Consider the following 120,627-nt stretch of genomic DNA (forward strand, 5'->3'; position numbering starts at 1 on the left):
GCCAGCAATAAAAAATTCCATTAATCAAGTCCTCATTCTAGTATAACTGGGGTGGTACAAACAGTGAATTAGATCAATCTCATATCAACTTCCTGCTCTTAGAATGCTTTTATCAGGCCCGCAAAAGCAAATTTCTGCTGGTATCATCAAATTATGGATCACATTCTATTATGGATAATAAGCTATTCAGCTTTGGGTCTCTTGCCTACAATTATCTCAACCATTGGAACATTTCTTTCTCCCACCAAACACTTGTAAGCAAGCAATATAAATTCCATTTATCATGCCCTCCTTTTGGTACAGCTGATGAGGACTATTTATAGCTTGGCCTAAGTTTCACAAATAGAAAGTCTTCAAAGTAGAATCTTACAAAAATTGAAATTTCTAATTAAAAGCTATGCAAACTGACAGTGAAAACTCTTCTAGGTTTGCGTAGCCTGAGAAAACTCTTCAAGGTTCTTGGGTGTTAAATTCTTCTAGGTTCAAGAGCACATCTTGGTTCAAGGGAGTGCTGTTCAATCACAAAATTCAGTTCCTTACTATCTCAACCCTTGATTTAAATGAAGTTTATAATTGTTGGGATTACATTTTAATTTAGGAAGAAAAAAACCCTACTTTTTAAGAGATTCTTCTCCACTTTCTTGTTTGGTGCTCCAAGCAATAGTACAATGTCTTGATTCTTCTTTTGAGGTGTCTTGGTTATTGTTTTGAGGAGTCTTGATGTTATCAAGTGAAGGCTAAAGAGGGGAACTACTTAGCCAAAAATATTTTGAAAGTAGATGCCACATCATCAAATCCACTAAGGTACCTCAAGAGGCATTTGTAGAGATTCCCCAATAGCAAGGCTCTTGTTATTCTTTTTTGGCTCTCTTTTGGTTTGGAGGTCTTGAAGTTTAGTTGGTTTCTGCTAGAACCGGCATTACTTGGGCTACTTCTGTGGTAGGATCTTCAAGATGTGAGATGAGCCTGCATCAAGGCTCCAAGAAAAGTTGAAATCTGATCTCTTAGTCAGCTGGTGTTAGTCCTTGCCAACTGAGTTACATATTTAAATTTTAGAGTAAAATGGTTATGCTTTCTTTGATTCTTTGGTTCCAGCAAGTGTAGGGATTACCATTTCAAGTTCATACATTCATCCTCTTTGCCAGTATCTAGACTTCGGACTAGGCTATCAGGCTCATCATGGGACGCTAGTAACCGGCAGTAGAGGAACAAGTTGTTGGGGAGATGCCATGTCAACGTTGCCACTCGTTGCCATGTCAGCCCCATTAGTTTGATGATAACAAACACAAAGTACTAATGCGAAAATTGAGTTGTGCATGTTTAGATCAAGCCAAGTGAATCAAATGAATGAACTTGGACTAGTGGCAAGATTGATCAAGACCCAATGAAGACCCAATTCAAATAAATGTTCAAGTCACAAGCAATGGCCAAATTAAAGATTTATCATGAAGACTTGGAGCTTGGAGACAAAATGAAGACTTGAAGACTCAAGAAGGATCACCAAGATGAAGATAGGACACATCATGTGCATATGTATATGTATTTGCACTCATTTGTTGTAAACATGTGCATCATGTCATTAGGATGACCTAGAACATGTTTGGAGAGTTTTGGATGTCAGGTTGGTTAGGAGGACCAAATCCCCATGAAAAACACAAGTCTAAGACTTGCTGTCCATAACGGCTTGCCATTTCCTGGAAACAGCGCACAGTTTTGAAATGGCACACCATTTCCATGGGTTCTCTCTTGAAGTTTCTTTTGTTTGTCTTCGCTTACCTAACTCGCCAGCTAGCTTTGTTGCTGAGCAACCCTTCTCAATGAAATCTGGGATGGGGAGGAAAATAGTTTTAAACTGTTGTTCATTTTTTCCCCCATGCTTTCTGTAATTACAAAGTTATGTATTGCATGTGCCACAGCTCCTTATTCTTTGAATTGGAGACTTAGAATTTGAAAACATTATCACATGAAAGCTAGAAAACCTTGCCTTGAAATACTTTTAGGAGTACCACCATTTTCTATGTACTCTGTGTAGTACTGCCATTCTCTTGCTTTTTTCTTTAGATCATAGGAAAGGAAGAGCTGTTCTGCTGACTAAAAAGTTAATCTGAACTTTTGTTGCCTACCCATCTAGGGTAATGGTACGTACTTGCATTCATGTTGTGATAGCCCAGGAGAACAATGCCTTCTCTCATACTAAACCCTATCACAGGGTCCTATACTAGGTGAGAGCTTTCTCAGATCCGGTTAGGAGACAACTTGATTAGGGTCAAGTTACTTGTTAGCCCTATGAACTTGGTTGCAGGTTGCTGCCTCACTGGCATGCTTGATTCTATCATAGAGTGGTTTCAGCTTATAATGATTGTATGGTTTCAGAGTTAGCTACATTGGCGTTGGTGGTTATCTCATCTCAATAGACATATTTGTTACCTCACTTCTTTGATGATGCCTCACTAAAATGGAAAGCTAGTTGGAAAGTGACACTGTGGATGATTTCACAAAGCAAGGAGTTCTTTTCCTAGATTATGTATGCAGGATATGATTGCCTTGGGAACTTACAACCAAAAGCTGAGTTGTTTTGGGCTTTGCTTTCTGTGATATTAGATGCATGTTTTTTGAATTCCATCTATATCAATTAACCCTTGTTCTGAATGTTCTCCATTTTATTATTACATGAAAAACTATAGCTGAGTTATGTTCTCTCTTATCTATTCATTTCATATTGCATATAACATGAAGGATGATGAATATAATACAAAACATGAGAAGAGGTTCTAGTTATCTATCTGTTTACCTATTCTTTTTGGTTCTGATTACAGAAGAAAGTGTGATGCATAAAAGCAGTTCTAGTGTCATAGCTTCTGGACAGTGAATAGCATATCCTCTTATTCAAGAGCTACACATAGTAGATCATGCCAACTTGAATGAGGCTTATATGAGGAACGTCATGTGCCCAAGTGGAGTCTCTACAGTTCTGCCGAAGAAATGAATACCCAACATCAATAGCTAGCTTCTTCAACAGTGAAGACGACTTGTGGGCCTTCACATATGAGTGTCCCATCATATATGTAATCCCTGCTTCTTTTGCTTGGATCAAATCCATGAGTTCTTCCCTCATTGAAGAACTCATGCTTGGACTGGATGGCAATTGGAATCGGACTTTGCGTCTCCCAGTTGATGGGTTCTCATCATTGTCTTCCAAACTGATACTTGAGGTGTTTAATGTTCTACAATCTTCGATGGTATCAACTTGCTGATCGGAAGAATCTACCCAGGTCAAGTTTAATGTGGAAGCTCTACTGCTTATGATGGACACTCTCTCATCAATAAATGAAATCTCTGAATTAACCTCAGAGCATGAAAACTGCTCTTCTACTCGTATAAACTCTGCAATACTCTGGATAATTTGGTTCTCAAAACTGCTATCACCATTATCCTGTTGGATATCCTTGTACCCATACCTTACAATGCATCGATACATTTTGTATGGTCTTGGACAGATCCTACCAACAAGGAAGCGTTCCTCTGGTGAGACATAAGGGACAAGAACTGATTTCACACAAACAAATACAAGGACCTCATGAAATGCTGGGAAATTGGTGATGAAGTGAGAGAAAATGGAAGGGACCCCAGTGGCCAAATCAGAATATATGAGACTGATTCCAGGAACTCGAGCAACCCCAAAGCAATGGGTGAGACTCAGTAGCCATTTCATAGAGACTTTGTTGTGTAGCTCAAATTCATATTTTTGGCGAGTTCCATAGTTCCAGACATACATGACAACCATGAAGAAGGATGAGAGTGCAAGAGGAACCCATCCTCCTTGAGACACTTTAATGAATGCTGCTGATAAGTAGACCCCTTCAATGAACCAGAAGAATATGAGAAAAGCTGCAGCCAACAAGATGCTTCTTTTCCACACGAAGATTATGACAAGTGCCGTTAGAAATGTGGTAATGAACATTACTGAGATGCAAGCAATTCCTGGCAAACCATAAAATTAGATTAGAATCTACTATTAGATTGCAATTTCACTTTGATGCATTTTTAGCATTGTATAATAACTCCTCCTCTAGGGCAAGAAGACACTACCTTTTGTGCTGATGCAGGCAATGTAAGCATGCATGCTTTTTTTAAGGCGGGATTTCTGCCTTTTCATGGGGATGGGATGGTCATTTCATGCCCCATCTTTCTAGGTGTGGCAAGAGAGTGTGGATTATCTCCCCTGTCTGTGCTCCCCGTCACCCCTAACAGCTTTACAACCACAAATTATGTGGGGCCACAAGTAAAAAATAATAAAACATTTAAAAAAAAAAAAAAACCCATCACCCTAATCTTGTGGGCCCCCCTGTAATTTGTGGTCAATAGCCGTCTGGGAGCACAGAGTGCTCCTTGTTGGGGGAGATGATCTGGACTCGTGGCAAGATAGTGTTCATTTCCCCCCTTTTTCTTTTCCATGAGAAATTCTTCTAGGCTCATAACTTGGAAAAGAATATTCTTCATATATTCCTTTTTATTTATTTATTTTGTGACACATGGATAAGTGATTTGACAAATCTGGCTATTGGACATTCAGAAAGTGCTTCCATGGGTAGCAAAGTTTGTTTCATAACCTAAGCCAATAACTTCCATGTATTGGCATGAATTCTTCTATTTTTCCTCACACTTATTGTTTCTTTTATAACTACCTTGCACACTCTCATGCTTGGGCAAGTTTGAAATTTGTATCAGGCCACAAGCTTTCGCTCTTCGGCTGAAATTATCATGTGAGCCAGGGATGTTGAGATCCAGTTGCTTAAGAATATAGGTCTCATATGGACTGCTGTTGAATTGATATTCAGGTAAAGACACCCATCCTTTTCATGCTCTTGTAAACTTGATTTACTGAGTATAACTGAGAGAATATGAACATACCATAAGCATTTCCAATCAAAGTTGTGTCCTTGAATCCGATGGTTATAGCAAGACAAAGTATCATGAGAATCCAGTTTATTTCAGGGATATAGATTCGGCCATGTATTTGTTTTGAAGTGTGAACAATCTTGATCCTTGGAAAGCATCCAAGAGCATGGCATTGTTTGATGATGGAAAAGGTAGCTGTGATCACTGCTTGACTCCCAACAATGGCTGCAAGGGTTGCAATCACGAACACTGGCCAGTATATTTTGTCTATACAACAACAACAACACCAACAACAAAATTAGTATATTGCATTTGGGCCGGAAATACATTCATAAGCATGCTGACGGAATGAAGAATACTGCATAAAGAAAGAAATTAGATAACATACAATACAAGATACATGTGGTTTGGCAAACTTGCTTACAGCCTATTGACGAGATGTGAGATTCTTTCAGTATACTTGAGAGGATTATGAAATAATTAGGATCTCTACATCCCTAAACGTAGAAAGCCAAAAAATCCGTTGCCTTCTCATAAATCCCACTGATGTGAACTAGAATCTAGGGTTGATTGATTGTAGTAATGTCCTAGATCTAGGTCAACCCACAGGATCCCCTTCAAGAGAATCAACAGTCAATTAGGGTTTTGGAGTACCCTACAGTTGAAGGAATTGGGCTGGTTTAGGATTTAGGAAAGGGGTAGGGTTAGGTTTGGCTGGGTTTAGAGGCTAGGGATTTGCAATAAAATCTTGAAACTTTTCTGTCCTGTTGAGTTGAGCTCTGAATCAAGTTTAGGGTTTTAGATTTTAGGTTTCTATGGGAATTAGGGTTTCTAAGGTTTAGCTTAGGGTTAGGGTTAGGGTTTGGTCGAGTATCAATTAGGGTGTAAGGAAGGTTTTCCTAAAAGGGGTTAGGATTTGGGTGAGTGGTTTGAGAGTTTGATTGAGATTAGGGTTAGGTTTCTAGGTTTTGGGTGAAGGGGCTGCAACTAGGATTTTCTAGGGTTTAGTATAAGGGGAAAGGCTGGAATGGTAAATCAAAGGTAGGGGACATAGAAGGGAACTCAATTCTTAAAGGAGGGGGGCGGGGGGAGGATTGGATAAGGGGTTAGGTAATTCTAGGGTTTGACAGTTTCAGTAAATTCTGGTTTTATGTTTTCTGGGTTTCCTATGCTGCTGCAGGTAAGAAAGATGAAGAAGAAAAGTAAGAAGGGAGGGGCTGGAAGCTTGTCCTAGGGTTGGGGAAGGAGGGCTGGGGGAGGTATCAGGTTGTTGCCACAGGGTTGCTGAAGGGGAGGAGAGGTCCTATGATGGGGAAGGTGAGGGTGCTGCAGGGCAGAATTAGGGATGGAGGGGTAGGGGAGGCCTGCAGATGGGAGAGGAGAAGAGGTAGGGGGCTGGGACTGGGGTGGGGGCCTGGTACTTACTTGGACATGAAATAAAAGGCTGGAAAATCTAAAATTTCTGCAAAACCTCTCTTCTAAAAACTGCCACTAGTCCCCTCAAGGAGACCCGCGACTCCGCCACTTGCTCCTTCAACTCTCATTCAATTTAATCATCTACTCCGCTGATTATAATATCATGTGGCATATTTATAGCCTTTTGAAGGAATTCACACTAGGACTCTAATTTAGAGAACAACTCAAACAGAAACTCTTATTTGACTTAGGACTCTTACACAAGGATCCTTCATATTTCACTTTAGAAGAGTCCAAATTGAAATCTCAGAGTAGATATTGAATCCTTGCAAGAAGTAGAACAAAACTGTAGGAGTCTTTTACAACTTAGGAAACCTAACTGAACAAGAACTCTTCAATAACTTAACAAACATGGATTCAAAATAAATGCAAAATGACCAAAATACCCCTGCTGGTAGGCCTGTTTTGGCCCTGGATCTGGTTCAGATCACCAACTCTTGCTTTTAAAGAGTTATTCCCATGGGGTAGAGAATTTATATTAAGGTAGAAAAGATTTCACTAGAGCGACATATATATGATTCTCATTTCATACTTTGTTATATCTAATAGTTATCAAACAGTTTCCATACAGAAATTTTGATTTCAAGTCTTCGAGAAAGAAGAAGAAGAACAAGAGGGGAAAAAATTGCCTGGTTTTCTCTTGTTTGGCTTGTTGGTCTCAGTCTGTATTTTTCTTGCCGTTTGCCTAGGCCCTTGTTGTTTTTTCCCGGTGTTTCCTGTATTCCCCCCCCCCCCCCCCACTTTTTTTTCTCTCCCTCTTTTTCTTGCTTCTTTCCTTTTGGTAATGAGTTCTTTATTCATCCAAAAAGAAGTAAAAAGAATAAATGGTACCAAAGAGAGGCTAAAATTAATATACCTGGTATGGCAGGATAGAAACTCCGTCCTATAGAAGAGGGATTTTTGGATAGATAGGCAGCTTGACCCATGTACTGTACAACTAAACATGGATATATGGCGAATACAAAGGCAAGCTGCAAAATCAAGAAAGCAATTCAGATGGAAACTGTTAGAAGTACATCAAGAAAACATAGAGGAAAGGCAAAAGGTACTAGACAATGGATGCCCTACAACTCATATTCTCTGCTTTGTGTGTAAATTTAAGTAGACAGTTTACCCTTATTGATGAGGCAGTGAAGTGCCCTAAATCTGCAAACATGGCCTCTGATCCTGTTGGAACATTCAAAAGCTAGACTTGGTTATTAGCTCAGAGGAATAGTGGAATCAGATAAAATGCCAGACCAACTTGGTGCAGGAGTTTAACAAGGTCACATTTACATAGTCTTATTCTTGGTTAGAGAGAAAGCAGTTTCTTGGACTTGGACTTGACCAATGACACAAGTGTTTAGCAAGTGAAACTCTGACCTCTAGCCTATTAGACCAACTTGGTTTTGAATCCATGTACCTGTTACTGAAAGAAGAATCCCTCCAAGAGAAATCCAACCTTCTTTGCCTGTTTTTCTGAAGAATGCAACAATATAATGTGGAGAAAGTGCAGAGAAGACCTTGGGGTTCCAATACAATGCATTGTATAACCCAATTAAGAATATAGACACCAACCAGATAGTAACAATGGGTGCAAAAAGGAAAGCAACCTTGTGTGTTCCATAATTTTGTAAAGCAAATAAGCCCACCAAAATTACACAAGCAATTAGCAACACTTCTCCTGCATCCAAGCCAAAACCAATATCAGCCATCATAGCCCAAGAGGGAAGGAAGCTATAGATTCGTTTAGTAGTCTCTCTTACCATTAGTTATTTTCTGGTCATTATATTGCACCCCTGCTGCAGCAGAAAGTACTGCAATTTGAGAGACATAACCAAGATTTAGTTTCTTCTTAATTTGATCCACAAGAACTATTATTGAACTAAACAAGTTAAATTTCCAAAAATGAAAATGAGAACAGTCTGCATGTTTGCACTGGCCATAGCATTAGTTGAACACCTGACATTGCTGGGGTGAGAACACCATCACCAATGACCATGGATGCACCAAATAACACCACAAGAAGGAGTGCTATGCGTAGCTTTTTATGCTTCTCAAGGAAACCCTTCAATGGTGAGGGAGATGTAGTGCTTGGTGGAGGTCCATAGTTGTATGTTGAGAGCTCTTGATCTTCTGCTTGTCTATTTGGAATTAAACTTAGGTTTGCATGCCTACAGAGCAAGGAATAAAGAGCAAATGTTCCACCTGATCATGGAAATTAGCCTTATTTTCAAAATAAAGAAACATAGATGTCTCTATTGAAATCAAAAGTTTCTGATTTAGAACATAGTTAGTTACCTTCGCCATTGTCATCAGCAGCCAATAGTATCAAGACATACTTGAACAACGCTATCAGTGTAAGGGTCCAGAATATCAAGGATAATACACCAAATACTGCTGTTTCACCATGAAAATTTTGTAACTTCCCTACAAACGTGCTTGAGTAAACGTATAGCGGTGAAACACTCAAATCTCCATAAACCACACCAAGGCTTTGGTATGCCAAAATCAAGTTGTGTTTCGTGAGGAAACATTTCCATGGGAACTGCAATACAACAATTTATGTTAAATTAATTATTCAAATGCGAAGGAATGAACCATTTGTGAAGTTAATAAAGGAGGCAAAAAAAAAAAAAATAAATAAAGGAGGCAAAAAGAAAAATTACCCTCGTCGCTTGGACTCTACTTGTGTGGAAGTCTACAACACTGAATTTTTCCATTCTTCACTCAACCGAGTGATGAGGAAGAAAATCCTTATGATAAGCCAATTTGGTCTATCCTCCTACTTTACTATAATCTCCCTTTTATTTTAAAAAAATAGGCTGTAGTTGAACGGACGTGTGAATCTCTTAGCTGAAGGTTTCTAAATATCTACCATCAGATTTGGTAAATTAAATCGTTTAAAAAAAAAAAAAAAAAAAAAAAAAAAAAAAAAAAAAGAAGTCTTTAATGTTAAATTACGTTAAATTTCTATCGCCGTCTCTTTGGAAACGATCAATGAATCTTGGGTTAATCATCAATGAAATTGTAGTTAGATGGCAACACAGAAGAATGGTACAAGAAGAACAGCAACACCAAAAATATAAAAATAACAACAGTGGTGGTGGTAGTAGTAATGGGGGAGGTCGTTCTATTCCAAGAAAAAAATCCCACAAAGAGGTCTCGGGGTTGCCCAACTAGAGAAGATCTGAGCAGGAGAAGGATGTGGTTCCTGACGTCTCTCCTTGTTTTGTTATTCCACTACCTCCTCTTCTTCCTCTTTCTCACCAGTCATCTTCTTTCTTGCTTTCTTTGCATCTTCAATTGATATAGCTTCTCTATTTGGAAGCCCTCTTACGGTTTTATTCCAACTCTTGATTTGTTGGTTCCACCACGCGTTTTCCTGCTCCATGAATTATTGTCGCTTAGTGTCGCTGGAGGAGCTGAAGAGGGAAGCTGTAAAATGAGATAGGAGGCATTGGAGCCCGTGGTGAATGGGTGTTGTTGAGATGAAAAGGAAAGAGGGATGAAGTGGTTAAAATCCAGCGAAGGTTACTCGACTTTCTTCAGTAAGTTAACCCAAAAAAAAAAATTCTGGCGTTAATCGGTTCCCGTAAGTAGTGGGAAAAATCTAAAATTTTAAAAAACGGTTCAAACTTAATTCTATAGATTTAACAGTAAGATCTCAACGAGTGTTTAGTAAAGTCAATCTATACATCCGTTCAGCTACGCTTTAGCCAATATATAATAATATTATTATTTTCTGAAAATATCTTAACTTTATGTTTTAAAGTATATTTGAACTAAATCCTTCCACTACCCAACAAATGGTCAAAGCAACTACTCCAAGTTATCAATTTTTTTTTATTATTATTTTCTTAGATTATTCTGTGATTATATATTTTTTTTTTGTACACACCTTCATTAATCCTTAGATTTAATTTTATCCCTAAGGCTGCGTTTGTTTGCTGGAATAAAGGTAGGGTGGGAAAATTCTTGAAAAAAGTGTAGATTTCCTACTTTTCCCTTAAATCCCAAAATAGTAGATTGTTTGGTTGCTTGGAGTGGGAAAGTGAGAGACAAATTATTTTAAAACCCCACATATTTGGTGGGACTTTGTGGGAAAGTTGGGAAAAGTAAAAAGTAAAACCCACCACTATCACTTTTCCACAAAACCCTTTCCTTTTCTTTCCTCGTTTTATAAATAACTTTTTATATATCCCTATCCCTCCACCTCTTTCTAAGAGGTATTGGATATTCTCTCTTGCATCATCATGAATGAGATAAATAGTGAGAAACTCTTTTCAAATACATGTTGTTTCTATTAAGAAAAATCTATTTTATATTATCTTTTAATTAAAAATGGATCAAACCATTATATACATTAATCGGGATAGTGTTACTTCTAGTTTTTTATGGAGAGATGTGAAAGGAGCACATCTCTACCCTAACGAGTAGAAGATCTAGATTTTATATACATCAGAGATCTACTGCTCACGGGACATGGGTCCCATCCCTCAAAGGTGGGGCCCACATACATGTTTCACCGGGATTGGTCCCTCACTCTTCCCCTGTTGGACCAGCTGGTCCCTACTGCCCATTAGCATGTTGCATGCCTAATGACGTATAATTACTTGTTTATTTGTTTTTTTTTTTTTTTTTTTTTTTTTTTTCAAATCGAATATGCGTGTCGATCTTCATCGGTTCTTCTTCTTCTTGAATGACAAATAAATTTTTGCTTTTCCATTTGCAGGAAAATATGTTCTCAACATTCTATGTAAAGAACATATAACTGTTCATAAGAAAAGAAGCCGACATTTTTCTTACTATGTGGATGATTAGAGAAAGAGGATAAAAAAAATCTCAGATTTCAGAAGAAATAGCTTTTAAAATAGATAAAGAAAAACATTACTTTTTTACACAAAGAATCAATTTATGAACAAATGGAACCCCCAAAAAAAATTTGAGAAAAGAAATCCAGAGTGACAGGAGACAGATGAATTCAGAAACGATACAGGTTTTCATATAAGAACCATTCTCATACTGTTAGTTGCAAATATGGATCTGAGAATTGTTAAAGAGAATGAATTCTTGTAGATTAACCTGAGTGAATCAGATTTGATGAATTCTGATGATTTCAGATTGAAACAAATCATCTACAGTAAGTGGTGATATTAAACCAGAAAGAATTCTCATAGTCTAATAAAGCAGAGAAGAAGCTTGATTTCTAACCTTAAAAGTTCGATGCTGAGTCCAAGTTGGAGTTTCAGTTTCCATGCTTCTCTGCTACTTAGATTGCTGCATTCCCAGAGCTCTTACTGTTTTATAGAAATATAAAGCTTCTTGATTTCTTTTAATGATAAATAAATCAACTTGAGGAGATCCACGCCAAAATCTCTCTCTCTCTTTCTCTTTCTCTCTCTCATGCATGCTTAGTAGAATGCAAATGAACAGGGAAGTGGCTTGTTCTTCATTGTTTTTACTCATTATATATATTATTAGGTAATCCAAATAAAAGGTGCCAAATGGGTACTTTTATTTAAAAAATAAAAAATCAATGACTCATGGAATTGATGAATGAGCAGGGAAGTGGCTTGTTCTTCATTGTTTTTACTCACTATATATTATTACATAGGTAATCCAAATAAGAGGTGCCAAATGGTACTTTTATTTAAAAAAATCAATGACTTATAATATGATCTTAAAAATTCAAATTTTCTTGATATCATAGGCAAATCATATATTTAAATTATGTATAAAAGTTACTTTAATGATGTAGACAAGGAACACGTAAGGTGATCGAATGAACTTCAAATATAATTAAAAAGAAGTTGCCAAAAGAATTCAAATCTTTAACTTCAATATGATTGTAACTCCCTTGTAATATCACATCAATAATTTTTAAAATATTTAGAATTAATGTACTCTACCTTTTTCGCAAATCTTTTTCTGTCCTTTTCTGTCCTTATCATTGTTCCAAATACCAATAATGTTGTACTATTTGCTATTTCTTTCCTTATTTTTACAATGATAATTTAGAAACTTTAGTCATAAATTATTATTAATTTATCATTAATTTAATCCCTCTCTTAATTTCTCTCTCGATCTCTTTCAATCTCCCTCAAAGTCTATCACTCTCTATATCCCTCTCCCTCTCGAACTCTCTTTCCCTGAATCTCTCTTTAAATCACCACTCTCTCTAAATCTCTCTGACGACCTCTCTCAGTCTCTCTCAAAGTCTATCGCTCTCTATATCCCTCTCCCTCTCGAACTCTCTCTGAATCTCTCTTTGAATCCCTCTCGATTTCTCTAAATCTCTCTCTGAATCTTTCTTTTCAAATAAAGATACATCTTATTCTTTCTCTTCTTGTTGTTTGTTGGGTGGGCTTAATTTGTTTATTAGTTTTAATTGATCGTGTGTTCCAATGATTTCTCTGATTAATTAGGTTTTTCTGCTAATATTTTCTTGCCCTGTTTCTTGCAGTTTGATTTAGAAGTATGAACTTCAAAAACAGGAATTTGCCTTTGGAAAACGATGTTCAGAAAGTTACGATCAAGCTCGATACTCTTTTGAAACCTGATGGTTCTGATAAGATGGTTATTGAAGAGTCTATAAGTTATAATAATGGAGCAATACTTCTTTATTTAAAATGGTGATATTTGAGATTTAAAGCTCAAACATTTATGAAGAAATTTATCTTTACAAGCTCAAACATTTATGAAGAAATTTATCTTTACAAAAGCGGCATCCATGCTCAAATTTTACATAATAGAAAAAGCTTTTACAAATCTACATTAGGTCAGTTACTTGTGAATATGATGAATTTGTATTTTTAGTTATTTTAAATTGCTTTTACCCTTCGGTGTTCTAATATAAATCTAGAATAAAAACTAAAGCATATCCAAAGTGCTATAAAAGAAGAATAAGCACGTCAAGATGCTATAAAAGGTTCTTCTCGTGTCTGTGCATATTATTAAATGAGTGAAGACCATGCTTTTGGTTATTCTAGAACATTCTATTAGGGAACAAATTTCTAGAATATTAATGCATTTTTAGCATTGCTTCATGTGTTTGAAGAATTAAAAATTAACTGGTAAAATTTCAAAGATCTCACTTTCTTAATCCTTCATATATGGTCACGTGCATTTGCACGTGTGTAAGTTTGCTAGTATATATATATATATATATATATATATAGACTAATCTGGATAGCTAATGATGCCATTGCCTCCAAGTTTCTTTGATTACAAAATACTTGATTTTGAATTTTCAAAAATCTTAAAATTAAGTTTATTTTTTATTATATTGACATTGTCTTGACCATTAAGATATGGTGAGCATCAAAGTCATTACTGTTGTTAACCTCAATAAAAGTTTGCCAAAAACTTGTGAATGAAGTCATGAATTGATTTAAGAATTTTAAAATGAGATCTTGGAAATTTTAGCATAGGAGAAATAATAGTTTTTTTTTAAGGATCTCTTTCTTTGCATGCGTTTTTGGTTTTCTAGATCTAATTAGCTCCTATTAGTGGTTACCAAAAAAAACTCCTGTTAGTAACTTCACAAATCTCAAATCTTACTTGACTTATTTTCTGCTGTTGGCCATGTTATGGAAATAGAGAACCCCAATGGTCCTGTAGCTTCAAACAACCTTCCTGCTGCTAGGATAGCCATTCCTCTGAAACTTGATCTTGTTACAACCATTATCTTTGAGATCATCCCTAAAAAGCACCAAGTGATTTACTTCAGTTTTGAATACATTCCTGCAAATATATGCCCCAACTGTATTAGAATAGAACACAAGAGCTGTGACTGCCCCTTCAAGACAACAAAAGAGCTGGCTCAATCTATTTCATTACCTAAGGCTGCTGATAATCTCAAGCTTCTGCTCCCCAAATTAGCTATTCCTGCTAGAAGAATGAGTCTACTAGGAGAGATTTACAGAATATATGAGTCTACTAGTAAAAAGAAATCATACCCTCTTATTTTTAAGTAATAAAGCTAAATGATGATAAGGCAAATAAGAGAGTATTTGTAATTGAATTTTTTTTAGGAATAGTAAATGTAATTGATTACCAATTCAGGGGTCTGTATGTAATTTGTGCTATATCAACGTTATCTCTTTTTTTTTTTAAAAGGAAATAACTTAGTTTTTTTTTAAATCTTTTTTGTGAAAAAAGAGAGTTATGCTGGAGATGCAAAGCGTTACGTACCGGACGATACGACTCAAGGAGATTAGATATGTCAATACAGATATTTTTATTGTCGGCTCGATACGCATCTATACGTAACGAACCGGGTTAAAAAAGCTGGAAAAAGCAAGGGTTTTTTGCAGAAGCGGAACTCACCTCTGTCGACCTCTTTCGACCTCTCTCGCCACGAGTTGCAGATTAGTAGCTTCTTCTTCCTCTTCCTTTCCTCTTCCTCTTCCTCTTCAGCTGCTGTTCCGGTGACTTCTCCTACTATAGTAAGTAGTAGCTTTCTCCTCTTTTCTTCGTCTTCTTTGGCCCCATCGCCCACTCTTCCTTCTTCGTTGCCACAGCTGTCTCCAGCGTTCAAGGACAGAAGCCCATCTCAAGGTTTACTCCCAGAGATCTTCAGGTGAAACTTGAAATCGCAGTCATATATCTATGCATTATTAGTAATAATAATGAATTTTGTCATTTTGGTTGTAACTTTTTGTTCTCCAATTGGTGGTTTTCAGTTTCAATGTGAGTAGGAATTAGGATACAATGGCTTTCATGGTGACTAATACGGTTTCGTGGTTAGATATTGGTCCAGTTTTCTTTCTTACTTTTTATATACAGGACGGAATTGTTGTCTGTAAGCACTTGTTCAGGCTGTAATATTATTTACAGGAATCTGTGGGCTCAACCCGAATTCCTGCTTTCAATGTTATTTATTTTTGAGTTTCATTGTGATTTCTTTTCCCTTTTTCAGTCCATCAATTGGTATAGTCAATTTACTGGTTTTTGAAAAGCAATAGCAAAGGGATAGATATTTGCTAGTAATCGTCCATAAGAAACCAACTATGGGCTAAAACCAATCGGACCAATAGTTGATTGGTTTATCCATGTATAGGGTGGTGGAGAATACAAAAGAGTATATTTGCAGGGAACTAGTTACTGTTGTTGATAACCTGGGAAGTGTTTCAACGATTTTTGAATTTAGGCTTTCAGAGAGTAATGTGTTTCCAAAGGCAGAGCTTCGGATTGATTGTTTAAAACAGTGCATGTTATCTATCTAACAAAAAGTTATCATGTAGTCACTACATGTTACAAAACGAGGAAAGAATCCTAATAGATGCTAATTACTTGAAAAGCTCCATTACTGTCATGATTAAAAATACCCAGCTATATGCCTAGTCAACAAACACTACCATATGCTAGGAACCTTATGGATGACTAATGTCTTTCTGTCTGTGTTTTTGTTTAATATTTCTTCTTAGGAAAAAAAAACAGAGCTGAAGTGTTCATTATTACAATCTTTGGTTGCTTTTACTTGTTACTGAACTTGAATAAATGTGTTTGTTTAAGAATAAGATCTTTCATGAGTATAATGAATAAAATCTGATCTAAAGAGTTGTCATGTCTTCTTGATGGTTATGAATTACACATGTTTAAGTAATTGGTGCATGAAAGGATGATTATTTATTAGCTACATCTATTGTTTTATTTTTAATTAGACCATTTCCTCACATACTTTGATCATTTCCATTCAATTCCACACCTATCGATACGTGTCTATGATACAAAGCTAAACGTCTCTTAAAATCACCTGACCGATACATTACCAATAGACAATACTATAAACCTTGTCTCTGGGTCTGTAATGCCTGGCCTCTGCCACACCACTGCACCGTCCGCATCCTCTGCTTCGACTCTGTCACAAGCTGATTGCAGAAGCAAATCTCCATTTCCAGACCTGAGTAACAGTTGATGGCAGCAGCGGACGATTAGTATCTATATTTTCGGTAGCTTCCTTCGTCTTCTCTGTAGTCCATTTATATCTGTGTTTTTCTTCTCCCATCAATGGTTGGGATGAAAAATGAACCTGAACCAACTTTCCCTATTAAAGGATAGTCCTTCGTCTTCTCTAGAGAGTGTAGTTTACTTCCCACTTCATTATTTTCCTAAGTTTGCATGATCATCACTACTGGCTCTTTCACCTCATGATGATTCAAGTTGTTCTTTTTCTTTTTGGGCTGGTGAGAATTGAAGGAAGTGTCTGCAGGTAAGAATTTTCTTAAATATTTGTACCAGGCCATGATTGTGGAACTTGTTGGCCTAGAACATCACATGCTAAAGTTTGGAACCAACTATATGCAAGCTTGATCTCTTACTTCTAAATTTAGCAAGTCCGTATTGGTTTGAACTCCATTGAGTGATCCATACCATCGGAAGTTCTGAACTAGCCAGACTCCAATGTTTAAAGCACAATATTTTAGTCCTTATGATTGGTGACAACGGTGCAGGCTATGGCATTGCTCAATTGATTAGCAGAAGTTTAATGAAAGGTGGATTGGGTAACTTTGTAGTTGTTAACCAGGATCTTCAAATCTGCAATTCAAATTTGAAATATTAAACCTCTTTTTATGATCTTGGCTGAACATCTCTTGAACTTCTTTCCAATCATAGCTTGGAAACCCCAAATCAGTCTGCTGTGTCAACTATCGCTTTAGATTCTGACATTTAACCCTCATTATGAAATTGTTCTTTAGAAGATCCATAAAATGACTGCTTGCTGTGGATGTTCTGTTCCATTGCAAAGTTGCATTGTGTTGGACAGTTTTGTTCGGTATTGCTCCATTTTTGGGGATTATGTTTTCTTTTCTGTTTTCTGGTTCCATCATTAACTTGTTATTGTGTATATTGTGTGGCGTAAATGTCTGTTGCGTAGTGAATAAATGCCCATAATTTTGGCCCTAGAGCATCCGTACTAAGCATGTATCACATCATTGCCATATTATTTCATGTATTTCTGAAATTATTGTTGTCTAGTTCATTTAGTACTCATACATGTCCACACCTTTTTCCATTTCAAAATTTAACTAATTAATGGTAAAACACCCTTATTTTATAAGATCTTGCTTCTTTCCATTATGTTGTTTCTCTGAAAGTTTGTGGGAATGCAGAGAGAAAGACAGAGAGAAAGATGAGGCTTTTGACGCATAACATGCTTTCTAGCAACATCAAGGGCGTGACAAATGGGTTTCCACTGCGTCTTGAAGTGGAGAAATCAGTAACAAAAGAGGTTGAGTTTAACTCAGATTTCCTAAGAAACATGTTCCCAAAGATTGAATGGAAGGCACTCATCGATGCTGCTCGGTCAATGGGGTATGCAGAACTACCTGAAGAGACACCTGAGTCATCAATGCTCGAATCAGATGAGTTCCTCAAGAAGTTTCACCATGCTCTCCTTGAGCTCCATCTTGAAGAAGGTGCGCTGATCTGTCCTGAGACTGGTCGGCGTTTTCCTGTCAACAAGGGTATCCCAAACATGCTCCTCCATGAAGATGAGGTCTGATTGGTTGATCTCATAGTTTCTTTCTTTGTCAGTTGATATTGGCTGGCGCAGGAGGTGCTGGAGTTGGTGTACTTAACCCAACAGGAGTTTCTGGATACTGATAATGTAGTTGTTTTGAGCTTTAGATACTTTCATTTGTATACATGAATGCTGTTTTGTTTCTTTGGTAATATTTAAATTAGGTTTTACTCTCTTATGGCTTACAATTTTCCTTCTTTGTCAGAATGTGTTTGCTGCTTTTTTTTTTTTTTTTTTTTTTTTTGGGGGGGGGGGGGGGTAGGCTGTATAGTTTCTTTTCTGGGCAGAAAAGGAGGTTTTAGACTGGAATTGTAAACGTTTTAGCTTTATATATGTGTGAATTGTGATTGAGTTGTTTTGGTGGAGAAATTGATGTTGGGGATTTATCCTCTTCCATCTTACAAATTTCTTTCTTTGGAAGATTTAATATTGGGTGGGGGTTGGGGAGAAGAAATTGAAGTGAGGCTTTATTCTTTTGCATCTTTAATAAATCTTCTTTGGTTGTTTCACAAGATAGAAGGTTCGGATACTGAAGTTTCTGCTTTACATTATTTTTCCTTTTTTTTTTGGGCGGCGCAGGGGGGGGTTGTTGGGATGGAAGAGCGTTAGATACTTCAATGTGTCCAATGCTGCATTTCTCTGGAGTGAAAATTGTGTTTTGTTGGTCAACTCATAATGCGTTCTAGACTACCAGGCTTGATCAAATGTGCAAAATGGTATAAAACTCTGAAGCAATTTGATAAGCAAGATTTAGGTAATGCTTTCTTTCCCTGATGTGTATGATTGGTGATTCTGTTAATCTGGAGAATTAATTGAGATTTGGGTTCTGTTGATCAGTTGATAACACGTTCAACTCTACTTGATTTTGTCAAATGTAGTGGTTTAAAAGAACTCCAGACATAATCAATCTGATTTCTGATAGTGTCAAATCTGTTTACTGTTAGTTATGGAATTTTGAAGGATAATCTTGCTGTGTTATTTAAGGTTTGGAATAACTTGCTTTCCAGTTTCTATTTCAGACTGAAATTTGTTTCAATTTTGTTAGATTTTGAGGTGCTTTATTTATTTCTTCGACCATAATGGGGAGATGAATGCAAGTGGCTGGTTCTAGGTTTTATATAATCAATTACACAGTGATAAAAGATGTTTCTGGGTTTTGCTTGGTGACATTGTTCATGCTGTCTGGTTTTGTGTCTTGATCTGCATTTCCCCTGGCTCTCCCTGATCTGATACATAGGTCAGTGATAATGACAACTCTTCTCATATCAGATGAGATTGCTTCTTTGAATATTGACTTCACAGACCTGGTTGTGGGCTGATAAAGGACATATATTTGAGGATTATGTGTGCCACATGAGTGAGTATAAGTTGGTTTTATGTGAATACTTATTGCATATACACTTCTAGTAAAGTGGTTTCCCCTGCTTTGGCTTTTCTCATGGGGATTTATGGTTGTTCATTAACTTGTGCTCTTCTTTTTCTCTTTTTTTTTGGGGTAGGGGTGGTTTGTGTGTGTGTGTGTCTCTGTTTTGGGTGGAGTGGGGAAGGGGGTTTTCTTTTTGCAAATATTAGATTGTAGTGGAGATAATCAATAAAATTACCAGTGAAGCATGGGGCAGTGAAAGAAAGAGGGAAGCTTTTATTAGAATATTTTTTTGAGCAGGTCTATTGATATTCCAAATGGAAACCAATTAATAAATGCTTTATAAACTGTTTAGGTAGATGTCCTGTGATGTACTGATTTTGTTCAATTTAACAGTGTTAGGGCTATTTAGGAAGAAAGCCATTTTGGATTCCTGATGGTAATGAAAACTGATTCTCTTGGGCATGAATCATGCATTTGGGTTTGAATTTGACTTCAGAAATAAAAAATAATTTACATGGTGTAATCCTGCTACAAAACAATAATAAGCAAATATAGAATGAAGAGAAACTGTTTTCTTTGTTTTTTTACTTTGAAAAAAAAAATGTATACAAAGGCAAAAGTCTAAATTAAAATGTGATTTAGTACCTCTAGCCCAACCACCGATCAAAGGGCACAACGATTAAAAAGAAACAAAAGACCAAAGGGAGACCGCCGTACCAAACAAAGGTGGGAAGAACGGAAAAAATTTCTTTTCCGCCACAAAATTTTTTTGCCAAATTTCCCATTATTTCACCCAACCATCTTGCCCAGATTGTACTTCTAGTTGGGTCCCCTAAGCAAAGAACATTTGTATTCCTTTCAAATTGGAGCAATTGGTAGGAATGCTATTTCATACAGGCAAGCATGTATTCCATAATCAATTCTTTTACATGGAGTGGACAAAGGTTACATAGTCTGGAAGTTCAACCAACAGGGTCATCTAAGATAACAAATCTACTATACAATTTACAGATGCTGGAACAAAATAGAACTGTGAAGAATCGAAGGAAGGATTGAGATCTTCTCGTTGAAGTGCACCAACTCAATAAAACAGACACCAGCCATTGGATGTTCATTAGAAGTTATCAGCTCTTAGGGAGAGAGAGAGAGAGAGCCATATCTTAGGTTCTTAGTTGACAAAGACAATCTTATATTAGCAAGAGGTTAAGAATTCAAATCTCTTTAGAGTCGACTTTTTTCCTTTATATATAAAGCTCCCTTTGGGCATTAGTCGAGATATGCATAAGCTAGTCGCAACACTTTAGTTGAAGGAAAAAAAAAGCCTTTATGGATGACAGAAGAAGACAACACTTATTGGAATACTAGAAATATAGATACATGGCTCCATCTCACTCAATGAGGTTTTCCAATGCCAAAGAGGTGGAGGAAGTGGTAGTGCTACCACTATGGTATTGATGGAGGTAGAGAAGACATGGTGCATGGTGTTTCTTAAGGGACACCTATTCAAGTTGTGGTTCCTTGGAAGGTATAGGAGTTTTGCCCATGTCAGTCTCTTTTTCAGCCAGAACAAAACTAAATTTCATTTTAGGTTGTCCCTATCTAGTTCTCATCTTTAGTGTTTCACTCTTTGTGCAATTTTGTTGCTTCTCTTCCTTCCTTCATTAGAAGTATCTAATTAGCTAACAAAATCACATTAGAAAAATGTTCACTAATATTTTAAATTGTAGAAGATTACAGAAATTTTGGTAAGATATGGAAAGAGAGGTCATGATCGAAAGTAACCCTAGAAGTGAAGAACTTCGCAAAACCGAAGAAAACTAATTAGAAACCGGACTAAAGGAGGGTTTAAAGAGAAACATTATAGAACATTATGAATTTATCATTTTAACCATATTTATACACACAAAATATATGCATTGTATACATTATCCAAAAGCAAAGGCCAAAAAAAAAAAGGGGGGGGGAAAAAAACACCCCCTGCAATAAGTAAATTGATTTTTTTCTTTTTTTATTTGAGTAACATTGATTTATCTACACACATAAAAGCATATGCATTTTATACACCACAACTAAAACGAGTAAAGTTAATTTATTTTATAAAAGCAAAAAGCATATGCATTTTATACACCACTACGAAAACGACTAAAATTGATTTATTTATACACACAAAAAGCATATGCATTTTATACCCCACCGCAAAGTTGACTAAAATTGATTTTCATAAAAAATAAAAAATAGCTGTCAATCTGTTTTCTGCTTTTGAATTTTTTTAAAGTCTTTTATAAATTTATATATTATATAAATAAAAATAGATAACATAAATGCTACCAAAACACTAAACATTCATTAAAAAATTTATATTTATGTATAAAATAAAAAGCAAAACTATACCAAAGACTACCCTTTTTGGTCTTACTCTTACCTCTGTTTCCAAACCTAAAAATTAATTAGAGTCCGCCCGCCCCATATGGATTCTCTCTTCCTCCCGTGGTGGAATAATTTTCGTCCAGAAACGAATCTTCGGAAATTGGAGGGAGAGAGGGAGGGGGAAGAGAGAGAAACAAAAGGGCAGGAAAGCGGAGAGAGAGAGAGAGAGAGACCACAACGGCTCCACAGCGATGGCAAGACAAGCCACCAGCAAGCTTCTAGGATCCTTGGCTTCCAAGTTCAACACCCCTAAATCTGTTTCTTCTTGTTCATCTCAATCTCGCCACTTCGCATCCGCTCCTCCACCTCCGCCGGGAGTTTTCGTCGATAAGAACACTCGGATCATCTGTCAAGGGATTACAGGGAAAAATGGAACTTTTCACACAGAACAGGCCATTGAATACGGCACCAAGATGGTACATTTTTGTCATCAACTTTTTTTCATGTCTCTTTTCTTCAGTTATTTTTGTCGTTTATAATTTATAAAAATATTCATCATCGAGTATGTTTCAATCTATCTGTGGATCATGAACTTGATCTTATTATCGATTTTTTGCTCCATCCTTTGTTTCTTCTAACTCGGATTTTCCATGTTTCAGTACTTCCGCTTTTAATTTGTTTTCATGACTTTCTGAATTGCTTATGTGCTAGTTTCTTTTTCCTTACGGCTTTACTCTATGAAAATGACGGCGTTGGTCTTCATCTGTCTGGATGTTGCTTTTCTTCTATGGAATTTCCTTGATTTGATGTTTGATGTTTGATGTGTTTTAATTCTCATGGCTGTAAACCTCAGTTTGTTTGCCCGAAGAAAAAATAAACCAGAAGGAAAATGTTGTTTTTATTGTGCTGGCTCATCTTTATATTTCCATTCGTTGACCTCAGTATCGGCCAGTTTTTCAATCCCATTGACTTATTGGCTTCTTTAGTTAAGCTATGATTTTTTTTCTTTTTTCTGGGGTGGTGGTTTTCCTTTTCCCAGGTGGGGAGGAGAAGTGGAATGTAGAGTGGTGGTGGGGGGTTTGGGGAAAAATTGACAATTGCAGAATTCTGAGAAGTTGTGGAACTTAACTTATCTTGTAGGTAGTTCATGGCTTTAAGATCTTTCAAAAATTTATCATCCTCCTCATTGTTTATCAAACATAATGGGTCACTTATTTCTATGTTATGTGGTCTAACTGGTTCAGCAACTTCTGGTAATTTGTTGTAATTGTTTCCCTTCCTTAAACTTGAGAGAGGTTAAATTTATTATTCCATAGAAGGTTTGACTACAAGATACCCAAATATGATAACTAACCACAAATTTATTAGATGGAATATAATCGAGTACAAAAACCATTTCCAATTAGAAAACTAACTGTAATGCTCATATCTTGTACAAAGGGTAATGATAACTGTAAACAGTAAAAGACCAAACCTAGATGGTATAGACTGTCTGGTAAACTAACTCAATGTTTCAATTGAGAAGCCTTGCTTGGCCAGTTCATTGGGGAAGCCAAGAACTGTATATGTTGAATAATATGAGCAAGTACCCCATAACTGTCATTACTAAAATCCTACAAAGTGATGATAATAATTGAATCTCCTGTCATTAAACCATTGGACTAATCCGATTGGGTTTTCCAATCCCATCTAAGTAGAAGAATATACTCAATATATTCTCCAAGATCATCTGCTGCTCAAGGAAAAACCACTTTTTTGCATTCAAAATCATATAATGTGGAAGATCCCCCATGTCCTTGTGTCCTGGTATCATTAAGTTGAACCAGAGAAGCATAGGGGACATCTGCAGAGGAAACATCAGTCTGTGTGAACCAAAGATCACCCGCAGAACCTAGCATAGTTGTCACAGAAGCTAGTAGGTCTAAGACATGAGAGAGGCTGAACACAAAGTGACACCAGCAGGATGACTGAAATGCCCATGTAGGCGACACTAATTGCCATGGTGCTCAGATGCCTAGGTGGTCACCTGAGCAATGCATTGGTGACAGCTAGACAACTGTGCTTGAAAGTGGTTTCTCAAGCATGGGCAGAATGCACTGGTACAGTACCTTTGAGTGGGGAATCAGACTGGAACTCTAAATTTCTAAGATTGTTAATTTGATGCATATAGACAACTATTATCTTGATATAGCTATCAGTATATTGGTTCTTATATGACTGAACTCAAGAGAAATGATGCTGTCAGTTTAAGTGTTATGATTGAATAGAAGGATGCAAGGGAAAAAAGGCTGGTGGCAAAGAGGGATTTCTACGGGCTTCTACAATCGCTTGGCACAATTCTAGGATTCATATTTTGTGGGTAGCACAGTGCATGCAATGAATGAGCTTATGATTATTCTTAAGAACTTGTAATAGAAAGTACTGGTCCAGCCTTAATGCACTTAGACTTGGCCCAACAGTCCAAGAATAATAACATACTGCATTTAGGAGAAGCAAAAAGAGAGAAATGAAGAAAAAAAAGGGGAAAAAAAAATTATGTAAACAACCATGCTTTCAATTATGATAACAGTCAAAGAATAATAACATGCTACTACCGAAGCCTGCATAATAGAACTGCTCTTAGAAATTCAATTTAGTATGGAACTTTATTAGTTTCTGTAATATAGTTTTTGACTTTCCTTTCTAAATTGAATTTCTAAGAATACTCTAATAGTCCAATTATGCAGGCTTCACCTGAATTGTTGGAGAACCTATAGATGCACATTAGAGATGACTAAAACAAGCTAATAGCAAATTATTCCAACTTCTGACAGAATGATTAATGACATCAAAATTTACTCCTACAATTTGTATCTGGAAAGTTTTCAGTGTTAATCAAATGAGATCCTAAAGTATCAATTATGTCAGATTCCCTACATCGTAATTTGATTTCAGTTGGTAAAATAAGAACCACAATGACTGGACTTTTGGACCTTGAAGCCACTGTGCTTTCCCCCATTAAAAGGTGAGGTCTTGAATGGTAAATATTGTTGAGTAATTAAAAGGATCTAGAATATGTGAGGTCTCAGTTGATTCTTGAATGGTACATGTTCTGTGAGTAATTAAGGTTCTCTTTCGCCCAATTTATATTTATGGTTATGACCTATTTATGGATAATGAATTATGATAATAGGTTATGAGTGATAAACAATTTTCGTTTGGTTACTACTAGACATATATTTTATTTAACAACAAATAGGTTTGGTACCATTGGATAATAATATATTATGTATCATGGGTTTGATTTTGGGTTGGTTTTGGTTTACCTTGTAAGATATACATCTGTTTTATTTTTGGTTTTGGCTTGCTTTTAATATCCATAAAATATTGTTAAAGTTGAGATGGATTGGAGAGCAAGAATTTTTTTTTTCTACTTAAATAGTAATTCTGCTTATGTTCATTAATGTAGCCACATACACAAAAATGAACAGCTTATGGTGATAAATCATAAACAACCCCTGATCTACTTATGAATTTATGTTTTAGTTGATTTATTTTAATGAGAAACAGGGGTCATAAATCATACCAAATGTACCTGTTTATGTTTATAGGCCAAATGACCATAAATTTAAACTATACCACGGAGAGCCTAAGGATTTGAAATATATCTTCCTCCATTTGCTACTTACAGAAATCCCTTTTTGTGATTTATGAATTAGTTCTCTTATTTGCACCTTCTGTTTCATTTACTTCATGCTGTGTCTGGATGTATCTATGTGCTTTTTCTTATCACGAAAAAAATGGTTTGTACAATTCAGCCTTTATGTTCTACATATTATTTGTTGAAATAGGTTGGTGGAGTGACACCAAAGAAAGGTGGAACAGAACATTTAGGGCTACCTGTTTTTAATTCAGTTGCTGAAGCAAAAGCTGAAACAAAAGCAAATGCAACTGTCATCTATGTCCCTCCACCATTTGCAGCTGCTGCTATTATGGAAGCTTTGGAAGCTGAGTTGGACTTAGTGGTGTGCATAACAGAGGGAATACCTCAACATGACATGGTATGATATGATTACTGCTTCTTTCATCTTAGTCACCAATGTCATCTTTTACAGGGTTGGGTTATTCGGTATTGTTGATTCAGCTGATTATTTAATGACTTTGGAAAGTTTTTCGGGGCATAATATGGTAGAGCTTCTCACATAATGGAGATCATTTTAGCATATTTTAAGCCCCATAAACAAGGTGTCTTTTTCTTCATCATCCTGTTCTGCTTCTTGAATTAGAGCCAAAATTGTAGTGCTGTTGTATACGTCACAGCTCAGCAAGATTTTGGCTACTTTGAAATTTTCAAATCCCCTAAGAACAAAAGTCAAACTAAACCTTGAAACCAAAAATACAATGTTCTGATTGAAATTTCCAAATCACATATAATGTAAGTAAATTAAATAAGCCATTTGGAATTGAAATTTCATAATTCGAGAATAAGAGCTTAAATTAGTAATATGAATGGAATTTCTATAATTTAAGTAAACCATAGTTGTTATTTATTTGTTTATTTTTAAATTGACTTGTTCAAAGCTTGATTATGTAAGATTTGGTTAAGAAATAAGCATAAGGGGGTTCTTTTGTGAGTTTAAAGTTGAAGTCAATGAAGGATAGTTTGAAGCTCAATCTCGATTGCCAACTCGCTGATCCAAATCACTGAGTTGGATAATTTTTTATTTTTTGAAGTAAAGGCTAGATTTTGGTGGGAATATCACAAATATAATAGACTTCCAAGTTATAACAAGGTACGAACAAGATATGACTTGTATGCAATTTCAGTTAAAAAAGGATAACCCCAGATTGAAGTTCTCGTACTATGCTATTGAGACAGACGGACGGTCGACATTTTGGCCAAGTGTCCTCTAGTCAAGGCTTTTATATCAGCTGCCTGTGATTTCAATGTGGCAACATAAAATACAAGATAAAAGCCTCAGCGTGTCCTCAGATGATGCTCCTTTTTCCTTGCTGCTTTTAGCATGTTTGAAGATTTGGGACAACTTTTCTGTCCTTGACATTATCACTTATAATTAGTTCCGTAATCTTCCCTCGCTCCTTAGTCAATATAAACTCGTTCTTAGTTTTCATTTAATTCCAAGTCTACTGGTTTTACTAACAAGTGCCACCCGGTCACTTGTCTCTTTCTCTTATAGTTTAACTGATATTCAATTGTATGACCTTGCCATTTTATATAATACTTAAGTTGGTTAAGAGATTGGGTGGGCACCTAAGCGACCCAATAATTTGGTAGTTCTGTCCACATCAAGGTAGTTTATATTTAGGGAGAAAACATACCCAAAATTGAACTTTATCTGATGGTAGATGAGAAAAAAAAAAAAAAAAAAAAAAAACTCTGCAAAGCTTGCTGTCCAGAAATCCAGGTTTGATGGTGTTGCATGAAGCTAACAAGCCTTCAGTCTAAACTGATGTTAATGGACTGTACGACCACCTTTTCATGCATCAGCGGTAGTTATAGGGTGGAATATGATACACACAAAGTCACCAGTATGTCTGGTTTGAGTTGCAGTAAAAAGGAAAGTAATAATGAAAGAACAGAAGAGAAGAAAGGAATCAGGAAGGGGGGATATGACCAAAGCCACACTATGGCCCTTGGCACTTGCACTAACCTAGGTTTCCCACCTATAAGTTTACTGCTTCTCACGGCTTTAATGGTTAACAAATCAATTCATTCATCATCTCAAGATTGTTGGTCTTGGCATAGTGGCCCTTACAATATACTGATGCCTGTAGCACTTGACAGAAAACTTAAGTCAAGTCAGGTCAAGTTTTCAGCTTGGTTCCTTCCACTCCCATGCTGGTAATGTTTGACCTCTGCTCAGGTAGTGAGCAATAAAGTGCTTTTCTTTATATTATGTATTTCTATGCATCTCTTAAGCATCCCTCGTAACACCGTAATTGTCTGTGACAGGAAGGTCTCCTTTTACCTACCATAAATGCCTCTCTTTTTTCTTCCCCCCCCCCCCTTTCTTGTGCACTAGTTCAATGATTGTTTCGTTATATGCTCTCCTTAATGATAACGGGTCCATGGCTCTTAAGTTCAGACTTTTAGACAGGTATTGGAGTATTTCTCCTTGAATGACGTTAATCGTATGATTTCAGGTTAGAGTGAAAGCTGCTCTGAACAAGCAATCAAAGACCCGCCTCATTGGCCCCAATTGCCCTGGCATTATCAAACCAGGTGAATGTAAAATTGGTATTATGCCTGGGTACATTCACAAACCTGGTCGTGTGGGGATTGTGTCTCGTTCTGGTACCTTGACATATGAAGCGGTAAGATCTTGTGGAATCTGATGGGGCCTACTGGGTTTACTTGAGGATGTCCTGCCAACGACATACTGGTTCTCATGGTGTTTGTTCATGCTCATAGGATCTTTGAGGCTGGAAAGTTATCCAATTGATGAATCTGAACCATTCTGAAATGGTTTGAGGATTTGTTTGCCTCTACACTGTCAGATAATTATTTAAATAGTTAAAAAGGTATGGATGCAGAAAATTTGATGGTTGGATTCATTGAATTGGAGCTTATTTGTAGCCTTGGAGATGCTGTTGTGAATTATGTTCAACGTATACCATGGGTTCCTTTATGCTGTTGGTTACAGAATCCTGTGGTCAATCAATCTGTAACTTTATTATGTTTTCTGATTGTACTATGTTGCGCTGTAGGTTTTCCAAACAACTGCAGTTGGTCTAGGACAATCTACCTGTGTGGGTATTGGTGGTGACCCATTCAATGGGACAAATTTTGTTGATTGCATGGAGAAGTTCCTTGTAGATCCTCAGACTGAAGGTAAACTGCTTATGTAGTTTAATTTATCCAACTGTTCTGGCTAATGGTCACCAATGTTGTGGGCTTATTATGGCTTTAATTGTATGATTCAATCCTTGAGTTATACTTTTGGAACCAAACTGTGGAATTTATTGAGCACTTCAAATTTTCTTGATGGCTTTGCTCATTCACTTTGTGTGGTTGTGATCATTATTCATCTAGTGCCGAACCCATCAGACCTATTGTTTCTTTGCATGTTTCCTGGATATTTATTGGTAAGAGAAATAGCTATTGTTCTTGCTTTTCAACTTCATGATGCTTTACGAGACATGTATCCTTTATGTGCACTCTTTTACATCCTTGTTTACTAATTGAAAGCAGATTGGCTGGATGGTTGTCAAGTGCCTAGACTCTTCCACCCAAACACTTCCAGTGTAATAGTAATATAACTGCAAGTATTTGGTTGTCATCTGTACCTTTGAATTCATCTCAATGTTGGCTGTATATGTTTTTAACAGGGAGTCTCACCTCTTTCAAATAATAGGATCTTGCTTCTTCTTCTTCTTCTTCTTTTCTTTTTTCTTCTTCTTCTTCTTTTTTTTATTCTTCTTTTGAGCAAATTGCACTGGCACCCCAAAATAGAGGCAAAACACGACACCCCACTATGTAAAAACACAGACACCCCACAAAACACACTAGCCACGAGGAAACCATAATTCACGTTACCTTTTAATTCCAAAAATACCCTTATCAAAATTGAAGAGAAAAAAAAGGCAATTAAATGATTGACACGTGTGCTATTCTTTCCTCTGCTTCACTCTCTCCACCGGCTCCCACCCCCCCCCCCCCCCCCCCCCCCCCCCCCCCCCCCCCCCCCCCCCCCCCCCCCCGAAATGGCACCTCCTTGGTCACAATCATATTACCTCAAGACTCTTTCACTCTTTTTCTGGATTTCCATATGAAAAACAGAACAAGAATGAAAAACCAACAAGCGCCCAGGAGTCGAAATTCAAACGAGTCCGCACAGCAGAACTACGAGAGAACGGACCTGCCCCACACAAGCGCGGAAAACCCAAATAACAAGACCAAAGATAGATAAGAAAAAGAAAGAAAAAAAAATACCCAACAAAGCCAGCAAAACACCAACCAAGTAGCAAAAAGTATCCCACAAAAGGATGAGGAAAACAAAACACCCCACGATCGGCGAACTATAGGAACAGCCGAACGTGCATCTTCTCCTTTCACCACTCATCGAATCCACACCCACCCGGAGATCGGAGGGCGGAAACACCCAGGCGACGCGGAGACGAACACAATTCCTTCGAAATAATCCGAAGAACGGAAGATATCAGCTGCCGCAACGCAACCGAACATCCAATAAATCAAAGGTAAACAACAAAAAACCAAGCGAATTCAATTATTCTATAGCAAGAAAATCAATCACTCTGGTCCGATTTCATTTGAAAACCTGCGCGATGAGGGTCTCATCGCAAATGTAGATCTTTGCTAGTATTAGTTGACAGCGACCCCCCGGTCGATATCATGATTTGCTTTGTCTTCCCTTCCCTCCTTCGCGATCCGATACTCATCTGAGAGAGACGGGAATACGAGGAAGAGGGAGACGCGGAAAATGGAGCCGCCGGGGAGAGAGAACGAGGAGAGAAAGAACACGGTATTTTTTAATTATTTTTCCCTTTAATTTGAAAGGGTATTGAATTAAAAAAAAAAACAGGAATTAAGGGTTTACAACGAATGGACTATTTAATGAATGGGGTGTCTATGTTTTTAAACAAAGTGGGGTGTCAGTGTTTTAAAGCCTTCATTTTGGGGTGCCAGAGCAATTTGCTCTTTTTTTTTTTTTTTTAATTAATTTAAAAAAATCCATGCATCTTTTCTCAATTTTTTGAGAACATAAATGTTACTTTTATGACGTTGTTTCAACTTTTCGTTCTCAACCTTATTTCTTTTCAGTTGTTATGGAGCAATTATTACATCTGGTACCGTGTACCACATGCCTTTTCCCCCCCCTTAATATAGTCATTGTTCATTTCCCCTCCCCTTCCATAGGTGTTACTTGTGGATGTTTGGGAATTGGATTACTGGATTGGGAGCAGGAAATTGTTGTGTCTATTTATAGACCTACATAACTTTTTTTACTAAAACAGAATGTACAAATAGAATCAATGAGTCATAAATTGCATGGGAGGTTCCTAAACTCACTATAAAACTGAAAATAGTAACAATTAAGAAGGATGCTGGAGTTTGACTAAACAATAGTGCAATTGTAGGAACCTAGCTGGGCCCAAGTATTACAATATAATAATGAGATAAGGAAATAAAAACACGTTATGGTGCACTTATTATTGTGTCTTTTGTTTCAGGCATTGTTCTGATTGGAGAAATCGGAGGAACTGCAGAAGAGGATGCCGCTGCCTTAATCAAGGTATCAAATTTCAAGAACTGTTTTTTGGTTTTTATGTAATCTGAGGGATGATTCTAGAGCAGAATCAGCGACTAGCCAGCCTGTTCATTATTGCATTTAGGCTTAAAATCCTTAAGTTTTCAAATTTCTTAGACCAGTTGGCTTATAAAACCTCACATTCTACCTCTGTTAAAACTGAATGTGGTTATTATACGATTCTGTGAAGTATAGAAGTAAAGTTTTTAAAAGTGGACCAGAGAACTGATGCTTGAACTACTAGGCACTGAGTGCTCCTTTTTATTCAATCTGGACAAAGTATGACTCAGGGTTAAAACCAGAACTTAGGCACTTTTAAAATGCTGTGAGTTCCATTAAATGGTTTCTCATTTTTGTTTTCTATTTTCCCATTTTTGGTTTTTTAATTCTACTTTTTACTTATTTTTCTCAAAATATGGTCTGATCCGTCTAAATTAGATTGTGAGAGGGGAACCTTTCCAGTTTGATAGCTGTTCCAATTTTAAACCTGTGGTGGAATCCCCTGAGTCGTTCAGATTATCTTTTTGTTTTTAAATCCACTGTTTTGGCCAAAGAATGTAGCTTTACTCTCCTCTGGTGATAGAAAGCTTGATCATGTTGTATGCTTTCTTTTTATTCATTTTGGCTTCTGGAGGCTTTGTTGAGTCAGGTAAAATTTTACATGTAAAACTGGTACATAAGGTTCCACACTGTCAGTTTTATGTTTCTTATTATCATATTTCAATATCTCATCCAAATGTGTACATTTCAGTGGGTGTTGGACATTGCAATATGGAACCCTTAAATTTTTAGAATTCACACCCAGTCATATGGCTAACTTGGGTTTTTTTTTGTGTGGGGCGGGGGGGGGGATATGACTCCTCTTGAGTGCCATATTTTAGGCATGCATCTGATGGTTGACTTCACTAAATTGTTGGCTTAACTAACCAAGCAAGTTTATGTATGATTTCTAGGGAAACTAATTGCAGACTTCATAGTTGGGTTTCTCTGGGTTCTACAATTATAGTTTGAAATATACTGACTGTTATCTTTTGGCTGCAATAAGTTTATGTTCATATATTATCCTTTTCAATTTCTCCCATGTGTCCCAAAATTTTCAGAAGATAGTTACTACAGTCAAAACTTATGATGGTTCACATAGTATCTATTTCTGTGAGCTATATCAATCTGAATTTTCAAATCGTTCGAACAGGGTACTAATTGCCTTTTGTGTTGACAAATCAAACAGGAAAGTGGAACTGAGAAGCCTATAGTGGCATTTATTGCTGGACTTACTGCTCCACCTGGCCGTCGTATGGGCCACGCTGGAGGTATAATATATGAGATAAGCTTGCTTTGTTTGGAATTTCAATTATGAACTTTTGCCTTCACTCACTTCGCAACTGTCTGTGTGGATTATATCACATGCTGTTGGGATTTCTCCTCAGCAAGGAGCAACTTTTGATAAATATATTGACATGTTATTACAACCTAAACACAAAGGAAAGGAGAAAAGTTATCTATAAAATAGCTAGAATGAAAGAAGGGGAAAGTTGAGATCTCTATTATATAAGACATAATAGAAGTGAAGATAGTAAGAGTACCAATATGAGACGAGGACATCAAGGAGAGACGGGAAGAATTTTTTTGTAGATTACTGAGTGAAGGCATTTGAGTAATAGTACTCCAAAAGAACTATTCATCTAGGCACCTCATGTCATAATTTTATATGTAAAATGCAGAATTAGGGTGTCTGAACTGAAAGAAGTTTATAGAAAGACCAAAGTATGCAAGGCATGTAGCTCTGATGGCTCACTAAATTATTTAATAAGATTATGCATATAGAAAATGCAAGATGAAGTGAGGACAAAAATTAAAATCCTAATTTACAAAAATGAAAGTGATATAGGAAGCTACAATAACAGTCTGAGGCTTCAAACTAAACGAGTCAGACGATGGAGTGGGAGAGTAATGAGAACTTTGAGAAAAGAAACTACTATCAGAAAATCAATTCGGTTACTTGCTAGGAAGAACCATGAGGGAGCTATTCACTTAAGAAACTCATGGAAAGATGTATAAGAGGGCAAGAAAGATCTTCATATGATATGCATTGACCTCAGAAAGTCCCTGAAAGTTTTATCTAGCATTGCCTTGAGAAGAGAAAGGTTTCAAGTAAATATGTGAACATAATAAAAACTATATGTTTAACCATACTATGAAAAAGGAAAGCAACAGATTTCTGTTTTATGTTTTATCTTGATTTGTCCAAAACAAAATTCTGTCTCCGCAGCATATTTATGGTTCCCTCCTTTGTTTGATTCATTTATATTCCGTTGGCTTTGGTTGCAGCTATTGTGTCAGGTGGGAAGGGTACAGCCCAAGACAAAATAAAGACCCTCAGGGAAGTTGGAGTTACAGTAGTGGAGTCTCCAGCACAGATTGGTGTTGCCATGTTTGATGCCTTCAAACAGCGGGGTCTATTGAGTTAGTATCGACATCATTCTTGCTCCATTTTTGGGAGTCTCTCTTTTATAAAATTCATAAAGATTTATATGCCCCTTCTGTTCTTGGGGCTGTATCATTTGACATAAATCATCCATGCTTTTGAGTATAAACACAGTTTTGCAGAGCCCTTTGTCCTTTTTCACCTGCGGGTGTCATGAAATGTTAATTATTGATCATTGATAAAGATTTCCTTTGCACTTTTTCTTGTCAGCTCTTGATTTCTGAAATCCTAGTTTCTTATTACAGTAAGGAATTATTATATAATCAGAAAGGAAATCAGTTTTCCTCTTAACACTGAAGATGATTTTATCCTACCAGGCTACCACACACAGATAGCTTGCAACAGCTGTATAAGAAGAACTACTCAGTTTGTGAGGCCAAAATGTCACAAAGACCTAATTTTACAAATTTCATATTATACATTCATTTGAACATGTTGATGTTCCAGATGATGAGGTTGAGAGTATCTATATGTACAGAGGATTGAAACCATAATACTATTAGTAGTATTGGACCCAGTAGCCCACCCAGAAATCAGAATCAGTGATGATTAGCTTCTGCACCAAGAGCCTTCAGAGTCTCCATTTTGCGAGGACTGCAAAGATCACACAAACCATTATATATCTCAGTTTATATATTGTGAATCAAATTTCCAAAACCATATGGGTTGAAATTCTATACTCACTAGGCATGGGTGTTGCCTCGAATCGGATCGGGCACCGGTTGAACCCGATCTGAGTGCTTGATGTGAGCCACCTTCCTGAATAAAGACTTGTCAAGGAATTCATCAACTTCTTTCAGTACATGATCTGGATCTTCGAGTTCCGATAAAGTTTCCCTCTTCTTCTTGCTCACGAACACGTTTGGTGAATGCTTTAACTGGTGAAACGCAGTGTACAATCCCAGAGAAGTCGACACCATTATCATACCCAACGCCACGAAAACCGGCACAAAGTCACCTTTTGAAGCCTTCAGTTTCAACTGATGGATTTCACCAGGATCCATTGCTGACCCGAAAGTTTTCATTTTTGGAGCAGTTGAAGTAGTGAACGATCGGTACAGAGATTTCCAGTTGCTCTGCCATGAAGAGAAGAATTCTCAGGAGCTAAAGAAGGAAAAGAAAGAAAACAAATTTGAATTGAAATTGAACAATTGTAAGAAGAGTTACCGGTGTTCTGAAAGCCATGACTGATCGTGAAGAGTTCACAGAAATGCAAGTTAGAGATGCTTTGATTTAACTGAACTGATACTAATCCCTTGCCTATTAGTAGTGAATTTAAACCCAGTAAGATTTAAGCAATGAAGAGGTTAGAATGCTCTGGAAACAAGAAAGTGTTTCTGGTTAAACAAAACGGAATCTTTTCACTGTATAGAGATAATGACAATGGCGGTGAGTTCTGGGTTTTTTTTTTTTTTTTTTTGGTCTGGAATCTTTTAGATTGTGGGGGAAGAAAATATATAATACAGAACAGGAGGTGGGTTAGCCTGGGTGGGCCCGAATTGGCACAAAAGGTGGCCCAGCCTGAAATGGGTCTTTGTCAGTCTGGACAAATTGCACTGGCACCCCAAAATAGAGGCTTTAAAGCACTAGCACCCCATTTTATGTTTAAAAAACATAAACACCCCATTCATTAACCACACTAGTCCATTCTTTTAGTAAAACCATTAATTCACAGTTTATTTTTTTTTAATTTTAAAAATGCCCTTACCAACCCTTAAAACCAACCAACGAAACTTCGTCGGATTTTGGGGTTTCGCTGGCTGGCGAAACCAACGAAACCCTAAAATCTGGGCGAAAGTTTTGAAGCTCCTCCACGTTCCCCACGGTATCAAGGGCATCTCGTTCTACATCCCTGTCATATTCAAACTCTCAATCAGGCTCTCCATGTTTCAAAACCCACGATCGCCTTTATTTTTCCTATTTCTCGCCTTTAACTTTTCCTCTCAGCCGAAATTAGACGATTTCGTACCATACAAGAAAAGCCGAAAGAATAAGGAACGCCAGAAAACCACCAAAGAAGAACGCAGGGCGTCAAAGAACAGAAAGACTGAAAGATGGATGATGGAAGAGAAAGAAGAAGAAGAAAAAAAAACTGGTTTAAGGGAGGTTGTTAGGTATAAAGATGCGTAGAGAGGACACTAAGGTGGTTTTCTGGGAGATGAAGGCGGTTTTTAGACCAGTGGTTTTCTGTTTTTGTTATATCGAAACACCTTTCCTTTGGTTTCTACATACATGAGACGATGGAGGGAGATGTTTAACGTGTTTCCAGTGGGATAAGATCAAAAGATAAATAAAAGTAGAGAATGAGAGAGGAAATTTTCTCTGATGATGGCGCTTCGCCTCTAACCTTCTATTCTCTTGTGGAACCAACGATGGGCAAAGATCAGAACTGGGCCCTGTTTCTGGTTCGGCGACAGTAAAGCAAATTCCACTGGAATTTCACTGGAAGAAGCCACAGCCAGCGCCGGCGCTGGAATTTGAAGAGTAACAAGAGTTCTACAGAGAGGGCAAGTAGAGTGAGAATGAAACCACATGTCGATACAGGCTGTGTGGAAGCTGTGATTGCATTTAGGCGAACTTTCCTTGAGATTTCAGGGTTTCATTGGTTTCGCCTGCCAGCGAAATCCAAAATCCGGCGTTCGTTGGTTTTAAGTGATGGTAAGGGCATTTTTGGAATTAAAAAAAATAAACTGTGGGTTAATGGTTTTACTAACAGAATGGACTAGTGTGTTTAATGAATAGGGTGTTTGTATTTTTTAAAAATAAAATGGGGTGTCAGTGCTTTAAAGCCTCCATTTTAGGGTGCCAGTGCAATTTGCTATTTATTTATTTATTTTCAATATTACTTTCACATCTTAAATTTTTTTTTTTTTTGTTGCCAACCCCGGTTCCAAGGCTTTGCCCTGATTAATCCGGTGTTCCAAGGCTTTGCCCTGATTAATCCGGTGTTCGACTCAGGTCGCACACCTGGCTGTGGTAGGTGAGTCTCCCAGCGGGGAATTTTTGCATCCACAAGGTTTCGAGTATCGGAACCTTATTTAAGCGGACCAAGTTACTTACCACTTGGACCAACCCCTGTTGGTTTCACATCTTAAATTTAATAGCAATATTTATAAACTACATCTCAAACTTTGCAACGGAAGAAATAAATCAAGCATAGGGTTTTTCTTTTAAGATTATTTTTGTCATTTTTAAATATTTAACTTGTTTATATCAACGTTCAACTGCGGGTGTCTTTGATATATTCTCATGATATAAAGGTCTGATTAATAAATTAGATAACTCAAGAAGTGACATTAGTTTAAGAAAGAACTTAGTTAATTGCAATTCTAGACATAATAAAATGTAAGATTCTGTCATGGTGTGACAATTTCATAGGTGTATTTAAAAATTAACAATTTCTAAAAGTCAGTTTTTTTTTGGTAAGGGGTATAAATGGGTTTTAAATTAATTTAAATATTATATCCTCGTGACATTAAAATTCGTCTCTTTGAAACATCAGTCTTCTTTTATGAGATTTTATCAATAACAAAATTGTTCATGTACATTTAACCCCCCAAAAAAAATGATACATATACATATTGGTAGGGAAGAAAGAATTAACATTGTGGAGCTATATATGATACACTTGCATATGATACATTAAAACATCTCCTTATGTCTATCTCCCTTTGAAAAGAAAATTGTTCCTTTAGGCTCACAGTTAGCATTAGATTTGAAGAACTAGTTAACCAAATGAGGAAGCACTGTCTGGTGAATGATATTGGCGAGCTTTTCATAAACAACTTGTGTTGGGTGCACAGAATCAAAGAAAACAAACTTGGAACGATCAGAACAAACTGGTGTATTACTGTTGCACAAAGGACCCAACTCTATATATCCAGTCCCACAACACCCTCTCAAGGTTTCCTCAAAACCTAAAAAAAATCAATTCCAATTTTCCATTAGAACCTGATTTCAAACTCAACATGAAACACATCTCAACCACAAAAATTAAACCCATCAAATAATTTGAGCACTTACCATACTTGTTAGGGTTGAGAATCATGTCCATCAAGGGATTGTAAATGTCTGCATAACTAAATTTGGCACCATGGAGTGTAGCTTGCCATCTTGTGATATAACCCTGAAGCTTCGCGTTGTAGGTTTGTGTGTCTTTGTTTTGTTGATCCACACACTTGCGTTCGAGTATGTGAGGACCCAGTCGCAAGCTGCCCAGACTCACCTGAGCCGGTAAGCAACCAATCGGCGGAAGACTTGTTATCAAAATCTTTCTCGCACCCATTTTATAGAGACCCTACTACATATAAAGATTGATGAAAATTTGTGTTTAGCCTAGTATTGGATATATTAAAAGATTGTTCTTCAACTTTTGATGCATTGGTCAAGTACCTAACATATAAGAAAGATTCTCATGAATCATTACCTTGACAAAAATCTCGAACTTTCCGAGAAGAAAATCATGGTAAGCCACCGGCTCCGTGAACTGCAGCTTCCTTGTAGGTAGATCATAGTAGTTAAACAACATATCATTGGTCCCAACACCAATAGTGAACAAGGCATTCTGAATAATTTGAGCAGCAGAAGCATTACCAACTGTAGCTTTGATCCTAGCCAAGCATTCTTGTAAGTAAACCAACTGGGTTGACATGCGAGTAACACCTCCTATCTTGGCGGTTAAATCATCCATTCCAGTACCAGCAGAGGCAAAACTCACACCAGTGAGCAAGTCATGGTTGGTGTTCTTGGTATCAAAGTAGGCTGGAAGAGAATCTTTGATACCCAGAATGGAAGCAACCATGTCCATAACAAGCTTGCCATTTGTAAGACGACCTGTAGCGATTCCACCATTGAAGTCAAGTCCATAAGGTTTGTGATCACCTCTGTTTGCAGTAACTAATCGGTTGTTATTGCCTGGGTCTGCAGTTGAATCACCAAATACATAGATTGCAGGTATGCTGTGATTCTGAGAAGCCACATAAGAGAAAGAGAAGATGAAGAAGGAGGAGAAGCAAATAGGAATAAAAATGGCTCCACCATTCTTCTCCATTTTCACCTGTGTTTGGTGAGAATTGAGATTTGTTAATTTATAGGTTTTGAGGTAGTTTGCATGACCTGTGTTTGGTGAGGATTGAGATATGATTAATTTATAGGTTTTGAGATAGTTTGCATGATTTGTACTGGATTAGAATAAATAAAACAAACAAGAGACTATATATTTTCATATTTTCTCATCAAAAACTTAATTTAGATAACGTAGTTTTAACTAACTCTTGTTATAATGATAAAGACTCCATTTGACAGAGAAATATCAAAGATTAGATCGATAACAACAGCTTGTCTTCCTTAATGTTGGTAGTAGAAAAGCAAGAAAGGAAAAATGAATTTTCTAAATGCCAAGAAAGTTCTCTATATGGATGATCATAGTCAGCAAAATGAGAACAGCAAAAAATATATATAAAAATAAAAGGTTGAAACAGCTATTCAGGTTTTTAACTGCAAATTTTGAAAATAGATTGTAAAAAAAGGAAATGAACGGTATACGTTTTATCGTTTAGATTCTAGGGTAAAAAAAGAGACTATTCTCATAATAGCTGAGGAATTTTCTTTTGCAAGCATGTTTTTAATGTTCAAGCGAGCTTTTAGATCCAAATTTGTTCGAAAATATTTTTATATGGTCATGATGGGATCCATTGCCTTCAAAAACCTTGTTAACACTGGAAAGAAATAATCTCTCTACTAAGAAGTATGGATTTTACTACTCAACCAACCTTGCATTGGCTCAATCTATAAGATACAGATAAGCCCAATGTTCCTCCTGAAACATATGGAGATGGTCCCTCAAAGTATCTCGGCCTCCCATCTACAATTGGAGTTTCAAAAACAAAAGTCTTCCATGAAATCAATGATAGAGTGGAAAAAGAATACAAGGATGGTCTCTGAAGTTGCTGTCACCAGCAAGTAAAGAAATTTTGTTAAAATCTTCAGCCCTTTCTATATCAAATTATGCAGTAGGGCACTTCTGATTACCAATGAGCTTTCATCGAAAAAACTCCCAAATGGCTGCAAATTTTTTTTGGGGAGCCCTAGAGGGTAATGAGAAAACTCAATGGATGTCATGGGAACGATTATGCATGTCAAAGGAAATGGGAGGACTCGGTTTCAGGGATGGCTCATTACATAACAGAGCATTGTTGGCAAAGCTGACTTGGAAACTCCTCACTAACCCTTCTTCACACTAGGCTATGGTTATGAAAAATATTTACTACCCAAAATGCAGCTTTCTAGAGGCAAAGATAGGGAGCTCGCCTTCATGGGGTTGGCGAAGTGTTCGGTAAGGCAGAGAAGTCATCAAGAAAGGCATTGCTTGGAAAGTTGGGAGGGGAGACACCATTCATATATGGAAAGATAAATGGGTTCCTGGACTAACAGATTGGCGAATTCCAGCCTCTATAGCACCATAAGAGGAGATAGTAAATGTTAAAGATCTAATTGCTATGGATGGTACGTGGAATAGAAGCACTCTGAATACCTTGTTTCTAGAGGAGACTTCCTTAGCCATTCTACAAATCCAATTGCCAATGTTCCCTGTAGAGGATCAACTCATTTGGGCTGCTAATAAGAGGGGTATTTTTACAGTAAAATCAGCATACCACATACTGATCAATGAGAAGTAGGAAGCTAAACGAAGAAAAGCTTCAACTTCAAACCGGAAAAAGTGGGAATTAGTGGATAAAGCAATCTGGAAAAAAATATGGAGTCTTAATGCGTTACCGAAGGTGCGAGCACTACTATGGCGTGCATGTGACCAAGCTCTAGCAGCTGGAGTGAACTGCCTACATAGAAGAATGGAACTGGATGATAAATGTGCTAGGTGTGGGGAAATGGAAACCACGGAGCACATATTTTTTCATTGTACTTATGCGAGAGCGGTTTGGTTGGGTTCGAACCTAGGACTGCGATTTGATGAACGGATGGATTACACGACTGATCGATGGATTGCAGAGTGAGGGCGATATAAAGTGGTGGACAAAGGTATCTATAAGTATCTGGAAGTTCAAATTGGAATTATCATCTGGTATCTATGGAGAGCCAGAAATATAAATCTGTTTAATAGTGGCAGCTGCTGGCTCCCTACGATGTGATTCAATCATTCAACTAGCATCAAAGGCAGCAATAGACTTCGTCAAGGCAAAGAGTACCAAAGGTGACTCAGGAGCTAGTCAGCACAACGTGGTAAGTGATCAACTACGAAGGAATCGAGTTGATTGTTGCTCATGGAGTCCTCCAGAAAGGGGATTACTAAAAATAAATTCTGATGCTGCACTGAAATTAGACAAATCAGCTAGCGGAATTGGTTTTGTTGTAAGGGATTGGCGAGGAGATCCTGTATTAGTAAGATTGATGCCACTGGTATTCGGAGAAGCTAAAGTTGGAGAGGCTTTAGGTATCAAACATAGCTTATGGACTGCAATAGGAGAAGGCTGGCTTCACATCATCATAGAATCAGATTGCCTTAACGTGGTAAGACTGCTCTTACAACCTGATCTTCCAGTTCCAACTTGCTTGATGAATGTAATTGCAGATACCCGTCGGCTTGCTTGTGCACCCATCTCATGTATTTTCTTTTTTGTTCCAAGGAATGCTAATTCTGTAGCTCATTCCTTGGCCCAGGAAGCCCTGGCGCTTGAGACGGCGTTAAATTGGCCTATTTCCACTCACTGGTTGAAGGAGCTTGTTCTTCATCCAGTTTCCATGTTTCGTTCTTAATCGAGTTTTATACAAAAAAAAAAAGATAAGCCAAATGTTCCAATGCTTTCCATTGCAAAAAATATCAAATACATAGTATCTAGTTTTTTGGGCTTAAAGTTTATTTTTATTCTTAGAAGGTTTAATATTGTTGCAGACCTTGTACTTCGGAAGGCCCTATCGCTTTTGTGCATGATAGATTGGTCGTATTCCACTGAGTGATTGGTGGACATTTGGTAACCTACCTCGCCCTACTCAGTCTCTTGGATGAAAGTGTTTTCAACCAAAAAGAAAAGAAAAACACCGATTTTAATTTAGAAAAGAAAATAAATTATTTCATTCTTATGAAAATTACCTTTCTACCCTTATTCTGATTGCATCAAATAGTATTCACTGGTTCACATTTTGCTACGTGGACAGGTTTAAAGTTCATAAACATAAAACAAAAAGATATTTATAAGACACCAACCGATAATCTGACATATATACCCTCGTCTTCCAACGAAAAATCTTAGTCTTAATCAATCATATCAATCTCAACGGCCAAGTCTGAAATTGATTCTTCAAATCATGATCCCAATCTAACGGCTTTGATCATCGTCATTACAAAGATGGACAAAATTTTTTTATTGGGGCAATTACGTAATTCCATAAGAATCTAAAATATCTTGAGCTATACATTCTCTCCAAGTCTCCTGGGAAATAAAACCTCGAAGCTCCACCCTTCATCTCCTTCTTATTTTTTCTTTCTCATCTTTCCGAAAATGCCTTCTTCTTCTTCTACAGCTCTTCTTTCATATACTCCTCCAGCTTCAACCATAATCACACCTTCAAACCTAAATCCAATTCGTCAGCATCAACTTAATTTCCTCTTCTGCTCTCCAATCACACCAAGAAGAACAACACTCCATCATGTCTCCCTTAAGCTCAGAGCTTCTTCTTCTTCCTCTTCTTCTTCTTCGTCTATTACAGATTTTGATCTTTATGAACTTCTTGGCATCGACAGCACATCCGATCAATCGCAGATTAAGTACGCTTATCGCTCATTGCAGAAACGATGCCACCCGGACATCGCCGGTCCGGCAGGCCATGATATGGCCATCATTCTCAACGAAGCTTATTCAGTTCTCTCCGATCCGAATTCGCGTTCGATGTATGACAAGGTAAGAAAGGATTTTCTGCAAGTAGCATTACCATTACCATTTCGATACGATAATTAGTGGTGAGGAAGAAAAATTCATCCTCTATTCGGTTCGGCTTCGATTTGATCAATTCGATTCAACTTCAGATTCCGCGTTTGACTTTGATTTTAGTTTCGGTGTAGGAACAATCAAAGTTGGAGGAATTTAAAGGCTACACTGGAAAACCTCTCTACTCAACCTGGTTCGGATCGGAAACGGAAGAACGAGCGGTGTTCGTTGATGAAGTGAAGTGTGTAGGGTGCTTAAAATGTGCGTTACTCGCCCAGAAGACGTTCGCTATTGAATCAGCTTATGGTCGGGCACGGGTCGTGGGGCAGTGGGCTGACCCGGAAGAGACAATCCAAGAAGCTATCGAGGCATGTCCTGTTAATTGCATCTGGTAAGAAATATAAACAAAACCCAAACCAGATTATAAATGCGTGGTTGGTTCCTTTTTACTCTGATTTATGGACCAGAATTGAACCGATATGGACCGGTTACAATTGCGATATTTATTAGTTTCCTTGACCTTACATTAATCGATTTGGCCCTATTTAGCTAATCAAATGGGTTGGCTGGGTAGGATCTTGCTAGACTGCTACATCTAAGGTGGTGGTGCCTATGGTGTCCCGGACTCCCGTGTCACATGAATGTTACATGGACTCCATTAAATCTCTCAACTGCACAAAAGAATGATTCGAAACATCGATGAAAAATCAGTTTATTTCACTTACATGGGTATAATCTGCTGCACAAAAAAATAGTTCGATTCAGATCAAGAAAAGTGCAACTGATATCAAACGAATTTATGTGACGTCCATCCGACCATGGGCACCAGAGGTACCACCACGTCAAAACCACCAGCCTAGCAAGATCCGGTTGGGTAAGACCAATGTCAAGAACCTTTCTAATGAGATTTCATGGTTTGTTGATCTAATCCGAATCAGGGTTGTGGAGAAGTCCAACTTAGCAGCCTTAGAATTCCTAATGTCAAAACAACCACGTGCCAATGTCAGAATGAGTGCTGGAAATGCAGTTGGACAACGAGCTCCTGATGTATTAACTGAGCTGGAGAAGTTTCAAACCAGATTTGTTGATGCCAAAAGAAAAGCTGCCAAATCTAGTGATTCGGAGGTAAGGCGCAGCAACGAGGAGTTCAACTTCGAACTATTTCAGTTTGATTTGAATTTAAATGGGCAGATTTGATTTTGGTTTTTTGTTCTAAATTGAAACCCTCAAAAATGTGGTGTGGTTCTTCAGGAGTCGGATCTCCAAAGAGAAGCCAGAATGGCAGCCATTCACACCATCAGATCATTCTCAAATTGGTGGTACTGGGCAGCGCCCAAATCTGGAGAATCACCGGCTGCAAAAACCTGCCAGAAACTGATTCCAGTTGCCAAAAAGCCCACCACTTCACCAGGTACAGACAAGCTTAGAGAAGCAGTTGCTGCCAGGAGACGAGCTGCAAAAGAGAAAATTGGATCCTCCTCATCTAACAGAAGTTACAGCCTAGATCATGAAGAATACTGGAACCCATCTCCCCTAATACTTCCAGCAGCTATAAAAACTGATCAAAACTCCGACCCTAATTCAACTCCAGGGTCTAGGTCTAAGAAGACAGGGTCAGAGGTCAAAGAAGAGTATTTTCTCAGAGATGATTACAATCAAAATGATCCCAACCAATGGAGGATTCCGGTGGCAACGGCGATCATTGGGGCAGTGGTAGCGCGAATGCAAGTCGGAGACCCAGGGCCAAGTGAAAATGGTGGTTTGGACAATCACGTTGCTGGCTCCATGGTGTTACAGATAGTTAATAGCAACTGGTTACAGGTTATTTTGGCTGGGGTTACTTGGTATCTTATTGGTATGGCAGTGGTAGAATTGTTGGGTATTCTTAGAATCAAAAGAGACAATGCAGGTCACACAAGAAAAAGATAAGACTGTATGGTACACAAGAATCTAGTTTGATCATTGGCAAGAATCATTTCTATTGATAATTATAATGTACTAAGGCTGTCAATTTTACTAATCTTGAATATACACAAGTAGGAAATTGGGTCTCATTGGCCAAGTTCCAAATCAAAATGGGAATGGAAGTGAAGTCAAAGTGATGAAAAGATATGCATATGACAGATCCCTTTATAAGCGAATGAGACTTTAAATTTTGTAGACTCACTTTAAATAAAACTTTAAGGAAGCAGTTGATTGAGAAGGAGGAGTGCAATGTGAGGCTGAATTAAGGCATATCCTCTGCAATAGGATGGGAGCACAAAGACAAGCACCCATCAATCAAAGGTACAATAAGATAGATACTTCAAACATGCCTTCTTTGCTTAGCACGCTTCCAGGACTGCTTCCCCTTAATCTTCCATTTCTGGTTCCCAAATGTCTGGTTCTGGTCCTCAATCTCTCGAACCTTCCGTTTCCTACAAAAGGATACATCTCAGGAACTTAGCAACAAAGGTTTGTGCTTATAAACTAATGTATCCAACAGATAATATCATCAGATACAATTCAAAGATGAGTAGCAAACCAGAATGACACTACTCTGCAAGCAAAGAGTTCTGAGAATAAAATTAGTCTCCATGAACTTTTCAAGGGAAGAAGTATCAGCTATCAATCTTTACACTACATATCCTATTTTGAAATACTTATCCAAGGGAAGTAGCACAACTCTGTAAATTGAAATATTTATCTAAGACAACTAGCAAAAGTCAAAAATCATGAGGCAGCATTTGTACCTATACTGCAAGAGGGACGGATCGGAAAGTAGCTCATCTGCAAGGGTTGCTTTCCTCTCCTTCTTCGTAAGCCTACCTGAGTAAAAGTCTGATGCAGACTCGACCACTGTACCAACCTGATTAATTTACAAACAAACAGAGGCTTTGCTAATCATGATAAATTCAAACAAATCAATTAAAAGTTTTTATCTGCTTCACAAAAGTACATACTTCTGCCATAGAAAAAGAAATGAAAATATACTGCTATAATCCATAACTTGCCTGGAAATACTTGGGGAGCGTCTTTGACTTTGTGTCGCCCTTTTTATAATGCCTCTTTGGATCAATAACACTACGCAACTGTGTCACCAACAATTAAAAATATCAACATTAAACAACCATATCTAACACTTCTCTGTCAGAATAAAATCACCAAACTATAAATTAGAAGTTGAAAAAGCAATCTATGCACATATTATTCTGGTTGTTATTGCATTTAGTAAAAGGGTTCAGAAAACCTACAGGACAGTAAAAGATAAACCCAACAACGATAATATATTTTATCAGGCTTACTAATACATACCTAAAGAACTAAAAACTGACATGAGACTCTTGACCAAAAGATCAAGAATGAAAGAAATTAACTTGTCTCACAAACAGCACATCATCGTTTGGGGGAATAATATTATGTGTTTGCTTAGCTTAACCAGAATCGCAATTCTGACAGAATAACTCAAGAGTAGTTCTAAAGACATACCAACCTCAGTGAAGCAAGGTGATTGTCAGAGCCTAAGTCAATCAGAAACACCCAATTGGTTACCATGACTTCTTAGTAAAACATATTCAACAAAACTGTTTCCAGCTTTGCATTACTAAATTTGTAACAACGTAACAAAATCAAGTATAGCCTCAGAATATAGGACCAAAACTCCGAAAAACATCTACTAATCATGAAGCTCCATCTATACATCAAAAAGGTTGACAAGATTCATCATTTCTATCAATGTAATATGGTGCATCTTTGCACTGCTTTAAGGTTTGTCTTTATCATTTTTTAATAAAATTTTTGTTACATAAAATCTATGGGGGAAAACTGCCAGCAAGGAAACAAATTCTGAAGGTGGTAGGGACAAGTGGGGAGGAGGGGAACACTAAAAGTCATTAGGATAACCCAGGGTCAATAGTGATACTCAACACCGAGGAGTTTATATATATATATCAGTGACATACAAGGTAGAAGCACTGAGCCAAAATGGTCACCAAATAGAACGCAGCCGGCCAGGAAGGGAAGTGAGGGAACTAAGAACCTAGATTTCTCCCATCTACTATCGAGACCAAGGGCCTTTCAAGTTTCAAGCTAGGTAATGTGAGACAAGGTATCATTCAAGCTATCATATGATATTTGTAGAGAATAGAACTTCTTACTCTTCCTTGTCATCAAAACCTAAGTGAGATAGGACTATGAATTGAGAAGTCAAACCAGTTCATTAGTTAGATCAAGATAACATTACTAAAACTAAAATTAACCTGAAATCAACTCGGATTTGCCTGACTCCATATAGTGAATTCAACCAAAAATCAAAATTCTTATCACACACACATACAAAAAGACTAAAATCAAAATTCTGAGAAATAGCATCAAAACTAAAATTAACCTGAAATCAACTCGGATTTGCCTGACTCCATATAGTGAATTCAACTAAAAATCAAAATTCTTATCCAAAAAAAAAAAAAAAAAAAAAAAAAAAAACTAAAATCAAAATCCTGAGAAATTACATCTAGCATCAAGTTTTGGAGAAGAACATAAGAATATACCAAGCTGTATAAACGAACCAATTCAACAGACCACTACAACATCATGAGTAAATGCCCTAAGGAACTTCCTTCAAAGCCGCCAGACAATAACAAAGCTAAATCAGAATCACGCTAGGAATTGCACCAACTATGTTTATTTTTGTACAAGTGGGATGCACTTATTCCTGAGTGTCTTAATCCTAGAAGTGTCTTTTTGACTGCACTTAAAGAGGTATCAACCCAGAGAGTTAAAAAAAAACTTCATCTCACATCCTAGAGCCTACATATGCAATTATAGTTGTCAACGCAGCTGGGGAAGAACCAAGGTGATGCTTGACAACCATGATGTGATACTTCAAAAGATGTGATTGTACATGCAGAAGAGACATCATGGACTTCATGCAACTAGATCAAGCAATGATGTATATTTCCATGTAATGGAATGGGAACCTAAAACCTGTTTCCACATGTAAACTTCTGAGGGAAATAAAATGTTCCCACCAAAAAGTGGTGGAAAACATTCCATTACTTTTACTAGTAGTCTGAATTTGAAAAAAATATACATTTCGATATGAGGTTGAGTCACAAGAAGTTGCCCTGTAAATCTACTGAACCATCTTGAAAACAGGATCCACTCCAATATGATGTTGTTACTAGAAGTTCTACTGTATACTTACCAAGCCATTTTTTCCTGAAAGGATAGAGGAGCAATGGGGAAGGTATGCAGCTTGTATAAGTGTCCAATTTTGGTGCAATAAATTTAAGTTGATAGAAATATAGAATACATGAAGGGTTGTGAAGGATAAGGACGAAAAAGAAAAAAGCTGAGGTGCCTACTCTTTGTTATTCTCTTCTCTGTTGTTATTTGAGAAGAGAAGAAAGAAAAGTTGCAGCAGCAAGTATAAGTAGCAGGGAAAATGGAGAGTTGAGAGAGACGTATGTGGCAGAGACTGAATTCAATCAATTAATTTTCTGCAGAAACGTTACAGCTTAACTAATAACAACCCACTAAAAACAAGGAGCAAAGTTCACAAATGTAAAAAACAGGGAAAATAACTAAAACGTACAAAACAGAAACTAAAATTTGAAAAACTCAAATCTACTAACCCAAAACTCCACAAAGCAGTCCTAAACACTCTCCCCGAAGGTTTAGAAAACAACCTTGTTACCTCTGCATAGGCAACCCCTTGACATCTATCGTACAAACTATGAAGCATCAAGTTTGAGAAACTTGTGATGTGACCCTCAACTGATGACTTAGAAGACTAAAGTTACGCATACAGCAATTTTGTAGGTTGCTCCAACCCAGCTCCAGAAGGTTCATTTATGTTGATGCTTTAATATAACAAGAAGTGAAATCAGAAGCCGCACGATCAGCAACTATTTTGTAGGCTATAGAAGTGATTGAAAATTGGCTCCAGTTAGTGAGGGCATTTTGCCCACAAAAGAGTATAACATCCCATGGCTTTTCCTGGATTTAGCATTCCTATGATATGAAAGAAGCTCTTTATGGCACATTAATGTCCTCTCTTCTCTCTCTTCAAAAATTAGTCGACTACATGTGCCTAAGATCGCAGGGAGTACTTTCATTTAACATGACTATTCTTCTTGGTCCACAAATGATCTAGAAAAATTTAAATAACCTATAGAATTTGGTCCTGGTGGAATAAAGTAGTTTTACAGAGCAAATATATTTTATCAAAACACAAAGAAGAGAAGACTAAAACATTGTTGATGTTAATGTTCATGCGAACAGCATCACAGCCCCCATCACACAGGCTTATAAGGCCAGCATTAAAAGGTCAAGCCTGTGATAAAGACAGCCCCAGCACGGCATTAAGAAGACCCAACAAAATAGCTCCATGATTTTGACAAGGCAGGTTTTTAACTGGTCAATCCTAGTTGATTAGGTTCTTTATTTATTCTTGCATGATTAAACAGCTGGATCACAAAGAGCTAGTTTCTTTTTTCAGTCACTCACTACTGTTGTTAGTTTTTATACTAAACTTTCTACCTTAGTAATTGCTATTGTTTTTGCAAGGAAATTGACAAGGAATCATTGAATGAATTTTTGAAGACATTGCTTGCAATCAATTATGGGACAAAATCTCCCATTCAACAGCTGAAATAGCTGTGGGTGAAAGACCACCCAGGACTGAGCATGTCTTGACTCTTTTTTCTATCGACCTCTCTTTTGCTTTGCAATCAACTTTTGTGCCTTGTATTCTACTGCAACCTATCACCAATCCTACTACAATGACTTTTCCCTTACATTAGGGGATCTAACTTTACTCTGAGATGCCCAGTGCCACCACTGCCAGCCACCAACTCCATCATTATCTCCAACTCCACCTACACTCCACCACCACATCCACCTCACCCAACTAGGATTTTTAGAGATGGATCATAAGTCAATGTAACCAGCCCATCCCCCCCCAACCCCCAATGGAAAAAAAAAAAGAAGAAGAAGAAAGAACCACAGAAAGAAGGCCTATGGAAGACATCAGTTGAACCCAAACAGCCCCCTTGTGCATGCAGCAGCAAGGGATGGCCGAATACCCCTAGGGTTATTTTGGTCATTCTCCATGCCCCTCCTTGGGTTTCGTTGGCCTTATTATATTCCTCGTCTTTTGAGGATTCTAAATCTATCTTCTCTTCTTTGATTAGTTGAGTCAAGTCCAATTATCTAGTTTTGTGGGAACCCTAGTTGGAACCTAATCACAAGATTCCTTCGAGATCATGTTTATTTCGTTTCGTTAATTTTTTTGCCCTAGTTAGTTGGCAAGTAATTAGGGTTTCATTAGTAATCTAAATATTCATTTTTTGTTAAGTCCCAGTCCAAGCTTCTTTATGTAAGGCTATACATTGCCCCCACACCTCAATAAAAAATCAGTTGAAGATTAATAATGAAGCTTGGAGTCATGGAGTCAACCACACAGCCTGGGCTGAGTAATTTTCTGAGAATTTCAGCATCCTTCTTCAATTCAATACAAGCATCCTCATGTTACAGCAGCAGCCACCTTATCAAACACATAGAGCCCTCCCCTCCATTACAGCCTTATTCCAGCCCCTTCCCTCCCCTTCGCAGCCCCTACCCAGATCATCTTTCCCTTTGTGGCAGCAACAGGAACAACCCCCCCCCCCCCCCCCCCGCTCCCTCCCCTTGTTCTGAATCTTGCGGCAGAACTGAAAGAAACGAAAAGAAAGAAAGAGAAAAATGAAGAAAGAAAGAAAGAAAAGAAAGATAAATAATCAAGGATCTTGAAGAATTCAAGTTCCATCTGAACTTCCTCCCCCTTTGCAGCAAGACCGCAAGCTCCCAAACTGCAACCTTCTACTTCCCCCTCTTTTCCCAGCCACTAGTTCTTTCCTTTCCCAAGTAATTTTAGGTATCTCATACCCTAACCTTGTTAATCCAAATTATCCCATTCTTCTTCCCATCAACCCTAGTTCATACAAGATGATCTTTGGGTACCTCAACCCTAATAATCTCAAAACCACTTGCCATCCTCATTTTGTTAAAACCCTAAACCTTTCCCTAAATCTTCCAAAACCAAAATACTCAATATATTACCTATTTTGCTTCACCAAACCCATCCCATAGGTTATCCATTAAAATCCAGCCACCTCAAAGTATACCCAAACTATCCCATAGAAAACCAAAACCATGTTATTAGTCCAAATTTGTGCTGGTTCAAATTAAAGACGGTCCTGGAAAGCTAACCCAGACCTAATAAGTTGCCAACAACTATGCTGCATAAACACTTCCACATGAATAAATCTGTAAGCATTTTCTTAACAACCCCCTCTCCTAACAAGGGTGGTGGGAGCACCTAGCATTTCTAAGATGATAACTAATCACATCAAGTAATGGTCGTGACATTGTCAACCAAAATAAAGATGCAAGTAACCCGCTACTGTTCTCATGTTCCATCTCTTCATAAAGAAGATATCCATAAAAATCCATACTAGGCCTTTCCAGGCTGCAAAACATGAGAATCACCACAGCCAACAAGATTAACCATTTTTATAAGCGCCCAAGTCATCACAAGCCTAAAACTGCTCAGATCAGTTTCTAGAGAAAATTTGAGAAAAGTCAATTTTGAATTGAAAACAAGGAAAGACAACACACCTTTATCATTTGCATATCTTTCTTTAACTCCGGAGTGATGGTTGGGGCAGGCATATCAAACCTGCTTACACAAAAAGTAATTATAAAATTACATTCCAATGTGCAACTGTGAAAAGTTTGTTAGCATCAGCATCACTTACCAGCTTTTACCGGCCGTATCTTTAATTTGTTTCCGCAGAAGCTTGTTCATCTTCCTAGGGTCATTTGGTGGAACAAAAAGTCCATCAATAAGCTCACTCTGAGGCTTCCATACCAGATTTTGGGGTAGCTTCGGTAATGCCTCAGGCCCACTTTTTTTCATAGATGGGATAACTATTTTTGGCTCCCATGTAAGGCCAGTGCGTCTGTCAGGCATTCTATTGGAATCAAGACTCGAACAGTCTGCCCCAGCTACTTCAGGCCCATTCTTTGTCATATCTGGGATAACTATATTTGGCTCCCATGTAAGGCCAATGTGTCTCTCAGGCATTCCTATTGGAATCAAAACTCAAGTAGTCTGCAGTAGTCTGCCAGGCAATTTTTAATACAGCAACCTATATTTTAATTAAAAAAAGAAAAAATCACAATATCAGGTTTGGAAAAATCAAAACGCCAAGAAGAATGGGCTGTCGTCAAAACCACACTTAGGTGACCCTTAATTATGAGAGGAACCATTTACATTGGAAAAAAGATAACCAAATAAAACAGAAAATATCAGCACATATAACTGTAATTGTAATAGGTGCTACAACTACTAAAATTCTTCTTGAAAACTCAGCTACCCTGAATCATTGGCTCCGCACAGAAACATGGAAAGGATTCACCAATCAATAAGGGGTTGTATGGCAATGATTCTGTGCCAAATTTCACAATTCGGCACAAAATGCACTTTTTGCTTCTGTGCCGAATTGGGCAAATTTGGAACAGAATTTGTACTGAAATCTTGTATGGTTGGACGCAGATGGGCACGTTTCTCCAGCAAACCCCTCTTTGCCGAACTTCCCATCAAAAAATAAAAACTGCAAAACGAAAGACAAGGAATGATTGTTCTTCTATCTTAAGTTACAATCCCTGCAGCCTTAACGTGATCCTTCATGCCAACGACATTCTTGGCTTACCTGCTAGAGTCTTAATCATCTTCCATAAAAGTAAGAAGACTCCGCAGAGAGGGAGCAAAGATTGCCATGCAAGTACCATTGAAATCTTCCAGTTTTTCATGTTGAGGTGAGGCTATGGGCTTTTAGCCATAAGCTCAAATTTCACTTCTAAGAGACTAAATAATTAAATTCATAGGGAAGTGGAGGAATTTCTCAAAGCAGAAGACAACTTCATTATAAAATTTTAACAAACCGAAAGCAACGTTTATAACAGACTGCACCATCACAAATACCCATATAAAATGCATCTATCTCAACCTCTTAATCTTCTAGCTTGACAAACCCAAATCTCCATGCTTGTTCTTTGAACCCTAACCACTAGTGGGTCATCTCTTTCTCTCTTTTGTGGGTATCCAGGGCAGCAACCAGATGGGAAGCAATATGCAAAGTTATATGGAAATACCAGCAGAAAATAATATCATTCAGCAAACAGATGGAGGCAGAGCTTAATGGGAGAGCACGCCCATCAGGGCACACTTGCAGCACTTTAATAATGGGTAGGAAAGAGGAGAGTGGATACAGAAATTAAGGTTGATAAAGTTACTCTTTTGCTGAAACAGGCCTCACAGAAGGGGATAACCTGAGAAGCATGATCAAGCTATTTGTGTATGAAAAGTGTCTCATGTTAAAGAATGGGTATTCAGAACAATATACAAATGCAGTAGAAACAGTTCATGAATATCTACAAAATTTATGTTTCTTGAGATCATCTTTTCCTACTATTATTTACTTTAATAGACACTGCCAAAAACAAAACAAGTGTAAGACATTTGATTGACATACATTATATTGGTAAGCTAAAGTAAATAAGAACAATAAACACAAAGTGAAGGAGATGATAAAGTATTGTGTACACCCAAAATTAAGATAAGCATTAAGAACCTAATGTAAGAATATCAACCTTAACAATTACTACCAACTCACTGCAAACAGCTGCTCTCTTATATCTATGTGCTGTCTTATTGTAGAGTTGCTTTCCCAAGTGCAAGCTTATAGCTACTTCCACCCAAATATGCTAATTGAAAAATGTGGAAGATGACCATCAAAGAAGTAGAAGTAATTTGCTCTGAATTATAGAAATTATAACTTGATATTTTGCTCTTCAGATGCTTATTCGATCCATTTCCACTCCAAGCTTGAAGGATGTAGCTTCTAATTGTAAAGCTTTAGAAGGGAAAGGGAAGGGGATGATTAGCAAAGACCAGGAAAAGAGAAAGAGGCCCATCACATTACAGAAAATAATCCGGCCAAAGGCATATGAAAATACATAAGAAGACAACCCATTAAGCTAGCAAGTATAAAACAGAACCACACCCACATTCTATAATCTCAGTAAAGCGACGAGGTAGCCACTCCAACTCCATGAGAAAAGCAAAATAAACGTAATAATCTAAATAGATAAAGAAAAGCAGAAGAAACTCAACCACTAACAAAAATTAAATGAAATAAAACAGGAATTCAAGTTGCAGAAAAATAAGTTCATATCATTCTTAGCATTAATTGAAACAGCGAATGACTCCAAAACCCCGTTTCTCGAACTTTAGATTCCTCACATCAACAAGGTGAAGATACCAATGCCTCGAAGTGGAAACCTAAAATGATCGCAGACTAACCTGAAGTTGCTGGTTTGGTTTCACACACCAGGCTTCAGTTTACCCCTGAGCGGTTGCAGAGTGCAGAGAGGTTGGGAGAGTCGCGAGATCGTGGAGAGAGAAGAGAGAGCAGAGAATATAGGGCTAAGATTGAAAATATGAGGGAATTTACGTCGATCCTCTTATGCTGGTGGACCGGGTTGGGTCGACCACCCCTTGCCTAGCTTGGGCCTTTGGGGTAAATTTGAAAAAATGGGTTTTAAAACCCTAGTTTATTCCTCTACTCATCGTAAACATATTTCTTATTACTAGAATGGGGTTGATGTATTTGGCCAAAAAACAAGTGGGGTTGAGATAAGGGTGTCAATTTGTAGCCCGAACCATTAAATTTAACCGAACTGGTCTGTTATAGCCCAAAACGGTCAGGACTGAACCTTAATTGGTTGTGTTTGGACTGAGGGTGGCAGAGCTAAATACTCTCTGTACTATACTTCTCATATATTGAAATACATTTTAAACTTCTCACATCAGTTGGAGGGTGCGAGATCTTTGAATAATTCTTCTTGTATTTTTGGTGAGTATATGGGGTTTTTTTTGGGTAATCTGGTGAATATATAGGTTGAGGGAACTTCATTTGGAAACTTAATATTTGACCACTTCCATTAATAGGTTCTTCTGGTGGGCAAAATCAAAGGTCTTCCAATCAATTTGGTTGTAAAAATCATGCAAAGCAAAATGGTTTAATCAAACAATTCTCGATCGATTTTTCTGTTTGTTGAAGCAAGAAATACCATAAATTGTTTACGGTGGAGTATTAAATGGGTCATTATTCTTTTCTATCACTAGCAACCATAGTTAGGGCTGCAACTGGGCCGGGCTTTTGCAATCCCAAGCCCAGCCCTATATGGTATAATTTGAGCCCATTCCCGCCCTGGCCCTAAGCCGTACAGGGCCAAGCCAAGCCCATTCCCGCCTTAATTGGCCCTAATTGGGCCGGGTCGGGATGGGTTGGCCTTGATTGGCCCTGATTGGCCCTGATTAGCCCTGATTGGCCCTGTCCCTGTCCCTGGCCCTGATTGGCCCTGTCCTTGGCCCTAATTGGCCTTGGCCCTCGCCCTGATTGGCCCTGACCCTGATTGGCCCAGGCCCTAATTGGCCTTGTCCCTAGCTTTAATTGGCCATATCTTTAGTCGTAAATATCAAATGTAAGACAGGTAGGAATTAAAATACATATTAAAGTAATTAAATACTTAAATTCCAAACTCAATTCTGGAAAATAAAATATTAAAGATGTTAACAAATAATCCAAAACTTAGATTCAATATGTATTTAACTATTTATATCCATTTAGATTTTAGAGAAATAGAGAAATCCAAATTTCTAGGGTTTTTTAATTTGTAGGGTTTTTTAATTTGCTCTCTCTCTCTTTTATTCTGTTTTTTCCTTTGGTTTTTCTCCAGCAGCATAGAGTTAAAATTATTCATGAAATATAATAAGTAGAGAGAAGAATTGTAATTAAATTTAGGCATATTTGAAAGTCAAGTCAATTATATAGAATGTCAGTCCATAGTTCTTTCTCATTTTCTTTATTACCAATGAAACCCTAACCCTTGCCTTAACAAGCAAGTTTTATCAAACCCATATAAAAGTACTTTTGCTTAAAAAACACTCAACATTAATTCAAATTTTCCCAAAACAAAAGCACTTTGTGGGTTATTACACCGGGGTCCTCATTTTTTTGTCATCTTGTAAAATGGATATTATATGATTTACCATTTTAACCTCACTTAAAATGTGAACACACATACATTTTAAACATACATTAGAAGCACATACACTTCAAAGACCACATACTTAAAAAACAACTAGAACTGATTTTTCGTAGAGAACTAAAAATACGTTTCTAACTTGTTTTTAGTTTCTGTATTTTTTTTTCTTCAATTCTTGGTAAATAGAAATAGATTGTATAAATTGTACCAAACATTATCAACAATGTCTATTTAGGTAAATTCAAGAGCAAAAATCATACCAAAAGAGGCAAGAGTCCATTTTATTTATAGACATTAACAAGTTGGAGAGTTTACAAGAGTATAAAATTGTACACACAATAGTATTGGAGTCTTTAAGGATTAAAAGCATAACTAACCTTGAAAATTTAAGATTGATAAATTTAAAAAAAAAAAGAAAAAAGTTAGGGACTTACATCAATTTTTTGTTTTTTTGGTAAACAACAATCTTATTCAAAGCGGGCGGGAGGAGAGGGTGAACATAATGCCACCAACCACTCATTGAAATCAACTATTTTTTCGGGCTCGAAAATGAAAGAGTCTTCCTGGTTAAGAGATCTGCTATTACATTTGAACTCCTAAGAATAAAGGCAGAGATATAATGCTAAAAATTATCCATTAAATAATGGATATCTTGGAATACAAGTTCTACTATCATCAGTGGTTGAAACTCACCATTAAGATACATTAATTTTTTTTTTTTTTTTTTGAAACATTGCTTATAAAGTTAGGCTATCATGAATTCTTTCGTTTTCTATTTTGCTCAGGAAAAGAAAAAAAAAACCTCAAAGGTTAAACCACAAAATGAAACAGTTCATCCAATTTTATTAAATGGAAAGTTCTGCAACAACTTTTTTTTTATGAGAGGGCAGGAGATCTTAAAAAGAAAAAAATTGAAAGGATAAATCACAAAATCAAACAATTCATTGGATTGTATAAAATTGAAAGTTTAAAATTTATTTTCGATGAGGATTTCTCATTCTTCTCGAAAAAATTGATGCATCAGATATTGATTTTTAAATGTAAAATAATTAGGATCCTCAAATATGTTTAGTGTTTCATTTCCAGTAGAACAAATCATATGGATCGTTACCAAAAAGGTTCTAACTTCAATGCTTCACATTAAATGCATAACGCTTTCCTACCAATAGTTGAAATTGGAGTCTTGACCGATATTTTGATCTCCACCATCCGTCTCGCTTTCAACAACCAGCAAGATAAGACAGTCGAGATTTCAATCTTGACTGTTGACAACAGGTATTGCGCATTAGCATTCAAGTCTCGGCCTTGCCGAAAAGGGGCAAAGAGAAGGTTAGAGTCACCAGCATAGAAGAACCTTGACAGAGGAGGGTTTTTGAATTAGGGATTCTTAATCCCTTATAAAAGTTTGACAGGATTTGAGATTTTGGCTTATGGACCCAGGGGAGGTTAGATTTCAAACCAACCTGACCCTACCCCGCCCATTGACAGCCCTATTTCCTTCTATATAAAACGTACTATACATTAAAGTTACATGCTGATGTCTTCGGTGCTTCCACCCAGTAGTTCAGTTCATGAACATTGAAGTTCCCTTCCAAGGGAGTATAAATTTATAATCGGTACATGGAGATACAGTTGGAATGGAGAAACAACACAGAAGTACCACAGGGCTCAGTAGCGGTACTTTGTGGAGTAGTCTTTGGGTGCAATCACCAGACCACGACCCTTTCGGGCTCCACGATAAACAGTTTCAACAATGTCAATGAATTCCTGCTTGTCTTTAAGAGCCCAGTTGATCTTGTTATTGTTTCCAGTGCCCAGATCAATCATGATGTGCTTGTTGCGGAAGAAAAACATGACTGTTGAGGGATCGTAAAGTTCATACATGGTATTAAAATCTGGAACTTCTGTGATGTCCACCAAGTAGATTACAGCAAAATTCTTTATTGTCTCTGCAACGGATGCCAGCACCTCATCCATCTGAACCCCAACAGATCACTAAACTTGTGTCAACAGAAGGAGAAAAAAATGCAACTTGAAAGCCTGAATTAGGATATATAAATCAGAAGCAAAAATGAAGCATGTATAATCCAGGTTTTAGTTCCAATCCAAACTCAACATGACAAAAGCTTTCATCTGGGCAAATGAAGATGACACCATCCAGGCAGAAGAAGAAAAGCAAGAACTTCAAAGAAATAATGTGCACATGAATGTCAAATTCTGGAAAATAAGACAATATACAGCAGTTTCTGATTACAATACAAGCTTTATAAACTCTATGAACACCTTACCTATGATCCTGGTAACTCAAGCTTCCATCCAGAGCATTCTCAAGATTCCAGAGGAAGAGTACTCTGTCTCTGGTTCCAGTTGCAAGTTGGTCTATAAAATTTTCCCCGATAGGTGGACTGCAAAATTATGCAGCATCTTTTGGCTCATGAAGTGCTGGAGTTACTGGTTCCATCAAGTTGAAGCCACCCCAAAAATGGTGCTAGTATTGAAGTCCATAGCCATTTGACTTGGAAACTGATAGAAGGTATCCTCAGCTGCCGGTTTTCATCAATGGCAAAAATGTTCTATGGAGGTTACATTGATGTTCTTGCAAGTTATATTAGCGGTTCTGAAAAGCTCAGAAAGGGGTCAATCCCATTGAAGTTCGTTGTTGTGGATGAACTGATGCCTTTGACACTCATAACTAGATCCTCACCCTCTCTTCCTCTGTGTGTATATGAGTAAACTTGACCCTCTCTTGAACAAAAAATGTTTTTCAAAACAAGCTCCCCAATATAGAGCTTCTCTTCAACTCAGGCTCATTAAAAAGTAGAAACTAAACTGCTTTGTTTTTTTGTTGAGAGAGGAAGGGGGAAGGAAATGCAGTTTAGAAGAACCTTTCCAAATGACCCCAAAAAAGATAGAAAACTAAAACTCTCCCAAAGACAACCATGCCAACTGGACCAACTTTTTCTTCTCCTACAGTTAATGCCATTTCAAACCTTAAACATACAAGGGGAGAGGTGAATTGTAGTGAAGTATCGGCATTTCAAGTCTTCAACATACAAAGAGAGGGAAAGATAATTATGATCATGGATCCACGGTGTTCTAATCACCTATGACCAAAGGTGAATGAGAGCTTCTCTTTACCTATCTAAGCAACTTCTTCTCCAACAAAAGACCCCAAATAATCTTCCAAAACAAAATAAAAACTTACACCTCCCATGTAAACAGAAGCATATAATAACTAAAGTCCTCAGAAAGGAAATTCTTGACCAAGATAACTTCAATTAAGAACTTCCAGATGGAGAAAAACAAGATATCACAATTAAAAGGATGAAGAACAATTTATGACTCGACAAAACTTCTAGCCAGATCAATTAAAGCGAAAAAACTGAAAGAAAAAAGATAAAGAGTTAAAATTCAAAAACACATCCAAACCAATCAACAACAAAAGATAAAGAGAGAACAACAATACCTGCATACAGGTTTCGTCCCAGTCATGGCCAAATCGAATGATAACGAGTCGTTCCTCCTCAGCAAGGATTGCCTGATCGACAGCCCAGCCCGAGTGCAAATGCGGCAGAAGATATGACATCTCTCTCTAAACCTCCCAAGTAAGATACCTTAAAAATCACGCACTCGAAAGGCAGAGCAGAAGAACAACACTGAAGCAGAACTGAAGAATGGAGAAGAAGCTCTTACGAATCAATCACTCCCAAGTTCCAAAACTGGTCTTACCTTTATTCTCTTAATTAGACGATTCTAGAAAACGAAGTGGATTCTGGAAGGATCTGCCTCGTAAATCTTACATTTTTAGGGGTAAATTAGTAATTAAATCATGGACATTATTTTCATTTTTCGCTTCCATCGTCTCTTGGTTCGGGCTTGGAGGGAGGTTTCACGCTTCACCTGCTAAACAATGGCGGACTCGTACGAGAAATTCGAGACCAGGAAAAGAAACCCAGATTCAAAAACTGCAGAACGTGCAGAACTATTTCGCATCAATGGCGAAACCAATTCTCCCTGCGATCAACACCACAATCGATCTCTGCCGAAACCTTTCGATCCCAATAATCTTCACGCGTCACAACCATAAGTCGCCATCTTTGGTTAATTGCAAAAGACTTAAGGATGGTTTCTCTAAGAAGTGATGAGAGCAATTGAGGTCAATAAATTTCTGGCATGGATGTGTTGGGTCAGGGTAGTTTGCAGAGAGATATGTCTATCTGTTTAAATTGAATCTGTGCTGTAGCTAAGATGAAAATGGTGTGTTAGTGTATATACGTTCGTGGTTGCAATTTTCTCTGTTTCTTCAGAGTTATCCTTTTCAAAGATTTCATCTTTAACTTATCTTATCTCCAATTGATCCAGGTTTGAAAATTGGGAATTTTGTTTTTGTTTATGGTAGACTAATTGCAGAGATTGGCCAAGCATGGAATGGAACTGGTTATACAAAACCACTCTTAGACTTCTCAAGCTGCATTGATATTCCTGCAACTCTGTTGAAGGTTTCTGTTCTTCACCTTTATGCAATTGTTTAAACTGCCAACGATTAGAAATTTCTTTTTCTTGCTTTACTTTAAGTACAAAAATTGCAAAACCAAATGATTCCAAAAAGAAAAAACTTTGATAACTGTAAAGAGAGATTTCTGTTGAATTTTTTGAATTTTCATTCATGGAATCCATAAAAGTTAGAATGGGTAGTGTTGAAGTTGTTGATTTTTCCAACAAATAAACACTTCCCCTGATACAATTACACAAACGGATTTAATTCCTTGGAATTTCAATGGAAAACTTACAATGAGAAATGGAAATGTTGTTTCTGGTTACCAAAATAAAGAAATGTTCTCTTAAAAAATAATAATTAAGTGGATAGAATGGACAATTAAAATGGCTCGGATGGAAGCGTTGCATTAGCCAAAAAATGTGCAATTAGCTGAAGTGCTTGCTTAGGTTTAAAGGTTGGAACTTGATGACCAGCACCTCTTACAGTAACAAATGTTAGCCCATCATAGATGACAGTCCAGCCACCAACCTACAGTCCATGAAAAAATGAATGACAATAAGTATTCAAGAACTAAAAAATGGCAACAAGGGTGGTGGTTAAGAAAGTAAGTAACTGTTTGATAACCCATAAAAAAACAGTTATTAGAGTTTTTTGCTTCAAGGGGAAAAAAAATGTCAAAATCTGTTTGGTAAAATTGATTGACAAAAGTATTCAAGAACTAAAAAATGGCAACAGGGGTGGTAGTTAAGCAAATAAGTAACTGTTTGATAACCCATAAAAAAACAGTTTTTGGAGTTTTTTGCTTGGAGGAATAAAAAAAAAAAGAAGTCAAAATCTGTTTGGTAAAACTGATCTATTTTAATGATAACTACTTTGTTTTAGGTGATTCTTGAAACATAATTTGAAATTTAAAAAGAAATTTTTTTCTTGGAGAAACAGTTTTGATGCAATGTTATTCTGTAAAATTGACGTTCTAAACATAAATCTCTGACCTTGCTGATAGTGTTTTCACTTCTACAAGCAAATTTATCAAATGCATAAAAAAAAAACTTGGTGGGTTATCAAACAAGTCCTAAAATTACCTGTTTGTTGTTTGTATACCAAGGAGTCCAATCCTTACTGATTTTCAATCCAAGCTTCTTAAGTGTGTATCTGGTTGAAGTTACTGGGATTCTACCATCAGTATCTCCACTGTCAAAATAAATAAGCTTAACTCATAAATCAACTAAATTAATTATCCATATTCCTTGATAACCCACAAATAAAAGTTTGAATAAGATACAGATAATCAATTCTAATTACCTATAAACCCAAACACGAAGTCCTCCATGAATAAGTTTTTTTATGATTGGAAGCATGGAAGCAGGTGCATCACTCCAAAAGGAGATATTGTTACTGTTGATCAAAGATTAATGTAAGTAAAACACCTAACTTGTATGTTAATATGACAAAGCATTCCATTGGAAAAGAAGATATGTTCTTCATATGAAAACAAATTATCTATGTTTGAGTGAGAAACCTACCTGCAATGAGTCCATGGGTATGGAATGTTTGTGACATTAGCATGAAGAGCTTTCTGAACATCAGGTCGATTGAAGTAAACCTCAGAGTAATCAGACACACATGGATCATAACCAGCTGGTTTCTTATGCCACTGATCCTGTTAATAATATAATCAAACCAATAATTATCAAAACCTTAAAAAAATTTATTCCTATGTTATAAAGTATTTAATGGAATCACTTACAAATTTTGAGAATAATTTGGGAGCAACGCCTTCAATTTTTTGATGTGTTCTTGCTAGTCGTGTTAGTGTCGATGCATGTAGGAGCATACAAGCTATACATATCGATAATATTGTATACATCAAAGTATTCGTTAAGGTCATCGTTGCATTTGTTTGATACATTTTCAATGCTGAAATCACAATCCTTCTTGATGTTAGAATAAAGTCGATCAGAAATCACAGCATGATCCCAAGCATAGTCTATCATTCCAGTCTGGTCGGTATCATCATCCAATAATGCATTCCCAATCTATATGATACAGTTTAAATAAGATCAAATGTCATATACATAACACCTTCAAAATGAGATTATATTTTGTTCTAATGATAATAATGGCTTAATAAAGCTTGCCAAAAGCCCAAAAGGAAAACTCACCATGAAACCCTTGAATTTTATATAGTCATTCTTTGAAACATTCTTATTGGAATCAAAGATTACTTCAGCAAGCTCTGGAACATAGTGCCCTAAGAATTGTAGAAATTTTTTTAGAGATCAACACAAAAATTCTATTAAAAAAAATAAACAAAAATAAGGCAATTTTTTCTTAATACCTGCATAGCTTTCACCAGAAATATAAAAATCATGAGACTTGTATTGGGGGAATCTTTTAAACCAGTTGACTAGAAAAGCATAGGAATCCTTAGCTGTTGATAAATAAAAATCAGTATAAATATTAGCAATCAAGGTAAAGCATGGAAATAAAATAAATTAAACAAATTGTAGAATGATAATTACCGGTGATTGTATCTCCTAATTCATTGATGTCATTGCTTGTATTTGTATAAGAAAACCCAACTCCAACCGGAGATTCCACGAATAATAAGTTGGCAACTGAGACATTGACCAATGTTAATAATATTGCTTATTGTTCATTATAAATGATTAACTACAATAATTGTGATTTATTGTAGTTAGAGTTTGATAAGGAACCTCCAAGTTAGGTGTCTATCAGTTCCAATCAAGATTATTTAATATAATGGTCAAATGCAAATCTCATGAAAAAGATATGGGAAGGAAAAGAAAACAAGAAGTAGAAATGGGTCAGATGTAAACATATAACATAATTGAATACAAAAAAAATTAATGTTGGCAAGTGGGTGTGAACAAGACCTACCTTTGTTCCATGAATGGTTATTAAATCTGAGCTCTGGGGTGCCCTTTTGCATCAGCAATGGCCCAAGTTCCTCAGCTTCTCCATATCCAATTGAAGAACATCCTGGACCTATAAATTGAGACTAAGAAAGCTAAATTAATTTTCTAAAGTTAAGTTAATGATGATTAACCTTCATATGAATAAGAAATTGTAATTCTCAAACCCTTAATTAGTAGATAGATAGTCTTTGTTGCTTACATCCGCCAACAATTATAATCTAATCTCAAGTATCGATGAAATGGTCTCTCAATAAAAAACTAACGTGCTACTTGTGTAGAAGCCTTCGGCACTAGGTTCACCCTTTATTATAGTCCTTAATTTTCTCTAAGTCAAAGCTTTTATGTGAAGGTAGTGTTATCTTCTATCTTCAAAAGGAGAGAACTAGAACCCTAAGATCATGTCAACCCACATGAAATTCATTTGGAAATGATCTCATTCTATGCTTCATATGGTATATACTTGAAATACAAGTTATATTTTCTATAGCTTAAGCATGACCAATTGAGCATATGGTAGTGTATGGTTTAAGTAATAAAGATTAGCTTTATGTGAATTAGTAACCTAAGTCTTCTGTTATCATGGGATATGCTTGGCATGCAATGCATTGACCGAAATATTCAAAGTTTAATTATGATTAATGATGATTCTCAAGGAAATAAGTAATGCTTGTTCAAACAAGTTCAAGGCCAGGCTGTTGAAATCCTGTTTTGAATGAATCAACAGCCAGTAAGGAAGAACCCTAATAATGATTCATGTCTCTTTAAACAAGGCTGTAAGTCACCATTAACAAAAGATAAAATTCTTTTATTTTCATGCAAAGTGAAGCAAAGATTAGGGAGAAACATCAGGAATGGAAATTTCATCACCTACAAATATAATGCAAAATGAGAGTAAACCCCATCATTTCTCTGTAAAGAGTGCTGTGAGGAGCTGATTATAATCTGTAACTAAGACTACACAAATTTTATAGTATTTGAACCCAACAAAGAAGAGATCAGAAAAGGAGATTAATGTTATGGAGAAGCAAAAATCTGAAATGGGTTAAGAGCTAAGTACCTCCATTAAGCCACAGAAGAAGAGGTTTCTTCTCAGGCTCACTAGTAGCTTCAAAGAACCAATAGAACAGTGCTCTTCCATGGCTTTCATTCACAGTAATATATCCAGCATACTGTGAGAAGTTCAGCACAGGTTGCCCAGGAAGTCTGATGATCCGGTCTGCTTCTTGTTCAGCCAGTATGTCTTGTACAATTGGTCTCTGTTGTCTCGGATAAGAACCACCCACAACCATGGAAGCAAGTACAGAGAAGATGACCAGAAAACCCAGACAAGCGGTTAGAGATGAAGCCATTTCTGCTTCTCTTTCTCTTTCTCTCGTGTGTGGGGTTCACTGTTTTCATAACTTATATAGAGAATGAGTTACGTCCAAGATTATTCTACCAAGTTTGAGATTATTATACCAAAAGAAAAAAAGAAATAGTGTAAACGTCAACATTACTACAAGAGCTGCTTTTCATGCTCTTCTAACCACCAGTCTTTTTTTTTTTTTTTTTTTTTGGTAAAATGTAACCACCAATCTTGAAATGGATCTCTACAAAACTGCTATATGAGTTTTAATGGTCCAATGCTTGTTGATGAAATCATTGACCATGAATTCGTGAGATCCGAAATTAACGAGGGATAGGGAACTAGGAGGGTTAATCTACATACACCTACAGCCGACCCTATACAGTTTGCGTATAAGACTTCACACAGGTTTAGTGATAATATTTTCTTTTTCATTATTCAAATATTTCTACTAAACCTTCTTAAGCAGTAAAGGACCTAAAGGTATTAAAAAAAGAGAGTAAAATTTGTATAAAATAAAATAAAAATTTAAAAATATATATTCATATGCATTTATGATAGCGAACATGAGAGGATTAATAAGGATGGATTTTATATTTATGAAGTTAACCTATATTAGAAGCTATGCCTGGCTTAGAGTATTTATGTGGTTCAATTATATTGTGCAACTATGTCTATGGAGATAATAATTTGCTTCCTTGATTATTTATGATTGTAATACATATATGAAATGTATGTAAGTTAGAGTCTTTGTTCATCATAACTCTAGGACTCTTGCACTCTACTAGAGTTCTATTTACATAAGAAAGATTAGTTACCAAAGTTATACATTGACAATATTTCATGTGTTTTTGAGATAAGGTACAACACTGAAAATGCTTTGGTGGTTGAGAAAATGTAAAACTTTGAAGATCATTGTGTATTTGAGATAATATAGATTTTTGAAGATGAGATAGTGTAGACTTATGAAGAACCACTTATGTTTTAGATAAGGAAGAACTCGGAATGTTATTTTTAGTTGAAGAGAATGATTCGGCCTAGGTTGATGTAGTGGTTAGGGTAACCTTAGGTTCAGCCACGGTTTTTTGTGAAGCGCCAAAAATATCCTTAATAAGGATTTTTTTTTTAAATGAAAAGCTTGCCTTATATTAACTTATTGGGAAGAAGGGGTAGAGATGATCTAACCCTGGCCTTTACACTGGGAGGCGATGGTCACCGCTAACTAAACAAACCTTTGATGGTAAGTTAAAATAGTAATTTTACATATTCTTCATGCAGAAAAACATTAGTATATATTGATGAAGTATAATAAGGTGATGAATTACCAATAATAATAATAATAACGTGATGATGACATGTAGACAATTGTGATGGGTCCTTTTCTATACCAATGAATGGTACATAAGAGGGAGAAAAGACAAGAAAGAAGATGCTAATGTCCCTATTTTCTGTTAAATGTCTTTCCTTTTTATAGAGAAAATTCCAAAGTACACCCCAAAATAATTGACAAAAATTAGAGACACCCCAAAACTATGCCTAATCGATAATGACACTCCAAAATATCTCTTAAATTTACACAATAGTATATTCCATGAACAACTTCGATTAGGTTATGGTTAGATAATTTCATAATTCCTATATTGCCTTAACCTCTTGTAACTTTACCATGTTGTCCATAGTAAAAGAAAATTCCAAAATTTCATCTTCTTTCTTCCTCCTTGAGTCTCTTCTTCCTTTTCCATTCATTATTTTATATTATAAGATATAGAATAATATAACTAAGGGTATTTTGTCATTTCCTCTAACTAATTAACCATTCAACGGAAAAGGGGGCGACATCCAATTTGGCATAGTTTTGAGGTTTCTGTGCTTTTCATTAATTATTTTGGGGTGTCCCTGAAAATTTATTTTCTTCTTTTCTTAATAAATAAATAATTTATTGTCAATAGCAGGCAAGGCTGAGTGGTAGATAGAACTCTATAAGGGGATTGGGGAGGGTTAAGAGAAAAATGGGTCTTAGAAGGGGGCGAGTGGGCCTGGTAATGTTGTCTCTCCTTCTCCCCCTCTTCATCTTGGACCTGGCCCAACCCATAGTCCTACTCTCAATCCTACTTATTCCCTTCAGCCCACCCCTTCTCCAATGTCTCTTTTTCTTTGTTTTTAATTTAATATAATTCATATTTTTTCCAAATAAAAGTAAATTCGATCATTTTTCGCATGTGCATGGACTTGGAAAACGTACAAGATAATAAATTTATAACAAATAGATTCATATAATGTCTGAAATTTTATTTTATCTTTAACATGAAATAAAAAAAAGATTTTTCAATTTTTTTTCTTTGGGTAATTAAAGAGTGAATGCAATAGTGGTGACCTGGTGCCCCCACTGCGCAGTGTTTGGGCTTTCGAGTTCAACCTATGTAAATTCTAAAAGATACCTATTGAGTTGTTCTCAAGTAACATTTTTCAGGTCCCTTTCTAGGTGATGGAGAGAGAGAGAGAGAGAGAGAGAGAGAGAGAGAGAGAGAGAGAGAGAGAGAGAGAGAGAGAGAGAGAGACTCAGTTTTACATGGTTCGGTTGATCTCCGCAACCTACTTCCATGGGAATGTAATTTGCTTTCTTGAGATTGACTGTAGTACATATTACATATTTATAGTTACAAAAGAGTCATGCTCAACATTAATCTTGGACTAGAAATACTAGAGTTTGAATTACTCAAGTTATCTATTTGTGTTTGGTATGAACTGTGTCTCTTGTTTGTTTGAGTGCAACTCTAAGTCTATTCCACTTGTGGATAAGATATAATCTGCTGGAGTCTCTTGAGTAGTTGAGTTTGAGTAGAGTTCTTGAAGCCTTGCACGCATGGAGTAGTGGTGGCTAGGGCAACGCTAGATTCCGCTAAGGTTGCCTCTGGATTTTTTTTGTTTTGGCCACAGTTGCGAAGGACCATTATTATCCTTGACACTTTCTAATGCATCTCAAATTCGAGAGTGGCTCCATTCGCATGTTATGGATCTTGACTAAGAAATGGGCCCAATTCGTACCTATCAGATTAACTTGAACCCAACCCATTTATAATGAGGTAGCATTGGACTGGCCCATTCAAAATTTTAATGGATTATTGGTTTATTTATTTATTTTATTGGGGTTTTTTTTTTTTTTTTTTTTTGGGTAATAGAACTTCATTAGTTGTTGCTTGCTTCCAATATGGCCATAGACCTATCACCTTGCCCACAAAGGTAAGGTCAAAGTCTAAATGCAACAGGGACTCTTCTTCCTCATCAAAAACTAAAGTAACATCTCTTTCTGCAATTGGCCAATGTGAAGAGCGATGATGAGAGGGGCTAGGTTTTTCTGTTGTACCATGGTTAGCAATGGGTTTCCACTTCGTTTGAGTTTTTTTCTTGAAAAGCAATTCCTTTTCCTTTATCATTTATGTTTGCAGAGTAAAGAAAGAGGAAAAATTAAACAATGAACATTGAAAGAAGAAAGAAAGAAACTGAAGAATTTTAAAAAGAGGAAAAACATACTCGAGAGTGGACAAACAAAAAACACGCTATTAGCAAGCGGCTAGTTATTCGCGCATATTGACTACATCCTTAGGGGTAGCTGTTACATGTGAAATTAAATATAAGACAAGGCTTCACCCTTGGCCTCGAGGGAATTCGACCTCTGACCTCTACTTGAAGGCTTTGCTTTTTTACCTATTGAGCCACCTCTTGAGATTTTCAGTTTAAAATTTCTTCATCAACAAGGGAGATCATGGCCATTGGATCTAAAGATAGAATCTAAAATTGCTAGGTGTTGACTTTTGAGAACTGGATTAATAGAGATCCCGTGTAGCAAACAAAAGTTTCTAGATTCTTAATGGTATATCTGAATTATATATAAAACATTATCTTAAAGACATAATCAGAGGTGAGTGTAAACTGGCCCAGATAAACCTTAGATAAAAAATAAAAAAAATTTATAGATTGCTGGAATATGAATTGTAAAGGATGAAAATTCCCTGAGTTTACCAGAGTCTGGATCAACGACCCCGACAGGGAGCACTTTGTGCTCCCCGACGCTTCCTGACCAAAAACCAGTGGGGCCCACGGTGAAAAACACTTTTTGGAAAAAATAAAAAAAACTTTTTTTTTCCACCAGTGGGACCCACTAGTTTTTGTGATCAGGAAGCCACGGGAGAGCACTCAACGGGGAGATGATCCGGATTTAGTTTACCAGAGTTCTTTATAAATTTATATTCCAATCTTGGCATTAATGACGCACTACTGACCAATTTCCCATTCACATAGAAGATTCAATAGAAGAAAGAGAAAAAGGTTTGCATTAGAATTAAGTTTGGTAGGAATTTTATAGTCTTTCTTTGTGACTCTGTATTTCTTCAAGATTCACCTGATGTGATAAAAAATATTTTGGGCAAACATGTACGCTACTGCTCTCAACTGTTCATCGCTTCATGCATTAGTATTTATGTCCTTCATTTATCTTCCATTCACATTACATTCATCCTCAGACATTTCATTTCCAAATTCCCATGGAATTCCAGCATTTCTGCTACTCCCTTCTCTTGCTAGCTTTCTTTGTCCTCTCAAAAAATTTCCTTAGCAGGAAAAGAAGTCTTCCACCTAGTGGTCCTTTATCCTTACCCATCATCGGCCATCTCTACCTCTTCAAAAAACCACTGCATCAAACCCTAGCCACCATTTCAGCCAAGTATGGCCCTATCTTGTTTCTCCGATTTGGTTCTCGCCCGGTCCTCCTTGTTTCTTCTCCGGCGGTGGCCGAAGAATGCCTTACAACCAATGACGTTATCTTTGCCAACAGACCTCGTCTTCTTGCCGGAAAACACCTTGGTCACAATTACACCAGCCTTGTATGGGCTCCCTATGGTCCTCACTGGCGTAACCTTAGACGCATGGTTAGCCTTCAAGTCTTCTCTTCTAATAGTCTCCAGATGTTCTCTAGCATTAGAGCCCAGGAAGTACACTTCCTTCTGCAGAAACTCATAGGAGAACCATGTAAAAGAGTTGAAATGAAATCCAACTTTTTTGAGTTAACCCTTAATGTCATGATGATGGTGATTGCTGGAAAAAGATATTATGGAAGTAATGAAGAAGAAATGGAGGAAGCAAAGCAGTTTAGAGGGATTGTTCAAGAAACATTTGCTTTGGCAGGTGCTTCTAATATTGGAGATTTCTTGCCAGTTTTGGGATGGGTTGGATTTAATGGATTAGAGAAGAAGTTGATGAGATTACAGCAAGAAAGAGATGGGTTCATGCAGCAGTTGATTAAGCAGCAAAGAATGGAAAGACTGAAATCTTCTTCTTCGTCTTCTTCTTCTGCTTCTTCTGCTTCAGATATTTTAGGAGAGAAGAAAGAGACTTTGATAGATGTTCTGTTATCCCTGCAAGAAACTGAACCAGAGTATTACACTGATGAGATCATCATAGGCATCATACTGGTAAGATCTTTTGAGTTCCTTTATCAATTTTTATCTGTTATGAGTCTTTGTGATTGTGATTATTAAGGAACCCCACACAACTTTCTGATCATATTTTAACTTAGAAAACAACAAAAGTGATTACAAGTGAGATTAATGGCATTAAAGAAAATATCCCATTTTATTAGTGTTATGAAATGGCATTAATCCTGATTACTTTTTTGAGTTTTGAAGGTGAAACTTCAAAAGCCACATTCTTATTGTCCTCACATTGGATCTACTCATAAATCACTTTGGCAAGTGGTAATAGATAATTGAACTCCTTCGTTTCTTTTCTTTATGTTAAACATCGAAGTGCTAAACCCAAAAGGGGCCAGGGAAGAAACGTAAGAAATATCAAGGTGGATTTGTGAATTTCAATTGGTGCTTTAGTGGTTTTGTTTGTTTAAGGGCTTTTTTGTTTTAAGGAACCTTTTTGCTTTAGTTTCTTTGGTTGCTACTTTGATAACTTTTTAAATGAATTTTTTATTATCCAAGACATATATCTAATTGAAGTGGAACATAAATTAATGAGGGACATAATCATTTTTTTTTCAATCAAAAGAACTTTTAAGTGGGGCATTTCATAATTTGATTGAAATTAAGGTGTTAAACTAAGTAGTTAGAGATCACAGGTAAATAATTGCACTATTTTAATTTATATCATTCAAGAGGAAAACCAACCTCTGAACACTGACAAGGTGAACCAGAGATAGATCCCTTTTTTGATATGTGATGGAAGAAAATCCCAACTCTTAGAAGACACCTGTATGACAAAATGTTATCAAGGACGAGATCACTAAATTGATTTTAACTGATTTATTATCTGTAAAAAAATTAAAAAATTTCTCAAAAGCGAGTTAAGAACAAATAGTTTTCTATTTACATGCAAGAATTAAAAATAAATCTACATATTTCTAGAAGATAAGTTAAGTCTTTGGTGGTACCTAAGAAGTAGTTTCAACTCAAATCCTTCAAAGATCTAGTAATAATTATCTAATTGGAAATATGGAGGTGCCTTATTGATAATTATTTTGTGTGTCCAGTCTAAGTTATCTTCTATTATGCTACCTTCTATTGAATAGTAGTTGTGCTTGGTGTGATGTTCATCTTAAAACTTAATTTGGTGTCATTTTCCATTTCATGATTTTGTCCAAGCAATATGATATAATTGTATTTGGCCTCCAAATCTAACATTTGAAAAGTTTTTCATAGATTTTGATTTTGGTGATGCAAGCATATCTTTATATTCTTCAGAACTGATATTTTGTGGGATATTTCTACAGAAAAAAGATATTAAGGAAACCAATGAGCCGCAAGTCCTCTTTGACAAAGTCATTTTTGGCTTATTAAGTCCTAAGTCACTATGAATAATGTTAGTTGATCCCAAAACCAAACAAACTAAATTTCTTTCACTTTCCATCACTTTCCATGGCCCTACCGATAAGATTGAGAAAATCTAACCTTAAGCCTTGGAGAAGTCACATTAACTCTTAAATCTCATTAGGTCAAATGATTAGTCAATAGTCAATCTTTTGTAATCTTTGACAGAAATGGAGTTTTTCTTTCTATTCAAAGAAAACAAATAGAAGTTTGGTCTCAATCAATTTGGTTTTCATGGATGAATGGTGGCTTTTAGATCTAAGGGTATGATAATTAAAGGGTAGATTTTAGAAAAGTAATGCAAAAATATGTACATATAAGACAAGATTTACATAATTCATTCGAAGGCTACGTCCATGAGACCACAATCGAGCAAAAATGATGTTTTACTATGAGAAGAAGAAGAATGACATCAAACCCTTTTAAGAAACTATGAATATCAGAATTGGTGAAAATTCTACTTCAAAGAAAAAGATCAAAATGCTCTTATATAAAAAAACGCCCAAAACAGTAAGAGAAAACCTTCAAACAGTTTGGGATCCATAACTAGTCATTTTTTGACGAACTCGAAATTCTGACAATACCCAAATGATGCGAAAATGGGTCTCAAAACTTTTACCTGATGAAAATTAGTCTCACCACAACATAGATGTTATACATGAATTGAATTCTGTCTTGGATACTTGTATTTGTTTCGATGTACTTTGTCTACATCTGCAGATTTTGGTTTGTTTTGTCATGTTTGCATCAACAGTAGATGAATGTCTCTATATGAAGATACATATATAACCTGTTCATTTCATGACTGTTCATTCAAAGATATTTCAAATACAAGATTTTTAAGCCAAAAACATAGCAAGTGTGATCTATCAAAGATCTAACATGCATGGTTTGCAATTGCATCTGTTCATGAAGGTATTGCTAGCAGCTGGAAGCAGTTCCACAGCAGAAACCATGGAATGGGCAATGTCACTGTTGCTAAACCATCCAGAGGTCCTCAAGAAGGCGCAAACTGAGATCGATATCCAAGTAGGACGAAGCCGATTACTCGATGAATCTGATCTGGCAAACCTTCCATATCTCCACTGTATCATCAATGAAACACTAAGAATGTACCCAGCAGGTCCACTGTTAGAACCTCATGAATCATCAGAAGATTGTACAGTGAGAGGCTATAGAATCCCACGTGGCACAATGCTATTGGTGAATGTGTGGGCCATACAAAATGACCCTAAGATATGGGTAGAACCAGCAAAGTTCAAACCAGAAAGGATGGAAGGTATTGAAGGGCAAAGGAATGGGTTCAAGCTTATGCCATTTGGTTCAGGGAGAAGAGGTTGCCCTGGTGAGGGTATGGCCATGCGTCTGATTGGGTTGACTTTGGGTTTATTGATTCAATGCTTTGAGTGGGAGAGAACTGGTGAAGAAATGGTGGACATGCAAGAGGGAACTGTAGCGGTCACCTTGCCCAAAGCTCAGCCCCTAGAGGCTAAGTGCAAACCACGCCCGGCCATGTTCAATATCCTTTCTCAATAACTCTTGACTTTTGACATCTTATGTTCAAGAAGAAAACAGAAACTTTGGGTGACCATGTTTTGTTTAGAGTTTGGTTTATCATACTTTTATAGGATAGCCTGGTGAGGACAGTCTCATATATGTAAGGTGGCATTGACTAATGAGGTCTTAGGTTTGAGTTTCTATTTCTATACATCTTTCTTCACCTCTGTCTCTTCTTTTGAGCCTACAGGCCTCAGTCCTCGTGATTGGATTGATGATAGTCACAGAATCTATTGTAAATAAATAATATAAGAAATAAAATAAGACTTATATGTATGTAGCCTTATCCCTTGCTTTGGGGAAGAGATTGTTTTTTAGTGTTAAACGTACTACCAATAGCACTACCCCAATACCGATAGCTTAAATCAAATTAAACCCCATGAGATGGCTCAATTGGCGTACCCTATATAAGTGTGAAGTCTTTACAGAGTTCGGATTTCTTTGGAACTTGGGTTTCTCCTATATATAAAAACTCTCACCTGATCATGAGTAGTCAAGCTGCGTGTAAACTAGCCTGGCTAGACTCCTCAGTAGATTAGATAGAGATATCTCAATCTTATTGAGTTGTATTGTATGTACTAATATCCGGAATGGATCGGTCTAAACCGGTCCAACTCAACCCGAACGATGTTAAATGCTCATGAGTGGTGCTGTGGTTCGAGACGCTCGAGTGGCAGAGCCGCCTAGCGTGGAAGTGGAAATCTCGAGACGAGAACAACAAATGACTATATATAAGACAGTGACGATTGGCGAACTATTTTGACTACAAGTCTTCCGGCACTGTCGTTATACCAAGATCCGACACTGAATCGTCTTCTCACGGTTCCGCCATGGAAGAGTCTGATTTGAGTTCTTACTGTAATTCTTCTTCATTTGATAAAGATCTCCATGTCCGTTTCTTTGAGATGATGCGTGAAACCCTTCCTTCTGATTATGAGGGACAAGAGATCAATCGTCTCACTCTTGCTTACTTCGTTATCTCTGGCCTTGACATCCTTGGTGCCCTGGATCGGGTACTAATAATGCTCTTTCGAATCTCTGTTTGGTTTTTGATTCTGTAACACTCTGTTTTAAATCTCAATTCTCAATTGATTTCTGCCCATTATTAAGTTTTTGTACTATTTGTGAATTATATTAGAACAATTCTTAATTTTTTTTAACTCTTAGAACATAGAAGTGAATTGGGCTTGAGAGTGGGTGCAATGTGGCGTATTTAATGGATCAGTGGTATATGGTGTGTGTTTGTAGTAGTTGTGTAGCTCTTCTGGGACTATTGGGATAGTAGTTACAACTTTTTGGTTCAAAGAATTGGTTGGAAGACCATTCATAATTCCATTCATAATTCATAATGCATGAAAAATTGAAGTTGTGGTCTGGTCATTGTCTCTGGAAAAACCTCCCTACGCTGCCCAATGATCCTGGAAGGGGCTTTGATCTTTTTCTTGTTATTCAAGAAGCTCCATTCTAAGTAATGGTGGCATTAGTGGGTGGATTTGATTCCATTCTACATCATAGGTTTTAAGCAACTGTCCTTTGAAATTGATCAAAATAGAAAGGGAAAATATGTTATGCCCAAATAATCTATGAATTTTACAAATATCTGATGGGAGCATTGCTAGAAAATTTCGAAGATTTCAGTTGGCCCACAAAATTAAATTTCTGCCAAAATTCCAGAAATTTTAAAAAGGTATTTCGCTTTGAAACATTGAAATTTGGGTTTAAAAAATCCTAAAGTTTTTTAATCTAGTGTGATTCCCATTCAAAAAGACTCATTGAATGTACTTTTGTGGACAACATTGTACATGCTACCTGCGGCATTGCATGTCTTGTATCAGAAAGGATCTTTGGGTTATTTATTTATTTAGTTCCCCCCCCCCCAATAAAAAAAAAAAAAAGAATTCGGTGATCCAGGCCTATGATAGGTACTTAAGAATGTTGCAAGTTAGTTCCATCAAAATTTATTAAGTACCAAACAATTTTCTTAGGATTTTAGGAGATCATTATGTGATGATGTCCTTGAAGATTATGTATTTTATTATTATGAATATTTCACTTCATCTATTTATGATTTGCTTTATTGCTTGTTTAATTCTTTAAATTGCTTATTAGTTGTGTCCTTTAGTACCTAATCAATGTGGAAATGTGTAATTAATTATACATGAGGATTCAACCATCTACTACCAATCAAGGGTGCAATACAAAACATCAATTTACATAACTATTTTGCAATATGATCTTTTAAACTTGTGAGCATAGCTTAAAGTAGGGTTTTCATGAAGTTCCAGGTTTTAATTTGCTTAAAAACCAAATGAAATGACCCCTGCTGAATCTTGCCAAATAGATGCCACATGTCGATATGATCAAAATATCAGAATGAAATGAAATTTTGAACCGCGGAGTACTTTCTATTTTTCGAGTAAAGAAAGCATGAATCTTGAGGAAAAAATGTTATTCTCTTCAACCTAGCAACTGCTCAAGTAGAGTTAACAAACAAAACAAGCTGTCAAGTTATCTGGTAATGACTTTGTTAGAATTTCAGCACTTGTAATCAGCCTAGGGATTGAAAGGAAATTCACAATGAAAAAGAAGAATAGAAGAAGATTGAAGAATAAGAAGGAGAAGAATAGAAGAGGGAAAGAGCTTGTATGTGTGTCTTTTGGCTCTCCCCTGGTACTTTATTTAGAATGCAAAATCAAGTGTTAGTTTAGGCAAGTTTCTTGAACTAAGTTACTATAAAAAGGAAAATTACATTTTGCATAGAATCTTCCAAATCTACTAAAATGTACATTGTTCTAGGGATACTACTTGTCAACCATGCAATAAGAAAAATAGAAAGTTACCAAAATAGAAAGTGACTAAAATAAAAGGTAACTAAAATAAAAACCTAAGCTAAAATAGAAAGTGATACTATAACCCTCCCCCTTAAGTTGGAGTATACATATCAAAGGCTCCAGCTTGGAATAACAAGAACATATCAAGGAACTGCATTACATTTGAGCATATGTAGCAATAATATACGCCGATAGTACTTCGTTAGGAGATAATCAACAACAACTTAAGTAAACAATCTTCATGTCGAATGAACCATCTAACAACGAGAATAGTAGGTGGTGGTGAAGATGAACCTTGTCCATAAGAATAGCACTAACAATTACATTAAGGGAACTATCCAAATAATGCCAGTAGTAGAGAGGAATCTCCTCATAAAAAGATAAAATGTGCAGCCTAAAGTCGCCCATAAGCTACTCACAAGAAGGAAAATAATATGTAAAAGTATGGATAGGTAAAAGGCAATATGGGTTATTGCACACCACGTATTTAGACAAAAGACAGTATGGGTTATTGTGGACCCAAGTAGGTAAACAAAAGGCGATATGGGTTATTGTGAACCAAGTTGGTAGGTAAAAGGCAGTGTGAGTTATTGTGAACCAAGTAGGTAGATAAATGTAGTATATGTTACTATAGGCCAAGTAGTTAGGTAGGTATTGCTGTAAAATACCACCTTAGGAGGACAAAGATCTTCACCTGTAATATTCTTCAATAAATCCTAAATAGACATAGAAAGAGTCTCCAATCTCCCCCTCGCGTGTAGCATTACACATGGACAAAATAATGATGACCAATTACCAGCATCCTAAAACAATTCCAAGAAGGAAAAATAGCAGCCATAGAGCAGTGTATTATTCACCAATAAAGCTGATCAATCAACAGTAAATCGCCTCGTAGGACAGTCTTGATTACCAAAGAAAAAAATTCTGAAACCCCAAAACACAAACAGGGGCAGCAAATGAAACCAGAAGAAATTACTGAACCAGCTTTGAACCTCAGATAATAGTAACTCAGTCGAAGTGCAGTAACAATTTCCGTAGCAGATAATATCGGATGTATTTATCAGAAAAAAAGAAAAAAGAAAGCAGCCACTGTAGTGCAGATTGGATTAAATTCATAGTTCATTAAAAAAAAAACATCCAAAGGTCCTTGCTAGAGCAGTCTGATCTTTAGAAGAAAAGTGACGTCTTACACTGTATCTGGGACCATAGAAGCAAATTTTCGCTAGATTTGAAACTCTAATAGATCTTGATATGAAGAAAAAATAATCCTAGTCCTCCGGGTCTTTTTGACGTGTTAGATAAAGAAAAGGCTGAACTTAATTCCAAAACAAACAATGGAAGCAGTAGTGAAGCAATATGATACCAGCAAAATTTTTCAAAACATAAAAATTCAATAAAACAGGGGTAGTAGTAAAACAGGGGTAGTAGTATGTCACTTGCAGCAAAACTTATAGCATATACAATGGAGGACAATACGTAGGTCTCAATCCAAATAGTGGGCATATCTGCACAAAAATCAAGAGGAACCCCAAGAGATGAGTACAGGACAGATCGAACTTCAGATTTGCTCAAAAAAGCACTGCAACAGAAATAAAAGGCCCAAAAGGGCGGCAACATTGTTTTAATAATCAAACCATATGCTGTCCATACTTTTTGAGATTAATAAGCATCCCAGAGAACTAGAAGAAGACATATCGAATTCACAAAAAATAAGAAAAGAAACCTCTGATTTGCACATTAACTGTGGGCTGAGAGTTCCATGATTCTCAATTAATTATAAAGTCTGAAAAGGAGCAGATCTAATCCACACGAAAAACTTCTGAGTTGTGCAGAAACTGTTGGCTGAGGTCCACAATCTGAATTAATTGCAAAATCTGAAACCCTCCATGATCCATGGGTATTCAGTAGTATTAATACGTAGGTAGGGATCCCTTCATACATTGATTAGGAAGGACCTACATGATATAAAAAGGAGAACAATAAGTAGCTGCACACCAGGAAAAGGGGGGGGGGAATTGAGAAGTCAGCAAAGAAGAAGTAGTCCCTAAGCTGATTACAGAATTCTCATACCATGTTAAAATTTCAGCACCTTAATTAGCCTAGGGACTGGAAGGAAATTTAGAATGAAAAAGAAGAATAGAAGAAGATTGAAGAAGAAGAAGGTGAAGAAGAGAAGAGGGAGAAACCTTGTATGTGTTTTTTGGCTCTTCCCTGGTACCTTATTTATAATGTAAAATCAAGTCTTAGTTTAGGAAAGTTTCCTTAACTAAGTTACAGAAAAAAGAAAATTCATTTTCTATAGAATCTCCCAAATTTATTATAAAGGACACTATCCTATGGAGGTTAGTTGTCAACCAAGCAAAAAGAAAAATTGAAAGTAACTAAAATTGAAACCTAAGCTAAAATAGAAAGTGATACTCTAACAAACTTAATTTAGTATCAAACAATGTGTAGCTATCATCTTACCGAGTTAAAATTCTAACTTAGTTCCTTAGTAAAGAGAGTAAAATTCCAACTCTGCATTCTTTTGTATTTCTTTGATGAAATTGACAGCCTCTGTTTTGTTTCATATGACCATGTGTGTGGTGATTCTCTTAAGGCATCCCATTAAGGTTAATGTGATTAAAACATATCAGAAATTAACTTAACTTATAAACCTAATACTTCAAAATTTGGTAGTCGGCATTATACTTCAAACTTCCACAGGTGAGTAATTGCAAAATGATTTCAAAGCCACCTATTTGGTGCCTGATCATGGTAGAAGATCTCGCTCTCGAGCGAGATCTCGACCATCTCAGCGAGATTTGGGTCGAGATATGCAATTTTTTGGTGTCAACTAGGTGGCCTATTTCGGTGGATTTTAGGGTCCCAATTGGGTTGAAACTTGGTATTAGCCTATTTAAGGTATTTTGAACACATTGGTGGTCTTGGATTTGTCAAAAGACAACCTTATGTATGATTTTTTTTTTCTTCTTTTTTTTGGTAATCTTATGTATGATTTCTAAGTCTACCTATAGTGTGAGACCGAAATGTTGTAGGATTAGGGAATGCAAGGTTATACAACATTTAATATAGAACCTTTAAGGCATATAAATGAAAAGCAAGTGTATCAAATGCATCAAGCAACCTTAATGTTATCAAAATTCCATCCATATGAGTATCACAATCTCAATTTTCAAGAATAGAATAATAAAATTATACAACCATTAGAAGTTCTATATAAGTCATTAAATCAAAGTTTATAAGACAAGTAGAGAATGATTGATCTTCCTTCGATGTTGTAGATGTGCTAAGAGTAGTTGCAAGTGAAAATTTAGCCGAATTCCACAAAAAAATGCAAAAATTGAGAGTTCTAGTGAGATCCAGAGCGAGATATGGCGAGATCTCAAGTGAGATATCCCAACTCTCTGCTCTCGACCTCCATCTTGTCTTGCCTATGTGAAAAAACAAGATATCTTGCGAGATCTCGCCATATCTCGCCATATCTCCCACCATGTGCCTGATAATTAGGTACAATTTCATGTTTTGATAGTAGAACTTTTATCTCGTTTATAGTTAACATGTCTGCAAGGCACCTATTTGGTGTTGCTTTGTTTTTTTGCCTCTGCCACTGCCTTTGAATTGTCTTGTCATGTTAACAACGTATGATTGGATTATGTTCTTATTTTGTTAGGATGTATGATTCAAATGATGAAAATCATATTTTCTTCTGTGAAATGATATAATCTCACCGCTTTGAATATTGTGGATAATTTATGAGTTGAATCACTGATATTGGACAGGCATGAAGTACAGATAGTTGAATAATTAATAGAGGGCTGTCAGAACAAGTCTGTCCTGATGGTATATCAGCTTATATGAACAAAACGATAATGCCGAAAGCACCCCACTTGCATCCTTATATCCATGTCATTTTGAAAAATTCGAAGAGAGTTTGGTGTATTGTAATGGGCATACATCTGAATGTGAGCTGGACAAGCAAAAGCTCAAACAAGTAACGCATGACTGGTTTTGGTTGCTATGACCACCTCTTCCTTAATCCAGTAGTCATGGAACCCAGTTTATTGCACTCTAATATATAGGGTCTTCAATAGTTACTTTGTGCAGTGGCAAATTGGATCAGCAAAATGCTTCCAAGGTGTTTCTTAGCATTACTTATATTATTTGTTTGTAGCGGATTTCTTGTTGAATTTCCAAACAAAACTCAGATTGGATATGGAATGTTTGTGTGTTGGGATGGGGGGGACTACTTATGCGGTAGATATCTTGAGGATAAGGATCTTATATCATTCTTTTATTCCCTCAATATCTATTTAAATGGTAATCCCTCGAATTCTAGCGAGCTCCAATCTTTGTTTTCCCCGTCTTTCTTCTTCCTTCTTTTTCTTCTAGTTTTTTTTGATGGATATACATGCGGGTCTTTTCACCAAAAAGATGCACTGGGTTAAGGTACAGGGAATTAAATAACTTTAGAATAATAGTGCCGATGATTTTCTGATATATACTAATACTATTATGTTATACCTTGTTTGTCATTCTGAGATTCAGTTCTTTTGTTACTTAGGTTGACATGGAGGAAGTAGCCAGTTGGGTTTTATCCTTTCAGTCACATCCTAGAAGTAGAGATGATCTGGATAATGGTATGAATGTTTCTTGATTGCAAATGTTGATGTGGTCTTATTTGATTGGCTTTCAAAAATCATGTGTGGAAAATAAAATTGTTGATGATCTGTTATTTATCCAACCCCCCTCCCCAAAAAAAAAAATAATAAAAAAATCCAATGAATTTTCAATCTGCTCCAGGACAATTTTATGGATTCCAGGGCTCCAGAACATCTCAGTTTCAAGTTGATGGTAGCAAGGTATGAACAATAAACCTTTTGAACCTACCACTGAATACTATTTTCCAATGATTTCTCCTATTTAAACTGTGTTCTTTTTTCTTCTATTTTATTCTTGATTAGGTGTTGGATCATAATGGTAGTCACCTAGCTAGTACCTATTCTGCGCTGGCCATCCTGAAGATTGTTGGTTACAATTTGTCTAACATTGACTCTGAATCAATGTTGATCTCAATGAAAAACCTTCAACAACCCAATGGGAGGTATGTTTGTCCTAGATCTACTTGGAAAAGTATAGTCACAAAATCAATCTGCCCTTAAGTGGCTGCTGCCAGTGCTTTCCTGCACTAATCACTATGGAAATGTCTATACCTCTCTCCTCTTGAATCCAATAGATGCAATTCTTGAACTGCTAGAAATTTGGCTTAGAAGTCTATGTTTATCATGTTTCTACCTTCCACAGTTTCCTACTAGAGAATAGCTCAACAAAATCCATGAAGCTGCTGTACAGCGTATAAAACAGAATTTGTGCATTATGCGTGACATCTGCACTCGAGATCCCTCATCTGGGCTTTGAGACAGCCAGATTCATGAGGCATTATGAAGTCTACTCATAGGATAAGTGACTTTAATTTTGGGACTCAATAAAGCTTGACTTATGGACATCTCAAATTTCCTGTGAAGTTACTGATCCAACATAAACCTGCAGTCTTCTTCGCCTAAATGCAATCCTCATCTTTGATAACACTAGGTCACCTTTGACAGTAGACCTCATGTAAATGATTTACAACTGGCCCTGCATCTTGCCAACTAATAATGTGCCAACTATACCAGTGCTACTGTCAAGCTCATCAACTAAACCTACAAAGCATCTTGGCCATCTCACTAGATCTCAGCCACTGCCACTGCCACTGCCACTGCCCCATCCCCATGCTGTAACACTTGCCAAAACTCTTCTGATCTAGTCCCCCACCTGGCATAATGTTTTGACAACAATGACAACATCTCCTGCTAGCCTGGCTAAAAGTAAGGATAATAATGGTGACAGTAATGTAATGTTAATGCTGTGCAAAACATTCCTGACCATAAATGGATCAACTAAGAACTATTGATAAATGAGATGAAGACCAGAACCATCAGGTCCCTTGTATTTTTCCTGGAGTGGAACTCTCCAAAAAGGCCTTTTATATATTGCATACCTACTTCTCCCTTATATTTTCATCATGCTTGCTTCTGCCTTTTTTTGGCTTGTCTGATGGCAACAGCTAGGTGGTTTTATTTGTTGAAGCTGACTTACATGATTTTAGATACGTATGCTCTAGGTTTGCAATTTATGAGCTCCATGTAAATTTAAAGCAATTTTCTTCCCCTGTATTTGGCAGTTTTATGCCCATCCACATTGGAGCAGAAACAGATCTTAGATTTGTATATTGTGCTGGTAAGAAAGGCACATTTTATTATGTTTTTTGATATTGGATGAACCTTTTTTGAGATATTGTCAAAGGCTCAAAGCTTGTTGATTTTCCAGCTGCTATATGTTTTATGTTGAAGAATTGGAGCGGCATGGATAGAGAGAAAGCAAAGGACTACATACTGAATTGTCAGGTCTAAGATGCTAGTGCACCACTTAAATGGTGCTCCAGGGAAATTCTTTTCATAATGTATTGAAATGAGTTGAGTTCTGGTTGATAGTTCTTAATCAGTATTTCTATTGCATGCAGTCATATGATGGTGGCTTTGGTTTAGTTCCTGGTTCAGAATCTCATGGTAAGTAAATATTTTGAGTTTGTAATATTATGTGAAGCATTTTTCTTGATTTCGTAATAGAATGGGTGAAAAACTATCTTTATGACAAATCTGCAGCTATCTATGTTTCTTTTTTTCTGATTATTAATTAATTTATTATTTAATATATTTCATTTTTCTCTCTGATTTAGAGTGTACAAGAAGATAAGAGTGTGGTCAGGGTTAAGGCAAAAAGGCTGAAGTCTGTTTTTTCCCCCTTATTATTGAAGTCTAAGGTAGAAGGGGGGGGGGGGGTGGGGGGAGAAGAAAGAAGAAAAGAAGTTATCATTGGGTGTGTGCCAATGTCACAAAGAATTATACAGCTTGGATCCTGTGCATGTGCCTGCTTGGATTCTCCCATTAACCCATCTATACAACCTTCATTGAGAGGATCTTCACCAGTCAGCTGGTCTCCTGTTTCCTTCCTAAAGATGATGTAAGCTTTATCCTGCATGTGAGTAGAAAATGTCTACGATGTTGGCGTCCCTTAAACTGATTTTGAAGTTGGCGGCCAACCAAAGAGGTGTCCAGGTTGACTGGGTTCACCTGTGTTTGCTATACAAGGGCAATATATGAACTGCTCCCTCTACATCAGATTCCTCCTAGGTCTACGTTAAGAATCAAACCAGTTCCTAATTGAAGGAGAAGACAAGAGAGAAGACAAGAGAGAAGAAGAAGAAATAGCAGTAGCCTGCGATTGTGGATTAGTTTCATAGAATCACAGGCCTTGTTTATTTATAGCCTTCAAATCTGAATTACATCCTTACGGAGCAAGAAATTTGGCCCTCTAATAAGAAAATAAAATTTACAACCAAAGGACAGACTTAACTAACATAGAGTTCTATCCAAAATAGAAAGAACAGAAATATAAATTATGAAAATAGAAAGAAACTAAAGATAGAAAGTAATTGGAACTCCAACTTTTCAAGCTTGTGCACCAAGACTTTGACACCAAAAGTAAAACTAATGCAACTTGTGCTCTTAAGACTTGCACAATTCTCAACACTCCCCCTCAAGCTGGAGCATACGAATCAAGAGCTTTAGCTTGGAGAATAACAGGAACATATGCTAAAGCTCCATCAGGAACTCAAGTAGCAAGAACCACCAATAAACACTGAGAGAACTTTGCCCAAGACATGATCAACATCAACATAAGAAAAACCTTTAATCCTTTATGTCGAACGAACCATCCAATAATTTAATCCTTAATGTTGAACGAACCATTCGATAATGAGAACAATCGGCGACATTGAAGATGAACAAAATCCACAAGCATAGTAGCATCAAAGGCACTATCCAAGTAATGCTAGTAGTAGGGAGGAATCTCCATACTAATAGATAAGACCTGCAGGTCAATGTCCACACATAATCTCTTGCAAGAAGGAAAAGTAGTAGGCAAATGTATGGGTAGGTAAAAGGCATTATTTGTTATTGCAGACCAAGTAGGTAAGGCAATATGGGCTATTATAGACCAAATAGGTAAGGTAAGTAGGTAACTACGGACCAAGTAGGTAAGGTAGTATGGGTTACTACGGACCATATAGATAAGGTAGTATGGGTTACTACAGATCAAGTAGGTAGGCAAAGTTAGTATAGGTTACTACAGACCAAGTAGGTAAAGGTAGTATAGGTGTTATTGTAGAATACCATCTTAGGAGGACAAAGATATTCACGGATATTATTCTTCAACAAAGCTTGAGTGGATCTAGAATGAGGCCCCAATCTCCCCCTCACGTGTAGCATCACACGTGAATAATAACTAAAAAATAGCACTGGGACCAGATTCTGATAATTATCAATGCAACTTTCATGATAGAAATAATGGTGGCACAAATGCCAGTCTTCCAAAAATTTGATTTTCAAGCTAATGTAATAGGAGTCCACCGAAAAATGGTTAACACATAAACCCAATGGAAATTCTGTAATAAATCAGTTTTTTCAAAGGGCTATTTGTAAATAAAAAAGTAATGGAGATGAAAGTAACTAAACTATAAATGGAGGACAGACTTGGAAGGAAAAACTCTTAATGGTAAGATTGTAATATAGTATGAGTGAGAGAGAGGTAATTATGGAAGGAAGATATTTCCACACATTAAAAATCAAATAAATTAAATGATGTAATGGGCAGCCAAATCATTGAAAATAGGGATAAATGGTGGAATAAGAGAAAGGACAGGGGTAATAATGTCAATCAGATTTGAATCATATACTTAAACCAGCAATCCAAACCAGTTGAGCCAAACCAACTAAACCAATTGACCCATCATCTTCTTCGATAGACCCTCAAAAGTCGAAGACGACAGGTACCATATCAAACCTGCCAATTCCTCATCTTCTTCCTCTTCTATAATGAGAACAATTCTTCAGCAATGTTGAGGAAGAAACAGTGGAATCAACATGCATAGCCATAGTAAGCCACAACTGAACAATAGAGAAAATGCACACAAACAGCAGCCAGCTTCAACAACGAAGCAAGAACCAAGATCCAAGCCTCAAATCCTTTAAAGAATCAAAGCTCCACCAACCAGAATCGTTGAGACAAGGTTATCGAATAGAGAAAAAAACCATCAACCAATGAACAGAATCGAAATACAGATCCACACCAAGGCTGCAGAGCCAATCTGAGAATAAAAGAAATGCCAAAAACGTCTCCAGATCCAGACCAAGAATCACCAAGAATGGCTTCAAATCTTGAAACCGAATAGATTGAGAGATGCAAAACACAAACCAACAAAGGACACAACAAACCAAAGATGTAAATTGCAGAGAAACACGTTAAAACTATCGAAGAACAAGGAAACACACGAACCAGGATCCCAACGGCCACACCAGAACTTTCAAGAAAACTCCAATTGAAGCTCAGAAAACTTAAAACAAAGTGCTGAATTTTTTTTTTTTTTACGGGAACCCTAGTTCATTTCTTTATTGAACAAGGGTCCCATTTTTCAAACAAAAAACCTTAACGATCTCAAATTGGCAATGCATTAATGCTCTAATATTATGTTAAAATTCAAGCTCTTAAGAATCAAACCAGTTACTAAATCGAAGGAGAAGACGAGAGAAGAAGAAGAAGAAAAAGAAAGGAGAAGAACTAGCAGTAGCCTGCAATTCTGGATTAGTTTCACAGAATCGCAAGGCTTGTCTATTTATAGTCTTCAGATTTGAATTACATCCTCTGAGGAGCAAGAAACCTTGCCCTCTAATAAGAAAATAAAATTACAACCAAAGGACAGACTAAAGTAGCACAGATGCCTGTCCAAAAATAGAAAGAACATAAATAGAAAATATGAAAATAGAAAGAAACTGAAAATAGAAATTAATAGAAACTCCAACTTTTCAAGCTTGTGCACCAAGACTCCTACACCAAAATAGAAACTTTGCAACTTGTGCACAATTCTCAACTAGGGGTGTCAATAAAGCCCGCATGACCTAACCCGACCCTAACTAGCCCTGAGCCCAGCCTAATCTCAGCCTAGCCCAATTCAACCTGGAGGGTGGGTTAAGGTTACAAAATACTTGACCCTTGTAGGGGTCGGGTCATGCTCAGGTTCAACCCTTGGGCCAGCCCAGCCTAACCCAACCTTATGTAAGTTTAATTATTAAAATTATACGTTAACATATATTTATTACAGTAGAAACCATTTGTCATCTGTGCAATGTTGGTTAGATGGTAAAGGTAATGCTTATTAACAAAGTCATTTGGGTTCGATTCTCCACTAAGGCAAAATATTTCTTTTAGCTGAGTTATTTTTCATGTTGCCCACTTAAGTTGGGCCCAAGTGTTAGCTTGCCCACTTAAGTGGCCAATATTACATGTTACCCAATTCGGTAAACTTGGAAATTACAAGTTATCTCTGTTAATTTTGAAATTGAAATGACCATTTTGCCCATAGGTAAAGGGAAATATAAAATTTTTAAAATATTATAAAACCTCACTTAATTTTTCAAATTTACAAGAAAAACTCCTTGTGGAGCAAAACATAACTAGATTTTGAAGATCGGCTCCTCACTTCCAAAACCGAACCTAAATACAAGATCTTCGCATGTCGAGGTCGATTGAAATGGATTTTCTTCATCTTCAGTGCTTGAGAAGCAAGAGAATCTGATTCAAATTATGGTTATAGATTTGTCAAAGAAGCGAGGGATGGATCTCTGATGCTTCACGGTGTCGCATATGGGCACTCTTGGGTTACAAGTTCCACTGTTGAAGCTTCAGAATTGCAGAACACAATACGATAGAGCAATTGACATCCTCAACTCTTTGAATCTTGATTAGATCCTCTACGTCTTACAATTCTACTAAAGAGGAACACCTGAGAAGCATAATTCGAATTTTTAGAGATGCAAGTGAAACCAAGTTAATCACCCTAAGAGACCTAGCCCTAAAATTTCGGATCCTCCAACCCTTCTGAGAAACCATAATTTTAGAGGAATGCAAGGAGTGAGCAGTTGAGGTTCCATCAACGTTGAATGCAAATAATCAATCGTCCATAGAATCTGCACTTCCGTCGACCCTATGTAAGTTTAATTATTAAAAATTATATGTAAACATATATTTACTTGAAGCACAATTTATTTCTCATAAGTGTAACATTTGTTAGATGGTAAAGTTAGTGTTTGTTAACCCAGTAATCTTGAGTTTGATTCTCCTCCATAACAAAATGTTTCTTTTAATTCCTTAATTAAATTGTAGAATCAGGGTCGGGTTAGGGTTAGGAATTTGAAATCCTTGACAGGGTTGGACCGGGCTTGGGTTCCAATTTCATCATCTAGGGTTGGGCTAGGGTTCAAGGGTGGCCCAGCCCAACCCGGGGCCTGTTGGCACTCCTATTCTCAACATTTTGGAAGAAGACTCTGTAGTTCTGACATCTTGTCTTGATAACCCAAATTGAAGATGGAGCTACCACAAGGTTTTGGCTGGACTAATGGCACACACAAGGAGTGCTTATTCATCTTGTTAGAGATATTGCTAATTTACGGTGTTGGATGTTGCATGCTAGGTATGGTTTTGGACATTATTAGTGTACATGGCCAGCCACCTACCCCCTATCCTCCTTCTCTTAATTGATGGGCATCTGGAATGTTATGTCATTCATCCCCATAGACACTCTGACAATGGCGTTCTTGTTTCTTTGATTGCTTCCTTGAGCCTTTTCAGTCTTAGGCATTTCTTCCCAACACCAAATGCCAGTTTCTGCTTCATGCTTCTTATGTTGGAATGCAGTTGGGGAAGTCAAATAGACTATGCATTCTCCTCTCCGGTAAGGCTTGCATTCAAAATGCGGGCCTGAAGGTAGGGCAACATTGCTATTTAACATTGAATAGATATAGGTGGACCTTAGCTTCGCTGGGATACCTTTTTGGTGATACTTTGGATGAGCTTGTGTTCAAAGTTGTTAACCTTAGAAAATGGACTTCTTTAGTTTGCAACTGAAATGGGATGCCATCCATTTTTTTTTGTCAGATCCAAGATTTCAGCAAGCCCCGTTGTGCCAAGTTCCTAAGAATAGGTTGATGGTTGATAGTTGATACTTGGGGGCTTTCCCTTAATTATTTTCTCCCCATGATTCACTAGGGCCTTATAGGTTGTATTTGTTTCTCTTTATACTTTGTTAACTAATTTCTTATTCATCCAATTTATGTTTAGTGTCTTAAACTCTAAAATACCAATGACTGTAAGCAAAAGGATTGTAATAACAACCATCAACCCCTAGTTTAGTTTACAGAAAATTGCAATGTCATCTCCCCCAATGTGATGCCCCGCATCTTTTTTATATTATTATTTTATTATTGTGTGTGAATGTGTCAATCCGTAAGATTATTAAAGGATCCTGATGGTTGGTTTAATGATTTAATCAAATGATCCGATTAATGAAAGAATAGCTTAAATAAGGCTAGATTCCAATTGATATTTTGGTCGAGGTCACACATCGCTTGTGGATCCCACAACGGTAGAATTAGATTGAACTGAAAAGGAGGAAATGATCAGCATAAATTTCTGAACCCGTAGGTATTAATATTCGCACCTCAGAGTGGGTCCTGCGTAAGATAATAAAGCGGGCCCACAAGCCCATAACAAAGCCCATTATATATATATATATATATATATATATATATATATATATATATATATATATATATATAGTATATATATTATTATTATACGTAATAATAAGAGGAGAGAGGAGGGAGTGATACCTCCCTCTCTCTCATCTAACGTGGTAAGCTCGTAGGAAATGGGAAATGAGGTGTCAAGTAATAAGGAAGAAAGAAAGAGAAATAGGAGGAGGTGGCTTTTTCACTAAAGTGATAAGTGATAAAGTGGTAGGTTAATGGCATATGTATATGTATATCATGATTTTTATATAATGAAGGTTGATAAAATAAACAAAAGAAAGCTAGGTATTGTGCGTGGAAACATAAATGAGTTAAGAGGAAGAGAAGAGAGGAGAGATAGAAGTGAGTGGAGAAGTTAAGAGAGAGAGAAAGGAAGCCATTAAAGAGGCAAGATGAGAGGTAGAGAGGAGAGAGAGGAGAAGTGGAAAGAGAAAAGTGAGAAAAGTACAAAGAGAGAGAGAGAAGAAAGTGAAGGAGGAGAGAGAAGAGAAAGTAGAGGAGGAGAGAGGAGAGAAACGTGCAGAGAGGTAACGCAGAGAAAGAGAAGAGAGGAGAGAGAAAGTAAAGGGAAAACCATTGATTCCCACATATTCGAAAATAGCCGAAAATTGTTCGGAATACAGGAGGGAAATCGGATTTTAATTGAACCAGGAACAAGACACACACATGGAACAGGAATAGGTAAGAGATATCGACCAATCCATGTATGTTATAAGTAGGTGATTCCATTTAGTAGACAGGTAGCATTCACATGTTAATATAGAATTGATTTTATTTAGGTACAATTTATGGAAATGCATGATATATTGTTTTGTGAATGGAATGGAAATGCATGGGATTGGATGACAGCTTAATGACTTGATTGAATTGCTTGGATTGAAATGTCGATAGTATTCTTGAGACTGTATGTACTTAACTAGATACTGTTGAAAGGTCAAATGTAAACATAACAGGACTTTAGACTATGTACATATGTTTATGAGTCAAATTGTCAAACAGGTTGTCTGTTTTTGCCCTTGAAAATGTTTAGTTAGCATTTTGTTTTAGGAATTATAAACAGGTTGATAATGAGAGGAATTGTCATGTGCCCAAGTCGAATGTCCGTAATGTGGGCCCCACCAAGCCTGTGAAAACTGGGTTGTAACACCCAAAATTTTTAAAGGACAATTATGTATTTTGATATATATAAGATCTAATAATGTAAGGGGCTTTTGGCATGGTAGATTTCTTGTACATTCTAAGATTTTTCAATTGTGACCAAATGGTCATTGGTTCAAGTCTTGGAGACTGCCTCTCTGTGAAAACAATGGTAAGGCTGACCCAACCCAGACCCCTCATTGGTAGGGAGCCTTATGCATTGGGACCCGTTTTTCTCTTATTTTACGTGGATACACTCATGTGCTACAAGTATTAGGCTGTGATATTAAACTTTCACTAGTAATATGAACAAAAAGAAAGAAAGGAAAAAAAAAAAAATCGAATTTCACTTAGTTCTGCTCCTCTGGCTCCTCTGACCTCTGCAAACCCTGCTTCTCAGGGGAATGGCGTTGCTCTCTCTGACACTGTTCGGTCCAAAGCTCTCTCACCTCACATTGAAGGCTTTGTTGACGATGCTTCGGCCTCCAGGTCATCGTGAGATCAGGTTCTCCTCGTCCCTGCCAATCACGACAGCCTAGGCGTTGCACTAACTCGACCATCGCCTCCACCTGCAACCAAAAAGCATACCATGCCTTTACCGCTTGAAGTCATCGCCTGCTGTAAGGCATCGCTTACTGCTCATCCTCTGAACTTGGTAAAGCTTTCGTTTCCCTCTTCCCTACCTCCTATAACCCCTTGTTGCGATGACGTTGGGATGGGCCCCATTGAAACATTATCTTCTTCTCCTTCAACCTTCTCTCCTTCTAAACCCACCGCCCCTTTTAACCCAACTTTTCATGGGCCGTCTCCTTCAAGCCCATCATCCCACTCACATCCCTTAACCTGCTTAAAACCTTTAAACCCACCTAACCACCTTGGCCCAAACCACCGACAACCCACTAAACCCAACAAAAATGTCAACTCATCTAAAGCAATTGACTTAACCCACAACCCTCCACCGTGGCCCCCCAAAAAAAGCCTTCCCTCATCCTTTGGTGTCCTCTGAACCAAACTCCCCCAACCTCTGCTTCTACCGCCAACCACCGTGAGCCCTTTGCAACTAAACATTCAGATCACCCCTTTATCCAAACTTCCCGAATTCTGACCCTTTTATCGACCCTAACCTCTTTGAAACTCCTTCCCCCTTGCATTCCCTTTGTGTGAGACTCCTCCTCTCTCTCCCCTTGCTTGGTCCATCGTGTCCTAGCCCCCCACTTTTCTTGCAGCCCTTTCTTCCTCTAGCAAAACCGATGGCCTTGCCCCTATTCAACAGTAGCCATGTCCATGTCCGATTTTCTCATTTGGAATGTACGGGGCTTAAATGCCCTCTCTAAACAAGCTGATGTGAAATCCTCCATTCATGGCTAGCCCCTTTTTGTGTCCTTTTTCCCCCCCCCCCCCCCCAAAAAACCCCCCTTTGCCCCCCCCTCCCCCCCCGTGGCAACGAAGACCCCAATGGGGACCCTTGGGTGGATCTCCATTCCTTAGCTCCTTCTACTGAAGGATTCCCTTGGGGCATTAGGGGTGATTTTAACATTGTCCGATATTCGCGTGAGAGGGTTGGTGGCAACCTTCCGGACCTTGCGGCAGTGAAAGATTTTAATTCTTGCCTTGAGGACACGGGACTCTCGGATCTTCGATGGTCTGGCCATTTCCTCACTTGGCAAAACCGGAGGATTGGGGAAGCACGTATTGCTTCCAAGCTAGATCGTTTCCTTGTCAATGAATCCTAGCCCTCCTCCTTCCTTGCCTCCCATGCCTTCTTCTCCCCTCCCAATCTCTCTGACCACTCTCCCTGCATTCTCCATACTCTCGACCTCCCCTCCACCGGCCCCAAGCCCTTCAAATTCTTCGATATGTGGGCCACCAGCCCTTCTTTTCTCCCTACGGTCATTTAGGCTTGGAATCAGCCGACCCACTGTAACTCTCTCCCCCTAATTGCCTTGGCCTGCAAGCTTAGAAACATTAAGTCTGCCCTTTGATCCTGGAATTCTTCCACCTTTGGAAACATCTCCACCCAAGTCACCTCTTGCCACTCCAATCTCTCTAGAATCCAACTCCTTCTCCATGGGGATTCCTCGAACCCCTCTCTAGCTCAGGAAGAGCGTGTTCTCTCCCTTGCCCTCTCTTCTCTCTCCTCCCAAGAGGAAAGCTTTCTTCGGCAAAAAGCAAGAATCAAATGGCTCGAACTTGGGGATGCAAACACTGCCTACTTCCACCGCTCCCTCAAAGGTCGTTTGAACTACAACTTTATTCCTGGTCTCCTGTCTAGTAGCGGCTCCTGGATCACTGATCTCCCTAGTATCAGGAATGAAGTTGTTTCTTTCTTTTCCAGCCGTCTTTCTCCGCCTTCCCTTCCTCCCCGGCCCCTCTCCCTCCCTCTCTTCTTAACAAGTTCGTCTCCCCCATTAATCTAGACTCCCTCCGCTCGATCCCCTCCCCTGATGAGATCCTCCTTGCCATCCACTCTCATAAAGCAAATTGGACCCCTGGCCCTGATGGTTTCAGTATGGGATTCTTCCTGTCCTCCTGGGTCTTCATTGTGGATGATCTTATCCTCGCCATCCGGAGCTTTTTTTCTCAATCCTTCCCAGCTCTCCTCCATTAACCAAACTTTCGTCTGTCTCATTCCCAAGAAGCCGGGCACCTCTTCTCTTTCTGACTTCTGGCCCATCTCCCTCTGCAATGTCATCTACAAATTCATTTCCAAAATCCTTACCAACCGAATCAAGAAGGTTATTCCTTATTTTGTGAGCCCTAACCAATCTGCTTTCATCTCAGGTCGGAGCATCTCGGACAATATTCTCCTTCGTGCGGAAATTGTTCGAGGTTTCGATAGATCTTCCCACTCCCCAGTTGCTCTTTTGAAAGTGGACCTTCACAAGGCCTTCGATTCCATCCGTTGGGATTTCATTAGTGAGGTCCTCTCTGTTATGGGATTCCCTCCGGCTTTTGTCCACTGGATTGAGATTTGTATCTCCACCCCTTGCTTCTCCATCATCACTAATGGCTCCCCTACTGGCTATTTCCCCTCCAGGGTGGGAATCCGCCAAGGCTGCCCTCTCTCCCTCTACATGATCACCTTAGCTCTTGAGGTCCTCTCCCGTATCCTCCAATCGAAAACGGATCAGCTCCTCATCTCTCCCATTCCCAAATGTAGATCCTCAAACCTCACTCACCTCGCTTTTGCGGACGATCTCATGATCTTCGCCAAAGCTGACCATCAATCCATTTCTACCATTCTTTCCTCCCTCTCCCTTTTTGAATCTCTTTCCGGCCTTTGTGTCAACCTCAACAAATCCACTCTCTTTCTCTCTGGTGTCTCGGATCCTACCCAAGCTTCTCTTCTGCAGCTTTTAGGGTTCAGTCCTGGCTCCTTCCGTGTGACCTACCTTGGTCTTCCTCTTATCTCCAGTAGGCTCACCTGACACCACTGCTCCCCCTATGGTTGATCACATTAGGAAAAAGCTTCAACTCTGGAAAGGAAAGCTTTTGTCCTTTTCTAGGAGAGTGGTGCTCATTCAATCTATCCTCCAATCTTCTTACCTTTATTGGAGTGGTATCTTTTCTATCCCCAAATCCATTATCCAGTCCATGGAGTCCCTCTTCTGTGCCTTCCTCTGGAATGGTCAAGAAGCTTCCAGATTCCTTCATCCCATCTCTTGGGAGGTAGTCTGTTTGTCGTCCCAAAGCTGAGGGTGGCCTTGGCATCCGTTGCATCCTTGACGTTAACTTGGCTTGCCTCCTTAAGCTCATTTGGAAGATTACTTCCAAGCATGATGCCATCTAGGTCTCCTAGGTTTATTTGTACATTCTCAAACAAGATTCTATTTGGACTGCTTCTTGCCCCTAAATCCTTCTTGGATCTGGAGGAAGATTCTTCTCCTTTGGCCCCACACTCTCTCTACCATCTCTATCCAAGTCTTGCTTGGTTCTCCTTTTCTGGCAAGACCCCTGTCATCCATTGGGCATTCTCTTCACCCTTTTGGTCCCCGCGCAGTCTATGAGACCCGCATCCGTAAGATTGCCACCCTTGACATCTTCATCTCTCACGGGGCCTGGTCCCCTTCCCCCACCCCAGTCTCACACATGTTTGGAATGCGCTCCCCCTATCCTCAACTTGTCTCGAGATACCACCATTTGGTCCCCTTCACCTTCCAAAACCTTTACCACCTCCTCTAATCCCCCCATCCCCCTGTCACCTGGTCCCATTTGGTTTGGTTCAAAGGCCACATTCCCTGTCATTCCCTCACCCTTTGGAGAGCCCTCAACCATGTTCCTCATTAGCCACCACATCACCGTTAACCCTAGTTGCACCCTTTGCTGGAGTGGTTCAGAGGACATTGACCACCTTTTCTTCTCCTGTCCCTTCTCCCGTCCCCTTTGAGATAAAGCCGTTGCATCCATTTGGCCCGCTTGAGATGTTCACACAGGTTTGTTCGTGATTGGTGTTGGATTTCGAGGAATTTTGCTGGTCACTCCATTTGCGATCGCCTTAGCAAGCTAGTCTTTAGTGCTGCCATCCATCACATTTGGTGGGAGCCATGGAAGAAAATTCGATCGAAATGGTCGAAATTTCGATCAAATTGCCTGCAAAAATCCAACTTGAAACGAAATATAGTAGTAGGCACGAAATGTATCCATATTGTTTCGTATTGATCGAAATTTCGGTCGATACGAGTCGATATTTCGACCCGATACCATATCGGGCCGAAACGACACTTGCACAGCTTATAAAATACCCAAAATCGACCCAGTTTCGCCATTTCGAGCCATATCGCCAGAGCTATTTCGACCTCATTTTGCAATTTTTGCTGATTTCTCTTGCTTTCATCCCATTCTACTTTCTAGTATTCCATTTCTTTCAAACACTTGATTTGCTCCTCCATTTGTGCATTTTCTCAAATCTTGCAAGGTGAGTAACCAACTTCCTCATTTTTTATTTTTGTTTCATTTGTGCCTTAAATCATGTTAGATTGCTTCCAAATTTATATATGTTTACTTTAGAGTGATGATCTATGAATTTGTAGTGTCAAAATATTTTTTTTATTCTTCCTACTATTTTTTTTATTTTTCTGTTATTAAAAATTATTTACTAAATTATGTATATTGTTAAAAATGTTTATGTATAGTACATGTATAAGCTTCAAATGAATGTATGTGAGAGTTGAGACACCATATTGCTGTGATGGTGTTGAATTAATTTTTTTTTCTGTTAATTATGTAATTTACTGTATTTAATATATATTTAAATAATTAAAAAAATAATTAATTTCTGTTTTAAATTTAAAAATAGGAGAGTATTAGTGGAAGCATGTATGCAATTTTTTGAGCATGTTGTGGATATTTTTAAGATAGTTAGTGTGTATTTTATATATTTTAAAATTATTTATATATTAAAAAATACTTATATAGTTATACATATTTTTTTTTATATTTAAAAATAGGAGGTTATTATTAGAAGCATGTATGTCATTTTTGGAGCATATATGGAGCTTTTCAAGATACTTAGTGTGTGTTTCTTGTATCAGGCACTCTATTTTAAAGATGTCAGACATAGCTTGGGATCATGGGAGGCCACTGACAGCTGATAAGAGGAAGAGCGAGTGTAATTATTGTAAGAAACAAATAGGAGGAGGTGGGGCCACTAGATTGAAGGTGCATCTAGCTGGTGGCAACAAGGATGTAACAGGGTGCCCAAAGGTGTCTGTAGAGGTCAAGAAGGCAATGGCCTCATATATTAGTGGTACAAAGCAAAAGAGGAAAGAGAAGAGAACACAGAGGGATGAGTTCGAGGATGCCTGCTTAGATGACCTTCCAGATCCTGAGGGTTATGGTAGGGATGAGCCAGAGACGGTGACCCCGATCCGAGGCCGATCACCGAGGAGGGCGATGATGATGAGTAGGGAGCAACAGAGGATTGATGACATCAGGAGGCAACAGAGGGGTTTGGGTTGTGGGTCCTTTAGAGAGCCAGTAGGTATGGGAGGCATAGGTGGCTCCCAAGTCCCTATGAGGAGGTCTCAGAGTGTGAGGCAGGAGGCTCCTATCCCACGGGTCCCTACAAGGGGTCGAGCTTCCTCAGCACATCCTACAGATCCGGATCTTGAGATTCTTCGCAATGATCCGGCCCTATTTGCGAGGCCTGAGAATAAACAGAGAAAGTTGAAGCACTTATGGGGGAGTGTGAAGGAGAAAGTGGGGATGGCTTTCTCCAAATGGGCGCATTACCATAGTGTTCCAGCACATACAGACCAATGGCCCTACTATAGAGGTATGATTGAGCAAATAGGCAGGGCTGGGAGTGGTGTACATGGCCCCACTCCATATGAGATATATAATGTGTATTTGTCTTAGCATAAATGAGTATATTAAGGGATTAAAGCCCATGTGGAATCATTATGGAGTGACTTTGATGGCTAATGGTTGGACTGGTCCCACTAGACAGTCCATCATCAATTTCATGTTGAATTGTGATGGGAGGATAGTGTTCCTCAAGTCAGTAGATGTATTCCTCAAGTCAGTAGATGTATCCGGTGAGAAGAAGGATGCAAAATACATTTACAAATTACTGAAGCAAGTGGTGAAGGAGGTTGGAGTGGAAAATGTAGTTCAAATTGTGAGTGATAATGGATCCAACTACAAGAAAGCTGGGTTGAAGATGCAGGAGAACTCCAAGTATCTAAAGTCTAAACATATAGTATTAATTTTCATTTGTAAATACATATATTTACATTACACATATACATGTACACTTTATAACTTTGTATTGATGGCTTGATGCCTTGATGGATGGACAGATATAGGCTCTTTTGGACTTCTTGTGCTGCTCATTGCATTGACTTAATGTTAAACGAGATTGGAAAGGTTAAGCTTGTGAAGAATACGGTGGACCAAGCTCGACATGTTAGCACCTTCATATATAACCACACCTATGCATTAAAGATGATGAGGGACAAGTGTCAGGGTGAGTTAGTGAGGCCAGGCATAACCAGATTTGCTACTAATTGGATAGCACAGAGCTTTGAGAGTAGGAAGACTGGCCTTAGGAGTATGTTTGCATCAAAGGAGTGGTTTAACTGGGAGGGTTTTTCATCAGTGGGAGGAAGGAGAGCTCAGTTGACTATCCTTGATGAGAGTTTCTAGCACAATGTGAGGATAGTGGTGAAGATGCTTGAGCCTATGGTGAATGTGTTGAGGATGGTAGATCAACAAAGAAAACCTACTTTAGCACACATATTTGCTGCAGTAGATAGGATGAAAGCAGCAAGTTGCTCGAAGTCCACCCACGCGGCAACAAGAAAGTCCTTCAAATCATCAACAGGTAGATGGGAGTCTATGTTTATGTCGAAGGGTGGACATCCACTCATGCATAAGGCTGGTGAGTTGGTAGTCTAGTATTTAATTTAATTTTCATTATGTTATCACACTAGTAAGCATTAACTATTCCCTTTTATGACATACTTTTTCTTACACAGCATAATATTTAAATCCCAAGTACCATTACAAGGACAATCTTGGGATGAGGCAAGATTTGATGGATGCTGACCAAACTGTAGTGGAGAAGTTCTAACCGGATACAGCTAAACAAGCAGTCATCCTTATGGAGGTGAGATAGTGATTAGAATCATTTGATATTCTCAATTCGTAGTCTTATACTAAGTCATTAACCTAGTAACTACTAACTAGTTATTGTTTTTTCTCTTTATATATTAGATAAAGGCTTTTAGGGAGGGGCGTTGGGGGGGGGGGCCCGGGGGGGGGGGGGGGGGCCCCCGGGGGGGGGGGGGGGGGGGGGGGGGGGGGGGGGGGGGGGGGGGGGGGGGGGGGGGGGGGGGGGGGGGGGGGGGGGGGGGGGGGGGGGGGGGGGGGGGGGGGGGGGGGGGGGGGGGGGGGGGGGGGGGGGGGGGGGGGGGGGGGGGGGGGGGGGGGGGGGGGGGGGGGGGGGGGGGGGGGGGGGGGGGGGGGGGGGGGGGGCCCCCCCCCCCCCCCCCCCCCCCCCCCCCCCCCCGGGGGGGGGGGGGGGGGGGGGGGGGGGGGGGGGGGGGGGGGGGGGGGGGGGGGGGGGGGGGGGGGGGGGGGGGGGGGGGGGGGGGGGGGGGGGGGGGGGGGGGGGGGGGGGGGGGGGGGGGGGGGTAAACTAGGAGCTATTATAGTGTTTATTATGCGAAAAGCTGATGCAATCCAATCATTTGAGTGCATTTGAGGCGGCCCGCCCCCCCCCCCCCCCGCCCCCCCCCCGTAGTGTTGCTTGTTGCTTTTAATATATTATTTATTCATCCCACAAAAAAAAAAAAACAACAACAATAAGCCTTGTCCCAACTAAACGGGATCGGCTATATGGATTCTTGCCTTCCAACCTGTTCTGTTTGAGGCCATGCTAGATACAAGGTCTAATCTGTGCATATCCTTTCTTACCACTTCTCTTAAGGTTATCTTAGGTCTACCCCTAGCTCTTTTAGTCCCTTCAATCTGGATTATATCACTTCTCCGTATATGGGCATTTATAGGTCTCTGTTGAACATGGTCGTGCCACCTCAAATGACTTTCTTGAAGCTTATCACTTATGGGAGAAACTCCCAAACCAACTTTAATATGATCATTCCTTATCTTATCCTTCCTAGTTTTGCCACTCATCCATCTTAGCATCCTCATTTCTGTTACATTGAGTTTATTTATATGATTTTTTTAACAGCCCAACACTCTGCACTGTACATCGTAGCTGGTCGAACAACAGTCTTATAAAAATTTCCTTTAAACTTTAATGGAATACGCTGATCACACAAGACCCTTGACACACCTCTCCACTTCATCCACCTTATTTTAATTTGTTGGGAAACATCATCCTCTATATCACTTCTTTTATTAATAATTGAACCTAGATACCTAAAACAATTAGTTTGAGGAATCTCCTTGTCGTCAAGTATCCCCACCTCATTGTTTGCACGATCATGATTAAAGTTACAAACTAGATATTCTGTCTTTTTTCTATTTAGTTTAAAGCCTCTTCATTCCAAAATTGTTCTCCATGATTTTAATTTGGTATTAATCCCCTCTCGAGTCTCATCAATCAACACAATATCATTAGCAAAAAAATACACTAGAGGACCTCATCTTGAATGTCTTTGGTTAATTCATCTATTACTAGTGCAAATAGATATGGGCTTAAGTTGATCCTTGATGTAGCCTAACTGTAATTGGGAATGCATTACTTTGTCCCACATTGTTCTTACACTTGTCACCCGACCATCATGCATGTCCTTAACTATGTCTACATATTTACTTACAACACTTCTTTTTTCTAGTACTTGCCAAATTAACGCTTTAGGAACTCTATTATAAGCTTTTTCTAGGTCAATAAATACCATATGAAGGTCTTTCCTACATTCTCTATACCTTTTCATAAGTCTCCTAATTAGGTAAATAGCCTCCGTTGTAGATCTTCCTGGCATAAACCCAAACTGGTTCTTTGTAATTGTAGTTAAGTGTCTCAAACGAGTTTCAATTACTCTCTCCCATAATTTCATAGTATAACTCATCAATTTAGTGCCCCTATAGTTATTATAACTTTGAATATCTCCTTTATTTTTGTAAATTAGAACCATGATGCTTCTCCTCCAATCATCTGGCATTTTGTTTGTGCTCATAATCTTATTAAACAACTTAGTCAACCAAACTAGTCCATGGGTTCCTAAGCTCTTCCATTCTTTTATTGGGATTTCATCAGGACTTTGTGTCTTGCCAAGTTTCATCCTCCTTAGTGCTTCTTTTACTTCGGACATCGAAGTTCTCCGTATATAAGTTTAAAAATTGGTGTCTTGGTGAATGGTGTAATCGTCTGAATCATAGGTGCTTGAAGTATGCTCGTTTAGTAGACTAGAGAAATAAAATTTCCATATTTTCTTAATGTCCTCATCACATACTTGTACTTTACCATCTCCATTTTTAATACATCTAACATGGTCAAGATCTCTACTCTTTCTATCCCTCATCTTAGCTATCTTATAAATAGATTTTTCCCCTTCCTTCGTGCCCAACTTACTGTATAACTCTTCATACTTCTTTTCCCTTGCTTTTCCTGCAATTTTCTTAGCTTCATTTCTATCCAACCTATACCATTGAAGATCCTCAACAGCCTTAGTTCTTTGCCATGTGACCATGTCTTAAAACTAGCTTTCGTATTCCTAATGGCAACTTGAAACTCACTATCCCACCACCAAGTCTCTCTATAAGAATGAAGCTTTCCTTTTGATTCACCTAGAACATCTTTAGACACCTTGATACACAGCCATCTCATTCTACATTGCATTAGTATCCCCCTTAAAATCCCACTTTCCTTGTTTGACTACTTCATTAGCGAAGAATTTTGAGCACTCTCCTTTCAAGTTCCACCATCTTATCCTAGGATAGTTAACCTTGCACCTTTTATGAGTTTTTGGGGTTAGATACATATCCAAGACCACAAGTCTATGTTATGTAGTTAAGGTTTCCCCTGGTATCACCTTGCAATCCTTGCATAACAATCTATCAGTCCTTCTACTTAGGAAGAAATCTATTTGACTACAATGATGTCCACTTTTGAAAGTAATACCAAACCATGTGATATTTTAATCATGAGAGAGGTTTCCCAAACATCAAGCAGTTTCCTGCGAATAGGCATTGCACGAAAGAATTCATATTGCAGGAGGCATAAAGAGTGTGGGGTCCATGGAATGAAATGTGAGAGGGCATGAGATGAAATCTTCACATTGTTGTATTGCGTATCCTTTTCCCTTTAAATATTATAGTTGATTGTATGGGAAATAATTTTGGTTGATTGAGAAGCAGATCCATGAAAAGGGTGCTTATAGGTAGTCCTTATAAATGGGATGCTTTCAGTTCTGCATAATCTTTTGGTTTTATTCTATTTGGCATATTCACTCCGCCTACCCCCTTCCCTCCCCACCCACCCCCCCACCCCCAAAAAAAAAAAAAAAAAAATCAATGATAATAATAATAATATTAGTAGTAAATAAGAAAATGTGTGCTTGAACTTTTTGAATTTGCCTGATATCAAGTTGCATGTCTCATCAATACTATATAAGCTATTAAGATTCTAGCTGGTGTCTTTTTCATCTGTCTCTGTCTCTGTCTCTCTTCCCCTTCTTTCTCTAAATATTTCCCATAAAGTTGCATGTCTCATCGATACTATATAAGCTATTAGTAGATTCTAGCTGGTGTCTTGTCTCTGTCTCACTTCCCCTTCTTTCTCAACACCCCCCCCCCCCCCCCAAAAAAAAAAAAAACCCTAGTCAGTTGCTTTGGTGCTCTTTACTAGATTGCATTCATAAGAAAAATGCTTGTGTTAGTGCTGCAGGTGGTGCAACATACTGTGCAGTTGCAGCTCTCAAGTTGATGGGATTTATTGAGGATGACCTTCTATCTAAAAGCATGCCATCTTCAATTATTAATGTGCCATTGCTTCTGGAATGGAGCTTGCAAGTGAGTGTTCCTGCCTGATCATAATAGAGAAGTAGTACAGAAGGATTGTGGTATCTAAAACTTTCTTCTGTTTACATAATTCCAACATTTTTCCTTGGTACAATGGGTAATCAACAGTTCTAACTTTTACAATGGCCTTAGCAAATACTTAACTACTGGAAAAGCCACTTCATGGCTCCGTAAGCTTCCCATGATGTGTGGTATAATATTGTGGTGATTTTTAATGTTGCACAGATGGGAGACATCTGGATTGGCCATATGTCAAGTTTGAAACCTTATATTCAGTACACGCACCATGGCCTCTTCACCCTATCAGTAATCCCATGTTTTCCCAGTGCTTTGTTTCCTCCTGTCTGACTTGGATTGGGATGAAATTTGAATATGGACAGTGGACCTTTGACTCTGCTCCTCCACAAAATTTGAACCCTACCTGACATGCCATGTGGTGGATATCGTTGGGCTGTCAAAGTTACTTTCCTTTGGTGGGCTCATCAGATAGCCTTGCACCTAATTAAAACCTATAAATATGGACAGTGGACCTTTCACCTAATTAAAACCTCTGAATAAGATATTACCAACAATAAGTCTATGAGGCAAAAACACTGAGTTGATTTTTCAGTTCTCTCTTCTTTTTCTGTTGGCAAGTTTATCTATCTCTTGAATCATATTGCTCTCAACTGATGGCATCCATTGAAGAACAAAGAGTGGGCTCTTGTTCTGATTTTCACCAATTTGGGAACAGGCAGAGTGAGAGAAAAACTAGCAATCCCAAAAATTTGGACATCCACATCTTGATATACCATTGCCAGGATGATGTTGAATGTGGTCGATGAACAATGTGAACTGTGGTATACCTGAAAGATCAAGAGGAAGAATAAGATGAAGAAAATGAATAAGTAGAAAACATGGGAGAGAAGACAAGGCAATGGAACTTTAGAGGAACCTCTATTGTTTTGAGGATCTCCATCATAAGACTTATTTTATAAGAAAATATCCAGACTTAAACTTGAGCTGACTAATGAATGAAGAGTCCAATATGGACTCAAATTATTCCCAAAACCCAGCAGGCTCTAAATCTTAAGGCTCTGCATGCCATTCAGAGGAATAGAGTAAATTAACAGCCACGGAAATACCCTCTATTTAAAATGTAATCTTCCACTTGACAGAAACATTCATATATTACGGTAATCTGCCATGACTCCAAGTATGATCCATTCACATAATCCACATGTCGTGCTCTAAAACATCTACCAGTACCCTAGATGTGGGTTCCTCTCTAACATCCAGATTGGATGCTTAGTTCAACTTGAGCCTTGAGTTAATCATCCCCCCTGAAGTTCTAAACAGTATGATGAATTGTTGTGAATTAAGTCTACCTTCTCATGGCAAAGGCTCTAATCTGTAGTTCAGTACATCATTAAAAACTTGGCTGCTTGGAATTAGACATGGTTTCAAACCTGAGGTTGGCCACCTTCATTTTGTGCTCCAGTGCTGACGATTTTGGCCCTATATCAAGTGTTACCTGACAGGACTGAAGCACTGTACAAAATTCAATTGTATCCATGACAACATGTGATTAGGAATTAAGTGGGGGGAGACAGAAATCCCTACTTTGCAGTTTCTTAGAACAGTAAAAGAATGTTGGAGAGGACTAAGAATAAGATGGGAAGAAGGATTATAATGAAGTAAACTTTACCTTGGCAATTGGAAGACGAATTTTACATCCTTTTGTTGGAGTTTGAATCATTTGCTTGACCCCCTTCCCTCCTCCCCTCCACACCCCCCCAAAAAAAAAAAAAAAAATAATAATAAATTAGAAAGAGAAAAGAAAACGTATTTGTTATTGTAATAGCAAACAATAAGTCCACCGTAAGGGATTCTTCTAAAATGATTGATCCTTATTATTCATTATGATTTTAGTAGCTTGTTATGTGGGCTTCAAGCTCTTGAACATAGATTATTCATGTATTTTGTGCCTCATTGGAACAAAATTATGCTCCTACCTTTCCTTGTGTAGAGGCAAACACTAGATGGTGGAATTCAAGGCAGACGCAACAAGCCCAGTGATACGTGTTATGCATTTTGGTAAGCATATATATAGCCTAATGCCCTTGGAATCTCTTCCTATTCAGCTTTATTGTTGGTTTTACTGGTACATATGGCTTTGCAGGGTTGGTGGGGTTTTGAGGATCTTAGGGGCTTACAAATTCCTTGATAGGGGAGCTCTACATGGATTTTTGCTAACTTGTCAATCTCAGGTGATGTTGCTTCTCTTCCTTCAATGATTAATTTTTTTTTTTTAAATATGATTAATTTATTCTTCTGTTAGTTTACTAATACTTTATGAGTTAAAAATTGTTCATTGATCATTTCTTCTTTTCAGATTTTTGCTCCCTAAGTTCTCTTTTTCCCTTTTTGCATGAATTGGAGAAATGTTAAGAGTGAGACACTGAGTTAGTGGAATAATGTGTAGTCAAACCAATATATATATATATATATATATATATATATATATATATTGACAGTGGTGGAGACAAGATGAACTATAAGATCCCCTTCCTTTGGCCTCCTGGTCACGAACAAAGTGGAAATCCACCTCGATGTGCTTGATGCAAGCATGAAGATAGGTTTGGCCAATAAGTTAGTGGGCCCAATGTTATCACACCATAGAGTAGGTGGTAAAGACTATGCAATCTCTAACTCATAAAGCAAAGAATGGATCCAGGTAATCTTAGTGGTGGCAAGTGCCAAGGTGCAATATTTGTTCACAGTACTAAAATGTGCCATAGTAGCTTGTTTTACGAGACTGCCAAGAGACCAAATTGTCCCCCAAAAAAACAAGATAACCACCCTGGATTTCTTGTCATTGGAGCTTCCTGCCCAATCAACATTAGAAAAAGCAGACAAGGCACATGATTGAGATGGCGTAATATGAAGGCCATATAGGATGGTGCCTTTAAGGTAATGCAACATCCGTTTTAAGGCCACCCAATGATCTTTGGTGGGTGAAGCAAGAAACTGACATAGCTTGTTGACCGTGAAGGCAATCTCAGGGCGAGTCAAAGTGACATACTGAAGAGCACCAACCAAACTCCGATGCAAAGTAGGGTCATGCAATGGAGGCCCTCCCGTGCGTGATAGGTGCATAGGTGGTGTGATGGGACTTAAGAGTAGAGATGGACTTTGCATCAGATAAACCAGCCCTATGAAGAAGAGATAAAGTATACTGCCGTTGAGATAATATGAGGCCATCGGAGTGGGGAATAAGCTCGATGCCTAAGAAAACCATGCTACACCCAAGTCCTTAAGAACAAACTTGGCCTTAAGAGAGTCCATGAGCTTATCAATAGCATAAGAAGAGGGCCCAATGATGAGAATATCATCCACATATACAGATATATAGAGAGAGAACCATGTGGGCCATGAAGATAAAACAATGAAGAATCAGTCTCGACCCTTGAAAGCCAAGGCTCAAGGGAAAAGTGCTTAGGTGCTAAAACCATGCCCATGCGGCTTGCTTGAGCCCATAGAGAGATCGTTGAAATTTGCACACATGAGATGGACACCTAGAGTCAACGTAGCCTAGTGGTTGTTGCATATACACCTCTTCAGTGAGATTGCTATTAAAAAAAGGCATTATTGACATCAAGTTGACGAATGGTTCAATTAATGACAGCCAAGGCAAGTAATGTTTGGATGGTGACTGGCTTGACAATGGGGCTAAAGGTCTTATCATAATCCAGACCATACTCCTAGGTGTACCCCTTGGCAACTAAGTGTGCTTTGTAACGCTTTATGGAGGCATCAGACCATCATTTGATACAGAAGAGCCATTTGCAACCTATCACATGGCGATTAGGTGGGAGAGGAGTTAAAACCGAAGTATGATTAGATATAAGGGCATTAAACTCATGGTCCACATCATTCTGCCAAACTGCATGCTTGACGCTTGAGAGCAGCATGTAGGTTCATAGCCAGCACCACTTGTGGCAGCTAGAGCCAATGGAAGAGGATGTTGAGTTGCGTAAAAACTCTTGGGCACTTTGGGAATTCGAGTCCCATCCTGGCTGCATGTAACCATGGATGACCCGAGGAATTCTGGTGGCCTTAGGATAGATCCCTCATATAAAAATTGTCATGGTGAAACTCAAAGTAATCATGATTATCAGCAGCAAATTTTCTTACAGACAACAGATTAGTAGAGAACCTACCAGCAGAAAATTTTTGTTGACCGGAGTTGGATTGAGGGGTCTGACAGGACCAGAAGAGTCAAGTTGTGAAGAAGCAGAAGATATAGAGGTTTGAGCAACCTGGGGCACTAATGTTAGTGATCTCTTTCAGAGCAGTGTTGGACCGAGTCTCTTCACACAATAAAAGGCCTTGAAGGTCATCAAGCTTCACAGGGGTCTCTCTGGTTGTAATAGAGGTGACAAAGGATTGGAATTCAGTTCCAAGACCCCCCAAAATTAACAGGACAAGCTCCGGTTCAGGAACAGGACTGGAAGCCAAAGCCAATGCCTTAGAAATCTATTTGAACAAAGCAAATAAGCAGCTACAGTGTTGGAGCCTTTCTTGAGACTGTGCAACTGCATTTTGAGCTGGATGATACAGGCCTGAGAAGAATAACCATATGTGGATGCTAGGGAAGACCAGACTTCATAGGAAGTAGGAGCATTCATCACCTGAGAATGAACTGACTGAGTCAAAGAAGCCAAGATCCAGCTTAACAACATCTGATCTTGTTTCTGCCAGAGGAAATACGGATTAGGGGTTGGAAGCTTGGCAGCAGGATCAAGAAAAGGGGAGGGACATGGATTGGTACTGTCCAGAAACCGATCAAACCAGTAGTCTTCAAGGGAGGAAAACTACTATTTCCACACAAGATAATTGGTGGCAGAGAGTTTAGTTGGGAGGTAATGATAAGCATTCGTCATAGGCATCGAAGGAGAAGAGTCAATAGACTGAACATCAGCAGAGGTTGAGGATTCAGAGGCCAAGCTACCAAGAATCACCAAGAAATAATCATCAAGGAGCAGGAATGAAAACAGAACTTGCAAATCAATAGCCAAGAAGGCAAGATTCGGAGAAGAAAACAGATCTCACACAGATCACTCCAATAATAGACAACCGAAGCAAAATTTCCAAATTGAACACCAAGAAAACCGATAGCAGCAAGAGAGAACAATCGAACACCAAAGAACTGAAATCAAACAGAGAAATCACCAAAAGAATGCAGTCGAACACCAAGATCAGCACAACGCAAACAGATCTAGGGCACACAAGCAAGAACGGCGAACACAATGAAAATCTCACGACCAGAAAACAAAATGCAGCCACAAGGTGTGAACAAGAGAGCAAGTTGAAAGGAGAATAAAAACTTGAAGAAGTTCGAAGATATCAGAGGTGAGTGAATCAGGAGTGGAATAAGAAATAAGAACATAGGACCAAAGTATATATATACTAGTTAGTAAATGCATGTCTCTTTTTGTGCTGTTTCTGCAAATGACAGAGCCATAAGAAAAGGCGTTTGAATGGGGTGTAGAGAGAGAGAGAGAGAGAGAGAGAGGAAAAACGCCACCTAAAATTGTATGGGTCATCACCATAACGCACAGTCATGGTGGGAGATCTCACTTGAGATCTACCAAAAAATGGGCGTAATCTCGGTGGCCCATCTCGGTGGGTTTTAGGGCCCCGGTTGGGCTAAAACTTGGTATATAACCTATTTAAGGCCTTTTGAACACATTGATGACCTTAGATTTGTGAAAAAATAACCCTAACTATGTCTTCTAAGTTGATCCTATGTGTAAAATCGAAATTCTGTGAAATGCAAGGTTAGACAACATGTAATGTAAAGATATCAAGTAATTCAAGTTATCAACTATCAAGTATCAAATACAATAACATTACACATCAAGTATTCAAGTCAACAAGTGATCAAAGTTCAAACTATCAAAGTAATAAATTGTTAAATGTCTTCAAAATTTTACAACCATAAGAATTAAGAACTTTTAGACTTTTAGTAAGTCATAAATCATAATCCATAAGTTTACAATCACGAGTCACAAGACTGACAAGAGTACAAGAGACAAGAGTAACAAGATTAGAAGATTACAACTTACAAGACTAAGAGTATCACTTAGCATTCTGCATCAATTGATTCTGAACAGTGGCCACATATGACTCCCAAGTCAACCCATCACTGTAGTATGTCGTATATCGGTTTATATGGAACTGATATGTCTCCATGTCAGAATACTGGAGGAATAGCACTCTGGGATAACCGTCAATCGTGGGTGGGTGAAAGTGCCATTCTTCTTGTTGTTGTTCATATTGCTGTTGAGTATGTGGGTAGGGGTTTCTAAACCACTCAGTTAACAACCCACCTTCACTCCCATATGTGTACTCTCCAAGTGCAGGGTCTTGAGGAATAGCATGACCTCCATAAGAAGAATACCCACTATAATTTGACCCGGTGTTGTGATCCCCGTATTGGTACCCCGATGACTGCCAACTGTCCAAACTCTGATGTTGTGAATCACTGTGACCATAATCTAGGCTCATGCTTCCCATGTTCAATTCAAGATCATGCATGCTAGCATCATCATTCATTTGCCCCTGCCCCTGGTTTGATCTGCTCTTCCTACTCCTAGCATAAGTCCGAGAGATAGGGGAACCGTGGCTCGCATGTGTCGGATGACTCGGACCTGGTGGAGGTGACTCCCTTTGTTGATGTTGACTTCCACCAAAAACATGACCAGCCTGACTGCCTCCATGACTCGATGGCTGACTTGGGCCACTTGGCCCTCTGGTATCATCGGCATCATCTGAATTCCCACTACTAGTTGTCACCTCAGTTGTTTCAAGTCGACCAGGTGGCTCCACAAATGGTACAATTGGTCCTTCTGATGCTGCTACAACAACCTGACCCTCATCAAAAGACACATGCTCAACCACAGCATCTGGGCCCATAGCAGCAGCAATGGTAGGATCCAGCCGCCCTCCTGGCCCATCCAGCACTGGGCCACCTCGATCCCTAACCCACTGATATATGACATCATCTTCCTCATCTTCTGGGGGGGGGCTCGTGGAATATATCAGTCAACTCAATCGGTTCACGATTGTCGTCATCTATATCATCTTGTATGTGCCCTACTCTCAATCTCATGTTGTAATGCACATATACTAAGTCCTTGAGCCTCTTGCTCCCCAATCTGTTCCGTACCTTACTATGAATGAGCGAGAAGGTGCTCCAGTTCCTCTCGCAACCAGAGGATGAGCAAGTCTGTGAGAGTACTTTAATTGCTATGTCCCTGAGATTTGGCGCACTAGTTTCATATAGCACCCACCAGTCAGCTGCATAACCAAAAGTAAGAATGCATTAGGCAAGTAAAACTTAATATTTATATAACTTATCAGTTATCATTTATAGAGTTATAGACTTAATGACTTATAGTAATGGAGTATTTACCAGGATCATTTTTTTGCCTAGTTGTAACTACAGAAGGATTTCCAAAACTCCCAGAGGCATCCCTGAACTCCTTGATCTGTAGACCAATTCTTCAATTATTGTATTATGTTTATGCTTAATGCACTAATGCAAGAAGTTGAAGAAACAATTGAATAAGTTCTCTCCTCTCCATTAATTGTCCCTTGCATGATGGGATTTGACACAAGCTTCTCCACCATGTCTTGCACCGCATTCATCAACTTTACATCAAGCCCCAGATCATTCTTGTAATGGTACTTTGGGTTGAGGTAGTAAGCTTGCATTGTGGAAATAAAAAATTTGGTTAGTGACTTAGTGATTTGGTTGTTTACTTGTTTATAAATTATAATTTAAAACTTATAACTTATAACAAATTAAGAATGTAATTAAAGTATACAACAAAAACTTAAAGACTTAAAAGTGACTCACTAGCCAAGTGCAAAGGATGCATCAAGTGCATCTCCCATCTAATATCGATGATCCTCTCGTAGGATTTAAAGGAGCTAGGGGCAGCAGCTCTAACTAACTCTTTCATTTGCTTAAGGGCAGCATATATGTGGGGCATTGTGGGCTTCTTCTCCGAATCCACCATCCTTAAAACAAACACAATAGGCTCTATAATGCCCACTATCCTATTTAGCTGCCTCCAAAAGGAATCATCAGCAATGGTTTGTTGGGCTAGTATTGCATCAGGATGGCTAGATCCACGCCAATTAAAACACTCATCACTTGCAAACATGTGCCGTAGACTCACCACTTTCTTTTGGAAGCTTTTTAGAGCTACATAGTTGGTGGCAAATCTAGTCAATCCAAGTCTGACTAGATCACCCTTACAATGGTCCTCATCATCTTCAGCACATAACCATGGTTATAAATAAAATTACTTACCCTTCTAGCCCTCTCAACCACAGTATTGATTGACTTTCTTTTCCCCAAGTCGTTCAACATAAAATCAATCGAATGTGCTGCACATGGTGTCCAAAAGAGGTGGATCTTGCTGCTCTTCTTCCTTATCAACATTTCACCAGCTTTTTTGAAGTTAGCACCATTATCTGTGACAATTTGGATAACATTCTTTGGCTCTACCTCGAGGACCACCTCCCTAAGAAACTTGTAAAGGTAGTCAACATCTTTGATTTTATCTAAGAAATCCACTGACTTAAGGAAGGATGTCTTTCCATTGCAGCTCGCCATAAAATTAATGATGGACTGTCTAGTAGGACCAGTCCATCCATCAGCCATCACAGTAACACCATATGTACTCCATATTTCCTTTATGAACCAATGTATTCATCCTCCTGCTTTACCTTTGGTAAATATTTATTCATTACTTCTCAAGCTGTTGGGCCTTTAACCCCTACACCTGCCTTAGCAACTGCATTGATCATCCCCTGATAATATGGTGTTTTGGCTACATTTGCTGCAATGTTGTTGTAGAGCATGAATTTGCTGATTGCCAACCTATCTTCCTCCTCCCTACTGCCTTCTTTACCTCCAACAAACATATATGGAATGCTTCTTTGATAGATGTCTTGATGCTTGAAGAGGGAGGGGTCTTGGTCAAATGTGGAATCATAATATCTAGTCTCTCCTCCTTTCGATCCTCTTAGTTCCCTGAAAACTATGTCTAGCTGGCATGGATGCCCATGACCCCGAACCACCTGCTCCCCTTTTCTGTTCATATTGCCTCACATTCTCAACATGTAAGGACTGTGTGCTAGCTTCCATTGCAGCCTTCATCTGTCTCCACTCAGCTCGTGACTCAACACCCATAACCCTCCTCTCTTCATCGTTGCTTGACTTCTCATCAACATCAAGAAAAGGTCTAGATAGCACTGTATCCTCAAATTCCCTTTGCTTTTGTGCCATCTCGTCCTTTTTTTGTTTCCCTCCCTTTAAAGTTGTTGCAATTGCTTTTTGCACTTCATAAGGAACCTTGGGACACTTGGAAACATTTTTGTATCCACCAGCCAAATGTTGCTTTAATCTGGTTGAACCACCAGAATTCAAAATCTTGAGGCAATACTTGCATTGGGATTTTTTCTTGTCGGCAGTCAAGGAATCCCCATGTTGCCAAGCAATGTCCTGAGTCCCACTACTAGTGCCGCCACTCCCACTAGTTGCCGTTTAAGATTCAAATGTACAGCACTGGAAGTTTGAAATACATACAGAATGTTCCCAAATAATCATTAGAATAATTTTTAGATACATAAAAACATGTAAAAACAATTTATAAAACAACAAAACACACACTTTGTTCTAAGATAACTATATATACAATGCTCAGACAAAAATGTTTGTATTTTTAATATAAACTACATAATATGAGCATCATTTAAAAAAAAAAAAACAGATAAATTTTTAATAACATTATTTTTTATAATTATTTTATGTAAAAACAATTTATAAAACAACAAAACACACACTTTGTTCTAAGATAACATATATACAATGCTCAAATCGACATGTTTGTATTTTTAAAATAAACTGCATAATATAAGCATCATTTAATAAAAAAAGAAGATAATTTTTTAATAAAGTATTATTTTTCATAATTTTTTATTTTAATTATTTAAATAAAAAATAAAAATAAATACAGCAAGCATGATAATCAAAATATTAACACATGGGATTGTAGCCCTCTAAATGTAGTTTAACATAAGTATTTATTTATAATTTTTAATTTTTAATTTTTTCGATAATATATTTTTTCAATACGAAAATTCAAAAAAAAAATTAATGACAGAAAATTAAAAATTTTTTTCCATGAAAGTGTAGATCAAAACTTGATCATCAACATATATTTATACCACACTCATACACCCATTGTAGAACCTTATATTTGAAAAAAAATTCAAATTTGGGGGAAAATCTTACATTTGTTGAAGATCACTTGAAATATGCTTGAATTTGCTGTTGTAAATGAGTTGATGATGTTGCTATGTTGAATCCCCAACAAATTCCGGCCAAAATTTGAGTTTTCCAGCCAAAAATGGCCTTGCAGCGAGAGAGAGGCTTGAGAGAGGCGAGACGAGCTTTTTAAAGCCCCTAAGCAAGTGGAAAAAGCACCGTCAACAAGATCTTCGCCCGAGATGGCGAGATCTCCCATCTCTCAAGTCTCGCCTCCCATCTCATCTCACTATCTCACGATAGCAAGATATCTCGCGAAATCTCAATGAGATCTCCCACCTTGCCTCCATCCCTTCCACATTTCTTTTTTCTTTCTACCTTGCTGTTTCGTTGCTGCACCTCTGACTAGGGTTTGTCAAATATGAGTACATTAGGTGCTTCTGTTGCAGATGATTACTTTGATTAAAGAGCAGCAGGGATCTCAATATGTTTGGAATGTCTGTTTCTGAGACTTGGTAATCCATGGTGGCTATTTTGTACACTAGAGTCTAGGCGAAACTATTTCTTTGCCACTGCTTTTTTTTAACCCAAATATTATCTGGGACCTGGGGAAACCCATAAAATTCTATTATTAGAAACTAACATTTTATTACATCTATCTAAAAGAGCCTGGATTTTCTGCCAGATCAAAAGAATCTGATAAAATTGGACAGGTTGTGATATCAGATTACGAATATTTCAAGTGCAAAATATAATAGTCTACTAGTTCTTCAATTAGTGAGCAATTATTTTTATAGATATTTTAGATTTGCTTATAATGTGGCACTTTACTACTACTAGGCTTCTGATTTTCAGTGCTTTATGATGTTTTTGTGCATCAGTATGGTGGTTTTAGTAAATTTCCAGCAAAGCTGCCAGATTTATACCATTCCTATTATGGTTTATCTGCCTTCAGTATGTTGGGAGAACCAGGCTTAAAACCACTCTGCGTCGAACTCGGGATCACAGAAGTTGCTGCTTCCGGAATGTGATTAAGTCCAGCTGGGTGCTTGTAAACCAAATGGACTCAAAGCTTGTATTTTGGATTTGTTCATGTAGTACATCCCTAGGAGGTCTAACATTCTGGGTCTTTGTTCATCCGCTGTATATTGTCAACAGAAAACAGTTGTAGTCTGAAAACTCCAAAGTGATCGGGAGGCACTGTGTTCATAAACTATGCATTTGATGGAGGTTATAACTGTAGCCGAAATTCTTTTTTCTCTGGATTTCCTCTACTCTCTCTATGAATCATTGTAACTTCTTTTAGATAGGTGATCATCATTCCTGTTCTCTCTTCATTTTGCAGTAACTCTTTGGAAGTGATAGGATTTAGAGCGTAGACTTTCATCTACTCCCTCCTTTCTGGGTTTGGGGAGTGGGGTGTGTTTTTGGTGGCATGGTAAGGCAAAATTAGCTACACATGCGGGTTATTAAACGCCACTAACAAAATGCTATTTTTCCTGCTACTAGGGATAACCCCAATGCTATTTTCTAAGGGGAATGGGATCATGAGATGAAGGTTAAGAATTTATTTTATTCAGTCCAGTGTCTATGTATTTTAAACTCATCGCATTTATTATGAATCGGGTTAAAATATCAACTAAGGAAAGTAAGATTTAGATGATTTATGACATAGTTGTGTCAAATTTCACTTAAATTTTTTTTTTCTTCTATAAGATTTCTTTGATTTTTACTCAAAAGACTTCAACCATGCTTTCACATGATAAACAAGCTTATTCTCTAATTCTTCCATTGCATGGTAGAGTTATACTTCCGACATGATTAATTGTTGAACTTTCTGTAATTTCATTCATATATGGTTGTATTTCGGGAGTTGGGATTTGCATATCAGGCACTGTTCTCCTTTCAAATCTCTTTACCACATATTTATGATGTGATTTATTTCTGGTTCACCTTGTTAGTGGTTAGAGGTAGATTCTGCATTCAAGTCTTCTGTGTTCGGGCAGGATGTGTGTCTGTGCTTTTGGCCGCTGGATGCCCAGTCCATGGTAACCAAGCAAACAACCCGGGTACCACGGGTAGGGCATCCAGCAGCCAGACACACACCCTGCTCGTAAACATAGTAACTGTATCCATGGATCTCTTAATTGTGTGGTGCAAAGGTGTGAGAGGTCCAAGCTCGTATTTCAGTTGGAACTCGGGAAAGAAGCCAAACAGTTGAGCATATCTACCCCATCCTGAGACAACTTTTCCTCTCCCTTTCATCCACTCTTCGTCAACTCTTCCCAGTATAGTTCTCCCCTGTCTCTCAACACATCCATGCCGTCCCTGCAACAGAAACAAGCACCCTTGAACACCCCAGCTCGGCTAATCTCTGTGCCCTCACCGTGCCACCAGATTAACCATCACATCATCTACTCCTGAATAAGCTATGGCTTGATTCTCGGCAACTAAACTCAAACAAGCAAACCATGCGTAAGAACTCCTCTCACTTGAGAACGATGATTGTTGTTCAAAATTATTTTGTTGGGAAAGGCTCATTGTGGTTTCCACCCTTCAGTCTTAATTTGTTCTGATCCATCGGTACAGCATTGCACTTAAATGGATACTGATTCGATCTAGGTGATTCTACCGATCCGATAACAAAAGAAGTACCACTTTTTCTGCACTAAAAGAGAAAAACAGAAATCAGAGAGTTGAGGTATGTGCTCCTTCATGTTTCTAATAAATCTCATGGGAGTTTTGCCCTTATCGTATGGTGGAGAAATATAAAAGGAACACAGGATTTTTATTAGCGGTAGCTGCTACTGTTTGTTGTCAACAGTTAGGATTTGACCACATATTCAAAAACAAAGCGGACTGTCGTAAGAGAAATTGCAGGGTATATATGTAAGTACGAAATTTTATTTTTACATTTAAAGGTTTAAAATTTTTGAAATTTACAAAATCGAGTCCCTAACTCTATAATGTCAATTCCCAAATTTTCCAAACCCCATCATTGTAGTTCCCACCACCACCACCACTGCCATTGTAAGGACAAAAAGGTCTTACTTGCCACGTACTTTTCTTTCTATCCCTACTGTCAAACTGGAAGTAGAGAACTGGTGTGAGAACAAATTAATAAATCAGACCGAGAAGGGAAATTGAAAGCTATAGAGAGAGAGAGAAGAGATTTGGGAAACAAAACGGAACAAATTAATAAATCAGACCGAGAAGGGAAATTGAAAGCTATAGAGAGAGAAGAGATTTAGGAAACAAAACGCTCTTTTATATATAGGACCACCCTGCACTACGAGGTATGGATCTTACCAGTCAACCCAACCCTACAATGGCCAAATGGTACGATTTGTTTTAGGTTGATTATTAAAAAGTAAATTAGAATGGACACATGTCACACAATCAGACGTGTGGATTGAAAATTTTTCCAATCCACGAGGAGATAATCCAAACTCAAAAAAATACCTAAGATTTCCACACAAGTCCTAATTTACCAAAAAAAGATTAAATTATTCATCGCAATTCCACATAATTCCATTCCATAATGTGTCTACATATATATAAACAAGAAACCCATGATTGAGGTAACTATGCTCCCTTGTTATTTTTTAATCGTCTCGGGTTTGTTAATGAAATTTTTGTGAATAGTCGTGTGAGGAGACCCCGAATATCTAGGTGGAGTCCGGATCAGCTACCCGTCGGGGTAGCACTTTGTGCTCCCCGACGGCTTTACACCATAAATACAGGGGACCCAGGGGTTGGGTGATGGAAGAGTTTTTTTTTTTTTTTTTTTTTTACCTGTGGGTCCCACCAAATTTGTGGTGGTAAACCCGACGGGCCATCAGGGGTGATGATCCGGATTCGAGGGAGGGCTTGGTGTGTATTAGGGGATTTTCATGCCAATTTGTTGTCTTCTGAAAATGGGGTCCTAGGAGATTTAACAGTGCTTCAGCTGTTAGTTCTAGGGTTGGGTAGATCAATGTGATATGGTTGCTTTGCCATCATTTGGAAAGAGGTTTACTTGCTCCAACCATAGAAGAAGAGGGCATGTTATTGCTGTTCTTGACATGAGCTTTGGTTGGAGTTGATGGGTGATTGCCACCAGGAGGTTTTGCAGGAGGTGGCTTATGATCATATGCTCCCATCCTTCAATTTCAAAAATTTTGGATTGATGATCCATCTTTCTTGCCATTTGTCTGTGTTGCTTGGAGTTTGCATTAGGGGGCATATCCTCATCTAAATTTAAGAAATTAAAAGCTCTCAAAGATCAGTTACCCTGGAAGATTATTTTCCTCCTTTAATGAAAATTTTCATAAGAAGGTGGATGGAGTGGATTACCCTGAGTTGCTAGATGTTATACCATGCTTGCCCACTAATGAAGATTGACTAATGCTTGATGGCATGCCCTCTAAGGAGGAGCTTAAGCAAGCAATCTGGGATTTAGATTCAGAGAGCTCCCAAGTCCCGATGGTTTTTCTGGCTTATGCAAAAGCTGGTGAAACCCAATTGTACTCTGGATCTTCACTAAGATTGCAAAAGCTGGTGAGACTACAGATGTTGTTACTTTATACCCAGGTAAGGCTTTAGTCAATTATGGTGTGCTTATCCAGTGAAGTGATGGCCTTGTCTACATCCATTCAAGGTTTAAAGTATCAGTATCGAGTATCGTATCGGTCAAGTGATTTTAGAAGACGTATCGTCTTCTATCGAGTATTGTATTGCTCTGACTAATGTATTTTAGTGTAATTCAATGGAGACATGTATCCAGATGTATTGTATCGATTGGGTCAAATATGGATACGTATCGGCTAGTATCGTATGGTATCGTGGGATACTTTAAACCTTGCATCCATTGCAGTTTGAAAAGACTAGCAACTTTCATAAATGGCATCTTTAATCCAGTGAAGTGATGGCCTTGTTTCACATGCATTGCTGTTTGAAAACTGGCACCTTCAATAATAAATGGCATCTTTAATTCAGTCGTAAGGGAAAAACTCAATTATTGTTTCACATGCATTGCTGTTTGAAAACCAGAACCTTCAAGCCTTCAATAAATGTTGTTGTTTCACTTACCATCTAGAAATCGGGTCTTGTTTGGGTCCTACATATTTCATGCGCAAGACCATTAAGCCACACATTTCGGACCGTTGAATCGAAATTTTAATCTTGACTTGAATTTCGGATTTGACGGCTGAAATCTCAGCTTGACGGTCATGCGCATGACCCAAGCAATTAGTGAGGTTGCTAGTAGAGTTGGCTTCCATTGAATGATCTGTTCACTGGTGAAGCACATTATTTTTGGAAATTTATAATGCCCCTAGGTAAAATAAAATATTGGAAATTTATCATATTTACATTATTTACAGAATTTGGTGCTTCTGTTCAAAGCGTTTTAACAGAAAATGATGTCTAAGGAAATGTTAGGATGAGATGATGAGTGAAGTGAAGTGAAGTGAGCCTTAATTATCTTATTTGTAATTGTTGCATCTTTCAAATCTCACCCATGAATTGGATTATTTTAAGGATAATTTTCATCTGAATTCTCTGAGGTTTGATCTATATCACTTTTAGTAGAAAAAAAAAATAAGACTTTGTATCTGCCTCCTCTATGCTATAAAAAAGGTCAATTTAATTTGCCCTTATTCTTTTTATTTTTATTTTTTACATACACCCCCCACCCCCACCTGCCATGAAAGTCGTGACTCTCCTTTTAGTCTAAAAATTACAAAAAAGTCGGAGAATTCAAATAAATTTTAAAATACGACCAAAACACCCTTATATGTTAAAATGACACAAGTACCCCTTAGCTTAAACCCTATTTGCAAAGTAGAATTTTAGCTAGATGGATGAAGAGATCCCCCCCCTTCACCCATCTTCTTCACTGATTGAGAGAGATTCACCCTTCACCCTATTTGAAAAGTCCAATTCTAGGATTTTTCTATAATTTTTGGACTAAAAGGGGAGTCTTGAGTTTTATGACAGGTAAGGGTGTGTATATAAAAAAATTAAATTAAAAAAAGGACAAATTGGTCATAAGTGATAATTTGTCCTTAAATTGACTTTTTCTATAGTACATGGGGAGATATATGCAAAATTTCAATTATTTTAGACTAAAAACGAACATAGGCCAAACTGCCAAACCTTAGGGTCAAGATGAAAACTACCCTCTTTTTAATTATTATTTTTTTCACTTGTGAATTTGCTTTTATTGTGTTATGTTTTGTACAAAATTGAGATGTTTAGGTCCATTTACAACTATTCCAATTCTGTTTTACTAGTGGTTGATGGGTTGGGAGACTCCTTTTACAACAACAGTTAATCACTTAGAAACAGTATATTATTAGGTTTGTAATTTTATTGTTAATAATTTTATGTTTATTTATGTACTCTAAAGAATTCAGGGATTAAATTTAAATAGATGGTTTGAACTTGTTTTTATTGAAAAAAAATAGGCCTATTTTATGCATACCAAATAAGATTATGTGCTGTTAATATCAAACAAGATTTCAACAACCAGAAATGAGACATGGGCACAAGCACAACAAAACTGATTCTCGCCCAATTTGCCTGTCTGAGCATAGAATGATTTCCAAACAGCCCTAATAATTAGTGTTAAAAGAGATGGCAAAGCCTTTTCCTATGATTTTTAACGAATCTTTCTCTTCGTTCTCCTCATCTTAGGTATTTTTAACATCTTTCTGTCATTTTGATACATTGTATGGTAGCTTAGAATTTGTTTGTTTTTTTTTTTTTCTATTTTCTTGAATGTAACTGTGGCGGAAGTGATGATGGTAGTTGTGGCTATAAGTGTTCACCTACAACAGCTGTGACAGTGACAATGACTAGACCTCCAAATGGGGTATTGCTTGGGTACAGCACATTAAATGCACAGGACCATCAAGCCACACATTTCGGACTGTCATATCGAAATTTTGGCTGTCAAAATTCAATGCTCAACATCCGAGATTTCGGATGACAGTAAATGCGCATGACCTAAGCAAAATTCCTCCAAATGTAAGAACACAAGAGGGCCTGAGGCCATAAGTTATTGCAAAACACCACCGAAAACCATTGCGTTTTGTGTATGCGAATATCGTTGTTGACTTTTTTTTTTTTTTTTTTTTTTGGAGACAAAGAAAGCCTGATTTAATTCCATTCCATTGATTTGCAATGAATTGTTATTGAGAGTAATTAAATAAAGAAGCTGCTTCCTGCTACTCAAAAATTTTTCCAAACTACAATTCAGATGCTCACCCAAGAGGCATTGAAAATCTCTCTCTCAAAACAAGTATAGAATAGCTCAACATACCGGAAACAATTTGTAGGGGATAAATTGGTTGAAATAGGTTAGAGCCAGAAAGTATTGTTGAATTGGTTCAGGTTCTAATTGGAGAAAACTCCAAGTTGGTGCATTTTCTTGTTTTCTAATTCAAAGCTTGGTTCAGTGGGTCAATGAACGAAAGTTTGTTCATCTCGCCCAGTTAGCTGGATAGCGAACCGGGCGAAAGGGCAAAATATCATCGAAATCTCGGCGATATTTCGCCCCAAATTATTGCTGTAAATTTTTACCGTTTCTCTGCAAAACCTCAAGCATCGTGTTTAAAAATATATAAAATAAAATTTAAAAAAATCGACTAGTCAAATCATATTCATATTTACGTTTAAGTTTTTTGTTTTTTAGACTTTTTTATATAAAAAAATTGACTAGTCAAATAATACTCATATTCAGTTTAAGGTTTTTTTTTTTTTAGTTGACTAGTAAAATCATACTCATATTTACGTTTAAGATTTTTGTTTTGTGTTTTTTAAAACAATTCTATGGTTATTTAAGAGCCACGTTTGTGGACATTACTTCAAATCCCATAACTCAGTGGTTCAAATGCCAAAAACGAATCTTAAAAACTATTCAAACAAATTTAATGTTTATCTTCTTCTCCGTTTCTTCTGTTTGTCATTTTAGTTTTAGTCTGAAACTTTCAAAAATTATTTCTTTGCCATCGTCGGGAAGGGCAGAAAATTTAGTTTCAGATCAGCAACAAACTCAAGACGTGCGATGGTGAGATCAAAAGAGAAGCATTTTTCTGTTCGACGGCGATTATAGCCGATTTTTCTTAAGTTCGACGATTGTCGGCGATAAATTGTTAAAAATCGCTATTTCGGCGATAAACAAATGGAATATCTCGCATATGTCGTTTCGTCCCTTGGTTTCGGTTTACCGAGGGGCAAAATCACCGAATTTCGGTGATATTTTGCCGAAATTCGGCAAAAAATTGTTCCATGCAGTGGGTAGCATAAAATTAAAATATAATAAAAATTCATGATATATGGAGAAAAATTTATGATACTAACTCGTATGTCAACTTGTCAGAATAAAAAAAAAGGGGAACTTACCGAGATCTCAATCTGTTTGAGTACTCTTATATTAGAGGTACATTGATGAATCTTCACATGCTTGAGTGTACATGAAGTTATATGAAGTTATGAATGCATGTGAGCATCTAGATGGTTTCTACCACGTAATATATTCACATGCTTGAAGATTCAAAATAATATTAGTCCAGCTTTAAAAATAAATTATTATAATATCATCTTGAAAAAGTTTATCCTTATGTGATCATAATATCAATTTTAATTATTAATAATTTTTAAAAACGCAATCTCTTTTCACCTTGTTGTGGTTGGAAATTTCATTTTAAAATTTCAATAAAAATGCATTTTGATTTGATGGACTTGGTAGAGGAGGTAATGTGTCCTAATCCCCAATGTTCATGTGATGTTATATATATGTGAGATATAGTAAGTTGTCTAATTAGCCTTTGGACAATTCATTATCTATATGCCTATTTAAAAAAAAGACAAGAATTCATATGGCAAGAATGAAAAATGGTTTGGTGAATTTTATTGAAAATAAATGATGAAATGGAAAATAAGTTTGGTGTCAAGATAAAAATTAAAAAAGATAGAAACAAGGAGAAAAGAAGGAAAAGTAGGTTATTATAAAAGAATGTGTATGACTATTTTACCTCACTACTTATAGAACTTAGTAAACTACACAAATGAAGATAAGTCCTAATCCATAATGGACAAAAGTCATTATGGATTTTGGAGGTTTTTCTATTATTTTAAATAAAAATAAAATTCAGGATAGATGCCAAACAATTTAAAATAATGAAAATTTCTCATAATTGACAATGATAATTGATACCAAAAAGAGCCTAAGTCATTTTAAAATACATTTCAGTTTTTGAATGAAGTTTGGATTACTATAATAAATAAATAAAAATAAAAATAAAAAAGTCATTTTAAAATACACTTGAGGACATAGTTAATGTACCAATCCATCATTCCAACTGTAGCCTATTTAAGCCGTACATGAACACAACCCTACATGAAAAGTTGAAAACCCATGTTTGAAAGACTAGACATAATAAAACGAAGGACAAAAGGGTGAAC

The 120,627-nt window shown here is 37.7% G+C and overlaps 11 protein-coding genes across 14 annotated transcripts; 5 read left to right on the forward strand and 6 right to left on the reverse strand.

Moving 5' to 3' along the window:
* Nucleotides 1–2,893: 2,893 nt before the first annotated feature.
* LOC149012745 (potassium transporter 4-like) lies at nucleotides 2,894–11,782 on the reverse strand. The gene is made up of 9 exons (XM_089158420.1): nucleotides 11,569–11,782; nucleotides 8,656–8,902; nucleotides 8,317–8,562; nucleotides 8,121–8,171; nucleotides 7,778–8,038; nucleotides 7,490–7,542; nucleotides 7,232–7,346; nucleotides 4,912–5,166; nucleotides 2,894–3,981 (listed from the first exon to the last, which is right to left on the reverse strand). Exons 1-9 carry the CDS (start codon nucleotides 11,611–11,613, stop codon nucleotides 2,894–2,896), a joined length of 2,361 nt encoding a protein of 786 aa, XP_089014546.1. The 5' UTR covers nucleotides 11,614–11,782.
* Nucleotides 11,783–14,652: 2,870 nt separating this feature from the next.
* On the forward strand, nucleotides 14,653–18,116 carry LOC149012746 (multifunctional methyltransferase subunit TRM112 homolog A-like). The gene is made up of 2 exons (XM_089160206.1): nucleotides 14,653–14,938; nucleotides 17,472–18,116. The coding sequence occupies exon 2, from the start codon at nucleotides 17,492–17,494 to the stop codon at nucleotides 17,861–17,863; it is 372 nt and encodes a 123-aa protein (XP_089016332.1). The 5' UTR covers nucleotides 14,653–14,938; nucleotides 17,472–17,491; the 3' UTR covers nucleotides 17,864–18,116.
* A 3,573-nt stretch (nucleotides 18,117–21,689) lies between these two features.
* Nucleotides 21,690–33,577, forward strand: LOC149012747 (succinate--CoA ligase [ADP-forming] subunit alpha-1, mitochondrial). The gene is made up of 7 exons (XM_089158463.1): nucleotides 21,690–22,090; nucleotides 25,445–25,654; nucleotides 27,759–27,929; nucleotides 28,323–28,446; nucleotides 30,807–30,868; nucleotides 32,112–32,193; nucleotides 33,212–33,577. The coding sequence occupies exons 1-7, from the start codon at nucleotides 21,866–21,868 to the stop codon at nucleotides 33,349–33,351; spliced, it is 1,014 nt and encodes a 337-aa protein (XP_089014589.1). The 5' UTR covers nucleotides 21,690–21,865; the 3' UTR covers nucleotides 33,352–33,577.
* Nucleotides 33,578–33,726: 149 nt separating this feature from the next.
* On the reverse strand, nucleotides 33,727–34,751 carry LOC149012748 (uncharacterized). The gene is made up of 3 exons (XM_089158464.1): nucleotides 34,536–34,751; nucleotides 34,053–34,444; nucleotides 33,727–33,962 (listed from the first exon to the last, which is right to left on the reverse strand). Exons 1-3 carry the CDS (start codon nucleotides 34,551–34,553, stop codon nucleotides 33,908–33,910), a joined length of 465 nt encoding a protein of 154 aa, XP_089014590.1. The 5' UTR covers nucleotides 34,554–34,751; the 3' UTR covers nucleotides 33,727–33,907.
* Nucleotides 34,752–36,757: 2,006 nt separating this feature from the next.
* On the reverse strand, nucleotides 36,758–38,469 carry LOC149012749 (GDSL esterase/lipase At2g40250-like). 2 transcript variants are annotated; one of them, XM_089159755.1, is made up of 3 exons: nucleotides 37,795–38,469; nucleotides 37,392–37,665; nucleotides 36,758–37,285 (listed from the first exon to the last, which is right to left on the reverse strand). In XM_089159755.1, exons 1-3 carry the CDS (start codon nucleotides 38,416–38,418, stop codon nucleotides 37,092–37,094), a joined length of 1,092 nt encoding a protein of 363 aa, XP_089015881.1. In that variant the 5' UTR covers nucleotides 38,419–38,469; the 3' UTR covers nucleotides 36,758–37,091. The 2 variants fall into 2 exon arrangements, with proteins under 2 accessions (XP_089015881.1, XP_089015882.1); XM_089159756.1 differs by having other exon boundaries at nucleotides 37,207–37,285; nucleotides 37,397–37,665.
* Nucleotides 38,470–41,861: 3,392 nt separating this feature from the next.
* LOC149012750 (DNAJ heat shock N-terminal domain-containing protein) lies at nucleotides 41,862–44,236 on the forward strand. Its single transcript, XM_089159134.1, has 4 exons — nucleotides 41,862–42,280; nucleotides 42,442–42,698; nucleotides 43,246–43,432; nucleotides 43,559–44,236. The coding sequence occupies exons 1-4, from the start codon at nucleotides 41,882–41,884 to the stop codon at nucleotides 44,234–44,236; spliced, it is 1,521 nt and encodes a 506-aa protein (XP_089015260.1). The 5' UTR covers nucleotides 41,862–41,881.
* A 99-nt stretch (nucleotides 44,237–44,335) lies between these two features.
* On the reverse strand, nucleotides 44,336–53,806 carry LOC149012751 (rRNA-processing protein fcf2-like). Of its 2 annotated transcripts, XM_089159136.1 has the most exons (7): nucleotides 53,694–53,806; nucleotides 52,982–53,244; nucleotides 51,085–51,477; nucleotides 50,945–51,005; nucleotides 45,301–45,378; nucleotides 45,040–45,155; nucleotides 44,336–44,724 (listed from the first exon to the last, which is right to left on the reverse strand). In XM_089159136.1, the coding sequence occupies exons 3-7, from the start codon at nucleotides 51,411–51,413 to the stop codon at nucleotides 44,613–44,615; spliced, it is 696 nt and encodes a 231-aa protein (XP_089015262.1). In that variant the 5' UTR covers nucleotides 51,414–51,477; nucleotides 52,982–53,244; nucleotides 53,694–53,806; the 3' UTR covers nucleotides 44,336–44,612. The 2 variants fall into 2 exon arrangements, with proteins under 2 accessions (XP_089015262.1, XP_089015261.1); XM_089159135.1 differs by lacking the exon at nucleotides 52,982–53,244.
* A 2,988-nt stretch (nucleotides 53,807–56,794) lies between these two features.
* Nucleotides 56,795–59,149, reverse strand: LOC149012752 (thioredoxin-like protein YLS8). 2 transcript variants are annotated; one of them, XM_089159307.1, is made up of 2 exons: nucleotides 58,908–59,149; nucleotides 56,795–57,418 (listed from the first exon to the last, which is right to left on the reverse strand). In XM_089159307.1, exons 1-2 carry the CDS (start codon nucleotides 59,025–59,027, stop codon nucleotides 57,110–57,112), a joined length of 429 nt encoding a protein of 142 aa, XP_089015433.1. In that variant the 5' UTR covers nucleotides 59,028–59,149; the 3' UTR covers nucleotides 56,795–57,109. The 2 variants fall into 2 exon arrangements, with proteins under 2 accessions (XP_089015433.1, XP_089015434.1); XM_089159308.1 differs by lacking the exon at nucleotides 58,908–59,149 and adding an exon at nucleotides 57,730–58,135.
* A 455-nt stretch (nucleotides 59,150–59,604) lies between these two features.
* Nucleotides 59,605–64,242, reverse strand: LOC149012753 (serine carboxypeptidase-like 34). The gene is given in 11 exon segments (XM_089159187.1): nucleotides 59,605–60,467; nucleotides 61,022–61,130; nucleotides 61,242–61,334; nucleotides 61,463–61,599; nucleotides 61,687–61,734; nucleotides 61,736–61,975; nucleotides 62,102–62,190; nucleotides 62,278–62,370; nucleotides 62,462–62,557; nucleotides 62,841–62,948; nucleotides 63,936–64,242. Coding segments are annotated over 11 exon segments (1,455 nt in total). The 5' UTR covers nucleotides 64,228–64,242; the 3' UTR covers nucleotides 59,605–60,317.
* Nucleotides 64,243–68,764: 4,522 nt separating this feature from the next.
* On the forward strand, nucleotides 68,765–72,628 carry LOC149012754 (cytochrome P450 81Q32-like). Its single transcript, XM_089159242.1, has 2 exons — nucleotides 68,765–69,691; nucleotides 72,008–72,628. The coding sequence occupies exons 1-2, from the start codon at nucleotides 68,765–68,767 to the stop codon at nucleotides 72,626–72,628; spliced, it is 1,548 nt and encodes a 515-aa protein (XP_089015368.1).
* A 694-nt stretch (nucleotides 72,629–73,322) lies between these two features.
* PGGT-I (Prenyltransferase family protein) lies at nucleotides 73,323–113,066 on the forward strand. Its single transcript, XM_089157912.1, has 11 exons — nucleotides 73,323–73,662; nucleotides 80,045–80,120; nucleotides 80,284–80,342; nucleotides 80,445–80,584; nucleotides 81,704–81,759; nucleotides 81,850–81,926; nucleotides 82,043–82,088; nucleotides 100,717–100,841; nucleotides 102,859–102,926; nucleotides 103,012–103,099; nucleotides 112,059–113,066. The coding sequence occupies exons 1-11, from the start codon at nucleotides 73,480–73,482 to the stop codon at nucleotides 112,206–112,208; spliced, it is 1,068 nt and encodes a 355-aa protein (XP_089014038.1). The 5' UTR covers nucleotides 73,323–73,479; the 3' UTR covers nucleotides 112,209–113,066.
* Nucleotides 113,067–120,627: the final 7,561 nt, after the last annotated feature.

The sequence above is a fragment of the Hakea prostrata genome, chromosome 6 (genome assembly GCF_041222555.1).
Source record: "Hakea prostrata isolate BN-2017 chromosome 6, UWA_Hpros_2, whole genome shotgun sequence".
Lineage (NCBI taxonomy): Eukaryota > Viridiplantae > Streptophyta > Magnoliopsida > Proteales > Proteaceae > Hakea > Hakea prostrata.

Coding starts and splice junctions, on each gene's coding strand:
- LOC149012745 (XM_089158420.1), bottom strand. CDS start 11,613: ATGGAAACTGAAACTCCAACTTGGACTCAGCATCGAACTTTTAAG. Junction 7,543..7,777: donor GATTCTTCTTTCAGTAACAG/GTACATGGATTC, acceptor ATGTTCCAACAG/GATCAGAGGCCATGTTTGCA. Junction 5,167..7,231: donor TTTCTATCCTGCCATACCAG/GTATATTAATTT, acceptor GTTGTTGTATAG/ACAAAATATACTGGCCAGTG.
- LOC149012748 (XM_089158464.1), bottom strand. Junction 33,963..34,052: donor CGAGGCAACACCCATGCCTA/GTGAGTATAGAA, acceptor TGATCTTTGCAG/TCCTCGCAAAATGGAGACTC.
- LOC149012749 (XM_089159755.1), bottom strand. CDS start 38,418: ATGGAGAAGAATGGTGGAGCCATTTTTATTCCTATTTGCTTCTCCTCC. Junction 37,666..37,794: donor AGTTCGAGATTTTTGTCAAG/GTAATGATTCAT, acceptor TATATGTAGTAG/GGTCTCTATAAAATGGGTGC. Junction 37,286..37,391: donor TCTCAACCCTAACAAGTATG/GTAAGTGCTCAA, acceptor GATTTTTTTTAG/GTTTTGAGGAAACCTTGAGA.
- LOC149012751 (XM_089159135.1), bottom strand. CDS start 51,413: ATGCCTGAGAGACACATTGGCCTTACATGGGAGCCAAATATAGTTATC. Junction 51,006..51,084: donor GATACGGCCGGTAAAAGCTG/GTAAGTGATGCT, acceptor TTGTGTAAGCAG/GTTTGATATGCCTGCCCCAA. Junction 45,379..50,944: donor AAGATATGCAAATGATAAAG/GTGTGTTGTCTT, acceptor TTGGTGACACAG/TTGCGTAGTGTTATTGATCC.
- LOC149012752 (XM_089159307.1), bottom strand. CDS start 59,027: ATGTCATATCTTCTGCCGCATTTGCACTCGGGCTGGGCTGTCGATCAG. Junction 57,419..58,907: donor GGGACGAAACCTGTATGCAG/GTATTGTTGTTC, acceptor GTTGGGGTTCAG/ATGGATGAGGTGCTGGCATC.
- LOC149012750 (XM_089159134.1), top strand. CDS start 41,882: ATGCCTTCTTCTTCTTCTACAGCTCTTCTTTCATATACTCCTCCAGCT. Junction 42,281..42,441: donor CGCGTTCGATGTATGACAAG/GTAAGAAAGGAT, acceptor GTTTCGGTGTAG/GAACAATCAAAGTTGGAGGA. Junction 42,699..43,245: donor TGTCCTGTTAATTGCATCTG/GTAAGAAATATA, acceptor AATCCGAATCAG/GGTTGTGGAGAAGTCCAACT.
- LOC149012747 (XM_089158463.1), top strand. CDS start 21,866: ATGGCAAGACAAGCCACCAGCAAGCTTCTAGGATCCTTGGCTTCCAAG. Junction 27,930..28,322: donor GTACCTTGACATATGAAGCG/GTAAGATCTTGT, acceptor GTTGCGCTGTAG/GTTTTCCAAACAACTGCAGT. Junction 28,447..30,806: donor TGTAGATCCTCAGACTGAAG/GTAAACTGCTTA, acceptor CTTTTGTTTCAG/GCATTGTTCTGATTGGAGAA.
- PGGT-I (XM_089157912.1), top strand. CDS start 73,480: ATGGAAGAGTCTGATTTGAGTTCTTACTGTAATTCTTCTTCATTTGAT. Junction 81,760..81,849: donor TAGATTTGTATATTGTGCTG/GTAAGAAAGGCA, acceptor TTGATTTTCCAG/CTGCTATATGTTTTATGTTG. Junction 102,927..103,011: donor GATACGTGTTATGCATTTTG/GTAAGCATATAT, acceptor ATGGCTTTGCAG/GGTTGGTGGGGTTTTGAGGA.
- LOC149012754 (XM_089159242.1), top strand. CDS start 68,765: ATGGAATTCCAGCATTTCTGCTACTCCCTTCTCTTGCTAGCTTTCTTT. Junction 69,692..72,007: donor TCATCATAGGCATCATACTG/GTAAGATCTTTT, acceptor CTGTTCATGAAG/GTATTGCTAGCAGCTGGAAG.
- LOC149012746 (XM_089160206.1), top strand. CDS start 17,492: ATGAGGCTTTTGACGCATAACATGCTTTCTAGCAACATCAAGGGCGTG.